The sequence below is a fragment of the Scyliorhinus canicula genome, chromosome 6 (assembly GCF_902713615.1).
Source record: "Scyliorhinus canicula chromosome 6, sScyCan1.1, whole genome shotgun sequence".
In the NCBI taxonomy this organism is placed as follows: Eukaryota; Metazoa; Chordata; class Chondrichthyes; order Carcharhiniformes; family Scyliorhinidae; genus Scyliorhinus; species Scyliorhinus canicula.
The window spans coordinates 69,391,136-69,507,023 of NC_052151.1; the positions used below are offsets into that span (position 1 = coordinate 69,391,136).

The following is a 115,888-nucleotide window of genomic DNA, read 5'->3' on the forward strand; positions in this document are numbered from 1 at the left end:
CAGCATACAGCGATACCCGGTGTTCCTCCCCCCCACCGCACCAACCCCCTCCAGTTCCTGGACTCCCTCAAGGCCATCGCCAAAGGATCAATTGCCAACGCAAATAGCAGGGGGGATAGGGGGCACCCTTGCCTCTTCCCCCGGTACAGCCAAAGGTATTCCGACCTCCTCCGATTCGTTGCCACACACGCCACCGGGGCTTCGTATAGTAACCTAACCCAACTGACTAACCCCTCCCCGAACCCGAACCTCCTCAATATCTCCCACAGGTACCCCTACTCCACCCTATCAAAGGCCTTCTCCGTATCCATAGCCGCCACTATTTCCGCCTCCCCCTCCACTGTCGACCTCATGATTATATTTAGGAGCCTTCGCACATTGGTGTTTAGCTGCCTTCCTTTCACGAAACCCGTCTGGTCCTCGTGGATGACCCCCGGGACACAGTCCTCAATTCTAGTAGCCAACACCTTTGCTAACAGTTTTGCATCCACATTGAGGAGCGAGATTGGCCTATATGACCCACACTGTAAGGGGTCCTTGCCCTGCTTCAAGATCAGCGAGATCAGCGCCCTAGACATCGTCGGGGGTAGGACCCCCCCCTTCCCTCGCCTCATTGAAAGTCCTCACTAATGGGGGGCCCAGCATGTCCATATACTTCCTGTAAAATTCCACCAGGAACCCATCTGGACCCGGTGCCTTCCCCGCCTGCATACTCTCCAGTCCCTTAGCCAGTTCCTCCTGCCCTACCGCCATCTTGGGGCCCCGACTCCACGTGCGGGTCCTGGGTGCTGCCATCTTGGGGCCCCCGACTCCACGTGCGGGTCCTGGGTGCCGCCATTTTGGGGCCCCGGCTCCACGTGCGGGTCCTGGGTGCTGCCATCTTGGGGCCCCGACTCCACGTGCGGATCCTGGGCGCCGCCATCCTGGACTGGCACACAAGGTCCTGCCAGCACCTACCCGGCCAACGACGACGATGGATCTTCTCCACGGCTCGCGGCCATTCAGCTCGACCAGTCACGTCCACGCACGCTCGCCAAGACGACGCGTTAATCCACCTCAACGGGCACGAGACGGGCTGCCTGCTGGACTCCGGGAGCACGGAAATCTTCGTTCACCCTGCCACGGTAAGACGCTGCACGCTCCCTGTCCAGCCTGTAAAACACAAAATCGGGTCAGCCTCAGGTTCGCACTCCGTCTGCATCACCGGGTGCTGCATCGCGGACCTCACGGTCCAAGGGAAGGTTTTTAAAAATTATAAACTCCTTATCCTCCAGGACCTTTGCGCACCAGCACTCCTAGGACTGGACTTCCAGTGCAGCCTGCAGAGCTTGACCTTCCAATTCGGCGGCCCTATACCCCCCTCACTGTCTGCAGCCTCGCGTCCCTCAAAGTGGACCCCTCCTCCTTGTTTGCTAATCTCACCCCCGATTGCAAACCCGTCGCGACACGGAGCAGACGGTACAGCGCCCAGGACCGGACCTTCATCAGGTCCAAGGTCGCTGAAGGAAGGGGTCATCGAGGCCAGCAACAGTCCCTGGCGAGCCCAAGTGCTGGTGGTCCGGACTGGGGAGAAAAACCGGATGGTCATCGACTACAGCCAGACCATCAACCGGTTTACACAACTGGACGCGTATCCTCTCCCCCGTATTTCCGCCATGGTAAACGAGATTGCAAAATACAAAGTCTTCTCCACTGTGGACCTCAAGTCCGCTTATCAGCAGCTCCCCATCCGCGCGAGTGACCGCAAGTACACCGCGTTCGAGGCTGATGGGCGCCTCTACCACTTGCTCAGGGTTCCATTCAGTGTCACAAATAGGGTCTCGGTCTTCCAACGGGAGATGGACCGAATGGCCGTCAAGTACGGATTACGGGCTACCTTCCCGTATCGCGATAATGTCACCATCTGCGGCCATGACCAGCAGGACCATGACACCAACCTCCGAAAATTCCTCCAAACCGCAAAACTCCTTAACCTAACTTACAATAAGGATAAGTGCGTGTTTAGCACCGACCGTCTAGCCTTCCTCGGCTACATAGTGCGTAACGGAGTGATAGGCCCCGACCCCGAACGCATGCGCCCCCTGATGGAACTGCCTCTCCCCAATACCCTCAAATCCCTTAAACGCTGCCTGGGTTTCTTCGCTTATTACTCCCAATGGGTTCCCAATTACGCCGACAAGGCCCGTCCCCTCATTCAGTCCACAACCTTCCAGCCGCCGTCAGAGGCCTGTCAGGCCTTTAGCCGCATCAAAGCGGACATCGCAAAGGACACGATGCGCGCCATCGATGATTCCCTCCCCTTCCAGGTCGAGAGGGACGCATCAGAAGTACCTCTGGCGGCCACCCTGAACCAAGCGGGCAGACCCGTGGCCTTCTTCTCCAGAACCCTCCAGGCTTCCGAACTCCGCCACACCTCAGTGGAAAAGGATGCCCAGGCGATAGTCGAAGCTGTGCGACATTGGAGGCACTATTTGGCTGGTAGGAAGTTTACCCTCCTCACAGACCAACGGTCAGTGGCCTTCATGTTTGATAATGTACAGAGGGGCAAGATTAAGAACGACAAGATCTTGCGGTGGCGGATCGAGTTTTCCACGTACAACTACTATATCTTGAATCATCCTGGGAAGCTCAATGAACCTCCTGATGCCCTGTCCCACGGTACCTGCGCCAGCGCGCAGATAGACCGCCTCCGCTCCCTCCACGCGGACCTCTGCCATCCAGGGGTGACCCGTTTCTACCATTTCATAAAGACCCGCAACCTGCCCTACTCCATCGAGGAAGTCAGGACAGTAACCTGTGACTGCCACATCTGCGCAGAGTGCAAACCACACTTCTACCGCCCCGAGCACGCGCATCTGTTCAAAGCATCCCGCCCCTTCGAACGTCTCAGCATTGACTTCAAGGGGCCCCTGCCCTCTAGCAACCGCAACATTTACTTCCTGACGGTGATCGATGAATACTCCCGCTTCCCCTTTGCCATTCCCTGCTCCGACATGACCACATCGACCGTCATTAAGGCCCTCCTCTCCATCTTCTCCCTGTTCGGCTACCCCGCGTACATACATAGCGATCGGGGGTCCTCCTTTATGAACGACGAGCTGCGTCAATTCCTGCTCAGCAGGGGCATTGCCTCTAGCAGGACGATCAGGTATAACCCCCGAGGTAATGGACAGGTCGAGCGGGAGAATGGTACCATCTGGAAGACCATACTACTGGCCCTCCGGTCCAGAGACCTCCCTATTTTCCGATGGCATGAGGTTATCCCCAATGCCCTACATTCTATCCGCTCCCTCCTCTGTACCACAACTAATCAGACACCTCATGAACGTCTTCTTGTTTTCCCCAGGAAGTCGTCCTCCGGATCCCCTCTCCCGACGTGGCTGGCCGCCCCCGGACCCATCTTGCTCCGGAAGCATGTGCGGGTGCACAAGTCCGACCCGTTGGTGGAACAAGTCCAGTTACTCCACGCTAACCCGCAATATGCGTACGTGGAGTACCCCGACGGTCGGCAGGACACGGTCTCCCTCCGGGACCTGGCACCCGCCGGCGTGCGGCCTTCCCCCCCTTCACCACAGACCCCTCCCCCTGTTCCTTTTCCCCCAGCGCCCCACCCAGGCCACCCCTCCCCCATCCATGGAGTCTCCACCACCAGCCCGGGTTACGGAGACAGTTCAAGGACCATCGCTCCCGGAGTTCAGGACATCAGCTGAAACACCACCATCGGCTGAACCAACGTCACCAACTCCACTGCGGCGGTCTGCCAGGACATCACAGGCAACGAAAAGGCTGATCGAGTCCATTTAACTTTCAACACCACCATGGACCTTGTATGGACACCATGTACTGTTGTTAAATGTCTGGGCCAGTGGGAAGCCAAGGATACATTTTTTTTCCTTCTCTCCTTACTACTCATACCACCAGTTCTCCCCCCCCCCCCCAGCTCTCATTGACACCCCCCGCCCCCCTCCCGGGCTTCTTTCTCCGCAAGGGGTGAATGTGGTGGTATGATTAGCATAGCTGCCTGCCATTGGTGCAGAACACCGGCTTACCATTGGCCCTGGTCGGTCATGTGCCTCTCGACCAGTTGGTTGAGACCAGTCATGTGACAGCTCCCCAATTGGTCGAGAGGCGGGCAGGGTATAAGTACTCCTGGCGGTCGTCCTTATACTGTAATCGACCGCAGGGCTAACGTCTAGCTGATTAAAGCCATACTTTTGTCCAGCAACTTGTCTCGTGTTCAATTGATGGTACATCACTGCTATATCATAATTCCACATGTCAACCCTCACCCTTAATTCATCTGTTTTACCTGTAATACTCCGGACATTAGAGACCATTCAGCCTTATCTTACTTTCCTGAAATGTACTGCCACTGCATTCCCTCGGACTTGTTTTTCTGGGATACACTGTGCCTCTATTCTGCTAACTGTCTGCGTCTCCTCCCCCTGCCAAATTAGTTTAAACCCCTCCCAACAGCATTAGCAAACCCACTAGCAAGGAGGTTAGTGCCGCTCTGGTTAAGATTTAGATCGTCCTGCTTGTACACCTTCCCCAGAAACGTTCCCAGTGGTCCAGGAATCTAAAACCCTCTCTCCTGCACCAACTGTTAAGCCACGCATTCATCTGCGCTATTCAAGCCCATTTCTTGGGATAGAATCATAAAATGGTACATCACAACAGAAGGAAACCCATCATGCCAGTGTCACCTCTTTCCAATTAGTCCCACTGCAGTTTCTCCATAGTCCTGCAAATTTCTCATCCAGTGTTTTTTCAATTCTCTTTTGAATGTTAAATCTGCTTCTACCTCCCTGTTAGGCAATGGATTTCACAAGATTGAACTGAATCTATATTTTAAACAAACCTCATCTGCACTCTGGTGCTTTTGCCAATTAACTCTTCGTGCTCTATTAATGATCCTTCTGCATTTTCAAATAATTTGACAATTGTCCCTGAAACGAATTTGTGGACTATTTCAACAGTGACTTGAATTACCCACCTTCCACTTTAAAGAGATCAGTTTTGTTTTAAAATTGCGTGATGAAGGATAGGCCTTCTTATTTGAGCACCGCAGATTATTTTCGACCATTGTTGCTCGTTCTGGGTGAGTGTGCTTAACACTCGATTTGGCTCTGTTTCGTTACTTAGCTTTGGAGTCGCCAGGTATCGTTAAGATACCGCCACAAGTTTCAAGGTCAAGTTCAAAGCAATAAAACCATACACCAATTAGTAAGTTCAAACAAATGAGTTTATTATAATACAATTATAAACTACTCATGCACACGCTATGACTACTAAACTACTCCTACCACTAAATAAACCAATACTTATCTTAAAGGGAACTGCCGGATCAGGGGGACAAGGCCTCTTGCTCTGCACTGGGTCCGCAGACTTCAGGTTGGTACAGGTTAAAAGGGGTCAGGAGTGTCTATCTCTGGTAGCGATCGTTGTGAGACACTTACTTGCTGGTGGCTGCTGTCCGAACCTCTCCTCTCTCTCGGTCAAGGTCTTCTTCGGTAAAGGCTGGTCGAGAGGGCTGGTCAAGAGAGGAGGGCTGGTCAAGAAGAACAAACTAAGTTTGGGATCTGTCTTTTATAGGTCCTAGGGCTTCGCGCCCTTTTGGGCGGACCCTCTATCTGCTGGGGATCGATTGGGTCTCTTATCAATCGATTTGTTTGAATCCCCCCAATACTGAGGCTGTACCTCGGCTACTGGGCGGGCCTTCAGGTGCTTTGTCTTCGAACCCCGCTGGTTCCGGGGTGTCTGGTATCCTATACAATGTTGGAATCACTTCCCTATTTGTGTCCATTGTCCCTGGGATCATTCCATTACTATGTCAACTGTCCCGGAGATTGCCTCATTAGTATGTGGAATGTTCGTTTCGGTGCTGTCTGCTCTCTTAGCAGACAGAATACACAGTGGCTTGTTGCAGCCTGCTTGCGCTGCAAACTTTGTCCATTTTACCCTGCAAGCTTTGCGTTCCTCCATTTTGTATTGAGGGAATGGCCAACTTCGGTGGCTACACCATCAAGGCACAAGGAAGACATTGTGGCATACGGCATCCTGACGGTCGTCAGGGAACTCAACGAAGGCGTACTGGGGGTTGGAGTGAAGCAGGCGCACCTTCTCAACAAGGGGGTCGGGTTTGTGCGTCCTGACGTGCTTCCTCAGGAGTACAGGGCCCTGTGTCTTCAGCCATGCCGGAAGTGAGATCCCCATGATAATGCCCCTGGAAAAACTGAAGAGCCTCTCATGAGGGGTCTGATTGGTCGCTGTGCATAAGAGGGACCCAATAGCATGGAGCGCATCTGGGAGGACTTCCTGCCAATGGGAGACTTGGAGATTCCTGGACCGGAGGGTCAGTAGGACGGTCTTCCAGACCGTCGCATTCTCCCTCTCCACCTGCCCGTTCCCCCTGGGGTTGTAGCTGGTAGTCCTGCTCGAGGCGATGCCCTTGTCGAGCAGGTACTGACGCAGCTCGTCGCTCATGAAGGATGAACCCCGGTCGCTGTGCACGTAGCTGGAGAAACCAAACAGGGTGAAGATACTATGTAGGGCCCTAATGACTGTGTGGGAGGTCATATCGAGGCACGGGGTAGCAAATGGGAAGTGGGAGAACTCATCTATGACGTTTAAGAAGTAAACGTTCCTGTCAGTTGAAGGGAGTGGCCCTTTGAAATTGATCGCGAGGCGTTCAAAGGGCCTGGAAGCCTTGACCAGGTGGGCCCTGTCTGGTCTATAGAAGTGCGGTTTGCACTCCGCACAGATCGGGCAGTCTCTGGTGACGGCTTTTACCTCCTCAGTGGAGAAAGGCAGATTTCGGGCTTTGATGTAGTGGGCGAGCCGGGTGACCCCCGAGTGGCAGAGGTCGTTGTGGATGACTTTCAGGCAGTCGATCTGCGCGCTGGCGCATGTCCCGCGGGATAGGGCATCTGGGGGCTCGTTAAGCTTCCCTGGTCGATAATTAATATCGTAGCTATAGGTGGAGAGTTCGATCCTCCACCGCAGGATTTTATCGTTTTTAATTTTGCCCCTTTGCGAGTTGTCAAACATGAAGGCAACCGATCGTTGGTCGGTGATGAGGGTGAACCTCCTACCTGCGAGGTAGTGCCTCCAGTGACGAATAGCCTCCACAATGGCTTGTGCTTCTTTTTCGACTGCCGAGTGTTGGAGTTCCGAAGCGGAGAGGGTATGGGAGAAAAATGCAACTGGCCTTCCTGCCTGATTTAAGATGGCTGCTAGAGCTACCTCTGAGGCGTCGCTCTCAACCTGAAATGGAGTGGATTCATCCACCGCCCGCATGGCCGCCTTGATGCAGTTGAAGGCCTGGTGCACCTCAGCTGACAGGGGAAATAGTGTGGCCTTAAAGAGTGGGCGGGCTTTGTCTGCATATTGTTGAGGGACCCACTGGGCGTAGTAGGAAAAGAAACCCAAGCACTGTTTTTGGGCCTTGGGACAATGAGGGAGGGGGAGTTCTAAGAGGGGCGCATACGGTCCGGGTCTGGGCCCAGGACTCCGTTTTCCATGACATAGCCGAGGATGGCTAGTCTGGTTGTGCGGAAAACGCATTTCTCCTTGTTATAAGTGAGGTTTAATTTCTGAGCCGTCTGGAGAAAACGGTAGAGGTTGACGTCATGGCCCTGCTGGTCATAGCCGCAGATGGTGACATTGTCCAAGTACGGAAACGTGGCCTGCAGCCCGTACTAGTCCACCATTCGGTCCATTGCTCGTTGGAACACCGAAACCCCGTTAGTGACACCGAAGGGGACCCGGAGGAAATGGAAGAGGCGGCCATCAGCCTCGAATGCCGTGTAGTGGCGGTCCTCTAGGCGGATTGGGAGCTGGTGGTATGCAGACTTCAGATCCACCATGGAAAAGAGCCGATACTGGGCGATCTGGTTCACCATGTCTGCAATCCTAGGGAGGGGATACGCATCAAGGAGCGTAAATCTATTTATGGTCTGACTATAGTCGACAACCATACTGAATTTTTCCTCGGTCTTCACAACCACCACCTGAGCTCTCCAGGGACTGTTGCTGGCCTCTATGATCCCCTCACTGAGAAGCCTTCAGACCTCCGATCTGATGAACACCCTATCCTGCAGGCTGTACCGCCTGCTGCGAGTGGCTATGGGTCTACAGTCCTGTGAGAGACTGGCAAAGAGGGGGGGGGGAAGAGATTCACAGCGTGGCGAGGCTGCAGATAGTGAGTGGGGACAGGGGCCCGCCGAAGCTGAGGGTGAGGCTCTTAAGGTTACATTGAAAATCTAGGCCTAATAAGAGTGGCGCGCAGAGTTCGGGCAAGACATAGAGTTTAAATTTTGCATAACTAGTGCCTCAGATTGTGAGTGCCGCGGCAGTGCGCCCCTGGATCTGGACAGAGTGGGAGCCTGGAGTGAGAGAGATAGTTTGCCGCACGGGGAAAACAGGGAGCGAACAGAGTCTTACCAGATCTGGGTGTATGAAGCTCTCAGTTCCCTGGGTCACTGTCTGTGCGGAGTCTGCACGTCCTCCCCGTGTGTGCGCGTGGGTTTCCTCCGGGTGCTCCGGTTTCCTCCCAGTCCAAAGATGTGTGGGTTAGGTGGATTGGCCATGCTAAATTGCCCGTAGTGTCCTAAAAAGTAAGGTTAAGGGGGGGTTGTTGGGTTACGGGTTTAGGGTGGATACGTGGGTTTGAGTAGGGTGATCATTGCTCGGCACAACATCGAGGGCTGAAGGCCCTGTTCTGTGCTGTACTGTTTTATGTTCTATGTACTCCCGGAGTCGAAAAGGCACGCCGTGCTGTACTCATTGATTTGGACCTCTGTCATCGGGTTTCGCAGATGCTTCAGGCGCGATTGGTCCAGAGTGACTGCGCTGAGTTGCGGGTTGTCGGCGGCTCGATCAGCTGTGCTGGAGTGGCCCCGTGATGACTGCCTTCCGAGTTCGTAGTCGTCGAGTTGAGTTTCAGAGTTTAAAGGGGATGGATTCCAAGATGGCCACCCCCATGAGTCGCACATGGCCAGCTGCATGGAGGAGGATTGCCAAGATGGCCGTCCCCATGAGTCGCACATGTCGGGTGGGGGCTGGATTGAATATTGTTTATTGTCACGTGTACCAAGGTACATTGAAAAGTATTTTTCTGTGAGCAACTCAACAGATCATTAAGTACATGAAAAGAAAAGGAAAAAAGAAAATACCTAATCGGGCGTCACAAGGTACACAATGGTGCTGAGCACCTTCGGTCTGTGCGCATTCAGGACCTTGACCTTCCTGCTGATTGCCATATCAACACAAGACCCTGCTCCCATACCCACATGTCTGTCCTTGGAATTCTGGAGCTGTGAAGCAACAGTGCTACCCAAATATTGAGTGGAAACTCTTTTGATCAAATAGTTTGGATGGGGTGATGTTTGTTCAGTGTGTCCTGGAAACTTCTCTAGTTCCCACTTTCACTGTCTTTTAGCTTTGTGAAAGGGTCATCTGGACTCAACGTTAGCTCTTTTCTCTCCCTACAGTATGTAGATTGTCCAACCAGAGGGGAGGCCATATTGGATTTGGTACTTGGTAATGAACCAGGGCAAGTGATAGATTTGTTAGTGGGGGAGAGGGATAGGTCCGTGCAACAGGGCAAGGTTTACAATTGGGGGAAGGGTAAATACAATGCTGTCAGACAAGAACTGAAGTGCATAAGTTGGGAACATAGGCTGTCAGGGAAGGACACAATTAAAATGTGGAACTTGTTCAAGGAACAGATACTATGTGTCCTTGATATGTATGTCCCTGTCAGGCATGGAAGAGATGGTCGAGTGAGGGAACCATGGTTGACAAGAGGTTGAATGTCTTAAGAGGAAGAAGGAAACTTATGTAAGGCTGAGGAAACAAGGTTCAGACAGGGGGCGTAAATCCTGCCCCAGCCGAGGCCGGAATTCTCCGCCACCCAGGAATTGGCGGGAATCGCGCCCCACTGATCGGCGTGCCCCCCGCGGCGATTCTCCGGCCCGCGATGGGCCAAAGTCCTGCCGCTGTCAGATCTCACCCGCCGATGTGGTTTAAACCACCTGTGCCGGCGGGATTGGCGGCATGAGCAGGCCCCCTGGGTCCCCGGGCGGGGGGGGGGCGCGGGACGTTCGGAGCCCATGGGGGTGCCCCCCAGCCTCCACCATGGTGGAGGCGGAAGAGACCTCCTCCACAACGCATGCGCCGGTGGTGACGTCAGCGGCCGCAGACTCAGGCCAACCGGCGAAGGCCTTTCGGCCAGCCCCGACGCTGATCAGCGTAGCGCCATAGGCTGTTGGCACCAGTCGGCGGAGCGGGAGGCACTCCGGCGCGGGCCTAGCCCCTAAATGTGCAGAGAATTCCGCACCTTTCGGGAGGCACGACGCCGGAGTGGTTGGAGCCACTCCGCTACGCCGGGACCCCCCCGCCCCACCAGGTAGGGGAGAATTTCACCCAGGGTGCTTGAGGGATACAAGATAGCCAAGAGGGAACTGAAGAAAGGGATTAGGAGAGATAAGAGAGGGCATGAAAAATCTTTGGCGGGCAGAATAAAGGAAAACCCCAAGGCCTTTTGCACATGTGGAAATATGACAATGACGAGAGCGAGGCTGGGTCCGATCAAGGACAGTAGCGGGAGATTGTGTATCGAGTCAGAAGAGATAGGATCGGTCTTGAACGAGTACTTTTCTTCAGTATTTGTGAATGAGAGGGGCCGTATTGTTGGAGTGTGAAACAGACTGGTAAGCTCGAGGAGATACTTGTTAGGAAGGAAGATGTGTTGGGCATTTTGAAAAACTGGAGGATAAAGTCCCCCGGGCCTGACAGGATATATTCAAGGATTCTATAGGAAGCAAGAGATGAAATGCAGAGCTGTTGGCAATGATCTTTTCGTCCTCACTGTCAACAAGGGTGGTTCCAGGGGATTGGAGAGTGGCGAATGTCGTGCCCTGTTCAAAAAAGGGAATAGGGATAAACCTGGGAATTACAGGTCATTTAGTCTTACTTCGTTGGTAGGCAAAGTAATGGAAAGGGTGCTGAGGGATAGGATTTCTGAGCATCTGGAAAGACACTGCTTGATTAGGGATAGTCAGCACAAGATTTGTCTTGCCTCTTATTGAATTTTTTGAAGTCTTATTGAATTTTTTGGTGACCAAGCACGTGGATGAAGGTAAAACAGTGGATGTGGTGTACATGGATTTTAGTAAGGCATTTGATAAGGTTCCCCATGGTAGGCTTATGCAGAGAGTAAGGAGGCATGGGGTAGTGGGAAATTTGGCCAGTTGGATAAAGAACTGGCTAACCGATAGATGTCAGAGAGTGGTGGTGGATGGCAAATATTCAGCCTGCAGCCCAGTTACCAGTGGTGCACTGCAGGGATCAGTTCTGGGTCCTCTGCTGTTTGTGATTTTCATTAATGACTTGGATGAGGGAGTTGAAGGGTGGGTCAGTAAATTTGCAGACGATACGAAGATTGGTGCAGTTGTGGCTAGTGAGGAGGGCTGTTGGTGGCTGCAAAGAGACATAGATAGGATGCAGAGCTGGGCTGAGAAGTGGCAGATTGAGTTTAACCCTGAAAAGTGAGAGGTTGTCCATTTTGGAACGACAAATATGAATGCAGAATACAGGGTTAACGGTAGGGTTCATGGCAATGTGGAGAAGGGAGATCTTGGGGTCTATGTTCATAGATATTTGAAAGTTGCCACTCAAGTGGATAGAGCTGTGAAGAAGACCTGTAGTGTGCTAGCATTCATTAGCAGAGGGATTGAATTTAAGAGCCATGAGGTGATGATGCAGCTGTACAAAATCTTGGTGAGACCACATTTGGAGTACAGTGCGCAGTTCTGGTCGCCTCACTTTAGGAAGGATGTGGAAGCTTTGGAAAAGGTGCAAACGAGATTTACCAGGATGTTGCCTGGAATGGAGAGTCGGTCTTATGAGGAAAGGTTGAGGGTGCTCGGCCTTTTCTCATTAGAATGGAGAAGGAAAGGGCAGCACGGTGGCCTAGTGGTTAGCACAACCGCCTCACGGCGCTGAGGTCCAAGGTTCGATCCCGGCTCTGGGTCACTGTCCGTGTGGAGTTTGCACATTCTCCCCGTGTCTGCGTGGGTTTCGCCCCCACAAGCCAAAAATGTGCAGAGTAGGTGGATTGGCCACGCTAAATTGCCCCTTAATTGGAAAAAATTATTGGGTAATCTAAATTTAAAAAAAAAGAATGGAGAAGGATCAAGGGCAACTTGATAGAGGTTTATAAGATGATCAGGAGAATAGATAGAGTAAACATTCAGAGACATTTTCCCCGGGTGGAACAAACCATTACAAGGGGACATAAATTTAAGGTTGAATGGTGGAAGATATGGGGGGGGGGATGTCAGAGGTAGGTTCTTTACCCAGAGAGTAGTGGGGGCATGGAATGCACTGCCTGTGGAAGTAGTTGAGTCAGAAACATTAGGGACCTTCAAACGGCTATTGGATAGGTACATGGATTAAGAATGATGAGGTGTAGATTCATTTATTCTTAATCTAGGACAAACGTTCGGCACAACATAGTGGTTGAAGGGTCTGTTCTGTTCTGTATTTTTCTATGTTCTATTGTGCTACCGTGCCGTTTTGTATGATGTTGGAATCTACTGTGAACTGCTGACTTTTATTCTTACCATGTCCTGGCCTGTGGAATATTTCCATCATTTACTGGTTGCGTTTATACCCAAGATATTGATCACGAATGTGCTACTCCACATAAAAGATTATATTTGCATCGTAAAGGAATGCTTTTGTTCTGAGTGTATGTTTCAATAAAAGGTCTGTCATTTTGGTCAAAGACAATTACCTTCAAAAAATGCACAAAAATAAAATCACATTATGAAAATATTTTTATTTGCATATTACACAATTCAAGCTTTTTTATACAAATTTAAGTCTGCTTATTCATGAGACATCTGCTGGTATAGATACATACAGGAAAACAAGCTATAATACATACTAGGCAATTAGTGCTACATTAAGGTGCATTAGCATTTATTGGATACCGAGGATTAGATAATCACAACTTTTATGCAACAAGGTCAGTCTTACAGCATTAAGGTTAGACAAAGCAAGTAGTGCAATACCATTTATTGCAATACGTGATATACACAATCTTTCACAATTGCATCAGATGAGAAAAATAAATGGCAAGCACAAAGGAAATTGTTCAACCCTTAATATGCTGAAAACATGGGATAGTAGAAATCCATATGTAGGCTGTGCATTAATAAAACTTTTGAATACCTAAATTCATGAGTTTAGTTTTTAAAAATTCAGTTGACTTCAGGTTGATCCAACGCCAATATGGCTATACCAGTTCTTATAGTAAGAAATTAGAGTTCATTAACAGATGCATCCAGCCCAGTTATCTCTAAATTAAAAAAACATTTTATTCAACCTGTGTGAATATATCTAATATCTGTAACTCTTTGGATATGGTCTCTCATTTTGCCCAGGGGGCTTCTTTGCATCCATCTGGTTCAGTTGAATAAACCAGAATGACGAGTTGACACCAACTTGCGTGCCTCTTGTCCCTCTCCTCCCCACCCTTCCACCTCTCGTGTCTCTCTTTCCATCACCACCCCCCCCGCGCCAAAGTTGTTTCAATCTGAATTGTATATGCAACAGGAGAATGATACAATAAAATATTTCCTGGATAAAGCTCATAGCATGGCAATCAAAATTTGTAGCTTTATTCACTCTCTCCACTTAAGGAAAATGCACCTTGACGCTTGAAACCTGATCACACGTGTGCAAACATTCTGGTAAAAGGGTTTCACAATTTAATATCCACGGTAAGTATATTTTAAACAGCAAATAAAATGTAATTCTTTAAGAGTGATTTTATAACCTGATAATTGGTGTCTACATTACATCCACAACAATTTTATACTGCATTAGCATTATGTATACCATAAAACATCACACCAAAATATTAAAGAGTAAAAGGTGACAGAAGACAGTCATTTAAAGTATAAACACATTAGTTATGAACTTCCCATGGCTTAAAAATGAAAACTGCATAATTTGGAAAATAATGTTTTAAAAACCCTTGGGTTTTTGAATTAAGCAGGAGGTGGTTGGAAATAAAATGCCAAAAATGTGGTTCCAATGAATTTTCCATTATGAAAACACCTTGCATGAGTAATGTTTACATATGCAACACTATTCCTATTGAAATAATAAAGTAGTTTCTTGCATGTTAACCAATTAGACTTCATTATAGTATCATTTATCAGTTGTTTTATGAACCAGGTATCCGGGATTATAAAGCTGAGCAAGCATCAAATTCCAGTACTGAAAAATTAATTTATTTTCCCGAACAAAATTTCTAACAAGCATGTAATGTTGCAGGCGTAACACAGACACCAAAACAGTATGTTGATATTTAATTTCCATCACTGTTAATTGAGTGATGAAGCAATAAATTCAGATGCTTTTTAATGAAAAGTAATTAGGTTTTTATTTATTGATTGATTACGCTTATGGTTTAAGCATAAGTTGTATCATTAGACTGCAGAAGACCTCTCTAATGAATTCAGTCCTTTGAAACAAGTATTTTGAAAATAAAATTTGTCTCCTAAAAACTAAATGGAAAATAATAAAATAAGATATCCAAATGATGGTAAAAGCATGCAGATGCAGACCAGGCTTCACGGGCAAGTAGATTGACTTAACGTGCCATTCTGAGGCCTGCATTTCAGTTCATAATGTTCTGTATTTTGTTTTGCTAAACCTTCCTGTGTTTAAGGAAATTGAGAAATTCTAAAGACATTATACATTCTAAAATACAAAAATAGTTAGCTTATGCTATTGATTGCAATATAAAACATATGATTCAATACGTGGAATATTAAAAGGACATTCCAAAGTACCTCATAGCAACCATGCACTTAGTTGCAAGGCCCATCAGAAGTCTATGAGCGCATATTTCATCACGCTAGATAATTGTAAATATCTTGCCTATATGCATAAAGGAAATTCAAGTCGGAATGCATTAAGAAGTCTTATTTGCAAAAGCTAAATCAAGACTTTCAACATCATTATAAGCACAAATATACATGTCTCCATTTAAGCACAGTTTGATTGCCTATGCCCTCTCACATATATGCTAAGAATAAGCATAGAAAATACCTTATTTTACAGATTGAATTCCATAACTAAACTGGAATGCGTGTTTGCACTCTGAAGCCTCAATACAATCAGATTATGATTTATCACCCAGAATTAAGTCCCTTCGATTATTATAAATGCAGCATCAAAAGTCCTGGGCCTTTCATGTAGGAATCCTACATAAAGCACTTGCAGATTTAGGACCAGCAGGTTATATAAGGCATTACGTCTGCTAAGTTTCTAAATACTATATCATTAATATTAATATTTGCGATAAGGAAGACTGACCAATACAATCTCTAACTGGTTGCTTAAACAACCAGTTCCCCAGTTTAAAAAAAAAATGGAAACTGGTAGCTTCACTGGATGCTTGGCTACAACATTTTTTTGATGAGAAAAAAATCTTTTGCATAAATAGCAAAGAAGGATTTTAGATTTTGGTAAAATTGAATCATCTTCTGGTTTGCAGAGGGTTGGAAACTGTATATGACCCTTAAAAATGTACTCATTTACGAATTTCTCAAATGTCATTGTGCACCAGTGGTCGTACTTTCTATATCCAATGTCAACAATGAAAATACTATGGGTGTAAATTTCCAAATTGATTCTTCTGCTTGACAACTGAAACTGATCGCCCCGCCGCACCTGTTTTCTGGTGTAGCACGCCCCCCGCCAGCAACAGGATCATCTGTCCCGGCAGCCGGCCAATGGACTTTCCCATTGTGGGCATCCCCACACTGTTGGGAAATCCAGGCGTGAATGAGCTGTTGGCAAAACGGAGGATTCCACCGATGGAGATCCAGCCCCATGTCTTTTTCCCCCAGGGTCACTACAACTCTTCCGTGGATTAAAAGCAGAAATCCCTTGCAAATTCAACCCCATGATTTTTCCTACCAAGAGGGGAAGTTGTCTGCCGGTATAGCACTAGTCCCGGAGAAATATCCTGTCTACCCAATGATATTTATTTTATACACCCATCTCAGGAATTAAGCTTCTATAAAGGCAAGCTCCCTATTAGTCTCTTTTTGTGCTAATGGTAGGGAGAAAAAAAATGAATATAATTGGAAATGTCAAAACCATGGGAAAGAGAAACCTTGCGTTGGAGGACCAACATACATATAAGCTGCATTGAACTCTTCCAACAGGAACAATTTCAATGTTCGTGTAATGAAAGATGAATACCACTAGTTTCACTGAATCATTATTTTTCTCCAGGTGCCTTCAATTTTGAGGAATGCTCAAAAGAGCATTTATAGTACTACTTTTTTGGGAAACCTTTTCGGATACAAATATCACTGTTATTACTATCAGAAATTACTAAAGCAGATCATCTTTACTAGAAAACCACAATTTTGACTCGTTATATTGACCAGTTCATCTCAGCATAAAAATTAAAAGACCCAAGAAATGGTTTATACATTTGTTCTTAATGTGCTTCCCTCTTTTCCTGCGCCACAAGCCCAAATTTGGTTAAAAATGATTAAAACTTGAGCTGTAATACACTCATGATCCCCTTTGCCATGACATTTTTAGCCATGAGCTCAGGTAATCACTACACAAATGAAGCAATGCGAATTTATTAAAATTAAAGCTATTTAAGGATGAAAAAGCAAACAACATGAGGATCACCACTAATGGATGCCTCATTTTTACCGTGTATTTTACTCGAGGTGCTCAAATTAGTAGTAGTCAACAGAAATTAGCAGTAGTCAACAGAAAACAATGAACGCGATTCAGTGGACTAAAGTTTAAGCCTGCTTTTGGGCATATTTGGCAGTGGGGGGGGTTTCTTGGTGGCTGCAGCACCGACTGGGGTGCTATTTCTCCTCCACCCTGCACCCCTCCTTTCAGGACTCCCCCTTCTCCAAGCCCCTGGAACCCCTCTTACCACCCATCAAATTGGCAAGCTCCCAACCTGGGCCTGACCACTGCCATTCTGGCACCACCCTGGTAGTGCCAGGGTGTTACTGCGACAGTGCCTAGGTGCCAGCGAATCATCCTGGAGTCTCCAATGCCCTGCAAGCTCTCCTCTCTTCTCTTCTTCCCCCCCCCCCCCCCCCCCCCCCCCCCCCAAGGTGCTGTTATGCCTGGTCCGCCTTTGAGCAGACCAGCATTAAATGATGCCTTGGCGAGGTCTCGCAGGCGCCCAATGGCTTATTTACATATCCAGATTGTGTCAGGCAGAGCGAGTCAGGTGACTTGCCATCAGCACGGTGCCATATTTGAGGCACTCCCATGGTTCACCTGGCGCGCCAAGATCCACACCAGGCACAACATGTTTGCTGAATTGCACTCAATGCCTTAAATTATGGAGCCATTGACCACATTCCAAACTTAATTATACCTCCTCCAAAGGGATGCAGAAAAAAAATGAATATACTTGGAAATGTCAATTCCATGGAAAAGAGGAACCTTGTGTTGCAGGACCAATATACTTCTAAGCTACACTGAACACTTTCAACAGGAACATTTCCAATGTTTGTGCAAAATGTTTGCAATTATAATGGCTGGAGATACAATGAAAGATTAATACTAATCTAGTTTCCCTGATAAATCTATAACTTCCATACTTGCATTTCTCCATGATGCCTTCTGTTTTGATGAAAGCTCAAAAGTAGCACATTTGAGAGTGAGAGTTGCCTTATCTTGTAAAGTTGGGCCAGATTTTTGAATTTTTGGCACTTCCAATATTTGATAGAACATTTTTTAAAATCATATAAATAACTGGGATCCAACTGTTATTAAAATGATTTGCGCACAAGCTTTGGCTATTCCTACAAAATCAGTTCACTGAGTTGGTAGTCATTGAACATATATACAGAGAGATGAGAATTTTAAGCGAAGTATCACTATTTCAGGTCAGACCACACGAAAGGTGACTTTAAAAAAAAAATCAACATAGCTGCAGGTTCTGAATTGTAAAATTTGGAAAATGAAATTGTTAAAACCTTCCTCTCTAAAAAAAGTAAATCTAGTGTAAATGCATTTTATGAATAGTTTTGTGTCTGATCAAATTGTAAGGTTTAAAGTCTTTGATAAATGCCTTTTTTACATTATCCAGCAATTCCACTTTATAGTACTGCGCATTTTGCTTTGCAGAGTGCCAAGAACTCCAATTGCTGATTGGAAATAGGAAATTAATGCAAAAAAAGCTATAGCATTTTATTAGAAGCAGGGTGTAGTTAATGACATTCCTTTCGAAGAAATATCACCCAATGCATGGGTAATAAGTTCAGATATCTTGCTGTGCTCTGAAATATTAATAACTTATGGTAGAAAGCATTGAATAAAAATAAAACTGAAAACTGAATACATTTTCTAAAACTACTGAGTACAACTCTGACCATGGTGTGCCCTAAACAGTCTTGAACAGTCATATTTGTCACTATAATAATTACTCACATTTGATATAACTGGATTTCATCTTTTGGAAAAAATACTTCCGTTCCAAAGTTGTCAAAACTACTAAGCTAGAACCCGGTCTTGGAAAGAAACAGCCTGTAATTCCAGATAATACATGCACACTGATGTCGAAATAAGTTACCTCCACATTGCATCAGGTTTTGCTTTTGATAATTTATATTCCAGTTTTGTTATTACATGTTTTAATTCAATACTCTTCCCCACTGTTCTATATTTTGTCTTTCTTCTAACAAGATGTACAATTCAAAGGTACCCCTTCACCCTGCGTTAATGGAGATGAATGCTGGAATCATGATGTTCTGGACACCATAGAAGTAGCAGAACAACACCTGATTTTATTAATATGTTGAAAATTAAGTGTCAAATTTTACTGGTCTAACTTAATCAATAACTGGACTCAAGGCAACACAAGGTTCATGGATATGGTTGTGTAGGCTTCAATTATTTTTCTTTGGGCTGCTAAAATGGCTCCTGATCCTAAAGAACAGTTAAAAGTAAAGCAGAAGCATCAGAACTTTTGGCACCAACATTACATATTGTATGAAGTAGTTTTAGGAATATGGAAGCGGTATTCTAAAAAGATGCAGTCTAGTATTTATTATTATAATAGCTATTAGTGAAGTACAGTGTCATTACCAGAATGCTAGTATAAAAGAATGAGACAGCATTAAACAGCTGTTTAACTAACAGAGGACTTCAAGGTTTTCAAAGCATATTCATTTATTTTTCTCAGACTGCTGGACAGCCAATGACTGTCAGAATAGTCAACAGCTGAACAGTTGAGGACATTCTCAATAGATGCTGCACCTTGGTAAAAGGTGAAACACTATTTTTACGAGCAATAAAATGAACCGACTTTTTACTAGCCTGCCCAACAATATACTTGCATGTGTACTTATGTCAATATTAGCCAGCCAAGGATATATCCACCAGTACCTATACATACATAAAATATAGTGTGAAACACTCAACAGCATAGGCAGGCTGAGTGACCGAAATAGTGATCTCAAAGTAATTCTCAAGCGTATAGATGTCACATTAGAACACAATTTAAACGTAACAACTGACTCAACATTAATAATCTACTAGGAACAAATAATTCACAATGGACAAATGGCAATATCAAATTTGTTCAGTTTGGTACTATAGTTCCAAATATTAACATTTAGGAAAGGGATAAATAAACAGGTGCAATCTCTCTTTAGATCTTTCACTGGCCAACAATGCAACGCTGAAGACTACAGCAGAATCTAAGCATCCTGCTTGCTGCAGTACTGTAAATAATATTTCATCAGCATTATTGAATTATTACAATTCTGGTTAAAATTGCTACGGAATTGCTTTGGTTTTCCATGTACCTTGTTCTGAAGTTGAAGATATTGTACAAACAGAACTGTAGGGGGAAAGCATATTGACAGACAAACTTGTACCAGTAAGAGGGTAAAAATAATTCAAGCCTTCTTAAAAAAAAAATATAGGACCAACAGTGGCCTATTCAATGAGTTACTTAGATTCAACCTCCAATCTTGTGCAGTGGAAGTAAGACTGAGGACCAAAATTAAATCAAAGTAACTGAATAAATTTGACTCGTACAAGTATAATGTCAAGGGCATTAAAGTGGAATTATAGATGTATTATTGCGCAGATAAACATTTAATGAGTTTACACATATGCAAATCTGATATGACACCAGGTCATAAGCATAACATACAAGTATTGCAATGAAGAGCTAGCTAACAAAACAATTTTGATCTTGCATTGAAATTACAAGATGACATTTTAGAACCAATGTAGCATAATCTTACCGCACAATGACCACCAATGGAAGCAGGTTAAGCTTCTCTACAACTTGGATTACATTTAAATTGTCAATTCTTTAGTTTCTATGCAGCCAGGTGCACTGGTTTGGCAACAAGGTATTTTGCGAAACCAATGCTGTAGTTCTGTAAACAAGTTAGTCTCACCTATCATTTTAGGTTATGATTCATTTTCGGTATTACAACTAGCTCCATCCTGCAGCTACAGTTTTCATTTATTATTTAGAAATACTGTTAAAATTAATTGATATTTTGTGTAAACATAAGTGGATCTTACGAATTTTCGAAACAAATTTGAATCATTGTGCAAAATACTCTAGTAAACGATAATTTGGTGTTAATCATGATCATAAACAACAGTCATGACTCATTAACCTTGTTGCTACTTATGTCGCAATCCACGATGACACCTTCCGAACAGCAGTCATGGTTCAATTCTTCTAGTTAAATTCTGTGCAAACTGATCAGATGAGAGTGCAAGATTTCTACTTTACTCCAGGCAGTCACTAGAATGGTTCATCTGACAGAACTTCACAAATCATCATCACCGATTCCCTCAAAGGCATAGTTACCATGGAAGTCATTCGCACTGATGTCATTGGAGGAGTTAGATGTGCCAATTCCTCGTATGCTCACGGAAGAGAGCTTACTCTGCAAGATGACAACAGATAGCAAGTATAAAAACTCAATGAATAAAATGTTTTAGTTAACAAGAACCAATTAAAAATATTTAATATTATTAAAATATTTAATGCCGGCAGAAGCTAATATTGAAATTTTGGTAAACTGAATGAACTAAGTGGTTAATTATTGGAGGATTGGGTGTGTAATGGATTAGCACAACATTTTTCCATCTTTGCAATACAGAACTTGAATATTGCTGAAAAGCGAAACATGTTGCTGAAGCTATTCATCTTGCACTAATCAGGTCAAACATACGAATGCCAAATTTCAAATGATCACAACAATTTATTCCATGCGAAAAGGGATGATGATTGTTGGTAAATCTGTTGTAATTAGCGGAGGTGTTGCCATGGAGAAAGCAACAGAGAACTATATGCTCATGCCCTTGCTGACTAAGTCCTATCCAAATTAGTTCCACCCTCAGCTTTTTTCCATAAACTTGCAAACAGATCCTTAGGTATAAGTACATGTTCAATTGCTTTTTGAGAGTTCCTAAGGAATCAGATTTCGTGATTCTTTGAGAAGCACATTCTGGATATGAGCATACACATATGAACAAATGAATTACAAGCCCCACAAGTCTTTGGCCCTTCATGCCTGCTCTCCCTCAAGTCTGTTCACACAAGATCATAACTGATCGGATTGCAGCCTCAACTTTAAACTCCTAAACCCCATAATCCTATCTAACCCAAAATATTCAGTGTTCCTGTCTCCACCGCTCTCTGCGCAAGCTAAATCCACAGACTAACAATCTGTAAAAAGTTTCCTCATCTTCATTTTGAATGATAGAACTTTATTTTTAAACTCTGTGCCCTAGTTCAGAGTCTCTCCCCAAGGGGGAAACATCCTCTTAGCATCCTCCCTCTCAAGTCCCTCAGGATTTTATGTTTCTGTAAGATTGCCTCATCTTTTTATATTTTATTCCAAACACATTGCAACACAGTGGCATAGTAGAAAAATAAACATGGTACAGACAGTGTGCTAATTTTATCCCCTTTTCTACCCCCCCCTCCCCACCGCGACAAACAATTCCTCAAACATGGACAGAAATGACCTCCATCAAGTGTAAAACTCCTCCATGAACCCCACCCACCCAAGGGCAAACTTTATCTTCACCAACCTGAGGAACTCCTGGAAATCCCCCAGCCACGCCTGATTCCCGGCAGCGCTACTGACCTCCAATTCCAAAGTATCCTAGCCGGGCAATCAGAGAGGCGAAGACCACAACATTGGGCCCCCTCCCCTCCTGCAGTGCCGGCACCTCCAAAAATCCCCACGATAGGGTCCGGCATTATCTTGACCCTGACAGACTCTCAAACATCGCCGTCCAAAATCTATGCAGATTTATAACCCCCAAAAAGCATATGGAAATGTTTATCCGGCCTCCTCCTACATATCTTCAATTCCCAGGAAGAACCCACTCAGTCCAAGTCATATGGGCCCTATGTACCACCACCGTAAACTCTATAAGGCTCAACCTTGCACAGGATGGAGGTTGGAGTTGACTTGGTAGATTATTTCACTCCAAATTCCCCATCCCATCCCCAATTCTTCCTCCCATTTCCACTTGATCCCTTTTACCAAAACTGACCCCTTTTGTCCCAACCATCCATAGATAATCCCAATCCTCGCTTACACATCCAGGAGCAACAACCTCTCTAACGTATATTCCGGCAACAGACGGAATGAGAGTAGCTCCTTACACACAAAACCCCGCAACCACCAATATCAAAATTCGCTCACCCTTGGCAACTCAAACCTCTCCTGCACCTCCTCCAACCCTGCAACCTCGCCCTCCCTCTGTGGGCCTTGAATGAGAAAATTCCCCCTGCCTCCCGTCTCTACCAAGACCCACCACCCTCTCATTCTTCTAGACTCCAATGGATACAGTCTTGACACTTCCTCATAAGATAACCTCTTCATTCCAGGAACTGATCAAGTAACCCTTCTCTGAACTGCTTCTAATGCAATTACATACTTTCTTAAATACTGAATGCCAAATGTATTCTCACCCAAGTTCTAAACAACTGTATAAAACGTCCCTACTTTTATAGTCAATTCCCCTTGTAATAAATGACAACATCCCATTTGCCTTCCTGGTCACTTGCTGCAACTTGCAGTGAATGTGGGAATTTCAGATATATTGTATTAAACGCATTTGGTACAGTAAGGGTTAAAAGCCTGGGGCTGTATGACTGCTGCAGGAGTGTTTCTAAAAGTGCTGGTTTGCAACACAGCTAGGCTTTTTGAGAGCCAGAGCTGGAATTAAAGCAACATAAAAGTTTGGGCAAATGGAATGGATTTTTATTTGGATTAAGAGGGTTCCATGTGAAGTATTTGATTAGAGATATTGGGCTGGATTCTCGACCGTCGGGATGCTCTGTTTTGCAGGCAGCCCGGGGGTTTCCCGATGGTGTGGGGCAGCCCCACAATGGGAAACCCCATTGATCAGCCAGCGAAATGGAGAATCCAGCCGACGTACTAACCAGAAATCTGGCACTGCGGGACGGCGAATAGAAGCATTATGAAGGTAGTTTCTGAAGACTTCAGCAAGAGATCCTGCATTGGTCTGTCAGGATTCAGGTCGAACAGTCTCAAAGAACATCGCTTAAGCAAGTATGCCTGGGTCTGCTAGCTTTTTAAAAGTGGATGTTGACCTGAGATGGCTTTCTTGTTTGAGTGGGAATAAAGATAGCAGTTAAGGGTTATTGCGGCACTGTATAGATTAGCATTGTTTAAAGTGTAAATTGTAAGATATTTTCTTCGGTGATGTTAAAAATATTTTAATCTTGTGTTCAGAATAAAGTTTGATTTAATATATCATATCCCTATTTTGCATGAAATCACTCCTGGAGTGAGATATCCTTTCCTCAGTCTTACAAAATTAAAATAAAATATTGGGGTTTCTGTCCAGTATCCTAGCCACTGTTGGGGTCTGGGATTGTAATAAACTGCATATTAATGTTTGTGATTCATATACCAGGGCATCCAGATCCCTCTACAACAGAGGTCTGCAATCTCTCTCCATTTAAATAACATTCTGATTTATATTCTTCCTGCCAAATTGGACAAGTTCACATTTTTCCTCATTATACATCATCTGGCAATTTTTACCCACTCAACCTTACTGTCCTGCAGCATAACAAGATTTTCACAACCCTTTGCAGGAAAAGAAATCTTATTGCCCTTTCACCAAGCATATTAAATTTGTGACCTCTGGTAACCAACGTACTTACCAGATCAAAATGTTTCACCCTGCTTTCTCTATCTGAATTTTGAATGCCTCCATTAGGTGTCCTATAGACTTCTTCTCTCTTGAGAACAATCCCAGCTTCTTAAATATCTTCATGTAACCTGTATCCCAGCAAACCTCACCTGTACCTCTCCAAGGCTCGACATCCTTCCAAAGCTATGGTGCCCAGAATTATGTATTTCTTCTTTTTAGCCAGTTACTCGAGGTCAAGGATGGGCTGCTTCCACTCCAGTTTGATGGGTTCAGGTGGCTGTTAAGTCCAATGCGCGATCTACAGACTCTGACAAATGTGGGGCAATGTTGCTTCAAGGGTTGGATAGATGGGTTGTTTAGAGGTTTGTGCTTTCCATCCGATACCTCAACTTCCCCTCTGCACAGTCAGTCTCTATGCATTCAGTGCCTCCCCAAATAAGCCTTCCCTATTTTGGTCAGTCACAAGCCAGGGTCTCCCGGGAGTATATTTCACATCTGTTTTCACCCAGGTGACTGAGGAGATAGTTATGGAACTCAGAGAGAGAGAGATTGTGAGGTCCTTCAGCAAATTGCCATAGGGAGTGACAAGATATTGGTCTGGATAAATAGTGGAAAGCAAGGGAGGAGATTGCTGGGGCTCGGACCCAAATTTTTAATTCCTGTGGCCATGAGAGAGGTGCCAGAGGACTAGAGTACAGCCAATGTGGTCTCGCTATTTAAGAAAGGTTATAGAAACAAACCAGGGAACTACAGACCAGTGAAGCTAACGTCAGTAGTTGGGAAAATACTGGAGAAGATTCTGAAGGCAAGATATGGTCACTTGAGGAGGCAAGGTTTGATCAGGGGTAGTCAGCATGGCTTTGTCAGATGGAGATCATACCTAATAAATTTGATTGATTTTTTGAGCATGCAACCAAGTGTGTAGATGAGAGCAGTGTAGTTGATGTACATAGAACATTACAGCACAGAACAGGCCCTTCGGCCCTCGATGTTGTGCCGAGCAATGATCAGCCCCTACTCAAGCCTAACATATCCACCCTATACCAGTACCCCCCCCCCCCCCCCCAAACCACTGGAGCTGTGAAGCATTTATGCTAACCACCATGCTACCGTGCTGCCATGTAGTTTACATGGATTTCAGTAAAGCCTTTGACAAGGTCTCACATGGAAAACTTAAGAAGGTAAATGCATATGAGATACAGGGAGATTTGATAAGATGGATTCATAATTGGCTTAGCGGTAGGAGACAGAAGAAGCTGCTTTAGTGTCTTTTTAAAAAAAAAATTGATTTACAGGATGTGGGCTTCGCTGGTTAGGCCAGAAATTATTGCTGGTCCCGAGTTGCCTTTCAGAAAGTGGTGGTGAGTTGCCTTCTTGAACCGCTGCAGTCTTTGAGGTGTAGTAACACCCAAGGAGGAGTTCCGGGATGTTGCCTCAGCAACAGTGAAAGACGGGCAATATATTTTCAAGTCAGGGTGGTGAGTGACTTGGAGGGGAACCTCGATAGAATCATAGAATTTAAAGTGCAGAAAGAAGCCATTCGGCCCATCGAGTCTACACCGGCCCTTGGAAAGAGTACCCCACTTAAGCCCCACACCTCCATCTTATCTCCTTCATCCCCGCAACCTCACCTAACCTTTTTGAACACTAAGGGCAATTTAGAATGTTCAATCCGCCTAACCCGCTCATCTTTGGACTGTGGGAGGAAAGCAGAGCACCCGGAGGAAATCCACGCAGACACGGGGAGAACGTGCAGACTCCGCAGAGACAGTGATCCAAGCCAAGAAGCGAACCTGGGATCCTGGAGCTGTGAAGCAACTGTGCTAACCACTGTGCTACCATGCTGCCCCAGATGGTGGGGTTACCAGGTATCTGCTGCCAAACCTGAGATTTTCTAGCATTTTCTCTTTTGGTATCTGCTGCTCTTATTCTTCTGGATGGTAGTCGTTGTGGGTTTGGAAGGTGTTGTCTAAGGAACCTTGACGAGTTACTGCAGTCCATCTTGCAGATGGTACACATGGCTGCCACTGCTCAGTGGTGGAGTTTAAATGTTTGTGGAAGGGGGAGCAATCAGCGGACTGCTTTGACCGGGATGGTGTTGAGCTTCTGGAGTATTGTTGGAGCTGCACTCATCCAGGAAGAGGAGAGCATTCCATTACACTCCTAACTTGTCCCTTGTAGATGGTGGACAGCACTTGTGTGGCGCGAATGTAACTTGCTACTTGTCAGCTCAAGCCTGGATGTTGTCCCGGTCTTGCTGCATTTGGACATGGACTGCTTCATTATCAGAGTTGTGAATGGTGTTGAGTGTGTAGTCATCCGCAAACCTCCCCACTTCGGACCTTATAATGGAAGGGAGATCATTGATGAAGCAGCTGAAGATGGTTGGGCCTTGGACATTACCCCGAGGAACTCCTGCAGTGATGTCCTGGTGTTGAGGTGATTGACATCCACCCATCTTCCTTTGTGCCAAGTATGACTCCAACAAGCTGAGAGTTTTCCCCCGATTCCCACCGCCTCCAGTTTAGCTGGGGTTCCATGATGCTATGTTTGGTCAAATGCTGCCTGATGCACAGTGGTTAGCACTGTTGCTTCACAGTGACAGGGTCCTAGATTCGAGTCCCGGCTTGGGTCACTGTCTGTGCAGAGTCTGCATGTTCTCCTAGTGTCTACCCCCGGGTGCTCCGGTTTCCTCCCACAAGTCCCGAAAGACGTGCTGTTACGTGAATTAGACATTCTGACTTCTCCCTCTGTGTACCCGAACAGGCGCTGGAATGTGGCGACTCGGGGCTTTTCACAGTAACTTCATTGCTGTGTTAATGTAAGCCTACTTGTGACAATAATAATTATTATATGTCAAGGGCACTCTCACCTCACCTCTGACATTCAGCTCTTTTGTCCATGTTTGAACCAAGGTTGAGTGACCCTGGTGCAACCCAAGCTCAGCGATGAGCAGGTTATTGCTGAGTAAGTGCTGCTTGATAGTATTGTTGGATGACTCATTCCATCACTTTACTGATATTGGAGAGTAGACCGATAGGGCGGTAATTGGCTGGGTTGGATTGGTCCCGTTTCTGGTGTACAGGACACCTGGGCAATTTTCCACACTGCCAGGTGGATGCCAGGGGTGCGGCAAGTTTTGGAGCACAAGTCTTCAGTACTATTGCCATGATATGGTCAGGGCCCATAGCCTTTCCTGTCTCCAGTGCCTTCAGCCGTTTCTTGATATTATGTGGAATGAATTGTTTTGGCTGAAGACTGACATCTCATGATGCTGGGGACCTCCTGAGGAGACTGAGATTGATCATCCACTTTTCACATCTGGCTTAAGATTGTTGCGAATACCTCAGCCTGATCTTTTACATATACATGCTGGGCTCCTCCATCATGGAGGATGGGGATTTTTGTGGATCCTTCTCCTCCAGTGAGTTGTTTAATTGTCCACCACCATTCAAGGCTGGATGTAGCAGGACTACAGAGCTTAGATCCGATTTGTTTGTTGTGGAATCAATTAGCTCTGTCTATTACTTGCTGCTAGTGCTGTTTGGCACACAAGTAGTCCTGTGTTGTAGCTTTACCAGATCAACACCTCATTTTTTGATATGCCTGATGTTCCTCCTGCATACTCTCCTGCACTCTTCATTGAACCAATATCCTGCAGTAGTCACTTCTACCGAAACTGTCATAGACAGATGCAACTGCTGCAGGTAGATTGGTGAGCACAAGGTCAAGTATGTTTTTCCCTCTTGTTGGTACCCTCACCACCTGCTGCAGGCGCAGTCTAGCAGCTATGCCCTTTAGGACCCGGCCAGCGCAGTCTGTGTTGGTACTACTGAGCCACTCTTGGTGAAGTATCCACCCAGAGCATATTCTGCACCTTTGCCACCCTCAGTGCTGTCTCAACATGGAGGAGTACTGATTCATCAACATGGTAATCAGCAGGAGGTTTCCTTGCCCATGTACAACCCGAAGTCATGAGACTTCATGGAGTCCAGAGTCGATGTTAAGGACTCCCATGGCAACTCCCTCCCAACTGTGCCGCCACCTCTACTGGGTCTGTCCTGCCGGTGAGACGGGACATACGCAGAAATGAAAATAGTGATATCTGGGACATTGTCAGGTATTATTCTGTAAGTATGACTATGTCAGGCTGTTGCTGAACTAGTCTGTGAGACAACTCTCCCAACTTTTTGCTCAAGCCGCCAGATGTTAGTAAGGAGGGCTTTGCAGTGCCGGTAGGGCTGGATTTGCCGTTGTCGTTTGCGGTGCCTGGTTCGATGCCGGGTGGTCCATCCAGTTTCGTTCCTTTTTTGTGTTTTTATAGCGGTTGAATACAACTGAGTGGCTTGCTAGGCCATTTCAGAGTTAACCACATTGCTGTGAGTCTGGAGTCACATGTAGGCCAGGCAAGGATGGCAGATTTCCTTGGGCTTTTTCCACTGATTTCATGGTCATCATTAGGCTTTTAATTCCAGATATTTTATTGAGTTTAAATTCCATCATCTACCGTGCTGGGATTCGAACCCGAGTCCCCAGATCATTATCCTGGGTCTCTAGATTACTAGTCCAGTGACAATGCCACCACCACCCCGGTAGGAAGCCAGTGACATACCACAGGGATCCATGTTGGGCCCTCCCTATTTGTCATTTATATAAAAATGACATAGATGACTATATGAGGGGTAGGATCAGTAAGTTTGCGGATGACACAAAGATTGGCCGGCTGGTTAACAGCGAGGTTGAGTGCCTTGGGTTACCAGGAAGATATAGAACATATAATGCAGAAGGGGGTCATTCGGCCCATCGAGTCTGCACCAACCCACTTAAGGCCTCACTTCCACCCTATCACCGTAACCCAATAACCCCTCCTAACCTTTTTGGTCACTAAGAGCAATTTATCATGGTCAATCCACCTATCCTGCACGTCTTTGGACTGTGGGAGGAAACCGGAGCATCCGGAGGAAACTCACGCAGACACGGGGAGAACGTGCAGATTCCGCACAGACAGTGACCCAGTGGGGAATCGAACCTGGGACCCTGGTGCTATAAAGCCACAGTGCTATCCACTTGTGCTACTGTGCTACCCAAAATTGGGATATAGCTGGCATACAGATGGGATGGTCAAATTGGCGGATAAGTGGCAGATGCAATTTAATCCTGAAAGGTGTGAGGAGATACACTTTAGATGGAGTAATTTAACAAGGAAGTATATGATGAAAAGGTCTGACACTGGAAAGTTCCGAAGGACAAAGGGACCTTTGCTTTGTTTGTCCATGGACCTCTGAAGGCAGAACTGTAGGTGAAAAAAGTCATATGGGACACACTTTTATCAATCGGGGCATAGATTACAAAAGCAGGGAGGTTATGATGGAGCTGTATTGAACTTGGTGAGGCCACAGCTGGAGTAATGTATGCAATTCTGGTTGCCACATTATAGGAAGAATGTAATTTCATTGGAGGGGTTGCAGAGAAGATTCACCAGAATGTTGCCTGCGGTGGAACATTTAAGTTATAAAGAGAGGCTGGATAGGCGTGGGTTGTTTTCTCTGGAGCAGAGAAGACAGAGGGGTGACCTGATTGAGATGCACAAGATTATGGCATGAACAGGTGGATATGGAGCAGCTGTGCCCCTCAGTCGAAGGGTCAGTTACGAGGGGATAGAAGTTCAAAGTGAGGTTTAGAAGGGATTTGAGGAAAAACGTTCCCCCCCCACCCCTCCAGAGTAGTCTGGAATGCACTGCCTGAGGGTGGTAGAGGCAGGATGCCTCACATCCTTTAAAAGGTTTGTTTTAGGTTGTGAGTCACCTGATGAAGGAGCATCGTTGGACTTCAACCTGGTGTTGTAATACCTCTTACTGTGCACACCCCATCCAATGCCAGCATCTCCACATCCTTTAAAAAGTACCTGGAAAGTACTTGGCTGGCCATAACATGCAAGGCTATGGGCCAAGTGCCGACAAGTGGGATTAGTTGGGAAGGTCAGAGCCTTTCAAGCGTCGGTGCAGACTCGATGGGCCGAAGGACCTCTTCTGCATAGTTTTCTGTGATTCTGGCGAGTTGTTGGGTACAAGACCATAAGACACAGGAGCAGATTTAGGCCATTCTACTATGTTTGACCCCTCCAGGGATACTGTTAAGGATATCCCTAAAGCATTTCTGCTTCCCTCCTGGAATTCTACTGCTGCAAAGAAGTCCAGAGTAAAGCAGTTGTTTGTCTGTCAGGCTCCATAAGCAGCGGGCTTTGAGTGATTAGCACCCCAAGTTAGCTTGGGAGAGGATGCTGCTGTTGGGACGACCTTTCTTGCCCCCAGATTTGGAGGATATTCCGTAGGGGTGACTGGTGATGCTTCTCCAGTTTAAGATGCCTGCTGTAGATCATCCAAGTCTCTGAAGTGTTTAGGAGTTTGAGGGATCATTGCTGCCTGTTAGACATGACCGTTGTCTCAATTTTGAGATCCGAGATTGTACAAAATACTTCAGCTGAGGTCTAACTGGTGATTTGCAAGCTTTAGCATAACTTCCATGATTTTGTATTTAATGGCCCTATTCACAAAGCCAAGACAGAGATATGGTCGCTTAACCAACTTGACTTATTACCTTGAAAGAGTTCCGTACTCCAAGGTCCCTATTCCGGACCTCTTAAAATTGTACAGTATAAATTATGCTGCCCGTCTATGTTGTTCTTCCAAAGGTACATCACTTCACACTTAACTATATTAAACTACATCTGTCACGTGTCTACCCATTTCATCCTCCTGGTGCCTACTACTATCTTGCTATTTACTACCATGTTTCCTATCATCCATAAAAAAAGTATACTCTTAATTTCTCAATCTAGGCCAATTATAAATATGAAAGCAATGGCTTTCATACTATTACTGAGCCCTATAAGGGGCCATATTCATAATGTCTGCCAATCACCAACCAATCATTCTGGTCCTATCACTTTGACAATTATGTGCCCAAGTTACAGCTGTACATTTAATCACATGTGCTTCTACTTTTTCCACAAAAGACACAAAATGTGTTACTTTGTCACACTGTTTTTGAAAGTCCATAAATATAACATTTATTCAGCATCTTTATCAATCCTCTTACTTTAAAAACTTAATCAGGTTGTGAGGCATTATTTACCTTCAACTTTTTTAGCAGTTCCTCAACTCATGCTTCTCCAAGTGAGAATAAATTTTGCCTTTGACAATCGTCTCAACTAGTTTTCCCAACACTGATGGGTATTAATGCAGAAAGGCATTAGAAAATTGTCCATGAACCGGTTTCTGATTTTTCACCTTCAGTCTTAAGTGATACTCTAAATAGATGTAATGTGGAAGAGTACAGAAGGATTCTGTTGGTAATCTACCATCTACAAGATGGAAAACTTTAATTTGAAAAATGACTGTGATCGACCCCCCGATACCGCAATAGGTTTGTTTTTTTAATGCTCACTGTCTGTATTAAAGTCAAATTACATTGAGAACAAGTGCATGTTAATGATAATTCATATTAATCTATGCACTTTTCCAATAAACAGCAACCACACAGATGGTTACTTAATCCAAATGCAGGCTTTTTACATTAAGTTGTTAGAACATTGTTTAGGCATCAGATCATCTTAAAGCGGAAGACAAAAACTTAGTTAACAATATAAATTCGTAATTATAAATCAGTTTGAATAGTTTTACTCACCGAGAGCTTGACAATAGGTTCTCTGTTTGAATCAGGAGAATCCTAGAGAAACAGAAAATTGTTAAGGGAACGAGAATTTGAAGTGCTGCATCTACTAATTTATTTTGAATGAAGTGCAGCAATACTGATTTCACAATTTACTTCAAGGAAATACGAAAAGTCCAGGCAATATTACTGTATTAGTGATTGCTAATATTTTTTTCAGTTTATTTTGCAAGGTTGTGGGTGAAATACCAACAAATTATAACAATTAGGTCAAATCATTAAATAGCAAGATTAATTAAGGAACCGTATCAATAGATAATGTAGTTACCACCACTTTGTACTCCAAGCTAGATAACAGGTTATATTATTAGTGATTTTACATAGCCTAGTCATGTGCATTTTCTTTTGATATTCATTCATGGGATGTGGGTGCAGCTTGCATAGTAGTATTTATTTCCCATCACTTGTGAATGTGGTGGTGAGCCACTTTCTTGAACTACTACAGTCCATGTGGTGCAGGCATACCCAGAGTGTTGTTCGGAAGAAAGCTACAGGGTTTTGAACCGGCAACAGCGATATAGTTCCAAGTCAGGTTGGAGTGTTCCCGCGCTGCTGCTTTGTTCTGCATTACAAGCCAGCTATTTAGCCCAGTGTGCTAAACCAGCTCCTATGTACACTCTGCAGCCACAGTGCACCTGTGATGGAGTGAATGTTAAGGTGTGAACAAGGTGTCAGCCAAACAGGCTACTTTGTCTTGGATTTCCATCACACACCTGACTTGTGCTTGATAGATGGCAATGATGAATATTTCAAACTCGGCCTACTGCTATCGCTAAGCCCACATTTAGCTCCACAATATACATAGGTCTATCTCGAGTGTCACCTCATGTAAAGGTCAGAACAGCACTATCGGATAAATATAAACAAATCATCCACCCTCTAAACCATATCAGGTTTGTGAAAAATAAAAAGGAGATTCTCAACACATCTCAATGAAGCCTGCTTCAATGGAGTCTTCAAATATGGCGTTGTTCTTCTAACACCAGAGGCAAGGATGAGAAGAGTAGTTTTATACAAAATGAATTAATCTATTATCCAATCGTGTTGTTTCCTCCAAAATCTTCCCTCCAATCAGGCGTCCGCCCTGCCACAGTACTGAAATTCTTATCAAAGTCACAAATGTCCTGTGCGGTTATGACAAAAGGTAAACAAACTTTCTCTCCCAGTCCTTCTCTACCCATCTGTAGCCCTTGACACAGTTTACTGCAACATCCTTCCCCATTGTCTCTCCACCATCACCTGGGTGGGACTGCACTCATCTGCTTTCATACAATTAACTGCAATTGCTGCTCATTCGACCCTAAAATATAGTGGTGCCTGGCACCTGCTGGGATTTATTCTTGGTTCCCTCTACATCTGAATGTCTGCAGCTTTCATAATAAGATGGATGAATTAATAGCACAAACAAAAATAAATGGGTGTGATTAATAGCCATTACTGAACTGAAAAAGATATTTGTTACTTTAGGATAGGAAGAAAGGACAAGGAGGTAGGATTGCTCTGTTAAAAGGATGAGATTAGTCCACTCATGAGAAATGATCTCGGCTCAAAGAATGTAGTACCAGTTAGGGTGCTGATAAGTAATAGTACCATAAAATAAGTCACTGATGGAAGTAGTTTATAGGTTCCCTAACAGTAGCTACACTGGAGGACAGAGGATGCATCAAGAAATAACAGGGACCTCGAAGAAAGGTACCACAATAATCATGGTCAATTTCAATATATAGACTGAACAAATCAAAAAGTAGCTTTCAGGACAAGTTCATAAAGTACCCCCGGGACAGTTTCTTGAAAAAAATAAATTCTGAAAACATCCAAGGAACAGGCTATTTTAGACCTAGTAATGTGTATCAGACAGGATTAGAAGTTCATAAGTTCGGCTGGGTGGGGAGATAAACTGGGGAGAATGGAGTAAGACGCTACAAGGGTAAATGTGACCTCCTCGTATGCAAGGATGAGCCTGATACAGTTCAAGGTTGTACACAGGGTGCATAGGACGCAGCAAGAACGAGTGGATTCTTTCAGGGGTGACAGGCAAGTGTGAAAAGTGGCGGGGACCAGTGAATCATTGGGCTGCGAAAAGTTGGAGATTCTGGGTGGGAGTATTTGCGTTGCTAACAAGGACAGTGAGGGAAGAGGTGATGCTGGACCCTTTGGTGGTGATATTTGGGATATCGTAGAAGCCAGAGCAGATGGTGAAGAGGAAGACCGATGTTGCCGGTGATGAATCCTATTGGAGTGGTGGTCGGCACTGCCACCTGGGGTAGCGGCCTGGCTAGGTGACTTGTATGACTTTCTTTGGCTAGTAAAGATTAAATACGTGCTTCAAGGCAAGGTCCAGGATATTTGTGACTGTGTTTGAGGAGGTAAGGGGTGGGATGGTGAAAAAGGGGGTAAAATGTGTACAAACTACATAGTTGTGTGTTGGGAAGGTGGTTTCCTGAATCACATGTTGTAACTTTTCATATACATTTGGAATAAAATACATTTAAAAAAAAAAGTTAAGATATAGGAGCAGAATTAAGCCACTCGGCCCATCGAGTCTGCTCCGCCATTCTATCATGGTTGATATATACCTCATCTGTTACCTACAATGCTACAGACCAAGAGCTGGATTGCAAAAATCAGCCACAGCATCTCCTCCCGAGAACACATGACCTAGGAGTAGGACTAGGCAATTTAGCCTCCTGAGCTTGAACACCTTCAACGTGATCATGGCTGATTCCATCCTGGCCTCAACTCCACTCTCCTGCCCGTTCTCCATAACCCTTCAACACATTACCAATTAAAAATACGTCTAAACTCCCCTTTACGTTTGCTCACCGTCCCTGCATCCACAGCACTTTGGGGAAGCAAATTCCAGATTCACAACCCTTTGTGGGAAGTAGTTTTTCCTCAAATCGGTTTTAAATTTGCTTCCACTTATTCCAAGATTATGACAGCTTGTTTTAGAATGCCCCACAAGAGGAAGCAGCTGCTTCACATCAACTTTATCCATAACTTTTAGCATCTTGAATACCTCAATTTGATCTCCCCTCATTCTTCTAAACTCTAACGAGTATAGGCCTAAACTGTTCAATCTTTTCTTATACGATAAACCCCTCAATCACCAAAACTGTGCACTTGTATAGTTGCAATAACACTTCCATACCTTTGTACTCAATTCCTTTTGCCAAAACATTCCATGGCAACATTCCATTAGCTTTCCGTATTATCTGCTGCATCTGCATACTCGTTTTCTGTGACTCATGCACAAGGACACCCAGATCTCTCTGCATCGGAGCATCCCGAAGTCTCTCCCCATTTAGACAAGTTGCCTTTACATTTTTTCCAACCATAATGCATGACCACACATTTGTCCACGTTAAACTCCACCTGTCACATTTTGGCCCACTCTCCTAACCTATCTATGTACGTTTGTACGGTTCTTATTCCTCATTGCAACTTACTGTCCCACCTATTTTTGTGTCACCTGCAAATATGGCTATAGAACCTTTTATCCCTTTATCCAAGTCATTAATATAGATTGTAAATAGCTGGAGCCCAAGGACCGAACCATGTGGCACCCCACTAGTTACATCTTGCCATCTCGGTGTGCGTTGGTACTACCAACATTGAACACTGAAGTCCCTCACCCAGAGCATATTCTGCGCCCTTTGTGAAGCACTTACAAAGATAGAGTTGCTTTCAGTCAACTAAGAAAATAGGTTAAAAGTTAAGACAATAGATAAGCACCTGCACACATTTAAGGAGATACTTCAAAACTCTCAAAGATAGATTCCAGTGAGACAGTAATGGAAGGATGTATAATCTGTGGTTATCTAAAGAAGTTGAGGATGCTGTTAAATTCAAAGAAAAGGTGTACAATGTTGCGAAGATCAGTGATAAGCCAGAAGATTGGCAAAGTTTTATAAACCAGTAAAGGATGACTAAAAAAAAAATCAAGATGAAAAATTTAGAATGAGAATAAATTAATATAAAAACAGACAAGAATGTAAACAAGAATAGCTTAAGTAAACACTGGTCCCTGAGAGGATGAGAACGGAAAATTAATAATTGGAAATAAGGAAATGGCAGACTTCAAACAAATATTTTGTATCTGCCTTCACAGTCAAAGACATAGAATGTCTATTTGAAGGTCAGGGAGCAAAAGGGAGGGAGAAACAATCACCATCACTGGAAAAAAAGTTATAGCTAAAGTAATGGCACTAAAAGCTTCCAAGTCTTCTGGACCTGACAGCCTACATCCCGGGTCTAAAAGGACATGGCTGCAGAAGTGGTGGATGCATTGACTGTAATCTTCCAAAATTCTCTCGATGCTGGAACTGTCTCAGTGGATTAGAAAACCAGGAATGTAACATCTCTATCAGCCTAACATGTGTCATTGGGAAAATGTTGAAAGTATTTATCAAGAAAAATGATAATAAAATCAGGCTGACTGTGCTTGATTGTATGAAATGTAAATAAATTTATTGGAGTTTCTGGAGGATGTAACTAGTCGAATGGAAAAAGGGAAACCAGTAGATGATGTATTTGGATTTCTAAAGGTCACTTAATAAGGTGCCACACAAAAGTATACAACACAGAATAAGTACTGGGGGTAAAATACTAGCATGATAGGTTACTAAGAGGCAACAATCAGGATGAATTAGCCATTTTCAGTTGAAGAACCGTAATTAGCGGATGCTACAGGAATTGGGACTGGGGCCTCAACTATTCACAATTTATACTGACTTTCTGACTATAAAGGCACTGAGCGTATTATAATGGACGATACAAAGATAGATAGGAAAGCAAGATGTGATGAGGATACAAAGAGTCCGCAAAGGAATATAGGTAACTAGTGAGTGGGCAGATGGAACATAACGTGGGAAAATGAGGTTTTCCACTTTGATGGGAATAGAAAATCAAAATAGTATTTAAATAGAGAAACACTGAAGAATGCTGTGGTGCAGATGTGGGTGTCCTTGCACGTGAATCACAAAACATTAGGTCCAGCAAGTTTTAGGAAGGCAAATGAATTGCTGGTCTTTATTGCAAGGGGATGGAATATAAAAGTAGGGAAGTCATGTTACAGCTGCACAGGGGACATTCATGAGATTACACCTGGAATATAGCATGAAGCTTTGTTCTCCTTATTTAAGAATATCCTTGCATTGAAGGAAAAGAAGACACCCTTACATTGGGGTTGAGGGTTACCGTATCAAAATAAGGAGTCGCCCATTTAAGATGGACGATAAGGAGGAATTTCATCTCTCAAAGGGTCATTAGTGTTTGAAATTTACTACCCAAAGAATAATGGAGACTGGGTCATTGAATACATTCAAGGCAGAGTTAGTTATAAAGACTCTTGATCCATGAGGGAGTCAAAAGATTATGGTAGCAGGCAGGAAAGTGGAATTAAAGCCACGCCAGAGAGGCCAAATGGCCGACATCGGCCTCTATTTCTTTCTTTCCCATCAACATGCTCTCCCTCATCAGCCGAAAACACAATGCAATTTCATACATATGCTGACAACACAGTTCTCTAACTTACCACCACCTAGACTCTTTTATACCCAGTACTGAATGAGCAGAATGAGAAGACCAAAGATACTGCCTTTGGTCCCTGTTGCAAACTGCATTCTTGAGTCATTGACACCATCCTTCTCCTTGATTGGTCGCAATTTTGATGTTGTATTTGACCTCAAGATGAGTTTCTGACCACATACTTGCCAACATTAAGGCCATCTATTTTTTGCTCTGATATCATCTGTCTCGTTTAAGCTCATCTGCTGCTGAAATCCTCATTCATGCCTTTGTGATCTCTAGACTTACCTCCCTCTATTTCTTGTTTAGCTTGCCTCATGTGTTCCCAAAAATGGAGTGCTAAATTGAAAAACTCTAAACAAAATCAATTTTGCAACAAAAAAAAGTGAAAAGGTTTGTTGAGATCCTTGCCCTGGACAAAGTGCTGCCTCTCTGCTCATTGACACAGCAAGTGCTACCTGAAAAAATACCTGACTAACATCTGAACCAAGACATCAAAGCATGCTGCTAGAAATCTTCCTTATAAGAGAACACTATGACAGTAACAGAGTGGTTCTGGCAGGAGCACCTTGCGGATGACTTGCATCTGATTGGCATTTTCCTTAAGAGTTGGGGAATTGGGCCAACATGTGGCTGCTGCAAGACTCACACTGGAACCTGGTGGCAAACAGTGGCCTGGGCCTGAGCAGTATTTCCATGTCCACTTAGGCCACCTCAAGAGCAGGGAGGCGGTGGTGTACAGGTATTGTCACTGGACTAGTCTCTGGGAGTATAAATCCAAAATAGAGGTCACTGCCAATAATGCAATCCGGGAGAGCTCCACATTTTAAAAGCTGTTTTAAAATTACAATGTGTTCTTACAACAGACGAAATGGGGATTATCTTTATTCCAACTCAATCTTAGGTGGCATCCGACATGTACCCTCCGTAATCTTGAGGTCCCAAAATTTTGCTGCGTCCTTACTCGCATAAATTCTCTTCGCCACATTTACCCTTATCCACTTTATTCTACACTAGCTCCTAGTTAAGCAAAGCCTCAACATTAAAATTCTCACCTGGTTTTCAAAGCCCCCTATGAATTCACCCTCCCTACCTCTGTCTTCTAGCCGCCTTGATATTTGCGTTTCTCTTATTGCTCTTTCCAAGGGCTGGTGCAGACCCGATGGGCTGAATGGCCTCCTCCTGCACTGTAATTCTATGGTGGCTGTGCCTTCAACTGCCAAGGTCCTATGGCATTGGAATGGTCTTTCTAAACCTTGTTTATAGATTTACAGACAATTGGTAAGTGTTTAAAGTTTCATAGCATTCAGAATGTATTTGGGAGGATTTGTTCTTGCGTGATGTGAACGTTGCTGGCTGGGCCAGCATTTACTGCCTGCCCATTTGAAACGGTATTTGAGAGTCAACCTCATTGCTGTGGAGTATGAGTCATATGTGGGCCAGAAAAGGATGACAGATTTCCATCACTTAAAGGCATTAGTGAACCATAAAGATTTTTCCGAAAATCAGCAATGGTTTCATTGTTATCTTTAGACTTTTAATTCCCACTTCTAATTTAATTCATGCTGCTGTGGCAGGATTTGAACCCGGGTGCCGAGATCTTGCCCTGGGTCTCTGGATTGGTAATCTAGTGACAATATCACTGTGCTGCTGCCTCCCCCGGAAAATAAGTAAGAGCCCTTTTGAGATTTAAAACAGAAACAGTAGGACAATTGGGAAAAAATGTTGTATTTAATTTTGAAATGAAAAGTTGGACATACGAGCTGTTTTTAATGAACATAATGCAGGAAGAGGTGCTGTACGCACATAACATGGGACAAGAGTTACACTATTCCAATAAAAAGCCTGCCTTTTGCATTGCAGATCAATGCTTTCTAGTAGTTGTAGATCCCAGGACAGACCACAGACCATTTTATCCATCAGTGGATGTGGTAACCAAGCCACTGGTTTTACCCATCTTACTCGAGAGGAAATCAAATTGCAAGGTTAAATGTTCTAACCAGAAGTGGAGGTGATTTCACAGCTTGCTGGCTGTCTGACCGACGTAACGAACCATTCATACGCTTCTTCAGCATCTACAGGTTGAAGGAAAATATAAATTAGAAATGCAAATTGCCTGTTCATTCTGATGGAACACTTGTCTGGATTGGTGAAGCTGCAAATAGAGGAAGCAACTCACTGATTGGATTGGCACCCGTAGGAAAGCTGAGCACCTGGAGGAAATCCACACAGACAGTGGGGGGAGAACGTGCAAACTTTCACACAGTCACCTAAGGCCGGAACTGAACCGGGTGTTGGGTGCTGTGAGGCAGTAGTGCTAACCACTATTCCACTATCTATTCCCTTTACCAAATGGCATACCGATCTACAGGGTAAGTTGATTGACTCACTATGGTTTCTTTAACAGTACTTCCCAAATATGCAAGTACAAGTGCAGCAGGTGCATGGAAACACCATGACCTCCAAGTCGCACATCATTCCTTCCTCATTGCTGGGCCAAATCAGAAAACTCCATCCAACAGCTTTGCAAGAGCACCTTCACCATACAAGGTGCTGTGGTTCAAGAGGTCTACTACCATCTTCTTAAAGGCAACCGAGTAATACATTGTCATCAACATCAATATCCCAAGAACAAATTAAAAACTTCACACTTCACTGAACGTTGATACATCAGCACTGCAAAGCTTGTGTTTTTAAAGTATTATGGCACTTACTAGAGTCAATTTTTATCTGATAATTTTCCTGTTAAGTGCCGTGGGAAATATTTGCCAAGTTAAAAACACTATATAATTGCAAGTTCTTGGTGTTGGTGCAGGTTAATATTCACAACATTCAAATTGCTTCAGGACAAAAATAAAAGGTGTGCACTTTTTCCATCTATGCATGGATCACAACATCCTACACCTGGAGGATGGGATAGATTATTGCTTAAAATTCAGACAAGTCCCTGACCTAACAAATTTAAAAATAAAAAAGTTAATTCACCTTCTTTAAGTTGCCACCTGATTTCTTCACCATTAGCTCATCCACCATTGCTTGCAAAGATATACTCATCATTATTGCCTAATTTGAAAAAAAAATACCAGTCAGAACAAATCTCAGCCTTTCAGCATATTAAATTTTCATTACATCAATGCATATCTGGCGTGACATTTGGCATTTCCAACAGAATCATACATTGATAGCATTAAGTGCTGTACCATAAACTTCAATTTAATGCTATCACATGGATTTCTGAGCTCAGCCATGTTACGTCTGATGATGCAAAGCAGACTGCGGATGGCACTCGGCAGGGGCTGAAAACAATAAAATTTCGGGTTTTAGTTAAGTGAGCTGTGTACCACTTTCTGCTGCTTTAGCCTTAACCTTGTGCAAGTGGAGGCGTTGACCCTGTGCAGTGCTTCATTCAGAGCCCCACCCTATTTCAAACCCTCGTCTCATCCAGTGGTGAGCGTGCCCTGGACAGTAGTTACCCATACAGGTCCTCACAATTTCCCCACCTCTGCAAGTCCTTTTTAACTTCCTCCACCAGGCTGGTCAGGTTTCACTTCTCCCTGCCCTGGAATGTGACTGAGTTTAGCTGGGTACAGTACCCCAAAGTTCCGAGATCCACAGCAGCATCACAGATGTCAGTCTTCAGCCAATTCGATTCACTCCATGAGGTATCAAGAAATTGCTAAAGGCATTGGATACTGTAAAGGCTGTGGGTCCTGACCATGTTTCAGCAACTGCCGTGACAGTAGCCAAGCTGTTCTAGCACAGCTACAATACTGGCATCTAACCTGCAATGTGGGACACTGTCCAGCTACGTCCTATGCAGAAAGCAGGACAAATCCAACCCAGTCAAGTACCACCGTATCAGTCTACTCTGGATCATGAGTAAAGTAATGAAAGGGGTCATCAACATTGCTATCAAATGGCAGTCGCTGAGCAATAACCTGCTCAGACGCTCAGGTTGGATTCTGCCAGATGAGAGAACACATTGGGGGCAGCACGGTAGCATGATGGTTAGCACAATTGCTTCACAGCTCCAGGGTCCCAGATTCGATTCCCGGCTTGGGTCACTGTCTGTGCGGAGTCTGAACGTTCTCCCCGTGTCTGCGTGGGTTTCCTCCGGGTACTCCGGTTTCCTCCCACAGTCCAAAGATGTGCAGGTTAGGTGGATTGGCCATGATAAATTGTCCTTAGTGTCCAAAATTATGGGGATAGGGTGGAGGTGTTGACCTTGGGTAGGGTACTCTTTGAAAGAGCCGGTGCAGACTCGATGGGCCGAATGGCCTCCTTCTGCACTGTAAATTCTATGATTTTTACTAAAGTATTAGTGGTAAAACATTCCACGAGGGTCACTCAGCTCCTGACCTCATTACAACCTTGGTTCAAACATGGACAAAAGGAGCTGGAGATGAGGTGATATTGGCAGCATTTGAATGAATATGGCATCAAGGAGCCCCTGTACAAAAGCAAAATGATTATGGTTGTTGGAGGTCAATTATTTCCGCTCCAGGATACTAATGCAGGAAGGCCGAACCATCTTCATCAATGTTCGTCCTTCCATAAAATCAGATTTGGGGATGTTTGCTGATGACTGCACAATGTTCAGCATCATCTGGAAATCCTCCGATACTGAAGCAGTCCATGTCCATCCAGCAGTCCATGTCCAAATGTTAAAAGATCCGGACAATATACAGACTTGGGCTGACAAGTGGCAAGTAACATTCATGCCACGCAAGTGCCAGACAATAACCATCTCCAGCAAGGGATATCCAACCATTGCCCCATGACATTGCCATTGCTGAATCCCTCACGATCAACATCCTTGGAGAGGGGGGGGGGGGCCAAAGACAGAGGGAGAGGGAGTCACGATTGACAAGAAACTGGACTAGCCATATAAATGCTTTAGCTGTAAGAGGTCAGAAGCTAGGAATCCTGTAGCAAGTAACAAACCTCTTGATTCTTCAAAGCCTGTCCATCAAGTACAAGGCACAAGTCAGAATTATGATTAAATACTCTCCACTTGCCTGAATGAGTGCAGCTGCAACAGCTTGACACCATTCAGGACAAAGAAGCCTGCGTGATTGGCTCTCCGTCCACAAACATTCACGCACTCACCAGTGATGCACAGTGGCAGCAGTGGGTATCATCTACAAGATGCAGCGTAAAAACCCATGAGACAGCACCTTCCAAACTCAAGCACTACTTTCTAAATAGACAAGGGCAGGAGACATGGGAACACCTCCAAGCAATTTATCATCCCGACTTCGAAATATATTGCTGCGCCTTCATTGTTGTTACGTAAAAATCCTGGAATTTCCTCCCTAACGGCACTGTTGGTGTATGCACACCACATGAACGATAGCAGTTCAAGGCAGCAGCCCACCACCACATTCTCAAGGGCAATTAGGGATGGACAATAAATGCTGCCCGAGCTAGCAACACCCATTTCCCAAGAATGAATTTTTAAAACACCATTCTAATTATGACAATTGAGAAGCTCACTTAATTTTAACTTCTGGGCAAACACAAGGAAAACATTTGATTTGATTTATTGTCACATGTACCAAAGTACAGTGAAAAGCACTATTCACGACATCCTATGCTGCTTTTGCTCATGTATTTGCTTTGTTTGGCCCTTTGTCCGCACTGTAACCAATCAATGTTTGTCGATGTACCATTTGTCAATATACTCTGTTGATTATTCTTTTTTTGTCTACTATGTACGTACTACGTATGTTCCCTTGGCCGCAGAAAAATACTCTTCACTATACTTCGGTTCATGTGACAATAAATTAAATCAAAGATTGTTGTTCTGAATCAAACACGTGCCTCACCTGAGGGCTGGAAATAGTCACCCATTGGAGTCGGTCTTTGCTCATCAAATACTCAAAAGCCAATTCCAATTTAGTCTCTGTCTTCACTGGACTATTTGCTGTGCCATTCACTAGTGGAACTTGCTAGCATTTAAAACAAAAATAACCACAATTAAAAATCCAAGTAGTTTAAAACAAATCTCAATTTGGTTCAACATTTTATGAAGCATCTAAATATATAGCAATTTAATTCATGGCAATCTGAACATAATTGCTTTCAATTTGAATAGTTCTTAGTCAAGTCAATGCTTTGTGAATAAAGAATTGCGTCATACTGTTGCAGATTCAGAATAACCAATTCTTCTGACTAAAGTGTTAGTGTATGGGTTTAAACAGTAGAAAACACAGCTAGTAACATCAAGGTTCATCACAAAGAATCAAAAGATATGCCTGCATTAAATCATAGAGGTTACAGTGTAGGAGGCCATTCGGCCCATCGGGTCTGCACCGGCCCTTACAAAGAGCATCCCACTGAAGCCCACGCATCTACCCTATCCTCGTAACCCAGTAAACAACACTTAACATTTTTTGGACACTAAGGGCAATTTAGCATGGCCAATCCAGCTAACCCTTTGGACTGAGATACTTATTCTGGAAGAAAAAATACAGGATACTTTCAACCAACTATTGATAAAAATCTTACACTATGTCATCGATGCCAAAACAAGCAATTTTACAGTAAAGCACAGTTCCTTCAAGCCGAAGAGGAGAAATGAAGGATAACCTAAAAAGGTGAAAGTGAATTTTAAATTGGAGGATTACCATCTGGGGCTGGTTTAGCACAGTGGGTAAATAGTTGGCTTGCAATGCAGAAAATGCCAGCAGCGCGGGTTCTAATCCTGTACCGACCTCCCCAAACAGGCACCGGAATGTGGCGACCAGGGGCTTTTCACAGTAACTTCGTTGAAGCCTACTTGTGACAATAAGCTATTATTATCACCATCAGGAAGAACCCACTGTCATTCTTTATTCAATCACCCAACACCAATTAAATGGTGTCTATTGAAACCTGGAAAGAAATATTTTCCAAATGTATTCACCATGCAAATACCATGGCTCCAATGCATCTGCCCTGCCATGGAGCAGGATACATTTTACACATTCAATAGGATAATGCTGTGTATCTGTGTAAATGGAGGAATGCACTCAATTTTGGATTCCTGCTTGGTTGTGCTGCTCATCATGCTACAAGAATAGCCAGTGACCGATGCAGACTTGATGGGCTGAATGGCCTCTTTCTACACTGTAAATTCTATGAATCTATGCAGGATCCTGCTATCAGATGCCCAATAGCGAGGCTCGAAACTCTGACACATCAGTAACTAATTAGTGACCGTCCTCCTCGACAGTGGGGAAGGAGGAGGGGGGGAAAGCAAAAAACAAAGATGTATCTTGATGGTTAAGATGGCTTCAAGATGACATAGCTAGCATTAGAAACAAGTTTGCGGTTGACCTAGTAGTCTGTTGCTTGAGCCAGACTTGAAGTTCAGGGAATTGTTTTCTTTGCTGATGATGCAAGACATGCTGGCAATGCCTTGCGTATTGCCACCCTTAGTTGCCCTAAGTGGAGTGAGCCACTTCCTTGACATCGTAATTGTACAGAGGACTGGCTTGCTAGACGACCTAGGACATTAATAAGTGTCAATTGCATAATGGGGTCAGAAGGGTAGGAGCTTTCTTCCCTGAAGTACTTCAGCAAACCAATTAAGTTTTAAATCAAGCAATTTTGATGATAGTAAAGCTAAATTTGTCACAAGGAATTGAACGCTCAACCGGTATCATAACCACACTTAAAATATTAGATTAGAATATTGTGCCCAATAACGAAATTTTAAACAGGCATGGCACTGGAAGCGGAGGTAATCAATCCTGTGGATTTTAATTGAGGGATAAATGTTGGCCAGGTCTCCAGGAACATCCCTGGTCTTTTTCAAATCACACACTTGGACCTTTTAGTCCACCTGAAAAGGCTGATAAGAATCTAAAAGTAACATCTCATCTAAAGGTTTGCACCTTCAATAGGACTCCTTCGGTACTATAATATAAATATCAGTCGTCAAGGTGATATGCTCCAGAGTTGGGCTTGAATACTCAATTTTCTGACAAAAGAGGCAGTGCTACTATTGAGCTAAAGCGGTCACAAGATTTTAAGAAAATCAGCACGGAGTGCTGACTAAAATTATAATCCTCCTTGGGAGGATTACATGATCTGTAATTTTCCTAGAATAAGCACAAATGAAGCAATGCTGCATTTCAAGCAACTTAAATTGAACAGTTGGAGGAAAGAGTCCAGCTTCCAATTTTTTCAAACAAGTTGAGAGCTTCCTGCAGCAAGCTTTCCCATAATACCGGGACAGTAAAATGCTTAAAAAAACCTTCCTGTAATACTTACGGAGGAAGTAACACGCCAGCATCTCATGCGTGTGACCTTGAAACTACCTTCTTTGATTTGGTCATTGGGCAATTTGACGTGAAAATTCAGTTCATTGTTACCAGCACTGACTATTACATGACAACCTTTCTCTGGGAAATCAGTGATGCAAGGGTCAAACTTGATATATCCATAATACTTCAGCGTTTGAGCCAGGCTGATAAACTGCATAGAAACACAACAATTTACATCTTCACAGCTGTGTCCTTTAAGGGTGACAAAATACTTTGTAGATATGAAAGATAAAACTATGCACATTAAAAAAAACATACAAACAAAAATGTACAAACACAAGGGTCTTGCTTTCTTCAATCAGGAAAGCAGGATAGTACACAACATGGTGACCACATTCATTTCTACACATGAAAAAACTATTTGCATGATGCCGTTCATGGCACGAGGATTTCCCAAAGCATTCTCTAGTCAATGAAGTATTTTGAAGTGTAGTTACTCTGCTAATATAGGAACTACCAGACTTCCCGTACCAGCCTCCCCGAACAGGCGCCGGAATGTGGCGACTAGGGTCTTTTCACAGTAACTGAATTGAAACCTACTTGTGACAATAAGCGATTTTCATTTCATTTCACTAGAGCCTGCCATTTGTGTACATCAAGGTTTGACAAACAGTAAATAAATAAATACCATGTTAATTATTTGGAAAAAGGGACAAAGAAAAAGATTTGTGAAATATTAAGTCCTCACCTCAAGGGGGTTTCAATATAAAGAGGTGGAAGTTATGCTGCAGTTACATAAAGTTCTGGTTGCATTGCCTCTAAAATACTGCATTCAGTTCAAATCATTACACTCAAGGAAGGAGATATTGGCTATGTTGAGATGAAGCACAAATTCACCATAATTATACCGGGGCTAAATTAACTCAATTTTGAAGACAGGTTGTAGAGACTAGTTGGCGATTGTCTTGAATATAGAAGATTACAGAATGGTCTAATTGAGATGTTTAAATAACCAAAGCATTCGATAATGTTGATTATGTTAATGAACCCTGTCAGATGAGTACTGCCAGGGTCACTATGTCCCTGACATTTCAGCCTTAGTTCAAGCATGGACAAAAGAGCTGAATGCCAGAGGTGAGGAGAGAGTGACTGCCCTTGACATCAAGACAGCATTTGACCGAGTATGGCATCAAGGAGCCCTAGCTAAACTGGAATGAATGGGAATCAGGGGTGAAACTCTGCTGTGTGGAGTCATACCTGGCACAAAGGAAGATGGTTGGAGGTCAATCATCTCAGCTCCAGGATATCACTGCAGGTATTCTTTTTTTTTTCTTCTTTTTTTTTTAAATTTAGAGTACCCAATTAATTTTTTCCAATTAGGGGGCAATTTAGCGTGGCCAATCCACCTAACCTGCACATCTTTGGGTTGTGGGGGCGAAACCCACGCAAACACGGGGAGAATGTGCAAACTCCACACGGACAGTGACCCAGAGCCGGGATCGAACCTGGGACCTCAGCGCCGTGAGGCAGCAGGGCTAACCCTCTGCGCCACCGTGCTGCCCGCACTGCAGATATTCTAGGCCCAACCATCTTCAGCCACTTCATCAATGCCCTCCCTTCCATCATTAGGTCAGAAGTAGGGATGTTTGCAGATGACTGGACAATGTTCAGTACCATTCGCAACTCCTCAGATAATGAAGCAGTTCATGTCCAAATGCAGCAAGACCTGGATAATATTCAGGCTTGCAATGACAAGTGGCAAGTTACATTCGCGCCACACAAGTGCCAGGCAATGAACATCTCATACAAAAAGGGATCTAATAATAATAATCACTTGTTGTCACAAGTAGACTTCAATGAAGTTACTTTGAAAAGCCCTAGTTGCCACATTCCAGCACCTGTTCGGGGTGGCCGGTATGGGAATCGAACCTGCGCTGCTGGCATTGTTCTGCATTACAAGCCAGCTGTTTAGCCCACTGTGTTGTAGGGACACATCATGGGCATGGGTGGATTAAGTACCAGTAGTTGGGGAACATTGCCACTTGTCACATTCTGATGTGTCACAACATTAAATATTGCTGTTGCTCACTGCCTTCATACCTCAAAATTATTACCCCACCGCCCAGTTGGTCTTTCTTCCCATCGGAACACAAGGTTCTCAGTGGGCCTCCATGCCCCAGACGGTTAGGCCTTCACAGAGTGAGCGAGTGTTTCAATCGCAGAGATAGGAATCAGGCATGATTCAGTGAATCCTAGACCCTTACCCCTAATCCCTCTCTAGAGCAAAGGGACAAAAGAATGTAGTGCAGAACATCACTCAAACTTGAGCCAACGAGTCAGCGTGCTGGCAGCAGACAGACAGGAGTCAGACATAAACCATAGCTAAGGAGCATCACAGACCATTCCTCACTGAGTTACCATCACGCTTCTTCATTAACCGGGCAACAGGCAATTAAGGACTCATCTGGGTGCTCTGGTTTCCTCCCAGAAGTGCTGAAAGACGGCTGTTAGGTGAATTAGACATTCTGAATCACTCCTCTGTGTACCCGAACATGGGCCGGAATGTGACCACGAGGGACTTTTCACAGTAACTTCATTACAATGTAAGCCTACTTGTGACAATAAAGATTATTTAAATTTTTAAAAAAAATTAAGGTACTGCACAACAGACTCCTGGCTAAGGTCAGAACATTTGGAGGAAACAAGTCGAGACAGGGAACAACTAGCAGGATGGCAGCAAGCTGGCTATAAAACAGAAAGAGCTGGGGATAAAGATAGTCACTTGGAATAGCAAAAGTGGTGTTCCACATAGTGATTGGATCATTGTCATTCACTATTTGCATAAATGAGGTGAATCTCAGGAACAATTTCAAAAACTGGATACCTGATGGAGAGAGTTAAGATTAGATTTTCCCCAATTAAGGGGCAAATTTAGCATGGCCAATCCACCTAGCCTAAACATCTTTGGGTTCTGGGGGTGAGACCCACACAAACATGGGGATGTCCACATGGACAGTGACCTGGGGCCAGGATTGAACCCGGGTCCTCGGTGCCATTAGGCAGCAGTGCTAACCAACACGCCACTGTGCCACCCCCTCTTGGGAGGTCAAAAGGGTTCCGCAGCTGGAAATATTTGGGAAATCAATGCGTGTGTTTAGGAGGAAAATTCAATCATGGCTTTCAATAAGGGAAATGGATACTTATCTGAAAATAAAGATTTGCAGGGCTACAAAGAAAAGGCAGAGGATTGGCATTAGCAAAGTTCTCTTGCAGAGAGCTGGAATGGACTCTTTCTGTGCTGCAAACATTCTATGATTCTCTGTTGCCTACCTCCCCATCAATTACAAATCATGCCTACAAGGTTACCTTCAATACTTTAAGTTTTGCTAATCTCTTCAGAAAACACAAAAAAAGCTTTTCAGATCTCTTTGCAGATTACATCCACAGATCTCCCCCATTTACAATTTTAGTGGCCTCATCAAAAAATTGAACTTGAATGATCAGATATGACATTTATTTTATAAATTCTTGCAAATATTGATCAGTTCCAAGTGCTCAGTCATGGGAAAGCAGAACTAGGGGGCATAGCCTCAAAATAAGGGGAAGGCGATTTAGGACTGATTTTGGGAGGAACTTCTTCACCCAAAGGGTTGTGAATCTATGGAATTCCTTGCCCAGTGAAGCAGCGGAGGCTCCTTCATTAAATGTTTTTAAGATAAAGATAGATAGTTTTTTGAAGAATGAAGGGATTAAAGGTTATGGTGTTCGGACCGGAAAGTGGAGCCGAGTCCACAAAAGATCAGCCATGATCTCATTGAATGGCAGAGCAGGCTCGAGGGGCCAGATGGCCTACTCCTGCTCCTAGTTCTTGTGTACTCCATTATAGATTCCAGTAACTTCCCCATAACAAACAGAAAACATCTCATGCACTTCGTGAAAGGGATGGAAATAAATAAAGTGAGGGTGTTGCAGAAAGGAAGAAAATTATTTCAAAGAATAAAGGGTCAAATGCTGGAATAAATGTTGAATGAGAAGGTCATAGAGTCATAGATATTTACAGCATTGAAACAGGCCCTTCGGCCCAGCTTAAGGTTTAAAAAAAAGGCAGAAACGTTTGAGACGGGATTGGTCAAGGCAACTGAGAACTTTGCTTTGGATCAAACTGATTATGATTTTAAATTCAATGCATTAGGGGGCAAAAAACCAATGCAGATAAACCAGTACAGGAGTTAGCAGGCAACTGAATTGGAATGGAACACTGCCCAATGCGTAGCAATGATTTTCATCATGTATTCGGCAAACTTAAAAGCTTTTTTGTGCCAAACACTTTACTTCTGTAATGTTCTCAGTATTACAGTATGTCACTCAACAACAATGAGATTTTCTACAAGAGACAATGTCAAGCCCAATTCAAAGCTAACTCAATGATTAAAAGTGCCATAGTCTGAAATTCTTATCTCTGACCATCCACCTCCACTCACCTGGACCATGATGTAGATTTGCATTCAAAAAGCAGTACAGTAGTCACATTGGCATAGGAAGACAGACATGTAACACAGATTAAGTGATTCAGGTTTCAGAAGAGTTGGATTTTTGGCACTAATAGGCTTGCATTTTGGATGTGTTCAGTCCACGTACCAGAATACCTCGCTCACCTCTTTCTTGGAACCTTTTTCTTGAAGTGATTTCAGCTGTCGGTGTTGCTCCTTATTTACAAGGATCCACCCACGTTCAATATCTGTGACTGTCTATAACAAAAGGAATTTATCTAGTTAGGGCGAACTAGCTTTTGTTTAAATATACTATCAAGATAACACAATAGTAGTGCGCGCGCGTGTTCCAAACATGAGTTTTCACTGAGGAAAGAACTTGAAGGCAGGCAGTTGTTCAACATTGCTAGTGATACATTTACCTGAGCCCATTTATTTTACTTCAGCCTCTCATTCCAAAGATAATTATCCATTCATATCTGTGCTTTGAAGGTGCTAATCTCTTGAGCAGGAAAGATCAAATGAATGCATCCTGCTTGTAATTATGAAAATGCAGGAGCTTCAAAACCATTGGCTAGGATCCCCAGTCAGATCATCGAACACCATTTTGGGATCTCAAGGTCCAAGTCCATAATGGCAGCCATGGAGCTGCCTAATGGAACTTTATTGAACACCAATCCCTGGCATGCTCCACAGCAAGTGTCTGGCTGGGTTATCACATAATTTGCAGAAGCCGGCTTCCCATTTTGCTGCCTCAAGTTTCATAGATTCATAGATGTTTGCAGCACAGGAATGCGGCTATTCTGCTCATCGTGTCCACGACAGTCCAAGATCGGACTATACAAATCCCATTTTCTAGTGCTGAGACCACAGCCCTGGGGTTCAAGGCAGCCCAAGTGATTATCGAAAAAGGAAGGTTACACGAGTTTCTGACTCGAATTCAGGCAGCGACTTCCAGACTCCCACCATCCTTGGACTATAAATGTTTCTCAACTCCTCCTTAACTTTGTACTGTAAATCTATGTCCCCTGGTTATTGACCCTTTTACGAATGGAAAAAGTGCTTTCCTTTCAACCTATCTATGCCCCTCAAACTCACGCATCTCTATCAGGCCCCCTCTCAACCTTCACTGCTCCATGAAAAACATCTCCAGCCTATCCTATTTTGCCATAGCTCAGACCCTCAAATCCAGGCAGCATTCTGGTAAATCTCCTCTGCACCTTCTCCAGTGCATTCCTGTAATGTGTATGACATTATGGGAATGTTCAGAATACAAAGGGTTAATGTCATATCATAATTAACCACTAGATGGAGCTAGATGTAGAACTATATAAAGCACCGACTCACAGACTTCTGGGAGAGAGCGAGAAAGCGCAGCGATAGAGAAGACAGTACAGTTATAGATAGTAGAGACTAGCGTTAGTCGAGTGTAGATTGTAGATTACTAGACTATTGTTTACTAGAGTGGTCAAGCTTAATTTAGTGTAAATAAATGTTAGCTTTGTTAATGAACTTAGTTTCTGTGGTCTTTGTCAACACTACAACATCCATCCAAAGAACAAAACTCACAAAGAACACCACAATGTGGTGACCAGAACTGCACGCAGTACTTAACTCCAGATGTGGACAAACTAACATTTTATTCAGTTCCAGCATGACCCCCCTGCTCTTGTATTCTATGCTTCGGCTAATAAAGGCAAGTATTCTACATGCCTTCTTAACCACATTATCTATCTACCCTGCCACCTTCAGGGATCTGTGATATGCACTCCAAGCTCCATCTGATCTTCAGAATTTTCCAGGGTGCTGCCATTCACAGTGTAATTCACTGCCTTGTTAGCCCTTGACAAGTGCATTATCTCACTTTACCAGGTTGAATTCCATTGCCACTGGTTTGTCCACCTGACCAGTCCATTGATATCCTCCTGCAGTCTATGAGTATCCTCACTATTTACCACCCTACCAATATGTGATCCACAATTTTCTTTATCATACCACCTACATTTAAGACCAAACAATTAATGTATACCACAAATAATAAGGGCTCCAGCACAGAGCCCTGCAGAACCCCACTGGAAAAAGTCTTCCAGTCACAGAAACGTCTATCTACCATCACATCTCTCTACCATCACCTTCTGCTTTCTGCCTCTCAGCCAATTTTTGATCCAATGTGTCACTTTGCGTTGAATCCTACGGACTCTTTCTGGACCTGTCTGCCACGAGGGACGTTATAAAAAGCCTTGCTCGGGTTCGATCCCTGCCCCCTGTCTGTGGGGAGTTTGCACAATCTCCCCCATGTCTGCGTGGGTTTCCCCGCTACAACCCAAATGTGCAGGGTAGGTATACTGGCCACGCTAAAGTCCATATAGACCACATCAAATGCATTACCCTCATCAAGACTCCTTGTTACCTGGTCAAAAAATGATTAAATTTGTCAAACACCACCTTTCTTCAACAAACCAATGCTGATCATCCTGGATTAATCTCTGTCTATCCAAGTGCAGACATATTCTGACCCTCAGAATTCTATCCAGTAACTTCACCACCACCAGGGTTAGACTGACTGGCCTAGAACACCCCTGCTATGAGCAAAGCGACAGCAGCAGGACTCCATTTTAGGGATAGAATGATCTGATCCACATTAGTACAATTAGGAAAGGAGGAAATGGTGTAGCAGAGCACCTAATTCTTTGGAGCATAAACACTGCATCACATGAAGCCTTTACAGGGCTTGGGGCACATCACATACAAAGAATTTAACAGAAAGGCAAGTTGAACATACCAATTTAAAAGCATTCAAATGGGATCACAGTGGGAAAAAAGTTTGGAAAGTACTAATAGTGTAATTTGAGTCAAAACACAACAGATTCTGAAGTAAACCTCCCCCCGATTATTTACTATTTCAGGATGCCCCAAGGCACTTCACAACCGGCGAAACCTTTAAAATGCAGTCCTTATAGTAATGCAGGCAAACATAGCAAGCAGTCAACCTGGGCAGAGCAAGATCCCACAAACAGAATTGAGATAAATCACCAGGTAACATTTGGTGATCATGCATTAAGAACAATATTAGCTTTCCTGCCAATGTTTTAATAAAGCACTGATGCAAATCAGCCATTTAAACCTGCCATATCTTGGAAGTTGACTGCACCTCCAAGTTCAAACACACATTAATATTCATGCAATATTTTGTTTGCATGCAAGAGAGAAAGCATACCATGCCATTTCTGGGCTCATGCAACACTAATTGTCCAGACTTCTGCTAGTTTAAAAAAAATGGAATTTCCCTAGAATTCATCACGAGTAAATGGCCAGAGAGGAACTCAGTTCAAATGATTGAGAAAATATATTTGCATGAAGATTATTTTGTTCTGTTAAAAAGGCGATAAAATAAAGGACGTGGGGGTGTGGTTATGAATGTGGATCAATCCAAACCATCAACTTTGGTGGAAGAATTATAAAAGCAAATTGGAACCTCAGGGGAAGGCAGAGAAAAAAGTATTCTGCAATATTTTGGGTCATTCATTTGGCAATCTGCTGATTGAAATTCAGAAGACAGTGGCAGGCAGGTTACATTTGAAAAAGATTCTACCGAATTATGAATAAAAATATAAAATGCCAGGTAAACACAGCAAGTCTGGTATAATTCGTGGAGATTCAGAAACAGAGTTAACGTTTTGAGCCCATATGACACTTCTACAGAACTCCGTTCTGTAGAACTCTCGAGTTGCAAATATTTTGTCACCAAGACTCCACCTACCTGGGCGTATAAGAGGTTCAATCCAACCCGATTTTCCATCACATCATTGTCATAAGCAGTGTCCCAGTAGCTGAAAGGAAAACATGATCAGTACAAGGTGGTTATTTGTACATGTACAGTGTCAAGCTTCCAAAGAAGTTGGTTTGCTTCCATGGTAACTTTCCTAGCTGGAGCGTCCGGTGGTTACATGCAGATAGGTGCAGGTCGCATATTGGGTAGCTCCCACTCCAGTTCTTGGCCCTTTCCACCCAGTTTTTAAGGCACTTTCATGCAAACTTTCTCCAAGTAGTGGCTATCAGAGGATATCGAAATCCCAACAAAAGAATACAGCAAGAAAAGTGCTAGTCCGCCAGCTGACTTGAGCACGGTGCAGAGTTCTGTGAAAGGAAAGATGGCGGGAGGAAGCTAGCTGGGTGGGGCTGCACCCATTACAGTGGGTACGATGGCAGAGGTGATGGCAGTGGAGTTTGAGCGTCAACTTGCTAAGCATTTAGAACGGCTTGGGAAGGAGATGATGGGAACTCAACAGTCAGCGGAAGAGGCACTGGCCCCAATAAAGCAGGCTCTTGGAAAGATGTTGGAGATGGTGTGGGAGCACAGAGGTATTGAAGTGGGTGGAGGTGGCCTCCCGGGAGATTGTTCAGGTTTGGGATGGGGCGAGGGGGCTGGTGACTGCGCCGGAAGCATTTGAGGAATTGTATAAGAGGTTGTATAGATCAGAGCCTCCGAAAGACCAGTCGGATACGGGGGAGCTTTTGGAGTGTCCCACAGTGGAAAAGAAGGATAGGGCTGGCTCGGATGGCGATGCGGGTCGGGTAAGGCATTGGGACTGGATGGATTGCCAGTCGAATTTTATAAGTTTGTGGACAGGCTGGCACCGCAGTAGAAGATGATGTTAGAGGACGTGGTAACAAGGGGGACACTTCCAGAGACAATGGGACAAGCATCGATTTTGCTATTGTTAAAGAAAGACAAGGACCCAGTGGAGTGTGTGTCTTATCAGCCAATATCCCTGCCTAATGTAGATGCCAAGATCCTTTCCAAAGTGTTGCTGCTTAGGCTGGCGGAGTGACGCCCGCAGGTGGTTGGGGAGGATCAGTAAGGGCTTGTAAAGTGTCGGTTGTTGTCCTGTTCTGTGCAGCTCTGGCTACATGTGGTGCTTTCCCTGTCGGAAAGCCCGGGGGGGGGGGGGGGGGGGGGGGGGGGGGGGGGGGAGGAAGCAGGAAGTGGCTGGACGTGGAGGCTTTTAATTTAGTAGAGTGGAGCTATTTGTTGGTGTTGAAACAGTTTGAGATTGGGCTGAAGCCGATGGCGTGGGTCAATTTATTATGCAAGGATACAAAAGCGTGTGCTTATCCGAATGAAATTAACTCAGGACACTTTCAGCTGTACAGGGAACAAGACAGGGGTGTCCCATGTCCCCTGCTCTTGTTTGCGCTGGCATTCGAACCCTTGGCCATTCTTCGTACGAGTAGAGGGCGATAGCTGGGGGTGGGGTTGGTATGTGGAGCAGAGGGTGTCTTTGTATGCCAATTAACTTTTGTCTATTTTGGATCTGGTCCCCGCATATAATGGGACTGCTTAAGCAATTTGGGGCGTTTTCAGGATTCAAAGGCCAAAGTGGTTTTTGGTTTCACCGCTGGGAAAGGAGTTGGGGGGCGATTGGGCCAGGCTGACTCCAGAAATTGAACTTTACATTACTGGTGGGTAGGGTCATGGTGGATTTGTAGAGTGGGAGGCAGCCTTCCTATATCATTGGCAGGCCAAATACAATTAGTAATGATTAATATTTTACTACAGTATTTATTTTTATTCCAATGCTTACTGGTCTTCTTGCCGAAAGCATTTTTCATGTGGGTGGAATGGTTGATTTTGTCATGTGTGTGGACTGGGAAGGTAGCTACGATTCGTAAAACGGTGCTTCAGAGAGGGCGACAGTTGAGGGGTTTGACTATCAAATCTGATATACTATAATTAGGTGGCGAATGCGGAGAAGGTGCAGTGTAGGAACCTGGAGGCAATTTAGATGAGGATGAAGGCAGGCTCGTGTAGGGGGTCAGGGTTGCAGGAATTGGAAGGGGAGTCATTTCGGCGATCTATGGGAGGAATCTGGCCAAGGACACGGTGTCACTCGAGGGGGTTAAGACCAAGAGGGGGGTGGAAGACACTTGCGAGCGGTGTGGGAGGGGCTCGGCCAACCATGTCTACACGTTCTGGTCCTGCCCGAAGTTGGGAAAATTTGGGGGCTCATTCTTTAGCACCATGTCTTGCAAATAGACTTGGAGCCCAGTGCCCCGAGGGCCATATTTGAATATCGGACCCACCGGAGCTGCAGAGGGGGCAATGTTTTAGCCTTTGCCTCGTTGGTTGAATTGATGGATTTCCTGTACCTTGAGCAGGTCAAGCTCACCTTGAGGGGGGCTATTTATAAGAGATGGTGCCCATTTATTCTTTAAAGAGTTGGTCACCGTCAACTGTTAGGGAGGGGGGGGGGGGGGGGGGGGGGGGTTTGAGTCTCTTGTGTAGCGGTTGAACTGTGAGGGGGATGGTTTCGTTATTTTTCCTATTTTGTGTTCCCTGTTTCAAGTATAAAATGTTAAAAATGTACTAAAAATATTTTCAAAAAAACTTCCCAAGCTAAATGCAAGTGAGCAGAAGCACAATGTGCTGAATGGTCTTGTTCTGCAAGTTTCTATAATGATCAGGCAATAATCCAAGTCACAAATGTCAAATATACTGGATACTGTCATTCTGAATTTAAAACAGAAAATGCTGGAAATTCTTGGATCGGTCAGGAAAAGTGTTAATATTTCAGGTCTGCAACCTCACATCAGAAGTAGTTCTGATGAAAGTTACAGATCTGAAATGTTAACTGTTTCTCCCTCCAGACATGCTGCCAAACATGATTATTTCCAGACTTTATTTTGTTTTAGTTTAAAAGCTCATGTCAATGTAGCGCATTATAAGGAAGTCATCCTACAACTGAAAAATGAACACTTCCAGACATTAGATAAATTTTGAAAAGATACTTGAGCAGAAGGAAAACTCATGCAAACATTGACTTCCTCATCAACAATTCCTTTTGCTGGAGCAATCAACTAAAACTTCTTCCTATAATCGCTATAATATGAAGCTTTCCTATATCACTGTGACTCAGCACATGTTCTGAGCTACTCTGTCGCTTCTCCAGTCAACAAGAAACGCAAGACACATTGCAGCAAAGAAGGAAGCCATTCAGCTCATAGTCCATGTATACTTTGTTTAGAGCAATCCAATCAAGCGCATATTTGATTTCCTTTTGAAATCAGTCATCTTCTCCGTTTATACTACCCGAATACCCAGTAAATTTCAGATTATAACCACTTGCTGCGCAAAAAGGTTCTTCATATCCCCCACATTTGTCCAAAACATTAAATGTGTTCACTAGCCTGTTACAGCCTCAGCAGATGTTATTTGCTGAGCAAGCCAGATTCCAGAGGGAAGCTTGTCTTACTGATCATAATTCTTTTTTTTATTTTTAAAATGAGGAGAAAGAGCAATGTATAGAACTCCAGTAACACCTTTCGGATTAAAAAAACCTAAAAAATTAAAGCTACACAGTTAAAGTTTTACAGTACAACCCTAAAAAAACCCTCGTTTAAAAATATACATGATGTGGAGATGCCGGTGTTGGACTGGGGTGAGCACAGTAAGAAGTCTTACAACACCAGGTTAAAGTCCAACAGGTTTGTTTTAAACACGAGCTTTCGGAGCCCAGCTCCTTCCTCAGGTGAACTGAGGTCACATGAGGACGGAGCTGCGCTCCGAAAGCTCCTGTTTGAAACAAACCTGTTGGACTTTAACCTGGTGTTGTAATACTTCTTACAAAAATATACAAGCAAACCTTCCTGGCAACAACTCACTAAGAGTTGTTGAACTATGAAATCCAGCAATATTATTCAAAGCAAAGAATCGTTGATACTTTAATCCTGACAGAACCAGGGTCCGGGTTCAATTCCCGGCTTGGGTCACTGTCTGTGCAGAGTCTTAATGTTTCCCAGAGTCTGTGTGGGTTTCCTCCGGGTGCTCCGGTTTCCTTCCACAGTCCAAAGATGTACAGGTTAGGTGGATTGGCCATGGTTTGTCCAAAAAGGTTAGGTGGGGTTACTGGGATTGGTGGAGGTGTGGGCTTAAGTAGTGCTCTTTCCAAGGGCCAGTGCAGATTCGATGGGCCGAATGGCCTTCTTCTGCACTGTAAATTCTATGAATAAATGTATGCCAAATGACTCCTCAAATACTTGCACTCAGATGTGGAATCCAAAATGAAGGTTCAGAAACAAACTGCTTTCTGAAAAACCAAAATTTTCTGGCTTGAATCTTGATGGCTACCTCAAATTCACAATTTGCACACCTTCTCCCCACACAGATCTGGTCTCAGGACATACCCAATAGCTAGCACAACTCAGCTAAACAAATTTCCTGAGATATATTTTCCCTATTCATCTCAAATTCTCTTTTGCCCTTTCATCTCAAATTCCATTGTGCCCAAACGATGTCAACTCAACTTCTTCAAATATAAAATGGTTTTATATTTTCCTATTTTGTGTCTACTTATGGTCAACAAAATTTAGTATAACTTCCCCTGTTTACTTACAAGACCCAAGGAGAACAGCTCTAGTTCCTCCAACCTAGTGTTCTAGCTAAAATACCTCATCCATGAACTATTCTAGTAAATTTCCTCTGAATTCTCTTAAGGACCCTCACATCGTTCCTGAAATGTGGTGACCTGAACTGGGCGTAATAGCTTAACCATCACCTCACACCGCCCCCCCCCCCCCTCCCCCCCCCCCAACTCCTCTTCCCTTTCCCATAGAAGGTGCAACACCTAACCATGTTACCTCGCCCCCCCCCCCCCCCCCCCCACCGTCCAAGGTTGTAAATGCTCCTTTCAGATGAAGCAGCGCTTTAATTACACCTCCTTCAATTTGGTCCACTGTATTCAATGCTCCCAATGTGATCTCCTCTACACTGGGGAAACTAAATGCAGGCTGCTGACTGCTTTGTGGAACATTTTCACTCATTCTGCAAGCCTGATCCCTGTTGCATGCCAATTCATCTCACCATTTTGCTCTTATGCCCATTCTAGGGCTGCTGCAATGTTCCAGTGAAAAACGCATACTACAGGAACAGCAACGGTAGGTTTCATTACAAGCTTCTGGCCACAAAATGGAGTTCAACAACTTCAGACTATGAACTATCTCCACTATCGTGACCCCCTTTTAAAATGTTTTTAAAATATATTTTTTGTCCCAACACCCCTCTCCTCTTCAGATTTCAAGCACCTTATAAAGATTTCATGGCTACTGTGTATCCAGCGCTTTCAGCTGTTTGATATCTCATGGAGTGAATCAAATTTACTGAAAACTGCCACCTGTGATACTGGGGACCCTAGGAGGAGGCTGCGATGGTCTATCCACTCAGCACTTCTGGTGGAAAACTGTTGCAAAGGCTTCTTTTATCTTTCACATTGATGTGCTGGGTTCCCCAATCATTGGGAACAGGGATATTTATGGAGCCTCCTCCTCCGGTGAATTGTTTAATTGCCCACCACCATGCATGACTGGGTGTGGTAGCACTTAGATCTGATCTGTTAGGTACGGAATCACTTAGCTCTGTCTATCACTTGCTGTTTGGCATGCAAGTAATCCCGAGTTGTAGCTTCATTAAGTTGACACCTCATTTTTAGGTAAGCCTGGTTTTGCTCCTGGCATGCCCGCCAGCACTCTTCATTGAACCAGAGTTGATCCCCGGCTTGGTAGAGCGGGGATATGCCGGATTACAGATATGAGGTTACAGATTGTGGCAGAGTACAATTCTGCTGCTGCAGATGGCCCACAGCACCTCATGAATGCCCAGTCTAGAATTGTTAGATCTGTTCGAAATCTATCCGATTTAGCATGGTGGCAGCTCCACCATTCCTTCATTGTTGCTGTGTTGAAATTCTGGAACTCTGTTCCTTACAGCACTGGGTGTACCAACATCACATGTTCAAGTTAGCTACTCACCACCACCTTTCCAAGGGCAATTATGGATGGACAATAAATGCTGGCCTCGACCCCCACATCTCCACGGTAGCATTGTGGATAGCACAATTGCTTCACAGCTCCAGGGTCCCAGGTTCGATTCCAGCTTGGGTCACTGTCTGTGCGGAGTCTGCACATCCTCCCCATGTGTGCGTGGGTTTCCTCCGGGTGCTCCGGTTTCCTCCCACAGTCCAAAAGATGTGCAGGTTAGGTGGATTGGCCATGATAAATTGCCCTTAGTGTCCAAAATTGCCCATAGTATTGGGTGGGGTTACTGGGTTATGGGGATAGGGTGGAGGTGTTGACCTTAGGTAGGGTGCTCTTTCCAAGAGCCGGTGCAGACTCGATGGGCCGAATGGCCTCCTTCTGCACTGTAAATTCTATAATAATCTCAGGAATGAATTTTTAAAACCATTTACAAAGTTGCACCGTTTTCAGAAAGTGATGACTTTTTATTCTATCAAAGAGTCCAAAAGTATGGATTCACATTAAATGTCTGAAACACGTTCTTTAAAATGCAATATCAGCAACCTCACGTTCAGACTATTAGAACACGCAGTATCATAAAACGAAATAGAAAATGCTGGAAAATCTCAGGTCTGGCAGCATCTGTAGGGAGAGAAAAGAGGTAACGTTTCGAGTCCGATAACTCTTTGTCAAAGCTAACAGGCAAAGAAAGTGGGAAATATTTATACTGTGGAGTGAGAATGAAAGAGGAGTCTAAGGCACAGAAACCGGGTGCTAATGGCCACAGAAACCAAGGGGAAAGAGTGTTAATAGCAGTCCCCAGAGAAAACAAAAGATGTGAAAGGTCAGACAGCAGGGAAATTATCAGAGGATGAACTGTAGATGTGGGGGGAGGGGAAGCAAAGAGGAGAAAGGTGAAGGAAAGGTGGATAAGATTGGGGGAGGGGGGTGGGGAGGAAGGGATTACTTTCAATGAAGCTCAATTCAAACTGGAGGAACAACAGCTCATCTTCCGGTTAGGCATGTTACAGCCTTCCGGCCTGAACATCGAATTCAACAACTTCAGATGGATCAGCTCTACCCCACCTCGACCCATTTGTTTTCATTCCATTTCATTTTAACTCTCTCTTACCATTTCTTTCTTTCTTAATATATATTTAATTCCCCCCCATCCCCCCCCCCTCAAAATCTGAAATTTTCCAGCATTTTCTCTTTCGTTTCAGATTCCAGCATCTGCAGTAATTTGCTTTTAAAAAGAACATAAGAACTAGGAGCAGGAGTATGCCATCTGGCCACTCGAGCCTGCTTCGCCATTCAATGAGATCATGGCTGATCTTTTGTGCACTCAGCTTCACTTTCCAGCCCGAACACCATAACCCTTATTCCCTTTATTCTTCAAAAAACTACCTTTATCTTAAGAACATTTCATGAAGGAGCCTCAACTGCTTCACTGGGCAAGGAATTCCATAGATTCACAACCCTTTGGGTGAAGAAATTCCTCCTAAATTCAGTCCTAAAACTACTTCCCCTTATTTTGAGGCTACGCCCCCTAGTTCTGCTTTCACCCACCAGTGGAAACAAACCTGCCCGCATCTATCCTATCTATTCCCTTCATACTTTTATATGTTTCTATAAGATCCCCCCCTCATCCTTCTAAATTCCAATGAGTACAGTCCCAGTCTACTCAACCTCTCGTAATCCAACCCCTTCAGCTCTGGGATTAACCTAGTGACTCTCCTCTGCACACCCTCCAGCGCCAGTACGTCCTTTCTCATGTAAGGAGACCAAAACTGAACACAATACACCAGGTGTGGCCTCACTAACACTTTATACAATTGCAGCATAACCTCCCTAGTCTTAAACTCTATCCCTCTAGCAATGAAGGACAAAATTCCATTTGCCTTCTTAATCACCTGTTGCACCTGTAAACTAACTTTTTGCTACTCATGCACTAGCACACCCAGGCTCTCTGCACAGCAGCATGCTTTAATATATTATTGTTTAAATAATAATCCCGTTTGCTGTTATTCCTACCAAAATGGATAACCTCATTTGTCAACATTGTATTCCATCTGCCAGACCCTAGCCCAGGGGTGTCAAACTCAAATACACCGTGGGCCAAAATTAAAAAATCGGGACAAGTCGAGGGCCGGACTGGTTCAAGTTTTTTTGCAAAACTTATTGAAATGAACTTATTGAACCTGGAACTAATAAAGCTTAGGTTATTGCCTATAAAAACAACATTAAATATTAAATAAATAAAAAAATTTGTTGCATTTATTTCTTATCGCTTTATCTGGAGCTTTTCCAGAGTAATTTCTAATGAAAACATTTTTCCACAGGCCAACAATTTGTGATTCACACTATACCTGAATAAACTCGGCATCAGCCATATCATACGCCATAGGCGCTTCAATTGCTGGGGCCAGCTTTAATAGTAATTAGATATTATTAGGGCAGCACGGTGGCCTAGTGGTTAGCACAACCGCCTCACGGCGCTGAGGTCCCAGGTTCGATCCCGGCTCTGGGTCACTGTCCATGTGGAGTTTGCACATTCTCCCCGTGTCTGCGTGGGTTTCGCCCCCACAACCCAAAAATGTGCAGAGTAGGTGGATTGGCCACGCTAAATTGCCCCTTAATTGGAAAAAATAATTGGGTAATCTAAATTTTTTAAAAAAGTAATTAGATATTATCTCGCGGGCCAAAGATAATTCCACCGCGGGCCGGATTTGGCCCGCGGGCCTTGAGTTTGACATATATGCCCTAGCCCATTCACTTAACCTATCCAAATCCCTCTGCAGACTTCCGGTATCCTCTTCACTTTTTGCTTTACCACTCATCTTAGTATCGTCTGCAAACTTGGACACATTGCACTTGGTCCCCAACTCCAAATCATCTATGTAAATTGTGAACAATTGTGGGCCCCACACTGATCCCCGTGGGACACCACTAGCTACTGATTGCCAACCAGAGAAACACCCATTAATCCCCACTCTTTGCTTTCTATTAATTAACCAATCCTCTATCCATGCTACTACTTTATCCTTAATGCCATGCATCTTTATCTCATGCAGCAACCTTTTGTGTGGCACCTTGTCAAAGGCTTGCTGGAAATTCAGATATACCACATCCATTGGCTCCCCATTATCTACCACACTGGTAATGTCCTCAGAAAATTCCACTAAATTAGTTAAGCACAACCTGTCCTTTCTGAACCCATGCTGCGTCTGCCCAATGGGACAATTTCCATCCAGATGCCTTGCTATTTCTTCCTTGATGATCGATTCCAGCATCTTCCCTCTACCGAAGTTAAGCTCACTGGCCTATAATTACCCGCTTTCTGCCTACCTCCTTTTTTAAACAGTGGTGTCACGTTTGCCAATTTCCAATCCCCCGGGACCACCCCAGAGTCTCGTGAATTTTGGTAAATTATCACTAGTGCATTTGCAATTTCCCTAGCCATCTCTTTTAGCACTCTGGGATACATTCCATCAGGGCCAGGATAGCTTGCCCATCACTACCTCCTTAGTGATAGCAATAGTATCCAGTATCATAAATGACCGGGTAAGGGTTACACTGCATTCTTCACCTGATTCAGTGCATTTATTCTGTAATTTTTCAACAGGCATATAAATGTAGAGATAATCACTGCTTTCATGGTTTAACTAAAAAAGTGAAAACCATTGCAATTACATTTTAAATTCATAGCAGAACAAAATTCACACTGAAAGCAATAATTTACCGAAAAATTTAGAATACTGAAAAAAGCATCTTTATAAATTAGGTCACTTATCCTTTTAAGAAAGAATTTAAAATGCAAAATTATCTTCATTTATTACCTCTTTCGGAGCACAATTCTGTATTCAGTGTTTTTCAAGCTTGTGACTGAAATATAGGGCAGCTCAAACTCCTGCAGCTTTCGTACAACTGAGGAATAACAAGAATTTCATAAAATTGATGTTTGTGCTCAAAATTTCTATAAATAGAAAAAGTAAATACTGATGGAGTTTGTAGTATCTGTTCAGTTTCTGACTGTGTTTAAATTATTTTATCTTACACTCGGCTACTCTTATCACCCGAGGTACCACTTAGTCTGGTCTTTTACACATTCTGTCAGATTGAAAAAGTGATGAAGAACAGATTAAAAGATGCAGGCAGTGCATTCACATTGATGCACTAGATAGATGCTCTCAATTCAAGCTACAGAAGCAGAGTGGAGGCATTTCAAATATGAAATTAGTTAAGTGAAAAAGCTATTTAAAAAAAACAAATTTGGGTATGTTTCTGGAAGGCTAATTGAATACTTTTTTTGCATTTAAAATACATGATAGAGAATGGAACACCTTTTCTACTCTGCTTAAGTAGAGGAAACTTTGATCCACAAGAACATCCAACCAATACATCAGTGTGCTGAATATTTCCCCTTTTCTACAGCACTGTTGACATGCCCAACTCTGCCAATCTGAGTGCTATTTTATGCGGAGTGCCTGTATTTAAACCAAACTACTCTTCTCAAAATAATTTAATGGAGAACCTTTACAGCTGGCAGGAAAAAAAGACTACATTCTGCAATCTGAATTGGATCTGGGAAGCAGTAAAGACAAAGTGTTAACTACTGTATCAGCTAAGTCATTCAGTTAATTACTTAGGGAAGTAGTTCTACTAAATGTACTTATGTGTTCCAAAATAATTTTCCAACCAGATGAATTTAAAAACAAAACTTTCCGAGCACTTTCTGATTATGGGGAGAATGTCCCTACTGTCATGTGTTATTTTTCTAATTCATCCCCAGGATGGATGATTATTAACAGCAAGAATGGTGATTTTTATAATAAAAATTGAAAGTGTTGGAAATACTCAGTAGGTCTGGCAACATCTGTGGAGAGAGAAAGGGAGTCCAATATGGCTTTGCTTCTTGCCAAACGCTTAGTTTCTGATATGGTACTTTGCTTTTATTATGACAACAGGGAAGAGATAGAGATTGAAAAAAGACAACATTTGGTCCATGACCAACATTTCTACCAATTAGCACGTTGCTGCTCCAATTCGTTTTCAACTTTCTCTAATCGAAACGGATCGTCAATCAGGACCAATTAAAATTTTCCAATTAAATACACACATGTTTATGTTGACAGCTTACTTTTTTCAAGATTTAATTGAAGAGAGGAATGTGTGGATATAAATGAGGCTGGGAATTTAATCCACAAACTTACAAGAACAACTATCATCACTTCCTTCTCGGATAAGGAAAAGGCTGAAGTATCCAACCAGCTCATCAGGAAGGTCCAATTTTGCTGCAACTGCCTTTAACAAGAAATAAAATGTCAAAATATTTCTAAAATATTTTAAAAATTAATTCAGGATACAGGCAAGATTCCAGGGATAGCTTAAAAGAGAATGTAACTATCAACTCAGTAATGGGGAAAGCAGGCAGGCAATTAAAATTTGTACTTGTGAAAAGCTATTTTACAAGTTCTCCCTTTGGTCAGGGAGCAAAGGGGAGGTGTGCAGAGGGAAATAGGAGGGGAGAAGGAGAACATCTGTCAATCAGCACTTTTTAATTCAACACTTGGTTAGTTTGTTTATTTGTCTTTGTGCAGAAATGCAATCGTCTGCATCCCAATTGGGTGCTGATGAATCAACAAACTTTGGGTCTAGGCAGTGGAAGATAATCTGACGCCCAATAAAATTTAAAATTGGTGAATTAGGAACTTGTTGACCTGTCTTTCTGCAGGTCCTGCTCAACCACAACTGGCATGAATGTCTTTTAAGTGACTATGTTGACTAATCTTAAATTTTCATAGTCATGCATCTTGCTTTTTGGATTATAAATATCCTGTATATCTCATTTTTTGATTTGTCAACATTTTTCGGCTCAGGCCAAGTTATGCTGACAGCACCACCTACAGATGACACTGATAAATTGACTGTCCTACTTGTACAATTACAGCAACAAATATGTATAGAAAATATCTGTTCAGATGCAAAAGGAATTAGAGAAAAGGAGACAAAAAGGAGGATTTGCTAGAGAATTTGGCAAGAAGCCGAGTTACACTAGTTGTTTAAAACATGGAAAAAAAAGTAACTTCAAGGAAGGGAGCATTAAGGGAAGGAAGACTACATACATTGTTTAAATTTCAGTTAAATATCTCTTTCCAATGTCCTATTTTCCTAATTTACCGTTCAGAAAGATATGTTCAACTGAACAAAATCACAAGCTTTCTATTCTTTTAACGTTTTGCATTTCTCTTCCGACCTGATATTCCAATCTGGAATTATGCACGTCACTCTTCAATCAGCAGTCCTATTATTTTAAAGAAAAACTGTTACATTGTGGCCAAGTTATGCAAATAGCATCACCCACAATCTCTTTGGGATGCTGCAGCCTACCAGAATTGTTCTCATGGAATCTCATCTTTGATCCAGCATCTTCAACTCCTCCACCACCATCTCTAAATGCCTCTGTTCTATTGGACAAATTCATCACCTCCTCAAAAGGCAATTAGGGATGAACAAATGATAGCTTTGCCAGTGACAAGCACATTCCAGGAATAAAACGTCCAGTACAGGTGGGCGTTGTCCACACGGATTCCAAAGTTCATTAGATCTTATGACGACGGGGCAAACAATCAGTACTAATCCATGTTGAACTCTATTTGGTGAAAGATTACAACTTGCACTCCTAAGACTGGCTCAGTAGCCACTGACCAAGATAGTAGAGAGGCTGGCTAGCATTGGTGGTGAGGAAACCAACCTGAGAATTACCTACCGTTATGATCTCGGTAGAGATCTGTAAAGTCTTCACTTTTTTAGAATCTGAAAACCAAGATATTTACTAAAAGAATGACGCCAAAAGATACACAGTTTAAAACAAAATAATTTTACTCCCTAAAAAATAAAAAACATGAATATTAATAACTACATTCCATCAGTCAGTTCTTAACTGATGTGTTAAGGGATGTGGGCATCGCTAGCTCGGCCAGCGTTGATTGCCCATCCCTTATTGTCCTCAGGAAGGTGGTGAGCTGCCTTCTTGAACCGCTGCAGTCCATGGGGTGTAGGTAAACCCATAGTGTTGTTAGGCAGGTAGTTCCAGGATTTTGACCCAGTGACAGTGAAGGAATGGTCATATATTTCCAAGTCAGGATGGTGAGTGGCTTGGAGAGGAACTTTCAGGTGCAGATTCCCATGTGTCTGCTGCCCTGGTCATTCTAAATGAAAGCAGTCATGGGTTAGGAAGTTGCTGCTTCAGGAGCCTTGGTGAATTTCTGCAGAGCATCTTGTCGATCGTGTACACTGCTGCCACTGTTAGTCAGTGGTGGACAAAAGTGAATCTTTGTGGAAGCGGCCTGCTTCATCCTGGATGGAGTCAAGCTTTGAGTGCTGTTGGAGTTGTACTCATCCAGGAAAGTGGAGAGTATTCTATGACACTGCTGACTTGTGGCTTGTAGATGGTGGAAGAGGTGTGTGAGTCAGGAGGGAAATTACACACCGCAGGACCCCTGGCCTCTGTAGCCTTAATTTCTATATGGCTAGTCCTGTTCGGTTTCACATCAATGGTAACCCCAGAATGATGATATCCTGGTAGGGTTACATCTCGTTACAGAAGTACAATGAACCCAGATATCTGTACTGTCATGCGAGGGTACCTTTAAGAACTGGGTGTTTATCAAATAGCTGCAGTGATGTCAAAGCGTGGGTGGAGCTGGGCTGGCTGTCTTTCACTTCCGTTTTTGAGCAGGCAGCTAGTGTGTTTTAGTTTCGCTTTTAGAGCTGGATAGCTGCGGACAAAGCAAGCAGCTGGATAAGGATCTCTCTCTCAATCTAAAGACTGTCTCCAGATCATCTGAGGATTTCAAATACCTGTTTCTGTTGAGAATTTAAACCTGCTGTCTTTCCGTAAAAAGGGTCATTTGGTCTTATGGATGTTGTTAGGGAAGTTATGAAGGGTTACTTATAGAATATTGTATCTGTGGGGATTATTGAATTTATAAAGTGTTAACTGGATTCATAAATAAACATGGTTTTGCTTTAAAAGTACTTCAGATCTCTATTGCATCACGCCTGTAAAGTAGGCCCTTGTGCTCCCCATAACCACAATCTATTAAAGGTTGTGGGTCAGGTGAACTCCATGATACAGTTTGGGGTTCTCTAAACCCAGGCCCAAAACAGTACTCAAAACTGATCTTCCTAACTCAACCTTTTTTCTACACCCATTTGACTTGCACCTCCAATTAGTTAAAGTCAGATACTTATCAGAAATTGGAAGATTAACCCATTCGTCAGAATATGGTTTCATGAATTTGCTTTCAGGCTGAGACTTCTTGGACCTTCTGCTTACTTCTAGCAAGGTTGTCCCTTCAAATCGCCTCCAACCGTCCCACCAGTTGTAGACAACCGTCAATAGTGTTTTAACAGTATCCATCTGGGTCAGAATTCCCCGATCCGAGTATTCTTTAATTCTGGAGTGTTGTATCTAAAGGTCTCTCTCTTCTCAAGTTGGCTATCCAAGAAGTTCATAGAACATACAGTACAGGAGGCCATTCTGCCCATCGAGTGTGCACCAACCCACTTAAGTCCTCACTTCCACCCTATCCCCGTAACCCAATAACCCCTCCTAACCTTTTTGGTCACAAAGAGCAATTTATCATGGCCAATCCACCTAACCTGCACATTCTTGGACTGTGGGAGGAAACCGGAGCACCCGGAGGAAACTCATGCAGACACGGGGAGAACGTGCAGATTCCGCACAGACAGTGACCCGGGGGAATCGAACCCGGACCCTGGCGCTGTGAAGCCACAGTGCTATCCATTTGTGCTACCGTGCTGCCCTTCAGTTTACTGTTAAGAACTTTTCAATTAACTATAGTTTTAAAACCTTGTACAATACAATGGAATTTCAAGTGAACTCTGCTTGTAAGCTACTTCAGAACAAGCTTGCTGCGGGCAGCCTAAAGCCATGCTCAAGGTCAGAGCCATACCCACAATTTACTCTCCCCTATAATTCACTCCTGTTGACCCTTTGCTATTCTATTGTTGATCTCCAAGGCAACTTGGTAATGTCATCAGTTACTGGAAGCCAGGTAACCCAGGCACCTAGCTCTTAAAGGAACCATCACCCCAGCATAAAGTATATCCTTCCACCCACCAAATGCACAAGGGCCATCATATTATTTAGCCTGGTGCTCACCAGTCATACTGGGACAGTAAAGTGACAAACAGTGGTCTCATCCTGAAGGCATAATCTTGAAAAACTGTTCAACTGATCTGGGGCACTGTGTGCGCAAACAGCCCTAAAAGGCTATGTTGCCATTTTGACTGTAGCCCTCAAGGCCCGCATACTAGAATTAGCCAGTCCCACAACCAAGATTTACAAACTACTATCACACTAGCATCTGCCTAATAATGTGGCAAACTGTTTGGGTATGTCCCATTAACCAAAAAGACAAATTCACTCTGGCTAATTAATATAAGCCTACTTGTGATAATAATAAAGATCATCTATCAACATCCTCTCAATCATTTGCAAGTGATGGAAAAAGGCATCAACAGTGCCATCACGTCAAACGCATAGGTAGGGTAGTGGAGGTGAAACCTTATATCAGGTTGATGGTAGTTTTTTTTGGGGGTGATGCAAGAGCTTGAGAGGATGGATCGTGATTGGATCTATGGACTCCTTTTGCATTTACCTTGTGTTCATTACAGGAATGTTCTGTGCTAATTACAGTATAGAATGTTGGTGATCCAGTATACACTTATTAAGTTTTGAATAAAAAAATAGAATGGAATATTCTATAAACTACATCCAATGATTTAATAATAATAATCTTTATTAGTGTCCCACTAATTAACTGCATTAACACTGCAATGAAGTTACTGTGAAAATCACCTGGTTACCACACTCCGGCATTTAGAACTCAATTTCACTCTGCTTGGTGTAGAAGAGGTTTTGAAGACTCAACGTTATTCTTCTTCTATCATAAATTGCATTAAGTCGTAAGTTGCACTGTCATGAATCCGATAAAGAATTAAGTTTCAAAATATTAGGACCAAAATATGAGTTCTATATTTGATTCTATTATTAATAGCAGCGAATTTTGCATAATTGAGTGCAACTTGGTTTCCAAAAGCTAATTCTCAGTTTAATCTTCTAAGATTAAAAATATGCTATTTTTTTCCAAAAAATGAAAGAACAATGGTGTTTCAGGAAAACTAGTCGCCACCATATCAGCATTTTAATAAGTTAACACTTATCACAGCAATGTTAGTCCAATGCAGTAAATAAACTTGAATTTTAACAGATTTACAATATTCAACTGTTTGGGAAACCACAGAAATGCTCATTAGTTCCAAATTTATAAAACTGAAGCACGGATGAATAAATTGCTTAAAATTGCCAATTCTTTCAGCGAGCCCAGCCGCATGCCTCTTGCCAAACAGACTGAACATTTTTACACTTGACTATTAGCTTCAATATGTGGACAAGATCCAAGTTTATTTGCTCAAATGACTCATAATTCCATAACATAATTAGTAGTTTTTGTTTACCTCTAGGACATCTTCTGTCTGGTCGGAGCTGAAAATATTGACTTTTATTTTCTGTCCATTGGACAAGTAGACATCAAGCTGTACCTCTTGCGTAGGAATCTGCTGAGTTTCCTAAGATCCCAGAAAGTTAGAAGAACATAATAACATGTATAATTTCTGTAACCACTATAAATTTCTAAATATAAACTAACTCGGTTGTTGATATTAATGACCAATTCTGCCATCTCAAAGCAATAGAAATAGTTAGATGATGCAACCAAACCAGTGCACGGTTTATTATAGATTGCAAAGGTTTAGCTAAACATTTTGTGGAATAATAAAAGTTTTAAATTTTATATGTTGATGTCAGAAAATAATGGTACTATATTGGATTTTGCTTCACAGAGCACCTGAAGATGAAAATACTTTTGTCTGGAAAATTGCACGGGTGAAAATAATGCAAGTTTTACGATGCTGTTTCGTTTTGTAAGTGCCACACATTCATTACTGGCAGTACTATTTTGCAGAGAAGTAAATAAATAAAATGCAAGTTTCAGACAATATCTGGACTTCCAGATAAAACAGAAGGCAATAAATCTCTCAAATTATTTAAAAAACAATTGCACACTGCAATCGGATGACTTGCTATTCTGACTGGATTAACCAAGGTGGCTAAAATTATCATCTTTACATGTATTGATCTTGCAAAATACAGAAACATTTTATGATGGCCAACATGAAAGATAAATTAATCGTTTTGTTAATGTCATCTGAGCAGAGAACATTTGCCAAAACAAAATGGGAAGATTTTTTGCATCTGTTTAAAGTACTGTGGTAACGTTCTGAAAGCCCATTTGAACAGCACATGACTGCAGTTTAATATCACACCCCTAGGGAACATTTCTTTAATGTTAATTCCAGTTTCGAAGAAGTCATATCTGACTCAAAAGGTTAGCTCTTTCTCTCCCCACAAATGCTGTCAGACCAGAGTTTCCCAGGACTATGTTCTCATTCCTTTAATACTGCACTGGACTGCCAGTCTAGATTATATAGCTACACCATGAAGTCAGTTGTAAATTCACAGCCACAGGAAGAGTGCTACCAATTCAGCAAAGGTCATTATCAATATCAACATACCTGTTGCGCTTTTCTCAGAAAGCTGTTGAATGCCTCACTGCCACCCAGCAAGCAATCTTGACGTACTAATTTAAAGACAAGAATTAGATTTAACAACACTTTTTTGATGCGAATACAGGAAAATTAAATAATACATGTAAACACACAGGCTCTAAGTTTCAAGAAATCTCTGAAAGTTATCTGATGACTAGTTTAGCTGGAGGCGAGCTGATCCTAAATTTAAATAAATATCAGTCATTCATTAAGGAATGTGGAAGCTGTAGGGCAGCACAGTGGCGCAATGGGTTATCCCTGTTGCCTCACAGCGCCAGGTTCGATCCCAGCTCTGGGTCACTGTCCGTGTGGAGTTTGTACATTCTCCCAGTGTTTGCGTGGGTTTCACCCCCACAACCCAAAGATGTGCAGGCTAGGTGGATTGGCCACGCTAAATTGTCCCACAACTGGAAAAAATGAATTGGGTACTCTTAAATTTATTTTAAAAAAAGGAATGTGGAAGCTGCAAAAGGATCTGATGCAGCAAAACAAAACCATTGGTTAGAAACAAGGCTGGAAATGAATGCATATTCAACCATTAAGGTTACTGGTGGCTCGGTGGCACAGGGGTTAGCACTGCTGGCTATGGCACTGAGGAACGGGTTCGAATCCGGCCCCGGGTCACTGTGTGTGGAATTTACACATTCCCCGGGCCTGCGTGGGTTTCGGCCCCACAACGCAAAGATGTGCAGGTTAGGTGGATTGGCCACACTAAATTGCCCCTTAATTGGGAAAATAAATAATTGACTACTCTAAATTTTTTTTTTTAAACTACTAGACTCGCCAAAGACAGGTAGTTGGCCCACTGAACAGAGCATGATTAAGTACTCCACTGCAACTGACTGTTCAATTTTGAATCTTCCAAAGCAATGTAGCTGCAAAACTCTGCTACTCTTCTGTACCTCTGTCAAAAATCTAGGAAAATCATTGAAATATCTTAATCACAATCCCCTCAGTTGGAGGAGGAAGGGGCTGAGAAAAGAAGAAAAGCAAAGAACTGGCAACTCAGAATCTTCAGCATAATGTTAAAAGTTAGATTTAAACGTTGTCCAAACAACTGATCAGTTATTGTCATGGCAGAAGCAAATGCGGAGTAATGTCATTCCACAGCTCCAGTTTCTAACTCTTGTATTCACTAAAATGGTACGGTTTAAAGTGACATGGATACTCATTTCATCTGCTTTTACAGCATACACATGCTTAATGATATTTAGAACATATCTACAGAACATCAAGTTACAGGGATCATAGAATTTAGTGTAGAAGGAGGTCATTCGGCCCATCGAGTATGCACCAGCCCTTGGAAAGAGCACTCTACTTAAGACTACACCATCATCCTACCCCTGTAACCCATTAACCTCACCTAACCTTTTTTGGACACCAAGGACAATTGGGCATGGCCAATCCACCTAACCTGCACATCTTTGGGCTGTGGGAGGAAACCCATGCAGACACGGGGAGAACGTGCAGACTCCACACAGACAGTGACCCAAGCCAGGAATTGAACCTGGGACTCTGGAGCTGTGAAACAACAGGGCTAACCACTGTGCTACCATGCCGCCCAGTGTGAACTTAACTCTAAGCATCATGTTAACAAAACAGCAAGATTCAATACAAGGTTTATCACCTACCAATTAAAATGGGAGTGGGGGGAATAAAATAAATGTGTGAAAATCAAATGGGTCAAAAGAGGAACTTGTGTCAAAAATATTATCTTCAAAACATATTGCAACTAAAGTTAAAAAGGTCAAAAGAAAAGAAAGGGACATTCCACATCATACTTTCGGGGGGGAAAAAGATGTAAACTGCATCTCTAAATCAGGAACAAACTTGAAGCAGTTAACGACATTTTTCGATCCTTGCCCCACGTCATTGTCCGTGTGGAGTTAAACTACTATTTTTCAATCCCGGTCCTGTGTCACTGTCCGTGTGGAGTTTGCACATCAATATCTGTGTAGGTCTTACCCCCCACACCTCAAAGATGTGCAGAGTAGGTGGATTGGCCACACTAAATTGCCCCTTAATTGGATTTAAAAAATATATATCTTTCAGAATTATACATAATAATTTACATTACTTTAAAACTAGGTTAAAAGACATTTAAATTACTTCAGCACCAGCAATCCAAATATCAGGTCACAGATCTGATTTGAATTTCAGAATAAAAAGGAACACATTATGCTCTTACCACTCTGAATGTACTTCTCTAATTGTTCTCTACGTTGTTCTACCTCTGCAGCCGTTAGCGTGAAAAACTTTTTAGGAGGAAAGTGAGGAAGTACATGGGTCCCATATTCCTTTCGCAGCTGAAATACAGAATCATACGTAAGATGCAGAACTAATCGAAAATAGAAGCTTTAAAAAATATTTCTGTGCAGAATTGTATCATGTTGGTTCTGATCATCTCAGCAGAAGCTTTGCTTTCTCATTACTGGTCTGAAAGTGTCAGATTAGCAACAGATATTTATATAGTATCTTTAATGTAATAAAACATCCCAACACACTGTATATCAAAATTAGAGTCACACACGGCAATAATTGGACAAATGGCCAAAAGCTTCATCAAAGGGATAAGTTTTAAGGAGCATCTTAAGTGAGGGAAGAGAGGTAGCGAGTTGAGGGGGATTAGGGAGGGAATTCTACAGTTTAGGCCCACATGCAACTATAAGTGCAGTCATAAACCAAAATACACAACAGAAACAAATGCTAGAAAATAATCAAGTTACACAGCATCAGTGGAGAGAAAGTCAACATTTCAGCACATATTTGGACTGTGGGAGGAAACCTGAGCACCCAGAGGAAACCCACGCAGACATTGGGAAAACGCACAAAGTCCACACAGTGACCCAAGGCTGGAATTGAATCTGGGTTTCGGGCGTTGTGAGGCAGCAGTGCTACCCACTGTGCCACCCCTTTTTATCCCTGCAGTGCAGACTCGGCCCATCGTGTCTGCACCTGACAGATTCCTGGATGAGGGACTGACCGTAGGACTGTATTTGCTGGAGTTCAGAAGAATGAGGGGGTGTGGGGGAGACAGACTAGACAGTGTAGATGCAAGAAAGATGTTCCTGATGGTGGGTGTGCCCAGAACCAGGGGTCACATGCTGAGAATACGGGGTAGACTATTCAGGACATGGATAAGGAAATTTCTTCACCCAGAGTGGTGTACCTGTGGAATTCATTACCACAGGAAGTAGTTGAGAAAACATAACATTGTATGTTTTCAAGAAGGAGTTAGATATAGCACTTAGGGCGAACTGAATCAAAAGAAATGGGGAAAAGCGGGATTAGCCTATTGAATTGAGTGTGCCGTGTTTGGTACACTGGTCTAACACTGGCTGCAAATGGATGCAGCTTGGATCAGAAAGATACTCCAGACCTTGAATTTAGTTCAATCAAGTTTATTGAAGTAATAACAGTTAGCAAAGTTCTCTGTGAGTTCGAGACTCTGCTGTTACTCTGTCTGACTGAACCAGACTAGCTCTTAGCCACGTGGTGGAGGTGTGAGATTGCAACAACACCCTTGACTGACTCTCTAGCTGTTCATCAGTAGAAAGAGGCGAGTGAGTGCCTTGTGTCTTTTATAGTCAGGTCCCATCCCCCTGCCTGCTTATTGGTCATGTCCTGTTCTCTGTGTCCATTCGCTGCGCGTGTGCGTGTGTGCATATATCATGACAGGATGATCAGCCATGATCATAATGAATGGTAGAGTAGGCTCAAAGGGCCTGCTCCCATTTTCTTTGTTTCTGTGATCCTCTGAAGGAACACCCTACCTCGGCCCACACCCCCACTCTATCCTTATATTCCCATTTAATCCATGGGTCAATTTTATCACGGCCAATCCACCTAACCTTGACATCTTTGGACTGAGAGGAAACCCACGCAGATACGGGGGAGAAAGTGCAAATTCCACACAGTCACTCAAGGCCAGATTTGAACCCGGTCTCTGGCGCCGAGGGTCAGCAGTGCTAAACCACTGTGCCACTCTTCTGTAATGGGTATAGTAAAAAAAAACAAAGCCTGTGCCCAGGATATAGCTATATGGTGGCCATGTGAAGGTTTGCAATTGGCCTTTTCTTGCTAAATACTAATGTTTCATAATTGCTCATGTTAATTTGTGAAAAACCACTATCCCTTTTGAATCAGATTCATTGCCTTATTTTAAAAAGGAACGTTTTCTTCACAAAAAGGAATTTTTAACGGCTATTTCCCAGAAAACAAATTTCCAACTTAACTGGGAGCTGAACATTACAAGCTATATACAATAGAATTTACTGCTCATTGGACTAACTATTCCCATCAGGAAGTGATTTCATTTACTTACACCATCATGCCTTGCAATTAGAGAAACTATTCACCTGCTCATGTAATCCATAGAGTTGACTGTATCGGACCCGACAGTGTAACACTCCATTCACATGAATATTGTAGGCCTGCAATTGTAAAGTTAGAGATAAGGACATATTTAGATTGAGCAAGAATGATCTGGACTTAATTTCAAAGTAACATTGCTTTAATAAGTCACTAACAACCTACTGACCACCTCCATGTTCTTGCCAAACATCCTGTTTTTCCAAACATCAGAATTATACCAAAACAGAAATTTTCACAGGTTAGCTGTTATTAAATGGTAACATTTCACATCTGATATATGTGGGAGCTCAACACAGTCGGTATCACATGGATACAAAGTTAAATTTGCATGGTCTAACACTTGCCATCACTTCGGTTCATACTGTGACATGGATTATAGTGGTCAAAAACATATAGTACAAAACATGTTACAAGAGTAGTAATCTTGCTTCCCCTCAGAATATCTAGTACTTCAAAGAAAGAGAACCCCCCCCCCCCCCCCCCCCCCCCCCCAACCCGCCACCCCTCACAATCAACGCATGTAACTGCTTATGGTCCTTTATAATGTATAATAGCTTGCAGCAGGGGACCCAAAACTGGAGTCCGGGGAAGACTGGCATTCTGTCTGCAAGAGGTCTCCAGGGGATCTGTGGAATGTTTGGCAGCCATGGGACAAAAAGTTTGAAATAAAACTCCAAAAAAACATGTGAATTAAAATGTGATTAAGTCATCTCATTAAAGAGCAACACCCATAAATCAAAGAACAGCAAAAAAAATCAAATTGACCAATCATTGCCTGCCCCGAGTAATGGCTTCAGATCAGCCCATCAGAGGCAAGGCTTTGACCATCAATTTGATTTTTTTCCCCCCCTGCTGGTCAGGAAAGCGACTTAAGCGACTGGAGCAGTAGCCTCTGCGGTGAAGAAGCGGCGGCTGCAATTCCTCTTACTCAGTTAGAGAAATTGTTACCACGACAGTGTCAACCTGCAAGGGGGGCTTTGCAAGAAGATTCATGTGAGGGGGGCTAAAACATGTCGTGACATAAGAATGGATGAGATTCCCCGATGCTCTTGGGAGGTCACAAGGGGTTTCACAGCTAGAAATGTTTGGGAAACCCTGGCTTAGAGCACTGATCTTCCTATTTTGCCATGATCACTCACAGAAATAGGACAGACAATAAAGGTTGTGCATGCTTGGCGTCAGAGCCAAATTAATGTACAATGAATTTATACTGAGGCATCAATACATGTCATATGGCACCAAATGCTTGGTTAGCACTGCTGCCTCACAGCACCGAGGTCCCAGGTTCGATTCCGGCTCCGGGTCACTGCCTGTGTGGAGTTTGCACATTATCCCAGTGTCTGTGTGGTTTCACTCCCACAACCCAAAGATGTGCAGGTTAGGTGGATTGGCCAAGCTAAATTGCTCTTAATTAAAAAAAATAATTGGGTACTCTTAAATTTTTAAAAAATGCACAAGATTACATACGGTTTCTGATATGACGCCCTTGGAGGTCACTGGGTGTGCACCATCTGTTTTCCAGTGATCACCTCAGAATGTGAACTTTCCAGGTAAACAAGGTGTGGCTTCCCCTTGAACAAGTATAAAAACCCTGACCTGCACACAGGTCGATGAGAGACACCTTTCGGGGATGAGAGCTGTTGCTGTACAAGTAAACCTCAGTTTTAGTTTAGTATCCAGCTGTGTGTTCTTGTGTGGACACTTCGGCGGATTCGACACTGACGACGAGGGTGGGATTGCAGCTGTCGTCAGCACTGCGTATTACATACCCGAGGCCTCTCTTCAGCAGATCAAGATGCCCCACATTGGGAAGTTGGGGCCATTGAGGTGAATACCGATGGTCATTGGTGGGCCTACGCAGTCATCAAGAACCTAACCCACCCGACCATGCTGGATTCCTGGTTCTTTGCCACACTAGTAATCTTGGTTGCAGAACACGAAATAGAAACCATACGGAGTACCCATTTTCATATGGGCACCCAAGCTCAAAGGGAGTCATGGTGATTTTTTGGCACGATTGCAAAAACTCGCTGCAAATTTGGGCCTACCTTGAACAAATCCCTGCAGGACCGGTTTGTCTGCGGTATCTGAAGCAGTGTAAATTTTTGATTGACATTTATCTGACTATACAGCAGGCAACCAAAATTGCTGTCTCTTGCGAGCGAGCCGAGCTGGGGGTGCAAGAACTCCAGGGAATGGCGATCCCAAACCGAACGAGTGCCACCAAGTTTTCTAAGGCCCGAAGATGGGGAGATTGCTGCAGAGATGGAGGTCACTGCCGAAGAGCACCAGAGGACCACCGGGCTCTCCCAAACAGGGAAACCCGGATAGCAGCTGCAGACTGGACGGCGGGACCTCGGCCCCAGAAGGGCCCACAAGGGCCCTTCAGCAGCAACAGGATTTTCACAAAGTTGATGAGTCTTGCGTACCTGCAGCTGGCACTGGACTACACTTCCCGGCATTTCATCACTGGTAACATCCAGAGAGAGTTATATGGGTACACTCGGCTTATAGTTGGAGTTTCCTCGGCAAGTGATTTTCCAAAGAGTGATGGAGAACATCATGCGATGGTTGCCCAACGTGCTCATCTATCTCAATGATGTTCTTGATGCCGGTTCATCCGACCAGGAACATTTGAGGAACTTGGCCCGAGTTCTCCAGTGCTTCAAGGAGGTCATCTCCGTCGGGAAAAGTGGGTGTTCAATGCCACCGAGGTCACGTACTGGGGATATGGGGTGACCGATACGGCTTGCACTCTGTGGAAGACAAAGTACAGGCAATCAGGCAGGCCCCTGTCTGTGGGGATAGACTGAATCACGTTCTTCCCTGGGTTTAGTGAACTATTATGGGAGGTTCATACCAAACCTGGCGATATTACTCAGCCCTCTCCACCAGCTGTTGAAGACACCCTTGGGAATGGGTCGAGCCACAGCAACAGGCCTTCACTGCAGTGAAGTGGCAGTTGTGTTCCTCCGAACTGCTCATCCATTTCGACCCTCCAAGCTTTTTCTCTTGACTTGCGACGCAGCACGGTAGCATGGTGGTTAACATAAATGCTTCACAGCTCCAGGGTCCCAGGTTCGGTTCCCGGCTGGGTCACTGTCTGTGCGGAGTCTGCACGTCCTCCCCGTGTGTGCGTGGTTTCCTCCGGGTGCTCCGGTTTCCTCCCACAGTCCAAAGATGTGCAGGTTAGGTGGATTGGCCATGCTAAATTGCCCGTAGTGTCCTAAAAAAGTAAGGTTAAGGGGGGGTTGTTAGGTTATGGGTATAGGGTGGATACGTGGGTTTGAGTAGGGTGATCATTGCTCGGCACAACATCGAGGGCCGAAGGGCCTGTTCTGTGCTGTACTGTTCTATGTTCTATCTCCTTCCGGGTGGGGGCCATCCTTGCCCACTGTCGTTTTTGTAGGAAGAAATTTCACTGATATGTTTGCGGGCACACATTTACGGTTTAGTCTGACCACAAACCACTGCCATGTCTCTTCGGATTGGGTTATCCCCCTGATCGCATCAGCTAGGATCCAGCATTGGGCCTTGCAACTGGTGGCATACAAATATATTTTGGAGCACTGCCCAGGGACAAAGATTCCCCATGTTGGTATATTAAGCTGCCTCCCATTTCCACTCGACCACCGATACCTGTGTTGGCCAAAGAAGTCATCGCCCCCTCAAACTTATGGAGTTCCACATGTCACAGCAGCCCACATACAGGGTTGGACCCAAATGGACCAACAGTTGGCTGGGATCTGCCACGTCATTCTGTATTGGGCCCAGCACCAGGCATTGCCCAAGGACATCAAGGCTTGCACCTCAAAGGTCCCGGTGCACAGCGTCGAGTACGGCATCATCCTGTGGGGGGACTCGGGTGGTCACCCATATTAAAAGGCGTGCCCCCTTTGTGCAACGGATACCCAGGGGTGTCGGAGATGAAGATGCTGGCCCGCAGCTATGCCTGGTGGCCCGGGATTGAAGCATAGAGAAACTGGCTCAGCGTTTCATACCGTAGGAAAATGAAGGCTCTGCCAGTGGCACCACTGCACCCACAGGAATGGCCAGGCCAACCATAGTCTCACCTCCACATCAATTTTGTTGGTATTTTTCAGGGGGCGATGTTACTGATCATTGTGGACGCCCACTCAAAGAGGGTGGAAGTCCACACGATGCAGACAACCACCACAAGAGTGACTATGGAACGGGAGCAACTGTGGAACGGTTGCAACACACGATCAGAACCCATGGCATTCCAGAGGTATTGGTCTCCGACAACGGGGCAGCGTTTACCAGTCCGGAGCTTTCATGACTGCCAAAGGCATTCGTTAGGTGATGATCAACCCTTATCACCTAGCCTTCAATGGGTTGGCTGAGCAGACGGTCCAGACCTTCAAAAGGGGCATGCATGAAGGCACTGACCACCAGGTCTTGGGAAACCCGGATAACCTGGTTCTTGTTTGGTTACCGGACCAAGTCGTATGCCACCACAGGGGATGCGCCAGCCGAGCTACTCATGGGCTACTCTGGACTCAAGTCTGGTCATCTTGTACATCGGGGAGAAAGTCCACTGTGGTCAAGAAAGAGACACTACTGTTTGAACTTTGACGTGGTTCAATTTATATTACTTTATGGTGCAGCCCAACTTTTTGGCTTTTATGGTTCAGGCCAAATTTTATGGTCAACAACATTTCCAAAACAGTTTTTTCATGACAAGAATAGATGCCAAACTTATGCAAGTTACTGGTTATGCTATACATAGTTCCTGAGAATTGCAAGTTGCCACAAAGTGCTAATAGATCTTTCACAATTTTTTTAGTGCCTGTGCCCATATTTATCAGCCAATTCACTTTAGAGGGATGGGAGATTCAAAAATTCTATGAAGTACTGGAGTCACATGTGGGTCAGGCCAAACAGAAGAGATAGGTTTCCTTCAATTAAAGCCAAAATGTTTTTTTGAAAAGGGTGAAGCATTTTTCAGCCTTCAAGTTACCACATTTACTGAATTATTTAATTCAACCTGGTGTGGTTGGATTGTGAATTTATAACCTCTGGGTTGAGTTTAGTATCAGCCACTACACTGCTGAGCCAATGTATTGAAAGATTGTTTCCATTTCTGGGTACAGTGCTTTAGGATGGATGTTAAGGTAATGCAAAGAACAGATTGATCATGATACTAGCGGAGAGGCTTTAAATTGTGAAAAAGACTTGGTCTTCTTACTCCAGCAAAGAAAGTAAGAGGAGGTCCAACATAGGGTTGCAATAAAATAAATTGAGGGGAAACTATTTCCACTGATCAATGAATTGGAAATTTGAAGGCTAGAAGTTTTAAGACCACCAAATAAACAAAACTATATGTCAATAGATTCTTAAAAATATAAACAGTGATGGTAAGATTACCAACAGATTTAAGATATCCTGGAATGGATAAAAACTGGAAAATTGTTAAAGGATTTGGTGGAAGAGATAGTGAAATGCAACCAAACGGATGGATCTTCCATTGCCAATGCAAAGGGGATTGGTCAAAACAATCTTCTGTAAAATTCTACAATTAGGATAAATTACATGCCAAAAACTAAACAAAAAAAAAAAGTTTTGAAAAACAGTATGTCACAACATTAAAAAGTTCCAAGTTTGGCTTCCAACCAGTGCTGATCTTTGCGACAGCAGCAGTTGGAAACTGCAACAATTCAGTCTCTGGGCTAGTCCTCAATTTTGGCAGGTGCCATGGTGTTCAAACATCAGTTCTCATAACCTTTAGGCCAAGATCAAGCCTCGGATAAGGTGCAATGCCTTTTCTTGCCAGCTTGGATCTCGTATGCCTTCTGTGGAGACCACAAATTGGATTCAATTTGAATTTGTTTTCGGAGCAAGCCTTATTGGTGTTGTAACATTAAGAGTGGAATAATTTTTTAAAATTATTCTTTTTTAAAAAGTACCCAATTCATTTTTTGTTCCAATTAAGAGGCAATTTATCGTGGCCAATCAACCGACCCAGCACATCTTTGGGTTGTGGGGGTGAGACCCACCCAGACACGGGGAAAGTCATCAAGGACAGTGATCCGGGGCCGGGATCGAACCCGGATCCTCTGCACGGAGGCAGCAGTGCTAACCACCGCAACAGTGTTGCCCTTTAAGAACGGAATAAAAAGTATTTAAAATAGGTTAGTATAAGATACCCTGCAGTCAGGCAATATTATAGTGACTCAGAATGTAGAAATATCTTGGAGATGCCCAAGTGTTCAGGGGCTGTTTAGCACACAGCTAAAATTGCTGGCTTTGAAAGCAGACCAAGCAGGCCAGCAGCACGGTTCAATTCCCGTAACAGCCTCCCCGAACAGGTGCCGGAATGTGGCGACTAGGGGCTTTTCACAGTAACTTCATTTGAAGCCTACTCGTGACAATAAGCGATTTTCATTTTCATTTCATTTCAAATAAAAGAAAAAAAAAAGGTAGGCTAACATTTAATGTTTCTGACAGTCATTTGATTTCACACAATTCATTATCTATCACTTGAGAGTCGAGGAACTGAAGGACTGATAGAAACATACGAGACTACATTTGCAGGGCCAAGGAATAAATTTGGATTGGGATATGATGTCAGCTACCAATGTATTTTCTATAAATTATGTAGTAAAAGAAAATGCCTATTTTATTCTTAGACAAACGTACAATGTCAGAAAGAGATAAAAGCTGATGGTTAATTTAACATTTAGCAACATTAGGATACAAATACGATATTAAAATATTTACTGAGGTGAAAGTACATTTTGTACTTGATCTAATAAAACACTTGTCCCAAGCAGTACAGATTTATGTTTACTAATAACAGGATAAGCAGTGATGCATCAATTAAAACATTATTTAAATTTAAAAACACAGTAAAAGCTATAAATACTTGGCTAGTCAGGCAGCATTTGTGAAGAAACAGTCAACCAGCTGTTACCATCCCAGCTGATGTTACTACTGGACGACTCAGATCCCAGAGTGGAACATGGCTTATTTTTAAGAAATCATAGATTGTTAGAGTCTGCGGTTAACAAAATAAACTTTAATTCAGAAAATGAACTATATTATACCTCGACAAAAATAGATGGAAAGACTTCAATAAACTCAGCACTAAGATGAGTCAAATCATCCTATCCTGTCACTCCAACCATACTTTTACAGATACAAAGTTCACATAATTTACATTTATCCTGTGCTCTAATATCCAAAGTATCTTAAATATATGTGAACTAATAGACAAACTATGGTTGGCCACACCACACGCCAAAATGACTAATGGATACCACCAAATAAGATTCTAAGAATTTCTTATCAACCTCCCCATATGCTTGCTAGCCTGAGCCAAACAGTCTCAAAGAAACTGTCTTTCTCACAACAGCTCCCAATCTCAACACTCTAAAGGCATTCTCTCCCAAATGACTTTCACCAGGGTTGTTAAATTCCTTCTTCTGATGTTGGTTTACCCTTGATCTCAAGCTTCACCGCGCACACATGTAGCCATGCCAAGCAGCACACCATTGCTCCAAAGGTCTGTCAGTAAGGAGTCACTAACTTTCAGCTGCCTCCTCTGATCTTCGGACTTCTTTCAGGCCCACTCTGCTCCCTGCCAAATGTTGTGCTCCTTTACTTATTAGGACCATTTGCAGGTTCCAATCCTTTTCCCTGAACCAGATTGTCTTTTTAGGGTCTCTCTCTCACTCCCTGGTTGGAGACCACCTTTGTTTTGAGATCTGTTCACTGTCCCCCTCCTTGTCCTGTTAACGGAGACACCTTGGCCAGGCCACCTGAGTTTCCACATCAATGTGCCGGTCCATTTACCAGCCTGATTTTCACATGTGCGGCCACTCTCCAGACAGTGCATGCACAGAAACCACAAGGCCCACTGGAAACAGTAGCTTTCAGCCTCCGATTTAAAAGTTTAGATCGCCTTGTTTACTAATGTTTTACTTGTCAAACCTTCCCAATCAGAAGAAAACTTTTCACCTCGTGACACAACTACGCAAATTGTGCAATAAAAAAGGTTTAGCCAAAACAATTTCACTAAATGCAAGACTAGCAGAATTTGCACACCATTTGTCCACGATCGGGGCAGTACAGTAGCACAGGGGTTAGCACTGTTGCTTTATAGCTCCAGGATCCCAGGTTCGATTCCCGGCTTGGGTCACTGTCTGTGTGGAGTCTGCACGTTCTCCCCATATCTGCATGGGTTTCCTCCGGGTGCTCCGGTTTCCTCCCACAGCCAAAGATGTGCAGGTTAGGTGGATTGGCCATGCTAAAATTGCCCTTAGCAGTCCAAAAAATTGTTGTGTTGGGTTTCTGGGGATAGGTTGAAGGCGTGGGCTTAAATGGGGTGCTCTTTCCAAGGGCAAGTGCAGACTCGATGGGCCGAATGGCCTCCTTCTGCACTATAAATTCTACGAAATAGAATAACTCAACCCATGCATTTATTTTCTCTTGTCAGTCTATAACATGAATATTTCATTCATTCTCTCTTCATTAGCTACAAGCGTAATTCCATCGACAAGCTCATTTTCTAAAAATGTAGTTACGTTCTTATTTTGTGATGAAGTCAAAATGACATTTTTTGTACATTAACTAATTTCTATTGTGATCAAAACCCTTTTAGCTATTTCAAGGGCATTGGAGGCACTTTTATTTTGCGTTATGTATATATTATGTAGGTGAGGAAAGCTGCATCTGTGTCCATCCAATGTTAACTAGAGGGGTTTTGAAATCAAATTGTCGGTGGAATCCCAAGGCATGAAAGAATAAAAAGGTTGTTCTTCTTTGCATTTGTACTGAGGCCTTGTGGTAGATAATTTACAAATAAAAACTATTTACATTTGTGGTTAAGTGTTCAAATTGATGTGTACCTATTGCATTTCAAAATAGGTTGAAAGTTGACGAAGAACACTTGCATCTTATAGGCCATCAGTGAGTAAATAGGGCAGACATTAAATGTTATTGATCCAAAGCAGAGGTAACAAGGGATTTGTGAAGAGCATGGAGAAAGAAGAAGAAAGGGGAAGAGAAATAATGAGAACTGGCTTTCAACTGAAGGGAGATCTCACTTAAGGCTGTGAAAGAATTTTAACTGAAGGAAGAAACTCAGACATAGGCCAGGAAGATATTTGTCCTGTAAAGCAGTTTGAGTCGGCCTTTGGAAAATCACAAATCTGTGTTGGCTCGGGAAGTTGTAGATGGTACCTCAGTTTACAATAGAACATAGAACATAGAACAGTACAGCACAGGCCCTTCGGCCCTCGATGTTGTGCCGAGCAATGATCACCCTACTCAAACCTACATATCCACCCTATACCCATAACCCAACAACCCCCCCCCCTTTAACCTTACTTTTTAGGACACTACGGGCAATTTAGCATGTCCAATCCACCTAACCAATGATCGGCAGTTTTCTTGAACTGAAGAGTATTTTTTTTTTTTTTTACAAATTTAGAGTACCCAATTCATTTTTTTTAAATTAAGGGGCAATTTAGCATGGCCAATCCACCTAGCCTACACATCTTTGGGTTGTGGGGGCGAAACCCACGCTAACACGGTGAGAATGCGCAAACTCCACATGGACAGTGACCCAAAGCCGGGTTCGAACCTCGGCACAGTGAGGCTGCAGGGCTAACCCACTGCGCCACCATGCTGCCCTAACTAAGTTAAGGATGGTGTCACTTTCAAAGAAAGGGTACACAATGTAACTGCATAACACTGGCATCGGGTGAAGCATACAGGGATGTAGTGTTAATGAGGTCAGTCCATAGGAGGGTCATTAGGAGTCTGGTAACAGTGGAGAAGAAGCTGTTTTTGAGTATGTTCTTCCATGCTCTCAGACTTTTGTATCTCCTGCCTGATTGAAGTAGTTGGAAGAGGGAGGAAGCCAGGTGGGAGGGGTCCTTGATTACGCTGCCCGCTTTCCCCAGACAGCGGGAGGTGTAGATGGAGTCAGTGGATGGGATGGACTGGGTGGTGTTAATGACTCTGAAGATTTTTTCACTCTTGGGATGAGCAGCTCAGCACAGGGGCTTGTTTAGCACAGGGCTAAATAGCTGGCTTTTAAAGCAGACCAATGCAGGCCAGCATCGCAGGTTCAATTCCCGTACCAGCCTCCCCGAATGTGGCGACTAGGGGCTTTTCATAGTAACTTCATTTGAAGCCTACTTGTGACAATAAGCGATTTTCATTTCATTCAGTTGCCATACCAGGCTGTGATGCAGCCAGATAGGATGCTTTCGATGGTGAATCTGTAAAAATTGGTAAGAGTTAATGTGGACATGCCGAATTTCCTAGTTTCCTGAGGAAGTATCGGTGCTGTTGTGCTTTCTTGGTGGTAGTGTCGACGTGGGTGGACCAGGACATATTTAGGAGATGTGTACCCCTAAGAATTTGAAACTGCTAACCATCTCCACCTCGGCTCCATTGATGCGGACAGGGGCGTGTACAGTACTTTGCTTCCTGAAGTCAATGACCAGCTCTTCAGTTTTGCTGGCATTGAGGGATAGATTGTTGTTGCTGCACCATTCCACTATGTTCTCAATCTCCCTCCTGTATTCTGACTTGTCGTTATTCGAGATCCGGCAAACTATGTTCGTATCGTCAGCAAACTTGTAGATGGAGTTGGAACCAAATTTTGCCATGCAGTCATGCGAGTATAGGGAGGATAGTAGGGGGCTAACTACGCAGCCTTGCGGAGCCCTGGTATTGAATACTATTGTGGAGGTGCTGTTGTTTATTCTTACTGATTGCGGTCTGTGGATTAGAAAGTGGAGGATCCAGTTGCAGAGTAAGGTGCCAAGTCCTAGGTTTTGCAACTTTGATTCAAGCTTGGCTGGAATTATGGTGTTGAAGGCAGAGCTGTAGTCAATAAATAAGAGTCGGATGTAAGAGTCCTTGTTGTTGAAATGCTCTAGGGATGAGTGTAGGGCCAGGACGATGGCGTCTGCTGTGGACCTGTTGCGACAGTAAGCGAATTGCAGTGGATCAAGGCATTCTGGGAGCATGGAGGTGATGCAGTTCATGACCAACCTCTTGAAGCACTTCATTACGACTGAAGTCAGGGCCACCTGACAGTAGTCATTGAGGCACGTTACCTAGTTTTTTTTTGGCACCGCGGTGTGTGATGGTGGTCTTCTTGAAGCAGGTGGGGACCTCTGAGCAGGGTAGGAATAGGTTAAAGATGTCCGCAAACACATCTGCCAGCTGGTCTGCGCAGGCTCTTAATGCACGACCAGGGATCCTGTCCGGACCCGTTGCCTTCCGAGGGTTCACTTTCAGGAAAGCTGATCTGACTTCAGAAGCTGTGATGGTGGGTATGGGTACGTTATGGACAGCTGGGCACTCTACAGCGGATCGTTGGTTTCCTTCTCAAACCGAGCATGGAGTTAATCAGGGAGGGGTGCGCTGCTGGTGGAGATACAGCTCGGCTTCGCTATGTAGCCCCTGTTGTTTAGGCCTTGCCACAACCGCCGAGAGTCTGTAACGCTAGTCTGTGATTTTTCTTGTCTTGTGCAAAGTTTTCAATCTTTTCTATCAATAAACATTTTAATTCTTCAAACATTAAAAGTTAGCACTGAGTTCTATGCTTTTTATTTCAGTAGCTATCCATCCTCATTCCTACATTACAGAAAATAAAAATGAGCAGCCCGAGACTTGGCTTGCTCAGCATCAACTGCAGTCGTAACATTCTGCTCACACAAAAAGGAAGACATACTCTTGCTTGGTTTAGTCTTGTCGCTTTTCCCCATCTCATTTCAAACAGGTCATTTTTTGAGCAACCTAAATCACTTCCTCCTTTGGAGTTTGATGGTTTAACTATTTTACTTAATTCACAAACAGTATAATTTCCTCTGGAGTCAAATAGTCTTTTGCAACTGTCTATTTCCCTGGACTCATCTGCTGCTGCATCTTGTGTGTTGGTTAGCACTGGCAAGCATCAGTAAATTAATATTGAATGATTGATCCTTCCAGATCATGTTGTACTTTGTCCTTTTTGTTGACCTTGATCCCTTTATTCCGAAGAGCTATATGGTGGGGGGTGAATATAACGCAACATGAATCCAAGGTCCCAGTTGAGGCCGTACCCATGTGTGTGGAACTTGGTTATAAGTTTCTGCTCGGTCATTCTGTGTTGTTGCGCGTCCTGAAGGCCGCCTTGGAGAACGCTTACCCGAAGATCAGGGGCTGAATGCCCTTGACTGCTGAAGTGTTCCCCGACTGGAAGGGAACATTCCGGCCTGGCGATTGTTGCGCGATGTCCGTTCATCCGTTATCCTAGTGTTTGCATGGTCTTGCCAACGTACTACCCTTCGGGACATCCTTTCCTGCAGCGTACGAGGTAGACAACGTTGGCCGAGTATGTACCACGTACCTGGTGGGTGGTGTTCTCACATGCAAGGGGGATACCCATGTCCATGATCTGGCATGTCTTGCAGAGATTGCCAGGGTTGTGTGGCGTTGCGGTTGCTGTTCAGAAGGCTGGGTAGTTTGCTGCAAACAATGGTTTGTTTGAGGTTGTACGGTTGTTTAAAGGCAAATAGTGGGGGTGTGGAGAGGACCTTGGCAAGATGCTCATCTACATCGATTATGTGTTGAAGACTGTGAAGAAGATGTCGTAGTTTCCGCCCACCATCTGGCCTGGGGTTGCAAAATCCTACCAACTGTTCTGGCTTGAGACAATTCACACCTCCTTAACCTTTCCATCTGGACCTGTAAAGACTTGATTATCTGCAAAGACTTGCAAAGTATTGTCTTGCATTTTTGACTGTCTCAATATGTATTTCTGGAACCTACTTCTTCATTCACCTGAGGAAGGAGCAGTGCTCATAAAGCTAGTGACCCGAAACAAACCTGTTGGACTTTAACCTGGTGTTGTAAGACTTCTTACTGTGCTCACCCCAGTCCAACGCTGGCTTCTCCACATCATCAAATCATAGAATCAACAGTACAGGAGGCAATTTGACCCATCGAGTCAACACCAGCCCCTGAAAGAGCACCCTACCCAAGCCCACACCTCCACCCTATCCCCGTAATCCAGTAGCCCCACCTAAATTATGGACACTACATGGCACTTTAGCGTGACCAATCCACTTAACCCATACATCTTTGGACTGTGGGAGGAAACCCCCACAGACACAGGGAGAACGAGCAGACTCTGCATAAACAGTAACCCAAGCTGGGAATTGAATTCAGGCCCCTGGCTCTGTGAAGCAATAGTGCTAACCACTGTGCTCCCATGCCGTCCAGATATAATTCTCACCAATTATAATTTTTTATTGGCAAATTCCTCTTTCATCTGTAGATGTTGGTTCCCTGTATTATCAGGTTTTCCTTTAATTAGCTGTTATCAGCAATTAGCATCTAATTTTTGGCTGCAGTATTTTTTACGAGTCTGTTAATATCAGCATGATCAACTGCTCCTGCAATAGTCTTCACCACATTACAGTCTCTGCTCGCCAAGTAATTTCACTCCTTCAATAGGTGATCTAGGAATAATTCCCACTGTAATCATTTTAATTTGCTTACTTATTTTGTTGGAGGAGTAATGGAACTGATCTCTCTTGGAGATAAAATATCCAGAACCTTCAGTAGCCTGACTCTCCTTAGCAGTAGCCAAAGAAACATTTTCTGGACTATCCTGAACGACACCCCTCCTTTCCCATTGGGTTCAGAGGGAACAGTTTCACTTGTGCCACTACTACAGTTTTAATAAACATTTTCTTTTCTAAGAAATCTGCATGCGTTCCTACTTCTGCGATTGACCATCCATTTAGTTTCTAGGTATTAGCTTTCAAGTGTCCAGGTTTATTATGATGGAAGAACATCAATTCCAATCACTTTTAGGTTCTAGCCGCTACTTTACCATTTTGGCATCCTTCTGTTTGTTTTCTCAAACGATCATTTTCTCCATCACTTTCTATTCCTCCAATTTTGTTGATTCGCACACAACTTTTTCCTCATATGCAACTACCTGCGAGATATTATAGGTTATCAGCCAAAACTGTAGCTTCTCGGATCCTTGATACTTGCCGCTTATCTAAAATGAGATAGTTGGTTACTGGGATGCTATCTCAGAATTCCTCCGCAACCAAGATTTCCCTCATATTCACTCCAACTTCACTGATATCATAACATTTATTTTTCTCTTGCAACTTCTACAAATGTCTGATCAGATTTCTTTTATGGTCCAAAATTTTGATTGATACGCTTCAAGGACAAGCTATAAACATTCATTATTGCCTTTATAACCACTTTGCAGACTTCTTCTGACAAAGTGTACACATTCACAGCAGTACCTGACCAGACATTTTGTAACATTAAGATCCAAGCAACTTTTGGCAACCTCACCATCGCAACTATCTTTTCAAATAAAGTGAAATATCCTCCAGCTCCATCGTCCGTAAATATAGGCATTAAACAAAGCTTTTGGATTAAATTAATTTAATCTGTGGAATCAGAATCACTCTCTGAAATACCATCTCTTCTTTCTTCCTTTTTTCTAAGCTTCTCCCCAGCCAAACTACGTTGTCCGATATCTTTCTCTCTTTTGCATTTCCATTCTTTATTCCAACTTTTCATTTTCATTTATCTTTCCATTTCCAATTAGGTTTTTTTCATTTCCATTTCTTTGGCTCTTTCTTTCTCCCTTCATTTAATTCAAGTCTTTTTATTTCTCTTTTTCTTCCAAATCAAATCTTTGCATCCCTCTTTTGCATCTACCTCCATCTCAAGTTGCTTCATTTGTAACCGAATCTTAGCCAACTCCAGCTGCGATACATCAATTTCAGGTTTCGCCTCTTCGGTAGTTATATCAATCATATCATCCTTATGACATACTGCTTTTATTTCTACATTCTATTTACCTGCTAACACTTGCTGTTTAAATGCAGTCAAGGATTTCAAATACTCTACTGTTACATCTTCTACTCCCAGAAGAATCTTAGCAACAGTTAAGGCATTTTAAAATTCCAACCAGTGTAATATACTTCAAAGCAAATCCCGTTCCTATGTGCAGTACCTCCATGTACTGTTTCTTTAAAGACTCGCAGATCCCACGAAATTCAAGGATTTCTAATCTTATAAGATCTCAGATGACCCCCCTATCTTCAATCTAAGGTAATACCAAGAGAATAAAGCCACAAGATGAAGATGTTGTTGGAAGAACAAGGCATACTTGATCCTGACGGTCTGTTTTGGGGGAGGGATTGATGTTTTTACCTCTTTCTCTGCACTCTTGCAACCGATCGGGGGTGTTCTGGGATATTCAAATGTAGGACCACATTTTACACTTTCCTCCTTTTCTTGGTCAGAAGTAAACTGTAAGGAGGACAGTGTAGATCTTCCAAAGAGACGTAAACAAGTTGCAGAGTGGGCAGATAGGTAGCAGATAAAAGTTCAATGTGGAGAAGTGCGAGGTGATGATTTTGGCAGGAAGAACATGGAGAGAAAATATAAAATAAGGACAAAGTTCTTAAAGGGGATTCAGGAGCAGAGAGACCTGGGTCAATCTGTGCAGAGATCATTGAAGGTGGCAGGATAGCAGTTAATGAAGCGGGGTCACATTTTCAAGGCGAGGGGGATAGGTTCAGTGGAGATATGCAGGGGGACATTTTTTTTTTAAACTACACAGGGTGATGGCAGCCTGGAATGCACTGTCAAGTGAGGTGGTCGAGGCAAATATGTTAGACTTATCTGGATAAGCACATGGAACAGACGGGGCACAGAAGGATACAGACGTTGGTCTAGATGAGACACAATCTACCCTTGGAGGACAGATGGGTCTGTTCCTATGCTGTATTGTTCTTTGTATTCCATGGTTTCAAACAAATAAACTTAACTATACAAAGCCAGAAAAAACCCTACAATAAACCAGTATCCATCTTGTGCAGTGCTCTAATATTCAGAATTAGCAAGGTAAATATGAATTAACAAATTGTGGTCAAACACACCACACTGTATACAAAATGTCAGATGTGTTCAAGTGAAGGCAAGCATCCAGCAGAGGGCAGCAGACCAGAGCTACTGATTGGCTGTTCCGGGGAGGTTTGCATACGTGCAGTGCGGTCAGCGTAATTTGAAGGTGGTTTGTGAAGGAGCTGTTGTCAAGTGACAGTTAAACCCAAAACACTTCAGTGTTTCCCTCCGTACCCCCTCCTCTAACCAAAAAAAAACAACCGTGGTTGTCGGGAAGGTAAGTTTATCTCTTTAAAAACTTACCTTGAAGGGTGACATTACAGCAAAGCAGTGACCTGATTGGCTGGCAAAGAAAGTGCTCCAATTAGCAGTAGCTGGGAGAAATTTAACTCTTCGTGTGTTGGTGAGTATTGTGATTGGTAAGTAAAATCTTTATTCCTTTCACTTACTAATTATTTGATATTATATTTGTAGTCAGCTAAGGTAAAGGGTAAAAATGGCAGGAGATCCCAGACCCCTGTTATGCTCCTCGTGCTCAATGTGGGAGTTCAGTGACGCGGCCGATGCCCCTGACTCCTTCATGTGCAGGAAGCGTGTCCAGCTGCAGCTCCTGTTAGACCGCATGACGGCTCTGGAGATGTGGACTCATTTTGGAGCACCCGCGATGCTGAGGAGGTTGTGGATAGCACATTCAGTGAGTTGGTCACACTGCAGATTAGGATTGGTGAGGGAGACAAGGAATGGGTGACCAAAAGGCAGAGAAAGAGCAGGAAGGCAGTGCAGGTGTCCCCTGCGGTCATCTCCCTCCAAAACAGGTATACCATTTTGGATACTGTTGGGGGAGATGACTCACCAGGGGATGGCAGTAGTAGCCAGGCTCATGGCACCACGGCTGGCTCTGCTGCACAAGAAAGTCAGGAAAAAAACTGGCAGGGCTATAGTCATAGGGATTCAATCGTAAGGGGAGTAGACAGGCATTTCTGTGGTCAAAAACGAGACTCCCGAATGGTATGTTGCCTCCCAGGTGCACGGGTCAGGGATGTCTCAGATCGGCTGCAGGACATACTGAAGGGGGGAGGGTGAACAGCCAGTTGGTGCATATAGGCACCAACGATATAGGTAAAAAACGGGATGAGGTCCTACAATCAGAATTTAGGGAGTTAGGAGATAAGTTAAAAAGTAGGACCTCAAAAGGTAGTAATCTCAGGATTGCTACCAGTGCCACGAAACAGTCAGAGTAGAAATTTAAGAATAGTCAGAATGAATACGTGGCTTGAGAGATGGTGCAGGAGGGAGTGGTTCAGATTTTTGGGACATTGGAACCGGTTCTGGGGGCGGTGGGACCATTACAAATCGGATGGTCTACACCTGGGCAGGACTGGAACCAATGTCCTCCTAACACTGTTGGGGAGGTTTGAAACTAATGTGGCAGGGGGATGGGAACCAGATTAGGAAGTTAGAGGTCAGTAAAGAAGCAGCAACTAACGCCAGTAAGGTATGAGAAAATAAACTCAATGTGACTAAGGGGAAGAGTAGACAGGGAAGAGTTGATGAAAGCAAAGGGACAGGTTGTCTGAGGTGCATTTGTTTTAATGCGAGAAGTGTAGCAGGTAAGGCAGATGAACTTAGGGCTTGGATCAGTACCTGGGAATATAATTTGGGGCAGCACGGTAGCATGGTGGTTAGCATAAATGCTTCACAGCTCCAGGGTCCCAGGTTCGGTTCCTGGCTGGGTCACTGTCTGTGCGGAGTCTGCACGTCTTCCCAGTGTGTGCGTGGGTTTCCTCCGGTTTCCTCCCACAGTCCAAAGATGTGCGGGTTAGGTGGATTGGCCATGCTAAATTGCCCGTATTGTCCTAAAAAAAGGTTGGGGGGGGGGGGGGGGGGGGGGGGTTGTTGGGTTACGGGTTTAGGGTGGATACGTGGGTTTGAGTAGGGTGATCATTGCTCGGCACAACATTGAGGGCTGAAGGGCCTGTTCTGTGCTGTACTGTTCTATGTTCTATGATGTTATTGGTATTACTGAGACTTGGTTGAGGGATGGGCAAGACTGGCAACTAAATATCCCAGGGTATAGATGCTTCAGGAGGGATAGAGAGGGAGGTAAAAGGGGTGGAGGAGTTGCATTACTGGTCAGAGATGATATCACAGCTGTGATTAAGGAGGGTACGATGGAGGATTCGAGCACTGAGGCAATATGGATAGAGCCAAGAAATAGGAAGGGTGCAGTAACATTGTTGGAACTTTACTATAGGCCTCCCAAAAGCGAGCGTGAAATAGAGGTACAAATATGTAGACAGATTATAGAACAATGTAGGAGCAATAGGGTGGTCGTGATGGGAGATTTTAACTTCCCCAACATTGAATGGGACACATGTAATGTTGGAGGCGTAGATGGAGCAGAATCTGTAAGGAGCATCCAGGAGAGTTTTTTAGAGCAGTATGTAAATAGTCCAATTCGGGAAGGGGCCATACTGGACCTGGTATTGGGGAATGATCCCGGCCAGGCGGCTGACGTTTCAGTCGGCGATTACTTTGGGAATAGCGATCACAATTCCATACGTTTTAGAATACTCATGGACAAAGACGAGAGTGGTCCTAAAGGAAGAGTGCTAAATTGGGGAAAGGCCAACTATAACAAAATTCGGCAGGAGCTCGGGAATGTGGATTGGGAGCAGCTGTTTAAGGGTAAATCTTTTAAGGAAAGGTTGATTTAGAGTACAGGACAGACACGTCCCTGTGAAAATGAGGGATAGAAATGGCAAGATTAGGGAACCATGGATGACGGGTGGAATTGTGAGACTAGCTAAAATGAAAAAGGAAGCATACATAAGATCGAGGCGACTCAAAACTGATGAAGCTTTGGAGGCATATCGGGAATGTAGGACAAATCTCAAATGCGCAATAAAGAGGGCTAAAAGGGGTCATGAAATATCTTTGGCTAACAGGGCTAAGGAAAATTCCAAAGCCTTTTATTCGTATATAAGGAGCAAGAGGATAACTAGAGAAAGGATTGGCCCACTCAAAGACAAAAGAGGGAATTTATGCGTGGAGTTAGAGGAAATGAGTGAGCTTCTTAATGAGTACTTTGCATCAGTATTCGCCAAGGAGAGGGACATGATGGATGTTGAGGCTAGGGATGGATGTTTAAATACTCTAGGTCATGTCGGCATAAGGAAGGGGGAGGTTTTCGGTATTCTAAAAGGCATTAAGGTGGAAAAGTCCCCAGGACCAGCTGGGATCTATCCCAGGTTAATGACGGAAGCAAGGGACGAAATAGCTGGGGCCTTAACAGATATCTTTGCAGCATCCTCGAGCACGGGTGAGGTCCCGGAGGACTGGAGAATTGCTAATGTTGCCCCTTTGTTTAAGAAGGGTAGCAGGGATAATCCAGGGAATTATAGACCTGTGAGCTTGACGTCAGTGGTAGGCAAACTGTTGGAGAAGATACTGAGGGATAGGATCTATTCACATTTGGAAGAAAATAGACTTATCAGCGATAGACAGCATGGTTTTGTGCAGGGAAGGTCATGTCTTACAAACCTAATAGAATTATTTGAGGAAGTGACAAAGTTAATTGATGAGGGAAGGGCTGTAGATGTCATATACATGGACTTCAGTAAAGCATTTGATAAAGTTTCCCATGGCAGGTTGATGGAAAAAGTGAAGTCGTATTGGGTTCAGGGTGTACTAGCTAGATGGATAAAGAACTGGCTGGGCAGCAGGAGACAGAGTAGTGGTGGAAGGGAGTGTCTCAAAATGGAGAAAGGTGACTTGTGGTGTTCCACAGGGATCCATGCTCGGACCACTGTTGTTTGTGATATACATAAATGATCTGGACGAAGGTGTAAGTGGTCTGATAAGCAAGTTTTCAGATGATACGAAGATTGGTGGAGTTGCAGATAGTGAGGCGGACTGTCAGAGAATACAGCAAAATATAGATAGATAGGAGAGTTGGGCAGAGAAATGGCAGATGGAGTTCAATTCAGGCAAATGCGAGGTGATGCATTTTGGAAGATCTAACTCAAGACCAGACTATATGGTCAATGGAAGAGTCTTGGGGAAAATTGATGTACAGAGAGATCTGGGAGTTCAGGTCCATTGTACCCTGAAGGTGGCAACGCAGGTCGATAGAGTGGTCAAGAAGAAGTACAGCATGCTTGCCTTCATCGGATGGGGTATTGAGTACAAGAGTCGGCAGGTCATGTTACAGTTGTATCGGACTTTGGTTAGGCCACATTTGGAATACTGCATGCAGTTCTGGTCGCCACATTACCAGAAGGATGTGGATGCTTTAGAGAGGGTGCAGAGGAGGTTCACCAGGATGTTGCCTGGTATGGCGGGTGCTAGCTATGAAGAAAGGTTGAGTAGATTAGGATTGTTTTCATTGGAAAGACAGAGGTTGAGGGGAGACCTGATTGAGGTCTATAAAATTATGAGGTATGGACAGGGTGGATAGCAACAAGCTTTTTCCAACAGTGGGGTGTCAATTACATGGGGTCAGGATTTCAACGTGAGGGGAGAAAGGTTTGAGGGAGATGTGCGTGGAAAGTTTTTTACGCAGAGGGTGGTGGGTGCCTGGAATGCTTTGCCAGCGGAGCTGGTGGAGGCGGGTATGATAGCATAATTTAAGATGCATCTGGACAGATATATGAACAGGTGGGGAACAGAGAGAAGTAGATCTTGGAAAATAGGCAACAGGTTTAGATAAAGGATCTGGATCGGCGCAGGCTGGGAGAACCGAAGGGCCTGTTCCTGTGCTTTAATTTTCTTTGTTCTTTGTAATCAAGACAGATCCAATGATTTTTCAGCAACCCTTCGTTGACAACAGTGACCATTGGGATTCTCAATCCAAGTAAAACTCCCTTCTCACTTTTGAAGACCGAACCTTTCTCAAAAGTCACTCAAGCTGTCTCAATGACTGCTCACCTCCTTGCTGAGTACCTCCCTACTGGGTTTTTCTCTTCTCCCGAGAATGCATTCCATGGGATTTACAAAGCTCCATTCCCATCTCTACTTATCAGCACAAGTCTGGCTCTTCTACTCGCTTCACTAAACTGGCATTTCCTCTGGGTTTCCCAACTGCCTCCAGCATAGAGCGAACAATCTTCTGCCATATTTTTGGCTCCCCCAGGACTTCTGGTATCTGTGAACCACATGAGATCTGAACTGCAACTAGTCCACTCCCCCTGCAAACTAAAACTAAAATCATCTTCAGCTCCACTCATCTCCATGGCACCATACCCTGCTTTGGTCTATCCTCAAGCTGACCTCCAATCTAATTAACCCTTCTTTAGAATTTCTCCAACTGCTGCATCTCATCTATTTGGACTCTATTAAATAAATATGGAGAACTTTCCAAAAAGCAATTTCTATTTAGGTTTTATGGCAACATTTAGTTACCTTATGTTCACAACAACTCTCTTTCTAGAATTAAACATTGCCTCTAAAATAACAGGAATCATTAACTAAATATTTCTCACAATAGTAAAGCCATAATTACTTTCCTTATTACATGTCAAACACAGTGATAAATAAAAATAGTGCCTGTTTAAGCAGCTTGAAAGGTCTTTTATTAACAGTAAAAGGCACCATCACATTCAAGAACTATACGATTGCTTGATAGTGTTGCGAATATTAGATGGTTCATGTGTTTTAGAATATACCAAGTTTTAGAACTTCGTAACTTGCAGTTTTAGGAATATAGCTTTTATATTGTTGGTTAAAAATGTCAGAATAGAAGAGTGAACAAGCTATGAAACACCAGGTGGGTTGACTAAGTTCAAGAACTCAAGACATCATTTTGGTGCTCCTTGCAGTAATGGCAGTCCAGAGAGATGTTTTGTTTTGGGACTTAGAACAAAATTAGTTTAAAGTGAACCATAAAAAGGTTGTAAAACTAGTCACTTAATCAGAGCCCTGTGTTGTAAACAGAGTGAAAAACTAACTTTGTCACTAGCCATTTTTAAGGCAGGTGAGGCTTAATCTCAGTTTGAATCTTGTAAGGGACTAGGAGTGAGTTAGAGGACTGCCAGGTTTGAAGCCAGTAGGAAAATCTACAGTGGGCCTCAGTTTCTTCTCCAGAGTCAAGATCAGTAAATGAAACCTTTACCTCTGAGAAGAGATGGAAAATTCTCCTGTGGCATACTTAAGGATGGTCCGTACAAAAATAAATAAAAGATTGATTCATCCCATACAAGACAATTCTTGGGAAGTAAGTAGTAAACCTGAAGCAGTTTAAAGGGAGGTTCACTGGGCTGAAGTAGTCATCATATAAAAGGAAAGGTTGGGCCTGTACCCATTGGATTTTAGAAGAATGAAAGGGTGATCTTATTGAAAGAAAGAAAATCTTCAGGAGTCTTGACAGATTGGATGTTGAGATGTTATTTCTCCTTACAAGAGACTCGAACTAGGGGGCACAGTTTAAAAATAAGGGATATCTCATTTAAAAATGAAGGAGGAGGAGAATTTTTCGTCTCTCATTAGGATCATTAATCTGTGGCATTCTCTTCCCCAGAAAGGGGTGGAAGGAGATCCACTGAATATTTTTAAGGTGGAGTTAGAATAACTCCCTGGTCAATCAAAGGTATTGGGGTTAAGACAATAGGTGTTGAGGCCACAATCAGATCATCCATGATCTTATCAAATTGCAGAGCAGGCTCGAGGAGCTTAATGGCCTCCTTCTGCTCCTCTGTATATAAACCATATTGTTCAGCTAATGGCATTTGTCACAAGTTTTTTTTAATGATATCTTGTGGTGTACTTTTATTGTTAAAAACAATTAATACGGACTTATATTGAAATGCTCACACTTTCTAAGCAGATCTTAACAATTAGACATCACTGTGATGGCAGAATATGAATATCTGGAATCCAAATACTTTCAGAATTTTAAGGACTAATTTTGAGTTAAAGTACTTTTTAATTTCACAAATAAACATTCGAGGTGAATGTGAAGCATCAATTAAGTAACCGAACCACTTCCAGTGAAGATAATTTTGTGTAGATGAGCAGCTGGAGTGGAATGTGACCCTTGGAGGAAATGCCAATGGTGAGTGAGCTGATTGAGTTAGTCCACAATATGAGTAAGCTACAACTACATACAGCAATGAAAGAGCAACCAAGAAGTGTCTAAAATACAGCACGTATACACATTTCAATTTTACACAACATTTAGATAAGTTATTTTTAGTCCTCTTCATCAAATCCTGTGACAGCTCATTAGAAGTGGGAGCATGAGTAAGCCCATCAAGCTGGCTTCATCATTTAGATCATGGATGACTGATTGTGGCCTTAATACCACTTTCCTAGCCGTCCACCATAACCCCGACTCCCTTGTCAATCAAAAATCTGTCTAACCCTTGAATATATTCTATGGCCCAACTGTCTATGGAGAGAATTTAAAGGACTAAAGACCCTCAAAGAAAACAATCCCTCTTCATCTCTATTTTAAATCATTTACAAACACGTACCCTGCTTCTAGATTCCCCACTAGAGGAAACATCCTACCAGCATTAACCCAGTCAAGTCCCCAAGAATAGTATACATTTCTATAAGATTGCCTCTCATTCTTCTAAACTCCAATGGATTCAGAGCCAACCTTCTCAACCTTTCCTCATAACACAACCCCGACGTTCTAGGAATCAGCCCAGTAACCTTCTCTGAACAGCTTCCAATGCAAGTATCTGAAGGGCAATTAGGGACGGACAATAAATGCTTGCCTAATCAGTGACACCCACACCCTGTGAAAAAAATAAAACTATATTTCTCCCTTAAGACAGGAGAACAGAACAGTACGCAGTACCACAGGAGTCGTCTCATCATTAAGTTGTTACAGATACAAGACTTCCCTACTCTTATACTCAATCCTCCTTGCAATAAAAGACTACATTCTAATTGCCAAATTACTTGCATGCTAACATTGTGATTCATGTACAAAGATAGATCCTCCTGCACTGCCACATGATGCAGACTTGCCCCAATCAAATATTATTCTGGTTTTCCTGCCAAACATTTTCCCACATTATACTCACTCCATCTGCCAATTTTTTATCATCTTACAAACGTATCTTTATCCTTTTGCAAACTATATGTATCCTCTTCACTTTGCTTTCCTACCTATGTATAGTCAGCTGATGTGGCTACAATAGTTATCCAAATCATCAACATAGATTGTAGATAGACCAGGCCTGCGCACTGATCCCTGTGGCAGTCCACTAGTTACAGGTTGCCAACCTGAAAATTACCCATTTAACCAACGGATCAGCCATCAGAAAGGCTCGAGGGGCTGAATTGCCTACTTTTGCTCCTAATTCCCATGTTCCTAACAGGAAACAAATCCTCTTTCTATGCCGATATCTCACTCCCCAACGCCATGAGCTCTTATCTTGCATAGTGATCTTTCATGTAGCACCTTATCGGATGTCTTTTGAAAATTCCAGGACCCTTCCATCCATCCGGCTTGTTATATCTTCAAAGAAACCTAATAAATGTGTGTCAAAAATGACTTTACTTTCACAAAACCATGTTGACTCTGCCTGATCATTCGGTTTTTTTGGATTTGATTTATTGTCACATGATTAGTATACAGTGAGGTTTCTTGCATGCTATACAGATAACGCATACCGTACATAGGGAAGGAAGGGGAGACTACAAAATGTAATATTACCTGCTTAATAGTGGATTCTAGCATTCTCTCAATGACAGATAGAGAACTATAGGTTCAGCTTTCTACCTCACTCCTTTCTTGAATCAAGTAGTTACATTTGGGGTTTTCCAATCTCTGGGATGTTTCTAAGATCTAGGAAAATTTGGAAGATTACAACCAATGCACCCACTAACTCTCCAGTCATTTTCTCAAGACCCTAGGAAACAGGCCATCAGGTCATTATTTTTCTCTCGTGATAGTTTTTAGTCCCTCCCCCCTTTTCTACTATCCTTGGGATTTTTTTTGTATCCTCTACTATAAAGACTTACAAAATACCTGTTCAGGTCTCTGCTTTTTCCTTATTCTCATCATTAATTCCCCAGTCTCACTCTAACGTGGGGCAGCACAAGTGCATAGCACTGTGGCTTCACAGCGCCAGGGTCCGAGGTTCGATTCCCCGCTGGGTCGCTGTCTGCACATTCTCTCCCAGTGTCTGTGTGGGTTTCCTCCGGGTGCTCCGGTTTCCTCCCACAGTCCAAAGACGTGCAGGTTAGGTGGATTGGCCATGATAAATTGCCCTTGGTGACCAAAAAGGGTGGAAGTGAGGGCTACGTGGGTCGGTGCAGACTCGATGGGCCGAATGGCCTCCTTCTGCACTGTATGTTCTATGTTCTAAGGGACCAATGCGTACTTTAGCTACTCGTTAGCATGTGGAAACTCCCACTGTCTGCTTTTACATTTCTTGCCAGTTTAGTCTCATACTCCCCAATTTTTTCTTTTTTTAAAAAGTCATCCGTTGTTAGTTTCTAAAATGTTCAATCTTTTGGGCTACAAATAATCTTTGCAACATTGTATAACTTTTCTTTCAGTTTGAGATGGTTAGTTAGTTATGGATGGTGCATCCTTCTCTTTCTCTCTCAATGGAATACAGCTTTGTGGATGTTCTCAGGACCCATAAAAACATGGCTCTCCAGCATGCCTTATTTCAAACTTTCATCTTTTCTAGCCTCAGGAATTCAGCCAGATCTGAGAGGCATTCCAAGTCTCAGGGTGGCTCTGCCAACTTCCACCCTAGCTCTCCGCCTTGTTATAGTGAGGCGAAGGCCAGGGCATCCGCCCCTTTCCCTGCCCAAATCTCTGGGTGCTCAGACACCCCAAAAGACCGCCACAAACAAGCACAGCTCCATCTCAATCCCCACCACATTAGACATAGCCTTGAAGAAGGCCATCGAGGTTTCCCGGAGTCTGGAGCAGGACCAAAATACATGGGTGCGGTTAGCAGACCCCCTTGACACCACTCGCACCAGTCCTCCACCTCCAGGAAGAACCCGCTCATATCCGTCTTCCTAAGGGGTGCTCTGTGCATCATCTCGAGCTGCGGCAGGCTCAGCCCGGCGCAGGGGGTTGAGTTGACTTTGTGCAGAACTCGATCCAGAGTCCTCCCCATATCTCCATGCCCAAGTTCCCCCTCCAGTACAATCTGGTTTCGTCCAGTGGAGTCCTGACTGTTTCTATAAAGTTGTCTATATATGTCGGCGCGTTTGTAGTTTCCTAACCAGTCTGGGCCATCACCGTGTCCAGGAATGTGCATGCGGCTCTCTGGGGGAACGTTTTTGTCTCCTTGCGGAGAAAGTTACGCAGCTGCAGATTTCAGAGCTCGTTCCCTATCAGGAGTTGGAGCTTCTCTAAGTTCCCCCAGGGTCAGCAGTCTGTTGTCCACCTACATGTCCGCTACTGTCAGTGTCTCTGTCCACCCTATACTCACCAGTGCAAACCTACGCTTGTTACAGAGGAGGGCTCCTGTGGCAATCTAGTTTAACATGGCACCAGTGGTTCCATGTCCTTAGGGTGGCAACTACCACCAGGCTCCTGGCGTGTGTACGGCAGAGGGATATGGCTCTGTGGCCAGCGTTTAGAGATGTCCCCATGCAAGAGGCCTCCTCCGTTTACAAAGATACATAGAAGATAGGAGTAGAAGGAGGCCTTTTGGCCCTTTGAGCCTGCTCAGCCATTCATCACGATCATGGCTGATCATCCAACTCAATTACCTAATCCTGCTTTCTCACCATAGCCTTTGATCCCATTCTCCACAAGTGCTATATTCAGCCACCTTTTGAATATATTCAAAGTTTTAGCATCAACTCCTTCTTTGTGTGAAGAAGTGTCTCCTTATGTCTGTCTGAAATGGTTGACCCCGAATCCTCAGGCTGTGGTCCCTGGTTCTCGGACACACCCATCATTGGTAACATCTTCCCTGTCTAGTCCTGTTAGAATTTTATAAGTCTCCATGAGATCCCCCTCATTCTTCTGAACTCCAGCGAGAACAATCCCAACCGAGTCAATCTCTCCTCGTATGACTGTCCCGCCATCCCTGGAATCAGTCTGGTAAACCTTCGCTGCATTCCCTCGAGAGCAAGAACATCCTTCCTCAGAGAAGGAGACCAAAACTGTACACAAGACTCCAGGTTTGGCATCACCAAGGCCCTGTACAATTGCAGCAACACATCCCTACTTCTATACTCAAAACATCTTGCAATGAAGGCCAGACTTCTTTACCGCCTGCTGCACCTGCATGCTTACCTTCAGCGAATGGTGCACAAGGACACCCAGGTCCCGCTGCACATTCAGGCAGTAATCTACATTCCTGTTTTTGCTTCCAAAATGAATAACCCCACAATTATCCAAATTATACTGAATCTGCCATAGGTTTCCCACTCGTCCAACCTGTCCAGATCGTGCTGTAGGATCCCTGCATGCTCATCACAATTCACCCTCCCACCTAACTTGGTATCATCTGCAAATTTTGAGATGTTACATTTTGTTCCCTCATCCAAATCATTACAGTAGCATTGTGGTTAGCACAATTGCTTCACAGCTCCAGGATCCCAGGTTCGATTCCCGGAGTCTGCACATTCTCCCAGTGAATGCGTGGGTTTCCTCCGGGTGCCCCGGTTTCCTCCCACAGTCCAAAGATGTGCAGGTTAGGTGGATTGGCCATGCTAAATTGCCCTTAGTGTGGGGTGGAGTTACTAGATTATGGGGCTTAAGTGGGATGCTCTTTCCAAGAGCCGGTGCAGACTTGATGGGCTGAATGGCCTCCTTCTGCACTGTAAATTCTATGAATATATTGTGAATAGCACTAGTATGTGGTACATACTAGTTACTGCCTACCAATTTGAAAAGGATCCACTGGGCTGTTTAGCACAGGGCTAAATCGCTGGCTTTGAAAGCAGGCCTAGGAAGGCCAGCAGCACGGTTGAAGCCTACTCATGACAATAAGCGATTTTCATTAATCCCTACTCTTCATTTCCTCTCTGCCAACCAGTTTTCTATCCACCTCAATACATTTCCCCTAATCCAATGCGCTTTAATTTTGCACAATCTCTTATGCTGGACTTTGGCAAACGCCTTCTGAAAGTCCAAATATACCACATCGACTGGCTCCCCCTTGTCGATGTACTAGCTACCTCTTCAAAGAATTCCTTTGTCTAGCACGATTTTCCCTTCATAACTCCATGCCGACTCTTGACTGATCCTCCCACTGCTTTCTAAAAGTTCCGCTATAAAGTATTTGATAATGGATTCAAGCATTTTCCCCACTACCAACATTAGGCTTACTGGTTTATAATTCACTGCTTTCTCTCTACCTCCCTTTTTGAATATCGGAGTGACGCGAGCTACCCTCCAATCTGCTGGGGCAATATAGAATCCCGGAAGATGACCACCAATCATCCACTATTTCCAGAGCCACTTCCTTAAGCACTCCTGGGATGCAGATCTCAGGCCCTGGGGATTTATCTACCCTCAATCCCATCAATTTTCCCAGCACCATTTCTCTACTAATGTTGATCTCCCTCAGTTCTTCCCTCTGACTAAACCTTTCATTTCTCCAGCATTTCTGGTATCGGATTGGTGTCCTCTTTTGTGAGCACAGAACCAAGAACCAAAAGTATGTATTCAATTGCTCAACCATTTCTTTGTCCCTTATTATGCATTCCCCCATTTCTGTCGGTAGGCGGTCTGCAGCCAATCTCTCTCTGCACATATCTATAGAAACTTTAGTGTCAGTCTTCATGTTCTCTGCAAGCTTCCTTTTGTATTGAACGTTCCCCTTCTTAATCAATCCCTTCGTTCTTCTCTGCTGAATTTTAAACAGTTCCCAATCCTCAGACCTATTATTTTTCTTGGCCAATCTGTATGCTTCTTCCTTGTATCGGATATTATTTATAATCTCCTTTGTAAGCCATGGATTGGCCCTCCTACACTCTTTGCTTTTGTGCTAGACAGGAATGAACAGTTGCCTCTAGTTCGCCCCAGCTCCCTTAGCTATCCCTTCACCCTTCCGCGTTAGCCGCCCAGTGGTAGAGTAGAAGATTTGCCAAGGCCAGGCCTCCCATGTGCGGTCCATATTATAAAATGGACTTAAGTATCCTAGGAACTCTTCCCACCCAGACGAAGGCCTTGATTACCTTGTCGACCCTAGTGAAGAAAGATTTGGTAGATGAAGATCAGGAGTAATTGGAATAAGAGGAACCTAGGCAGTACATTCATTTTGACAGTCTGTACCCTTCCGGTTTGCGAAAGAGGGAGTGAGTCCCATCTTTGCAGGTCCCTCCTCCACCAGGATGGAGAGGTTCCATTTGTGGAGCTTCTTTTTGGTGTGGGCCATCTGGATCCCCAGGTATCTAAACTGGGTTTGAGATACTTTGAGCAGTCCTTCCAGCTCTGTTCCTCTTGATAAACCTTGGTTTTTCCCAGGTTGAGTTTGTAATCAGAGAAGGCACCGAACTACCTCGGGAGTTTGGTTATCTTTCCTATGCTGGCTACGGGGTTCAACACAGAGCAGGTCACCTGCATATAGAGCGAGATTCTCTGCCCCCTCTCCGGATGCCCGTCTACCACTACGACGGTCTAAGGGCGATAGCCCTCGGCTCAACTGCCAGCATGATCAGGAGCAGGGAGCGTGGCCCCCCTCTGCCTCGTTCCCCTGTGGATCTCAAGTACTGGGAACTTGTTGCATTCATCCGCTTGCCGTAGGAGCACTCGTGCTGTACACAAGCTTCGGAGGCCCACGTGCTGAACCCTGTTCCAAACCCAAACCGTTCAAGCACTTACATGGGATACTCCATTCTACTTGATCAAAGGCTTTCTCAGCATCAAAGAAGACGGTTACCTCTGGTGTCCTCTCCCCAGATGGGGCCATTATATTCAACAGGCATCTGATGTTTGCCATTAGTTGCCTACCCTTAACAAGCCCAGGTCTGATCTCCCGTGATCACTTCTGGCAGGCAACTCCCAGTCGCCTTGCCAATGGCTTTTGCTAAGATTTGCGCATCAGAGTCTGTGTGATCCACACAGTCGGGTCTTCGATCTTCTTGGGGATCAAAGAGATAGAGGCCTGTGCCAGCGAGCATGGGTGGCAGGGCTCCCTTTGACACTGAGTCGTTGAACATCTCCCGCAGAGCAGGGCACGCTGAGAATATTTTAGAAAAGTCTACCGGAAATCCTTCCAGTCCACGGCTTTCCCAAATTGCACGGAGTTGGTGCACTCCATGATTTTGCCCAACCCTAGCGGTGCTTCCAGCGCCTGTTTCCTGTCACCGACATATCCAATCTGTCGAGGAACTGTTGCATCCCAAGAGCCCCTCTGGGGGCTCGGAGGTATATAGCCCTCGATAAAAGTTCGTAAAGGCCTTATTGACCTCGCTTAGGACCACTACCTTCTTACCTTTTGCTATCTCTTTCGCAGCCACCTGTTTTCTCAACTGGTTTGACAGCATGCGGCTGGCTTTGTCTCCATGTTCACAAAAGGCCTCCTGTGACTGCCTTCAGTGTGGCCAGCAAGTCAAATTCCATCTACAGCTTTTTCCGTTTCACCAGCAGTTCAGAGGTTGAGGCTGTGGACCAGCCGTTGCTTGGCTTCAAAAACTGTCCCTTTCCCGATGGGCCCTGTAAGCTACGATTTCCCGCCAATCACCGCTTTCAGTAACTCCCAGAACATGGAGGGCGAGGACTCTGTTTTGGTTGCAAGATAAATAATCGTCGACGGCTCGAGAGATTTTAGTACGGCGAGGAGAGCTGCACCAGCCTCCATGGGGGACATTAGGCCCGTCCCTTTCCCACACCCCCCCCCCCCCCCCCCCCCCCCCACCCCAAATCTCATTTTCTCCATACATGCGTTCAATTCTCATGCCATGCTTGACCTATTACCTGTCCTGGAGTGGGATCATTCTAATGTCAGGTCATGTACACAGTTAAAACCGCCCGCCCTATGATTAGTCGATGGGAGTCCAAGTCCGGGATTTTGTCCATTGTTTTCTTGACAAACTCTGCGTCTTCCAAGTTCAGGGTGCACATGTACCAAAACTACTAGGGTCACTTCCATGATTTCGCTAACCATTCTGTACCGCCCCCTTGGATCTGTCACTGTATTTGTTGCCGCAAATGAGACTGCCCTGTTAATTAATATGGCCACCCCCTTGTCCTAGTGTCGAAACAGTAGTGAAACCGTTGTCCTTCCTTACTCGCTGTGTCCCTCCCTCTCAGGTGCATTTCCTGCAGGAAGGCTACGTCCATCCTCAGTTGGTGAGGACTCTGGATCACTTCACCTGCTCGTTGAGACTCCTTACATTCCATGTAACTATTCGGATGTGAGAGGGCCCACACCGGGTTAACCACACTGACCTGGTGGGCCTAGCCCTGTCCGATCTAGCCTGCCTTCATTCTTGAGCTGTTAGGGATGCAGGACTTCAGTAAGGTGAACAAACTGGAGAAGCTGAGGTTGTTTTTCGCACAGCAGTGGTGGTTAAAGGAGGTTTATTAGGTCATGCGCAAAATCATGAAAAAGAGTCCCATAGAATAAATAAGGAGAATTGGCTTCTTGTTCCATAAGGTTCAAAATATAAAAGATTTACAGTAATTTTCAAACCAGAGATGAGAATTCTTTTTGCAAAATATGCAGCATGATATGTAGCATAATGGTCTGTAATGCACTGCCTGAAAGGGCAGTGAAAGACAATTCAATCAGAACTTGAATTAGATAAATACTTGATAGGGCAACTATGGCAAAATTGATTTGGACAGCTTTGTCAAAGATCTGGAACAAGCACGAGCCACCAACCAGACAAATAATGTACTATTCTATGATTCTAAATGTTCCAAACTCCCTGGGCCTCAAGGATTATAAAAAAGCTGCTTCCTGATTAATGTGTAAAACCAATTAAGCAACTTTCAGGCCCAGGGAATTTAAGAGACTGAGTGCCAAGTGCAAACAACAGGAAAAGCAACAGGATGGCGCACAAGGCCAAGCTGTTAAAGGAAAGGATACAGAGGAGCAGAACAGATCAGAAGAGCTAAAAATATTCCATAAGCTAAATCTGTATCAGAGTTTAGTTTATTTTATTGCTCACTATCAGAAGAAAGAGTCAAGCAGTCAAAACAGTTGTGACTTACTACAGGAATAGTGGACCTCAAAATTGCAATGAATTTTTAAACTTTGGATTACAAAATCTATGAAGGAACCAGCAGATTTAAAAAACGTAACTGTATATTTTGACACTATGTTCTCTGCCAATGATATCAAAAGATTGCTCAAGTGCAAATTGGACAAGTAGAATGATTTGATTATGACCCAAATAGTTCAACAGTTAAACACATACATCACTTATAGGCCATACAGATGCAGAGGTTTCACAATTAATGGTCTGTGCTGATGTACCTATCTCAATCCTGCTGGGAAATATTCAAACTGGTCCTGGTTCTTAATCTGAATAGCAACTTTTTAAACTTTCAAGTTGTACTATTAAGTGCACTGGCTCCAAACTGCCATTTTTTAAAGTACATTGGCACCAAACAGCCATTTTTACACATAACACAACATAAATAGATAAGCCAATATCTGAAAAGTATATTTAACATCTCACTTGTCTGGGTCAGGTATGTTTGCATGCTGCATTTATGCTTCAACTTATAAATGTTGTAAAACTGTGAAACGGATATGCTGATGCTGTGTCTACATTCCAGCTCTATTTTTTTCAATGCACTCAAAATTAATTTGGTCAAGTTGTGGTGTTGTTTCAATCAGTAAAATTCAAAGCATAATTTCATCCCCGTTCATGTGAGAATTCGACATCTTAGCAGAAGCCAAATTACTAGCATGTATGCCCAGTCCTATGGTACTCAGCCCACCCACACTGCCTACATCTGTTATTTATATACCTTATGTTGGCCTGAGGAAGTATAAACTGCAGCATTGACATGAATCTTCATGTGCATTGTACCACTTCTATGCTTAGACTTTACAATGCAGATCCATAGTACTGTAGGCAAGTTGTGATTCTGTTTAATCTGCAAGTCAAATTTAGTGCCTAATTTCTCCATCATATTACTCTGGTACTGAGTCCAAGAATAGAGTTCAGGCAGTGCTCTTACATATATTTGGCTTGCATTTGAGAGCGGAGATAGTAAATTGATAGACCAGAATTGCCATTAAATATACTTTCTCCTCACCATTACCATTTAAAATTACTTTCATAGTTTCCCCTTACTGACAAAAGATTTAAAATTCTATATTTTTGCCAAGAACTACATTGCCAAAGATTCCTGTTTTATTGCATCACTAAATCTGTTCATGTTACGAGGATTTTCCACACCAAGTCAATACTGGATGGATAAAAGCAGGAAATGTTAAATATCAGGTTGCTATGGTTACACCAGTTTGAATCTTTAAGTAACATCACTGCTTTAGATAAATTATTATTCTAGTTACAACAATGTTAAAGCATCGAAATATCTGGTCGAGACGCAGACACCGCTATAAACAGAGTTCCACACTCCTTAATAATCATTTAATATACATTTTGCTTTTGGTCAATATTTCAATATTTTAAAATTACAAACAAAAGCACCCATGTTTTATTTTTGTACAAAAGATTCCCCCTTTAAACTATTTAAATGAAATGCAATTGATTTTTAAGATGCTCTTGGTCATCTTAGGGTAGTGACATTTCAAACTTTGCTGACAAAACCAGCCTTGTGAGGAAGAACAGTGCCAGCACTGAGGAAATTATGATTTCAAAGGGAAATGCAACCAACAGTAAAGGAATAAACTTGCAGGGTTAAAGGGATAGGATGTGGTTCGCTGGATCAGCTGGCATGGACTTGATAGGCTGAGGCCATCCTATGCTGACTTGCTGGGTTATGGGGATAGAAAGGGGGAATGGGACTGACTGCTTTACAGACAGCCAGTAAAATGGCTTTGTTGCTGTGATGACCTTCGATCCTATGACTATGAAAATAAATGTGCATTCTTAATGTCTTGGCAACTTTTTGATTCAATACTAAGTTTCAAAATTACTTTGTTTTTATCTAACACTCCACCTCCACATACTGAGAGATTTCACAGTCAATGCATCCAAACAACCCAGAGCCAACAATGGAGAAAACAAACAAAAACAGAAAATGCTGGACAATCTCAGCAGGTTTGACAGCATCTATGGAGATATAACAGAGCTAATGTACTTCTCTCTCCACAAATGCTGTCGGACCTGCAGAGATTGCCCAGCGTTTTCTGTTTTTGTTTCAGATTCCAGCATCTGCAGTAACTTGCTTTTATTGTAAAGGGGAAACAAATCTAGCTGGGCCAAAATTGCACTGCTGCAACACCAAGAGTCCAAAAAGCCATCAGGCAGAACATATGCACATCATTTCTGAATACTATGGTAACTTTAACATTACCAAGCAAACGCATTACACACAAGCTACTGATTATTTTTCTTAAAGAGTAGTTCTAACCTTTGTTGGCTTATTGCATACCAGCAAGCTGACGAGTGCAAGCATTTATCATTCTCAAATAATTAAAATCAGAAAGACATCAAACACAAAACTTCAGTCTAATTTAATATCCAGCTGGTAAATTGGGAGGAGTAGCTTTATTGTACTAGCAACCCAGAGATAAACAGTCGAATCCTACCCAAGCATTTGTGGAATTCAATTGGAAAAGTTACCTCGGAAGCTAGAAAGTAAGAATTTACCAATAGCCTTAAAAAAAGGTAAACCTGCCACACTGCTCATCACCACCCAGTAGACGCTTAATATTTCTGGACATATGTGAATGAGTAATAAATGGGGCAGTCAGGAGCCAACATTCCAAGTAGAAACAAAGCCCCACTTCAACTTCAAAATGGCTACCTTGCCGAAGTTTAGACAAAACACAAGCCATTAGGGAAGTCGGCTTCCAACTGCTTTAGGAAATGTTTGTTCTGTGTTTGTGAATGAAGTCAATTCAAAAAGTGCTATGCAATTAAATAAGACTTGCATTCAAAAGTAGCAAGTATAGGACAGCTGTCGCTATGATTGTTCTTGAGATCACAGCCATATTTCCAACCATAAATATTTTCTGAACTGTTGCAGAGTAATAAGACAAAAATGCAAAAGTATGACTTCAACCAGCTACCAATGCCAGAAATAATAATTCACAACAGATCAACTTAGGGCACCACTAGAATATGGTACATGCATTGTTGGTTCATTGATTGAATCCTCACCCTTTTGTGTCCCACTCCAAGGATTTGAGAAAATATTCTAGATTAACACGGCAATGCATGAGAACATAAAGACTATGACAGCAGACCATTCAGTCCCTCAGCCTGCTCTGCAGTTCAATTTAATCACGGCTGATTTACTGGCTTAACTCTTACCTTGCCATGTGTTCCACATACAGATTGATCCTTGAGACCCGAAAAGTCTCAGCCATGAATATACTTTTGTAACACTGTTACATTAACAAAGTGTTTCACAGAAGAAGAAAAAAAATAACACCCCATCACATAAGGTGACAGAGCCAATGACAAAAGCATGGTTAAAGAGTCAGGTCAAGGAAGAAACAACATAGAGAGAGATGTAGGGAGGGAATGCCATAGCTTAAAGCCTAGATAACTGAAGGCATGGCCATCAATGGCAGAATTAAAATCAGAGATACTCAGGAGGCCAGAGTTAGATGGGTGTACATATCGGAGGGTTGGGGGATTGAGTTAGGGCCATGAAGAGATTTGAAAACAGGGAGGATAATTTTAAAATTAAGATTGCTCGTTTTGGAGCCAATGCAAGTCAGGAACACAGAATAATAGCTGAACAGGACTTGGTAAGGAAATAGGCACCAAGGTTTTGGGTGAACAAGTTTACAAGGGATACAATGTGTATCCCTTGTAAACGTGTTCACCCAAAGTAAACCATGTGTACAAGGGAAACCGGTTAAGTGTGCCGGAACATACTCAGTGATGGGGAATCCACAATCCTCTGGGATAGACACAATTTCAAAGGTTCACAACTTGCTGAATGAGGACTTCTCACACCTTTAGTCCTTAAGAATTGACTGAGTGCGTGCCCATGTTTTAGATTTCCCAGCCAGGGAAAACAACTCCACTTTCTACACTGTCAAGCCCCTTCAAAATCTATTCTTTGAAGTCAGAGGTGCATCTTTCAGATGAGACAATCAATCACATCTCAGGTGGGGGTAAAACATCCCACGGCATCATTCAAAGAGTGAGGGAATCTTCCCAATGAACAAAGAACAGTCAGCACAGATCAGGCCCTTTGGCCCTCCTGCGTCGATCATGATGCCCGTCTAAACTAAAACTTTCTGCACTTCCAGTGTCCATGTCCCTTTAGTCATGTATTTGTCAAGATTCATCTTAAACATTGCTATCGTATCGGTTTCCACCACGTCCCCAGCAGCAAGTTCCAGGCACTCACCACCTGGCGTCAAAAAAAACTTGCCTCGCACATTTCCTCTAAACTTTGCCCCTCGTACTTCAAACCCACGTCCCCTATTAAAGGACTATGTCCCCTATTAAAGGACACCCTTCCACTGCTACCCTCTGTCTTCTATGACTGAGCCAGTTCTGTATCCATCTTGCCAGCTCACCTCTGATCCAGTGTGACTTCACCTATGGAAACCAGAATACCATGAGGGACCTTCTCAAAGGCCTTTCTGAAGTCCATCTAGACAACATTCACTGCCCTTCTTCAAAAAAACTCCATCAAGTTAGTGAGCCACAACCTCCCCTTCAAAAACCATGCTGCCCCTGGCTAATAAGTCCATTTGTTTCCAAGTGTGAGTAAATATAGCCAATACGGACCCCTCACCCAAAATCATCAGAAAACAGATGCTGGAAAAATCTATATGGCAGCATTGGAGACACGACTCGACAAGTCCATCCATATGACTCTTCCCCAGAGATAATAAAAGATTATAATCAGCAAAACAGGTTAGCTAGCTATTCTCATTAACTGTTGGTGGAATTGGCTGCATGCGACAAAACCGACAAACTGACTTCATTAAGTGCTTTGGAATACCCAGATATCATGAAAAGCACTATAGAAATGCAAGTTATTTATTTTAACAGTTAATCGGAGAGGAGTAGCAAATTCACTACAAACCGGATTTGCTTTTATACAGTCCAATTTTTGCAGTATTTAAGCCACTTTACATTCACAAGTATACTGCTACGCTTTCACGCATTGATCTACCTACCACACGAGTATGCAGGGTTAAATTGGATCAGATGAAAGAGTATGGAGAGGAGACAGATCAGCTTGGTTTTAAGCGTAGCTTCATGTTATCCGGGTTATGTTTCCCTAGAATCCTACGTGCTCACGATCACACATCCAACGACACCTTGGACACCACAAGAGTTTTAGCTCCTGATTCTTGGCTTAAAGTATTCCAGACATCTATCCTCAACTGTTAGTTTGTAGCCATTATAGATTAATCTGAAACCGTGCTCCCAATTACTCTTATTGTCCACTCTATATATCCCGGATACGTCAAAGGATATCGCCTCTTTAACTAACCTCATCAGTCACTACTCGGACACAGAGGATCTTGAGCTTTCTTACAAATGTTCCCTTCGGGGTTCAGTGAACAACTCAATGTGTCTAGCTTCAATAAGATTGCCTCATCCGTGAATTTGACAGCATGAACAACTTGCAATTTCTACGAAGATTTCAACTTCCGCGGTACACACAGGCGAGCGCACATTTCAGCTGCAAAAACTCGTGGCCAAGAAAGGGGAGGGAGTTGGGCGAGTTAACTGCTGTTGTTTGCATTAGTTTTGCCCTCTCTTCACCGCCACCAGCAACCCCACCTCCCCAAAATCTTCCGACGTGTCGGCAAGAGTAAACTCAGTGAGGCAATTAGGAAATAGTTCAATGGGAGACTGCGCCCGAGTAATATGCAAAGAATCTCATTAAATTAACGCTTGCCCGACACGTCGGGGGGGGGGGGGGGGGCAGGGATATTACGCAACTACTAAAATCAACCCCCGCTAACCGCGAGCCTCCGGTGAGATGAAGTATCCCGTGCCGGTAGAGGAATCTCCCCCACCCCTTTACTCTCAGGGGCAAGAAACTGGTGGCGACGGCGGCAGCCGCACCGGTTCAACTCACCACATACGTGGATCCGTTGTCGGTGCTGAGTACCTCAGTCTCCGGGATGGAGAAATGCATCGTGTCTGTCCGCCCCCCTGGAAACTTCCAGCAGCAGCAACGGCGGCGGCGCGCGAGCAGGGCAGTCACCAACCGCCGTCCGCCATCTTGTCCGCGCCAGCGAGCGAGCTGGCTGTTGGAAAGGGGGGCGGGGCTCCCAGTCCAATAAGCTAACCGAGCCTTCCTCCCACTGACACACCGACCGCCCCCGCACCTCGCAACATGGCAGCAGTGCGGGTGGTCAATAACAACTCCCCCTCCCCCTTTCACACCGTGGTCCAGCCCATCTGATTGCGATTGGATCAAATTTGGACCTCGTTAAGTCTGGAAAAAAAAAGGGGGGGGGGAGCTGTGTGTTGGACAGTGACACAAATCCTCACTTTCCAAAGCTTAAAAATGCCATACTTTTGAAATACCGCCCTCCCCCAAGTCTCAACATTTGATGCAAGTTAAGTGTTTTAGGCAAGTTTATTAGTTGTTTACGATATCAGTGCCGGGATCGTGAAGATGAACTACAGGGTTATGTCACCCACATTGGCGGCTCCTCTGGAAACTCGATGTTGTGTCCTGAATGAGACCACTAGACAATAGACTCCCCTCTGTTCCACCCCAAACACTTTCCTCATAAACAAAGACAGGCTCTCCCTTGTCATTACCGCCGTACACAGACAGCACCTCGCTGTGGATTTGTGGGATCTCAAGGAACCGAGCTTAGGGCTCAACTATTCACTGTATTTTGTAATGACTTAGTTGATGAAATAGAAAGCCAAGCCAGATTTGCTGATGACCCAATGACAGGCAATATGGTACACAGTGTAAATGGAAATGTAACATTACAACGAGATATTGTGCTGTATGTGGCACAGACTCATGAATGGGCCTAAGGCTGTCACTTTTGGCCCTGAAAATTACCCAGTCTACCTCAAAAACTAGCCTGGAAGGATAAGGGATGTCAACAGGTGAAGCTAGCTGTTTCATGTTGCTACTAGCAACACAAGTGCTATTTGTCACTATCTTCAAGCCAAAAAAATTCTGCCCATCACACAATTAAGTTGGTGTTTTCCTCTGCTTAGCGCAGATATTTCTAAATGGCATTTACTTTAGCTAACTTCTCTCAGTGAGCTAAAAACACAGGAAGTCCAAACTGGAACTAAAACCCTCACCCAGCTAACACCCAGATAAATTGAGACCAGAGCGCCTTCCTAAACTCTACTCATTTTCAATACAATATAGCCTGCTGTCGGCTACCCTAAAATCAACCTTTAAGCTAAATATCCCTAATTTATAATATATCTCGCTAAGTAAGCCCACCCGCTGTTTTAGAGTTCTATCTTGTATTCTGAAATACTGTACAAAACAAACATGGGTAACCTTTTGAACTGTCATTTCTCTGTTTTCTGGCTATGATTCAAATCAGCATTTTAATTATCTTTCCTTTATATCAACAATTTTCTTAGAAATAAAAAATGCTTCTTAAATATTAGCATGAACTAGATGTTCTGAACAATGTGAATACTGGTTGAGACAAAAGCCATTGCATATTCTCAGAGAAAAGTACTTAACTTTTAGAAACAGACAAATATGCAGTGCCATGGAGAACTACAGTTGAATTAATTTCAGATTACTATTAAGGATCGATTGGTAGGCACGTTGATTTGACGTTCCTATTTGCCTTTGGTTTCTCCTGAAATTTAGGTTTAGGATTGTGTCATCGTGAA

General features: G+C 43.6%; 1 protein-coding gene across 2 annotated transcripts; it reads right to left on the reverse strand.

The window, feature by feature from the left end:
* Positions 1–19,236: 19,236 nt before the first annotated feature.
* On the reverse strand, positions 19,237–114,385 carry snx17 (sorting nexin 17). 2 transcript variants are annotated; one of them, XM_038799464.1, is made up of 15 exons: positions 114,132–114,382; positions 76,108–76,182; positions 73,938–74,055; positions 71,717–71,781; positions 70,601–70,711; positions 65,266–65,356; positions 63,892–63,979; positions 54,024–54,093; positions 50,429–50,521; positions 45,781–45,984; positions 43,350–43,472; positions 40,507–40,584; positions 39,522–39,596; positions 31,948–31,989; positions 19,237–21,002 (listed from the first exon to the last, which is right to left on the reverse strand). In XM_038799464.1, exons 1-15 carry the CDS (start codon positions 114,189–114,191, stop codon positions 20,883–20,885), a joined length of 1,413 nt encoding a protein of 470 aa, XP_038655392.1. In that variant the 5' UTR covers positions 114,192–114,382; the 3' UTR covers positions 19,237–20,882. The 2 variants fall into 2 exon arrangements, with proteins under 2 accessions (XP_038655392.1, XP_038655393.1); XM_038799465.1 differs by lacking the exon at positions 45,781–45,984 and having other exon boundaries at positions 114,132–114,385.
* Between the last annotated feature and the right edge of the window lie 1,503 nt (positions 114,386–115,888).

Bases quoted from the DNA above. Each gene is read 5' to 3' on its own strand.
- snx17 (XM_038799464.1), bottom strand. From the start codon at position 114,191: ATGCATTTCTCCATCCCGGAGACTGAGGTACTCAGCACCGACAACGGA. The intron at 74,056-76,107 runs GTGAATAGTTTC...TCTGTATTTCAG, and splicing joins TCTATGGATTACATGAGCAG to CTGCGAAAGGAATATGGGAC. The intron at 31,990-39,521 runs GTTAGAACATTT...CTGTTTCTCTAG, and splicing joins TGAAATCACCTCCACTTCTG to GATTCTCCTGATTCAAACAG.